Here is a 121,896-nt window from a genome sequence, read left to right as displayed (position 1 = left end):
GAAATGTCTTTGGGACAAGACAGCTGGGTGATAACCAGGCAATTGGATATAAATTAGTAGGTATACTAGTCAGAAATCCCAAGAAGAGGTCAAAGCTATTAATATAGGTTTGTTGTGGGGAGAGACATATGAATATCTTCCAACTTGATTTTCATTGTGCTAAAGTATCATATAAATGCCATCTTCTAAAAATTCACAACAAAAAATGTTTTTCTTTACCTTAATTTTCTTTTCCTTTACTTACTTTTATCTTTCTCTTACTTTAACATAATTTTCCCTAGAATGAAATTTTAAACAAAAGATGGAGGATTCTTATTGTATGACATGATGACTACAGTTAATAAAAATGTGTTGTATCCTTGAAAATAGATGAGAATAGATTTTACGTTTCCTCAGCATATGAGATAATGCTTATGTTAGTTAGCTCAATTTAGCCATTCCATAATGTGTACGTATTTCAAAATATCATATTTTCCATGATAAATAAATATATATATATATTTTAAAATACAAAAGATTCTGAATTCATTATCACAATAATCCATTAGGGTGGAAGAAAGGATTGTGGGACCACAGTGATATGGACAAACCTAGTTAGGATCTCCAAACTGGGTCTATTCCCTTCTCACTGAAGGTCTATTCCCTTTACTCACTTTCACCTGACATTCCAGTCCTACACAAGACCATGTTAAAATCTGATGGGATGGAAAGAAGAGCCAAAAAATTCAATCCCAGATACTAGTTGATGTTTTCACAGGAAAAAATCCTTAACATTTAGTTATATGAAATATAGAATAATAGCATTGTATTGTACCAACATTTTAGTACAGTTAACATGTTGTTGGTGATTGTTGGTGATGCTGCCATACCTGGAGATGAAATTTACGTGGTATCCTTCCAGGTGGTCTCCCCAAAATTCATTCTTCGTAGAGCAGCCAGAGTAATCATGTAAATATAAATCAGAGCATGACACTCTCCTGTTTAAACCCATCCAATGGAATCCCACAGCTATTCAAATAAAGCCCAAACTTCCTACTGTGTAGTGCCCTATCTTTATCACACCCCTCCCAGGCTCCTCCACAACCTCAGCGACCTTCCCTTGTTCCCTTTTCAAGACAAGATCTTTCCTGACTCAAAAATAAACTGTTTTCCTCTTCCTAGAGCTCTCTGCCCTCAATATTTCATATAACAGGCTCCTTCTCATCTTTCATGTATGAGTTCAAAAGTCCATTCCTTACAGAGGCCTTCCCTGACCACCATTTCTAACCCTTAATGACCTACCCCACTCTCTATCATGTTACTGTTTTATTATTGTCCACATAACGTTTATCACGATCTGAAATCATGATTTTTGTTTTGTATACTGGTTTATTGTGTATTGGAGCCATAAAGACAGTTACTTCATTTGAATCTTTCACGTAAAAGAAAGTATTTAATAAATATTTGTAAAATGAATGGACTAAAGGAACATCCGGATTCCATAAAATTAGTAAGTAAATAGTAAGTGAAAAAAGAAAGCACTCTGAACCAAGTTGCCAGGCTCTGTAGTTGGCGCTGGCAATGGAACCGTGTGGTGAAAACAATAGACAATTGTGATGCCGTATGACAAATGCTAACTAGGAGGCAAATAGAAGGTCCTGTGGGATCACAAAAGAAAGGATCCCTTAAAGAGTCGTTAAAATCTGAAAGATGAGTGAAGGGGAAATGAGAGCTGAAGGGGTGGAAGGAATGTGGTAAACCCCTAGGTAGAAGGAACAGCAAGTGCGCAACTCTGCGGGAAGAGATGGGAATCTGAGAAATTTTAAGGAGTTCCCTGTTTCTGGAGCACTTTTCTAGGATGATCGTAAGATTTGATGACATAATAGCATGCACCACTACTGTGAATGGTAACTCGCCATGTAAGTTAAGATATTGTTATGAATAAGCACAGACCTGTACCTACCATTCATTTATTATATCTTTTGATATTCAAAGGAAAAGGAAGGATAATTTCGAAGAGGGACATTGTGTGATGGCTTCTATGACTTACACGCTGGGTCCTGGGAACTCACCCCTTCCTCTACATTAGTTGTGTAGAGTCCATGTTGGTGGGCTGAGAAGGCGTGGTGTCGCCTTGACCACGAATCTCATTGGCCTTTCAAAGGGAAAACTGTTGTAGGATTGGCTATGGAGAGATCAAGAGGCCTGCCCCCTGTCGCTGATTGGGTGACAGCGGCCAACCCCCTGCCCCCGTCTCTCGGCTGCCCCACGGGGGCCTGTTGCTTGGCAACTGATTTGCTTCCTCCTGTGAATGGCTGCGGGGTTGCACCTGTGAAGCGGAGACAACCTGCTAGGATCTTGGTAGGCGTACACCGCTCACTCCCACTCACGCGCCGACGACTCGGGCTTGTCTCCGTTGCTCATCCAAGTTTGTCTTGAGACTGGGCTTTGAGCTGGCACTGCAGCGAAACGCCGCAGATGAGGAAGTGCCCAAGTTTTCCTTGAGGAACTGCTCATTTCGAGGAGTCAGGAGACAAAGTCATTGTTATATCCCAGATTTAGAAGCCACTTATCTTGGGAGCGTTCCGAGGTTCTAAAAAGCAAGTAACTTATGTCAATTTACTAAGTGTGGGAAAGTGACCCATAACTTCAAACATCCGCTTCAGAGTAAACCTGAGGCATTTGGGGACAAGTGCCAGACCCTCCGCTGCCTATCATGCACGGCAGAGCTTACCTCTTGCTGCAAAGAGACTTCTATGATCTCAAGGAGAACAATTATAAGGTAAGTACTGGGCACGTAGAGGGATGTGTTTCATTGTGCAACAATTTTTAAGATGCAGTTTAACCAATGTTTATTCTATAAGTAATAATTTAGTTAAACCTGATTTGCAACTACAGTATTGTTATTTAATGAATCCATTTCACTAAAGTAATGTATTTCATATAAATAACAGTTATTATTACTTCAAAATAATAATGCTTAACTTTATTGAACATATTATGCGGAGTAATTTAGGTGGATCTAGGCACTGAATATCAGGGTCTGTCATGTAGTTAGTGACTAGTAGGTGCAGGCTTATGCTCATTAATTCTAATACTATACAATAAGTAGTACTTCATTTTACCTACCAAAAACCTAAGACTTAGAAACATTCTGTAAAGATTTGACCCCATGTTTCCATTATAGGGTTTTCGGACTTCAAAGCCCTAGTTCTTAATTCTTGTGTTCCACTACTTACTGTCTAGTGCACTTTTACCAGCATGACACATAAATGCCTTCCCTTTATAGTTTTAACACAAAAGAAGCAATATCCTTGGCCTTAAATGCCACCAATGAGGTTATCAGTGTCCATGGGTGCTACAGGCTGATTTACGGAAAATGAAAACTGGAAGAGGGGGCGAAGAGGGAGTGCTTAAGGGAAATAATAGAAAGAAAGCTGTCCATGGAAGGTATAGAGTGCTTCCCACAGTTGCTTCAGGTGTAGTTCAGTGGCATTGTTCAGTGTTTACCTGTGCTATAAAAGTACTGCCTTCACTGGAGATGTTAGGAACAGTTATGGAGTCCAACAGCAAACATTCCAGGGGCATGGACCTAACATTTGATATTATTTCTGCTCATCCTGAGCTTTGTAGTTCTCTGTTGAAAGAGAATCCAATGAAGGAATATGTAAATGTAGATAATAGAGAGACAGTGCTCACCCAGACAAGCACTAACATACTTAATAACTACGTGGGTGCTCAGAAGTGTTTTTGTGTGTATGTAAATGTGTTAGTTAACATAGTTCATAAGGTTTTCTATGAAATACATTCTTGTCCCTCCGTTGGAACAATTCCTCAAGTATAGGAAAACTTCGCTTTTATATACAAGTGTAATTTTGGATTTTTTCTTAATGAAAATGTTCCCACTTCATGCCTTTCATATAACATTCATATAGCTATAAAATGTTTTGAAGAAACATGCACTTTCCAACTATTTCTTTCTTTTAAAATTTGAATCTTAAATTGGTTATTGATTTACACAAACAGTGTATAAGCCACACATCCTAATCTTGACTTTCTAGTCCCACTTGTGATTTCCACACTTATGATTTATTTTTATTTACTATTGTATATGTTTTCTTGGATCTATATTAACTTCTGTGTAATAAGACATATAACACTTCCCCACAGCAGCAAATAAATAAAGTTATCAAGAAAATTAGAGTTTTTAGAATTCATTGTGGCCTGGTATATGATTTTCAAAACTTCAATAAATACTTAATAAGTTTTACCTGATTTAATTTTGTTTTTAACTTCAAGGGCATCACTGCTAGTCCCGTAAGTGAAGACATGATGGAATGGGAAGTCGAAATTGAAGGTCTACAGAATTCAGTCTGGCAGGGTTTGTATTTTCAAAACCAATCTATTTTTTTTTAAGTCTTTATACCATTATTACCCATCCTCTTTTTATGTAGGATAAGGTTGCATTATATAAATTTCCTGAAATTCTTCTTTGTATGCATAATAAGTTTGTATTATACCAGTTGTCTAAAATTCTAAAAATATTCCCATTATTTTTTCATTATGTGACTTTTTTTTGCCATGTGTCAACACAGATGGAAATTTGGGGTATTTTTCTTTATGCCAAATCTTAATTTTATTACATTTTTAAGAAGCAGACACAATAAAGAGTATCAATTGAGAATATCTTCTGTCTTCCATTAGCTCAGGTACTATCAAAATTCCTATTGGCTTTGAAACCCCGCAGTTACTTCTCATTTTTTCCTTTATGACTTTCCCCCAAATTTTCATAAATCAAAACTCAACAACACTAAGCCACTATAAACTTTAATGATCATGTTTTCTTTCAGTCGTGGATTAATAAGATAGATTCCTTGAGTGAGGTAGGGGAGAGAAACACATCAGCTGATAATTACAATAAAATATACATTTTATGGATTTTGAACAGAATGCCAAAGAGGAAGAGGATTAGTTAATTATGCCTGAGGGAGTCAGGAATGTCTTCCCAAGGAGATCACATTTGAGTTGAGTCCTGAAAAATGTGTAAGAGTCTGCCAGTTTCAGAAGAAGGAGAAGGAAATTCGGGCAGAGTAAACAGCACAGCAAAGACTTGTAGACAAGAAAGGGTGTAACAGATTCTGGGAATGTGAGTTCAGTCAATACGAGATACAATAGAGGGGGTGGATGTTAGAGGGACAAAGGTAGTAGATGTAAAGGACTAGTGGGAAAGAGACTGAAAACATATGATTATAATAGATTGTGAAGTGTCTGTTATACTATCCAGAGGAGTCTGTACATTCTATGAATCAATTTACTTAAAAATAAAACTGTGCAAAGGCTAAACCATATGGAGAAACTCCAGTGTTAATCAGGTTACGGTTAATCAACACAACATGACACTTTATTAAAAATGTTTATTTCTATATTATAGGTTTAGTCTTCCAACTGACAATACATTTTACGTCGGAGTACAACTATGCTCCTCCAGTTGTGAAATTTATAACAATTCCTTTTCACCCAAATGGTAAGAACTAAATGACATTTTTATCATTAGAGGCTTTGTCCCTATTATCCTTGTTTCTTATAATAATCATGTTTCTTTTTAAGAACTTTATTATGATTCTTAAAGTAAGAACTCTCTTTGGGGAAAATATGAAAAGGCTGGAAAAAATTAACAATCACCTTAAATCCTAATGCAAAGAGAAAATACTGTCAACATTTTGCCAAATTTATTTTCTTTTTTTCTATGTATGAGTTTTTTTCTATACAGTTGAGGTATTACACATGAATTTTTGCCTCTAGGTTTTTAATTTTATTTATTTTATGGTGTTTTTTTGAGATAGAGTCTTGCTCTGTCGCCCAGGCTGGAATGCAGTAGTGTGATCTTGGCTCACTGCAACCTCTACCTCCCAGGTTCAATTGATTCTCCTGCCTCAGCCTCCCCAGTAGCTGGGACTACAGGCATGCACCACCACACCTGGCTAGTTTTTGTATTTTTAGTAGAGACAGGGTTTCACCATGTTGGCCAAGCTGGTCTTGAACTCCTGACCATTCACCCGCTTTGGCCTCCCAAAGTGCTGGGATTACAGCCAGGAGCCACTTCACCTGGCCTAGGTTTTTAATTTTAAAACTATACGTCTTTTTTCTGCACTATTAAACATTCTTCAAAAGATCATCTTAAATGGTTCAACAATACACTTCACCATTCCTGTACTGTTCAATATTTTAGTTGGATCTAGTTTTTCATCATTATAAAAAAATGATGCACTGGACAGATTAACTTTTTTTTTTTTTTAAAAAAAGGTAAGTTAGATTGCTACTTAAAGTTATACACAAAATGAATTCCTGAAGGATCAAAAATCTAAAAATTTTAAATGCTGGAAAAGAAGGAAATCTAATAGAATTTTTATGGGCTTGGTGAGGAAGACCTTTCTCTTCATGATAAAACCCAGTGACTGGGTTTTAAATATGACACATTAAACTGCAAAACCTGTTAAAACTTCTCTACAGCCCAGGACATTATACTCAGAGGTCAAAGACATTGACTTTTGCAAACTGAGGGAAAATATTTGCAACAGGATATATATATCATACGAAGAACACTTGTCAATCAATAAAAAACATAAAGCAATAAAAAAATGGATGAAGGCTATAAACAAACACTGGATAGAATAAACAACAAAAATAAACATAAAAAGATTATCAATCTCACTAGTAAGAAAATAAAAGCAAATTAAAACAAAAAATATTGTTATTTACCACATATTCCTAAAATGTCAAACGATAACATACATATTTAGTAGGCATGGGTAGACATTTTTCCTCTGATATAATCATGACCTTTTGAGGAAATAGTGTGACAGTTTCAAATCAGGTATAAAAGGCATATATCCCTAAATTCCCATAATACCATGTTTATAAACTATTCTGTAGAAATATTGGCACAAGTGTGCAAGAGTATGTTATATTTAAAGATGTTTATTCCCACCAGGCTCAGTGGCTTATGCCTGTTATCCCAGTACTTTGGGTGGCCGGTGGGGAGTATTGCTTGGTTCCAGGAATTTGACACCAGCCTGGGCAACATAGTGAGACCTGTCTCTACAGAATATTTAAAAATTAGTTTGGCATGGTAACATGTGCCTGTAGTCCCAGTTACTTGGGGGACTTGAGCCCACGAGGTCAAGGCTGCAGTGAGCCATGATTGTGCCATTGCATCCAGCCTGGGCAAGAGAGCAAGACCCTGTCTCAAAAAAAGAAAAAGATGTTGATTCTCAATAGCAATGTGAGAAAAATGGAAATAACTTCAATCTCCATTAACATAGGAATTTTAAGTGAAATATCCTACAGTTACATGTATTGCTTCTAAACAGAATGAGGAAGGTCTACGAACCTTTTAGGTCTAGGTCATTGCTATATCCTTAGACTCTTCACTGCCTGGCATATAGTAGGTATTCAGATATTTTTTGAATAAATATTTATGTCCAGAAATATGTTGAAAATACATTGTTAAGTGAAGAAAGACTTTGGACAATAAAATTTAAAATATACTTCCATTTAATAAACACACACATATGGGTGTGTATACATATGTGTTTGTGTGTATATTTGTGTAGACCAACTGGTAATATTGGTCTTAAATAGTAGAATTAGTAGGCAGGGGAACATTCACATTTTACATTAGATTTTTTATGTTATTTTTTCCCAAGTACATTATTTTATTATAATTAAAACCTATTTTTGGTATCTACAACACAAAATTAATTACGTACATGTGCTTTTATTTGTTTAAAATAGTTAGAATTATTGGATTAAACTTAATGCGGAGGATATTCTTATCCCCTAGTCCTCATCCCTCCCACTTCCATAAAGTAGAGGGAACTTTAGTCTCTAGGAGGGAAGGTATAGGAAACTTGTGACTGCTCTTTTTTTCCTCCATCACTCCTCCCAGAAGTCACTTATCTGATTAGGGAGATGAAGGAAGTAATTGAGCATGCGTGGCCCAGAATTTTCTCAACACTCTCTCTTTCTAACCATCCTGGGTACAGTCTCTTTTTCTCCAGGCAGGAAACTTAGGTAGGCTTTCGGTTTGGGAGTTAGGTTCAAATCAGGGGGACTTTTGTGGAGCCTGATTAAAGCCATTCATCAAGTGCATTCTCCATTTCAGTCTTATGTATGACGTAGCTGATGTTTTTACTTCCACCTTTCAATACTTTGATCTATTTTATAATTACATATGAACTTGTGGGGAGAGAGGGGTTAGTTACTAGCTTTCAAACACCCAAACACCATCCCCTCCCCCCCGCAAAAAAGGATGGCTATGTACAGTTTTAAGTCTTTATATAAAAAGCCAAATTGCCTTTCGGTGGTATTTATACTCCCACCAAAAACTATATATAAAGTTCTTATTTTAGCACCTTCCAATTCTGGCCATTGAAACTTTGAAGAACCTTTTTTTGCCAATTTAATAAGAGTCTTGCTATTATTTTAATAAGCACTTCTTTGAATACTTGAGAAGTAAACATTCCCTACATTTGTTGATTCTTATTTTGTGACTTATATGGTACAATTGACAATGTTATCACATTGTCCTAGATGTTGCAAATTTTCCTCTAATTTGTCATTAATTTTCAATTTTGTTTATGCTGTTTTTTCACATGTGGGATTTAGAGATTTTTGTGATTTAAAATAAATTTATATTTAAGATATATTAGTTTTGTTCTTTGAGGTTTTTGCAATTGTCTTTCATCTTAGATGATCCTTTCCCAAAAGAAAATCAAAGTCATTTTAAGTTTCTTCTAGTCATTCTAGAGTTTTTATTTTTCTTATTTAACACTATTCTTTTATTTTTTTCAAACACTAAATTGATTAACTGTGTTAGGGCATAGGTCAAGCTCCTGTACATCTTTCTAACTTAAGGTAACAGGCCAAGGCTGGAGGGAAGTTGTGCCCATCCTCAATGTGAGGATTTCATTTCTGGGACTAAGGCATTTACTGTTTGTCACCATTTCCAGTCGGGGGAAGGGGAAAATAAAAGAAGGAAAACCAACTTCCTTTAAAAAATGACTCAGAAATTGCACACTTATCCTTATATCCCACAACAAAAACTTAGTCCCACAAGGCCACATCTTGCTAGAGGAGAGGATAGGAAAAACAGTAGGGGCGCATATGTATTCAGCTAAAACAACATGGTAATAGGTGGGAACCAGGGATGGGTATAGTGCTTCTCATTACAGAGAGAAGAACTAGGAAAAAGGAAGAGTAAATGCAGATAAATTTTCTGGCTTATCATTTTGATGTTTGTAAGTTTTAAATAATAATTTATTGTATATACCAATATTAATGTATTATTTTAATACAGTAGACCCACATACAGGTCAGCCCTGTATAGACTTTTTGGACAACCCTAGGAAGTGGAATACGAACTATACATTGAGCAGCATCTTACTTGCTCTACAGGTAAGGACGGATTTCATATAATCCTCACTTTAATACTTTTAATTACCCTAATTATTCAAACTATAAGGATTAAAATATACAATGAATATTTAAGTGTTTAAAGAATTTGAGACACTTATTTAAATCCATACTTCTATATGAAGGCTACAAAGTGGAACTTACTTAAATTATAAAGACTATTATTTTAGAATGAAATAGATAATTAAGGTCCCTCAAGACCAAAGAATACATATCTTATACAAGAAGAAAATAATTATTTAGATGGTTTCAATTCTGAAAAATATAACCTTAGGTTTTCTTTTGGCTGCTAACTTCACTTCCTGGTGTTGAACAAGCTTTTTAGATCGTTCTTCACTTACAGGCCTTGCCTTCCTGAGAGAGGTGGATCCAGTGACTACAACTTAAAACGTTCACTTTTGTTTTTAGTTTCTGACAGTGCTAGTTAGCTACTTTCTGTCTCATTAGTGTTCATATCAAACCCAGTGAACAATTATACTAAGGATTTTCTCCTCTCCTCAGATGCCTGTTTCTCAAATGCCACATTTACCCACTGGACCCATGGTCCTTAAAAGCATTAAAAGCAGTGTTGTACTATTTCTTTTCTTTTTCTTTCTTTTCTTTTTTTTTTTGAGACCGGATCTTGCTCTGTTGCCCAGGCTAGAGTACAGTGGCACAATCATGGCTCACTGCAGCCTCAACCTCCTGGGCTCAAGCGATTCTCCCACCTCAGCCTCTCAAGTAGCTGGGACCACAGGCATGTCCTACCATGGATGGCTAATTTTTAAAATTTTCTCTAGAGACAGGATCTCACTATGTTGCTCAGGCTGGCCTTGAACTCCTGGGCTCAAGTGATCCTCCCACCTCAGCCTCCCACGATGCTGGAATTACAGGCAGGAGCCACCACATCTACCCAGTGTTGTGTTGTTTCTGATCCTTAAAAAACTCTTCTTTCTCATCTGATGCTAAAATGAATTATTTCAGTGACACTTGCTTTGACCACTTAGATCTAGCGTAGCAATAATCTATCCACGGACCTACTTATCACTAATAATATCTGGAGATAAATAATTACATTTTGATTATCTAGAATACTTGGAATATAAAATATTCTGGCATCATTGAAATTTTTAATATGAATTATAATATAAATTGCATTTCTTCTATTTCTTATATTTTAAAATAAATAAAACTTTTCTGGCTAGTCATCTTAGCATACTAAGTAAAATATAATCTTTAGGAAAGATTCAATGTTCAGTTCATTCATTCATTCTACAAATATGTATTGAGGATCTACTTGTGTGAGGCTGTGTTCTAGGAAAGGGACATTTGAGCAAAAGCTTTAAGGGAGTGAGTGAGTGTGATATGCAGAAATCTGGGGTTAATCCTTTGAATGCCTTTAAACTGAGACATACTCTGACCTCATCCACCTAAACTAGAGTCTGCCCTAAGAATAGCAAAATGATCCCAAAATGTAATGAGTAAGGGCAAACCAAAATGAGATGGTGAAAATTTTGAATTGAAGAATATTTGATAAAAGGAAAGTGTGGGGCTCTGAGTTAAGATTGCCTGGCTTCACATCCTGGTTCTGTCACTTGATACCTTTGTACCATTGGACAAATTTTCCCACTTCTCAATGCCTCAATTTATTCATCAGTAAAACGGGGCTGTTGTTACCTCATGTAACCTGTGATGAGGAAATTAATTAATGCATGTAAAGAATTCAGAACTGTCCCTGGTCCAAGAAAATAACTCAATAGTTAATACAGGTTGAGTATTTCTTACCTGAAATGCTTAGGAATTGGGAATTTTTCCAATTTCTGAATATTTGCATTATATATACTTACCATTTGAGCATCCCAAATTTGAAATTTTGAAATCTGAAATGCTGCAGTGAGTATTTCCTTTGCACATCATGTCAGTGCTCAAAAAGTTTTGAATTTGGGAGTATTTAGGATTTCAGATTTTCAGATTTAGGATGCTGAACCTCTAGTTAGTTAATAATATGATTGTTCTTTCTATTAAACAGTAATGCAAAGTGACACCAAAGGGTTGCCAAATATATCATGGAAAGCCAGTAGATAACACAATTTTGTCTTTTTATTTTTCAAAAGCATTAATAAAACAAATATGCCCACATTACAAAAGCTTTTTAAGATAATGGGAAGGAAAGGAAAATCACTGATAATTATAAAGAAAACCCTTAACTCTACTGTTACTAGGAAAGAGCTTTCTGCACTTTTCTCCTGTGTTTCTGTTTGAAATCTTTTGGTGGATCCCACCTTCTCCACAGGTGTAAGCTCTAGTTCTGTTGCATATCTAATCCTCACACCTAGACTCTCCCTAACCCACCAGGCAATCCTGCTCTACTTATATCTTCATGGTTTTCTGCACTCACATTGCTTGGTTCAATTCAGATCAAAAAACATTCATAGAGTTCTAAAGTTACCTTAGAAATGGCCAGTCTCCAGTTCCCCTCTGCCTGGCAACTCATTTTCTCCTCCCCTCTTCCTCAGTCTGTCCAGCAAGCAGCTGTTCATGTTGTTGTGAGAGTTAGATCAAATGAGTCTTCCTCTAGGATACCTTTTCTGATTTATTTTCCTAGGCAGAATTAATAGCTTTGGTTTTGAGGGAGCTTCCTTTGCCACACACCCAACAGTACCCTGAGCAGATTTCTGTTAGAACGCTAATACTATAATGCACACACTGCTTACATATCTGTCTTCCCCATTGGACTACAAGCTTCCCCAAATCAGGAAACAGGTCTAATTCATCCTTGATTTCCCAGAGCGTACCAAGGACAATGCTGACATTTGGTAGATATGAAATAAAATGAATGAATGAATGAATGGACCTGAATTTTTACATCGTTGCGATTATGGTGTGGATATTGCCACACGCTTAACAATAAGAATACATTCTGAGAAATGAGTTGTTAAACATTTCATCATTGTTTGAAAATCATGGAGTGTACTTACACGAACCAAGATGGTATCGCCTGATACATACCTAGGCTATGTTATAGCCTGTTGCTCCTAGGCTACAAACCTACACAGCATGTTACTGTACTAAACACTATAGGCCATTGTAACACAATGGTAAATATTTGTGTATCTAAATATAGAAAAGGTACAGTAAAAATTTGGTGTTATTTTACAGGACCACCATGATATATGCCATCTGTTGTTGAGTGAAACATTGTTATGTGGCACATGGCTATATAAACCATATAGCCTGTTTCTTTTTCACTTAACATTGTCTCTCAAGTAACTTCCATATGATTATAATCAATATTTTAATAGCTCTTCAATATTCCTTTGAAGGTCATTGCTGCACAGTAGAACTTTCTGCATTGATGGAAATATCCAATATATCTGCACTGTTCAATACAGTAGCCACTAGTCATATGTGGCTACTGAGCACTTGAAATATTGCTACAATGACTAAGGAACTGAATTTTTAATTTTATTTAATTTTAATTATTTTAAATTTAAATAGCCACCTGTGACTGTACCTACAGTGATGGGCAATATAAGTTGAGACCATAATTACTAACTACTTCTTTCTCAATAACAAATGAGATACATTTTCAATTATCACACTGTTATTCAAGGGGAGTGTACTTGAAATGTTGTTTAAAATATTTTGAAGTTTAAATACACTAACCACCATCAACTAAAATTTTTATAATCTTAATTTAAATTCAATTTAAATGTATATGATAGGAAGGAATAAGTTACAGAAAGGAGCTTGTAACTTTTTTTTGATCTATCATGGTTTTATACAGTACATTCTTGAGCCTAATGTTAGGTTTCTTGAGAGTACAGACTATGTCTCATGTCATTTTTTAATCTATCTCCAGATCCATACTAGTAAGCATTTAATAAATGCTTATTGAAAGTTGTATATATTGGTTTGTCTTTTTGCTCTAAAAAAGTTTACTTTTGAAATTATATGTTGTCTGTGTTTTCCTATAGGTTATGCTTTCTAATCCGGTGCTAGAGAATCCAGTGAATTTGGAAGCAGCCAGAATACTGACTAAAGATGAATCTCTGTACAGAACAATTCTAAAACTTTTCAACCGGCCATTACAAAGTAAGAAGTACCTACTTTTGTCAGCTGCAGTGGCTCACGCCTGTAATCCCAACACTTTGGGAGGTCGAGGTGGGTGGATCACCTGAGGTCAGGAGTTTGAGACCAGCCTGACCAACATGGAGAAACCCTGTCTCTACTAAAATACAGAATTAGCCGGGCGTAGTGGCGCATGCCAGTAATCCCAGCTACTCAGGAGGCTGAGGCAGGAGAATCGCTTGAACCTGGGAGGCAGAGGTTGCAGTGAGCCCAGATCATGCCATTGCACTCCAGCCTGGGCAACAAGAGTGAAACTCCGTCTCAAAAAAAAAAAAAGTAACTAGTTTTTGTTATTTGGTAATTATCAATTATACATCAAACATTTATAGCATAGTGATCTAGGAAAAGTTGTTATATAAGGGAATATTTGAAATATTTTCTGTATCCATTTTCAGTAATGAAATGGTATTAAGATCTCTCATACTGTAACTCTTTGTCAAACCAACCAATGTGATCCTTTTTTAAAGAGCTCTTAAGCTGAGTGTCTTTGAATGCTATGGTCATATGTATGGATGGTGCCAAATGAAACTAGTCTACCCATCATAAAGATATGACATCTAATTTTAACTCTTCAATCTGTAATGAGCATTTCCCAGACTTCACCTGCAGTACTCCAGATCCTACTGATTTGCACCACTTTTCTTCTTGATTAGCAAATGTCAACTTTTTTTCTCCAGAGAGTTCCCTCCCCAGGAATTCCTTCTAAGAGTCCACGTGGAAATAGAGCCTGAAGCTCTTCAGTCTTTCTGCTCTACTGGGCAGTGTTTTCCTGATACCCGTGGTGTCCTGCCAGCAGCTTCGTTGTGACTCTTAACTCCATTGCCTCCATTGCCCCTGTGCTCTCTCTGTCTCTCTTTCCAGGTAGTAGAGCACTGCTTCTGGCTTTTTGTGCACAGAAGGATTTTCCACAAATGAGAGCTGGGCCCCTACTAACATAGTTATTTCCTTTATATCCTGCCCCATCTTCTTCTGGTAGCACACAGCAACCTTGCATAGTAGCTGATATCATTACCTTCCCAATCAACAGGCCTTGATTTCTTACAGTACTTTTTCTCTCAGATTTCCATTGTTTCTTTGTCTATTTCCCTTCTAGGACTCCCAAACCATTAGCTAGGTCTGTATAATTGTGACTGAGCTCAATTGCTCCTCCTCCTCAGGGTTTTTGGGTCTGATACAAATCAAAGGGTGTTGATCAAGCATCTTTTCCAGTACCATAGAACTTTATTCTATGACAAAGTTCTTGAGGGAGCTATTTGATCACAAGCTTAATGCAAAGCAGTAATAGAAAATTCCTTTCTTCCAAGTATGTGTTATATAATAATTTAACCCTTCTCTGGCTTGGTAGGCTTTCATCTGGAATACACTTGGAGCCTCACATTTCTAAAGGCTGAAGAAACTGTATATGTTTAGCCAATGGAAGAAAAGATAAAGGGCAGTTGTAAAAGCTGTTTTCAAATATTTGAAGGGATTTCCCATGGAAAAAGGAGACTTCTTTTGGGTTGCTTGAGAAAACTAACACAGGACAAACACTAGAGCTACAAATCAGTCATATTTTCCCAGGCCTGCTGGGATATAGCAGAACTGAAGTTCAGAATACGCAAGCTTGGCCCTGCCTTGTGTCAGAACATACCTTAAATATATCAGGGACTTTACTACATCATCAGTGGTCTGGAATTAATTTTATTGTCCTAAGTCTAAGCCTGGTATGTGATATGCAGACATGTAAATGTCGCTCATTACCCAAATTTTCCCCAACATTTGTTATGTTTGCCTACCCTGAACAGCTAGGTCTTTGCCTCGGTGTATTGGCAAGAAAACCAAGTTCTAAGCTCAAATCCAGTGTGGAGGTCCGATGACCTTCCCATTTCCTGACAGCCTCCTTTCCTTGTGGCCTGGCCCCTTTTCCTTTCTTAGAGTGCTCACATACCCCAGACTGCCTGAGAACAGTCCTGGTATAATTATTTCCAGTGCCTCCTTTCGCTTACAATGTACCAGTTTGAACAAACAATTATATGGCCAGTTGGGTGCCCAGCTGATCTTTCCTAAAAGCAAATGACTTTATAGTTGGGCCATTCTCAATGGTAAAGTCCATCCAGGTCCCCAGTGGGCCAAATAGGAGGAAGAATTGTCCTAAACAATTCAAGTTGCTTAAAAGAATGGACAAGACCAAACTGGCAGTTAGTAAACTCTCTATTACGAAAGGTGTTCTTTCGCAGCTCGTGTTTATTTGATAGAGCTAAACGACCATTTTTCAGAGATGTTATCAAAGGGCCTCTTTGATAAAAAGCTCTGGTGCCAAGAATTGGATAAGGGGACCTTTTAAATACCTTCCAAAGTATTGTTCAACTAGTTTATAAAAACTCAGAGGAGGAAGGTCTGGAGACAATATATAACAACTGTTTGCCTCATAGATTCTGAGTATTGCTACTTACTTTCTAATTTGTTATGAGCTTTCATATGAGGTTTCATGTGAGCAATTATCTGCCCCTTTTTTCAGTTCATCCTTGTGAATTTTGATTTCTGTATAGTTGTATTATCAAGTAATATTTACCTTCTGTTTGTCATAGTTGTTTCCATAGTTTAAAACAGAAGTTTCATATAATTTTTAAAATCTTTGGTTGAAGAAAAATGCAATAGTATAAAAAGAGTAAAGCTGAGTGATGGTAGCTAAGCCTGAGGTAATTATTTTTTCCTAGCCAAGTATATTCCTATAGTTTTTCTTTTTCTTTTTTTTGAGATGGAGTCTCGCTCTGTCACCCAGGCTGGAATGCAGTGGCCGGATCTCAGCTCACTGCAAGCTCCGCCTCCCGGGTTCACGCCATTCTCTCGCCTCAGCCTCTGGAGTAGCTGGGACTACAGGGGCCCGCCACCTCGCCCGGCTAATTTTTTGTATTTTTTTTAGTAGAGACGGGGTTTCACCATGTTAACCAGGGTGGTCTCGATCTCCTGACCTCGTGATCCGCCCGTCTCGGCCTCCCAAAGTGCTGGGATTACAGGCTTGAGCCACCGCGCCCGGCCTCCTATAGTTTTTCATAAAAAGGAGGATCATCTAACACATTTCAGATGCTTATCTAAATAAGCTATAATTGGCATGAGTCATAATACTAGAATAAAGGAGAATAGAGAAATATTAGGGAGATTATAATACTAATTTGTGAGATATACTTTTTAAAAACCTGATAATTCTACAAATACATCATCTTCTGCTTGTGATTAGGAGAATGTTGTGACAGACATTTGATTCTTCTCCAATTCAAGCTCCCAATTCATTCACTGGGTTTTAAAAAATCCTTTTAATAATAGAGCAATTTTAAAGCAAATTGTTTCTACAATTGAAGCAGGAGGTGTCTCATAGGATTCCAGGCTGCCATTTCTTTTTAAAGTGAGTGTACTTCTTTGGTTAGGTGCAGGAATACCCTTCCCCCGAGAAATACACTTTCTGGGTGTCAGGGGAAAACAAAATTTAGTCCAGTAGCATTGCTCACTTGTTACAAGAAAATGAGCTTCAGCACCACCATTCAGAACCAGTTTTGTTGTTGATGATTACAGTTTTGTTACAGATATTCTGTTACTTACAAATGTCATAAGATACTGAAAAACTGAGTTTAACAGCGTGGCAGAGTGTGGATCTATTTGCTTGGGTTACATACCTCTTTTTTCCTGTCTGTATTTCGTTATACCGGATAGTCCAGTAACTTTTCAGCAAAGTTTCTGAGTTGCTAGTTTTAACGAGAAATGTTAAGTATTTATTTTCTATCAAAAACTATATGTTTATAGTTTTAGAGGACACATAATAAGAATCAGTTTTTAATGAAATATGTCCTCTATCCCTGAGTGTTGCCTGCCAGAGGCAACAATAGCTTTCAACACATTTAGCTGTTTTGTCTGGCATTTACCACCACATTTCTAAGTTGATTCTATACTAATATTTGTAGGCTTTTCGGTTTTAGATATTATTTATAGACTTCATCTTATAAAATACAAAGATTTTGCTTTTATACTACGATTCCTACCCACATTTCCTCTTCCCCATCCTCCTAATATGAGTCAGTTACATTAATATGACTTTATAAATACTTGTCACAGATGAACCATAAATGGTTATCTTTCTTATCTTGTAGAAAATCTTGATTTTACATTCCTTTGTTTTTTGTGTGTACACTATCTTTTCTTCTTCTAAACTTTCTGAGAAAGCTGTAAAACAGCTCCTAGGCATTCAGTCAGCATCGAGTCTGCTTTGTTTTTGGAGCCCTCTTTCCTGTGGCGCTCCATCCTTCCTCTTCTTTTCTGAATTGGCAGTTCTCTTGCAGGTGTGCTGGAATGGCCTTTCTGGTGCCTGCTGGGTAGGAGCTCCTGCTGGCCGCTCAATCCCCCATTTTCCTTGTGGTTGGTTTTGCTCCTTTGTTTTGTTGGAGCACATCTTCTAGGAGCTTCCTAGTACCTGGAAGCTTAACCTTTTACAGCTTCGCATGCCTAAAAATGTAATTGCGTTACTCTCATATACTCATAGTTTGGTTAAATTTTAGGTTGGAAATAGTTTTCTTTCCAAATTGTAAATACTTTACTACATTTTAGTTTCTAGTGTTGCTCTTGAGAAGTCTAATTTCATTCCGATGTCCAATTTTTCACATGTGATTTATTCCTTTTTTGTGAAAACTTTTTAAACCTTCTTTTTATTCCCAGTGATTTGAAATTTTGGAGAATATTTCTTTTTTGTATCCTCCCCTTCCCTGCCCCCACATTACATAGGGCATTTGATAAGCTATTGAAATCTCAATCTCTAATCGTTCAGTTCTGGAAAACTTTCTTATGTGATTTATTTTCTAATTTCTTCTCTCTTCATTTTCCCTATTGTCTCTTCTAGATCTGCTCTGATTTGGATGTTGGGTCTATTGATCTGATCCTCTAATTTTTTGAAACCAAATTTCTCCTATTATCCATCTCTTTGTTCATTGTATATTCCGGAAGATTTTAAGAAAAATATTTCTGTTTCCTATTTTTCTCTTTTTTGTGGTTAGGATTGTTCCCTTTTATGGTATTGACCTTGCTCAAAATATCTAGTGATCTTTAACTATTCATTCTTATGATGGACATGTGATGAATGGACTATTAAAAAGACTGAAAGTTCTGAATACAGGCTGGGCTTGTTGACAGTTTTATTTCATTGTAGAATTATTCAGTGAGAACCTGGCCATTTCATTAGACTTAACTATTTCTCCTGAGAGGAATCTGCCAGTCTTATGGGGGGAGAGAGAGAGAGAGAGCACAAGTACAAGCGAGAGAGAGAGAGAGAGCACTGCTAATATGCTGACAGCTGGACAAGGGGAGAGAATTAGGAGTCTTGTCTGTTCAACATGATTTATTCCATTTTCGGTTTCTTATCATACTCCTATCCTGTTTTGTTTCTACTGTCCTCCAGTCCTGAGTCTCTCTGGCCCAGTTTTTCCAGAGGTTAAATATCTTCCTTCCTGCCTGAGCAGTGGTCATCATCTGATCGCACAGGATGAGGGTATAAGTCTTTGGTGTCTGTGCTCTGCCTCTCACCCCTCCTTCCAGAGGTATCTGGCACCTTCAATTCCTGTACTGTTTCTCAGGTTCTGAAGTGTGAATCCATTTACTTTTTATTGGTCTCTTCTCATCATGCAGTTTTTTGTTTTCAAATTTCTATGGCCTGCTAAGACAGTTACCACTTGACATCTGCTTTCTATCTTGAAAAATTTTCTTGTCATCTTTCTTTGCTCTCCTTGAGATTTTATACCTTATTTTTATTCCTTTATTACCATTTTACTGAGGCTTTGGAAATAGTGCACATAAAGCCATATATTCCATCTCCAAGTAAACCAGAATCTTTTCATATTTTTTCTTTATAGTGAAAGATGACAGCCAGGAGTTACCTAAAGACCCACATAAATGTATCGGGTAAGTTTTTCTTTATACAATTTTATGTCGATTTATTTACCAAAAGGACTATTGAAACTATGTTTTTCATCATAATTAAATCTTTGTTTTTAACTTAGAAATATCTTATAATATCTTTTTAAAATATTGTTTTCAGAAAGAATGTGGAAAATTTTGAATTCTTTCTAGTTGAACTAAAATTAAATGTAACTATATGATATATGATCTCACCTTTTTTTTTGAGATGGAGTTTTGCTCTTGTCGCCCAGGCTGGAGTGCAATGGCTCAATCTCAGCTCACTGCAACCTCGGCCTCCAGGGTTCAAGTGATTCTCCTGCCTCAGCCTCCCAAGTAGTTGGGATTATAGGCACACACCACCACACCCGGCTAATTTTTTGTATTTTTAGTAGAGACGGGGTTTCACCATGTTGATCAGGCTAGCCTTGAACTGCTGACCTTAGGTGATCCACCCGCCTCAGCCTCCCAAAGTGCTGGGATTATAGACATGAGCCACCGTGTATGGTCAATCTTGCCTTTTTTTTATTTTTAAAAAGAGAAGAATGTACTGTTAACAAAATCAGCACAGACCATTATAGATCACAAAAATTCAAGCATTTAGGAGAAGATAAAGTCTAGATAAAAATGGTAAGAGTTAGGGCTGAAGCCATTGTACCTTTTGGGAGACAGCCTATAAATATGGCATCAGTTCACCTTGAACACCTGAACAAGGTATAGGCTCAGAAACACACATATGGTTCTGCGGCATTTAATTTCTTGAGCATTTCCATCAGCTTTATCTTGATAGTTGATCAGATTTAGACAACAGCCAATTAACTAGTATTGTAACAGTGTTTACTTTAGCTCGTATTTCCTTGACTAGCTCTGTATAAAAATTGAGTAAAATTAGATAACTTATGGCTGGGAGTGGTTGCTCACGCCTGTAATCCCAGCACTTTGGGAAGCCAAGGTGGGCAGATCACGAGGTCAGGAGATCAAGACTATCCTGGCTAACATGGTGAAACCCTGTCTCCACTAAAAATACAAAAAATTAGCCAGGCGTGGTGGCGGGTGCCTGTAGTCCCAGCTACTTGGGAGGCTGAGACAGGAGACTGGCATGAACCCTGGAGGCAGAGGTTACAGTGAGCTGAGATCACGCCACTGCACTCCAGCCTGGGTCACAGAGTGAGACTCCCTCTCAAAAAAAAAAGAAAACAAACAAACAAACAAACAAAAACTTAAGTGGCTTATCTTCATGAAAATATGTTGAAAAATTGCAGAAAGGTAACCATAATCTAGTTACTGGTACACTAAGTTGGTATTCAATAGAGAGCATTGCTGCCCCTTAAATGCGTCAATGTGTTTGACCATCCTGGCACAAAATAGGCCTATGATAAATAGTCATTCAATGCATAATGGCGGGTTTATCACCTAAAACATCAATGTCCCTAAATATCAAAAGTTATTACTCTTTATGGTATAGTTATTTGCAGTTCATAAAGATACAGTGCCAGTGGTTACTAATAAGGCAGTAAGAACACAGCAGAAGACCTTCTGTGGTCTCAGCTTCAGCAGGTCCTCTAAGCCAAACCAAGAATAAATGGTGCTAGAGTCAGGTCTGATTTGTGGTATTCACCTTGTGCCAGCCTGAACTTCCTAGAGAAGACTTACTAGTAGTACTTACCTGAGGCAATGCAGCCTAGATTTCAAAGATACTCTAGACTCATGCTGTGTATCAGGCTGCACTTTATTGTGTGTCTGTGAATTCCAATGTTTGCCCCTGGTACATTTGCTCTGAAATAGAGCTCAGCTATGTCTAGTTCTCAGTTTTTAAATAATGCATTCACAATGAAGTCTTGCAGAAATTATTCAAAGAAAGATGCTGCTGTTAATATTGTGTGTCTAGTGCCATATGCTTAGAACTTTGCGTTACTTCATGGGCTGGAAGAACTGGCATGGCTGTAGAAATGTATTCCAAAGATATATCCAGGCAGTTGGACCCCCTGTTTCTAAAACTCAGGCAAGGTCTATTCAACTGGGTACAATATAGTTGGGGGAATCTAGTTGATGTTCAGGAATTCAGGGTGACTTGAACTTGTGCTAGTCATCTGGGATATTTGCAGTGGTCTATAGGATACCACTTATAAGCAGGTTTTCAGTCCTTGGGAGAACAGCTACTTAGCCATGTACTTAGAATGAATTCATTGAGCATATGCTGTATGCCAGGGACTGTGCCCCAGTGTGAGGACACACACCTGATTAATATGTCATCCCTAACCTCACAAGATTTATATTCTAGCATTGGAAGGCCTCTTCTTTTTTTCCCCATTCCATAAATGCAAATTATTTGTTTTATTTTGTATTAATTGTTGCATGGTATCAGAAGATGTTCCTCTTCTGAAAGGGAGTCAGTGCAAGAAGTAGGCCTGTCGATCCGTTTGGTCAATATAGACAGTATTTGCCACCAGAGAATGTAGTTGGAAGACCACAGGGAAGGTATCAAGATCGTGGCTAAGGGAAGAATGCTGAGGGCAGATTGAATCATATCTAAAATGAGTCATATTTAGCAGAAACCTTTTCCCATGTGGCTTTTATTTTTTCTAGGCTTCCTTCAGAGGCCTTCAGTTTTTCACTAAGTCATCCATCTCTGGAACCACCTCTTATAAATAACAGCCTCTTTTCAATGCAATCAACATTTTATTGGGTCATGACTGGTTATTGTTGTGGTACATAAATATAATATAGTAAGTGCTATGATAGAGGTAAGATCAAGATGCTGGGGGAGCACAGAGGAAGAAACATCTTACTCAGGTTTCACAGGCATTGGGAGAGGAATACATAAAGACAAGCTTTCAGAGGAGGTGATGCCAAAGTGACTTCCAAAGGCAGAGGAGGGATTCACCTATGCACTGTGAGGCCAGGGGATCCTAGACAGAGGGAACAGTACCTTCAACGGGAATGGAGCTACAACAGGACACCTTCCCAACAGTCTGACCCAGGGGAATGCACTTTGACAACCTCAATAAAAAGTTAAAATGAATCATGAATGCCAGGGGCAACCAAAATAAGATTATCAGGAGCTGATATAAAAACTAGAAGAGGAGAGGGAGGGGAGGATTGGTTGCTCGATAATCAAGAGAGGAGATGAAAATGAAACATAGCTGGTGAACATGCTAAATATACAATTGTGTGAGAGTGACTAAATCATTTAAAGGGGCAGGCACAAGACAAAACTTGAGGGGCACAGACAGAAGAGTGTAACATTTGCATTTCATATTAAAAATCCTAAAACAAATGTGTGCCTTCAACTTCTAGAAACTTATCTTTAAAGATATATTTAAACAAATATAGAGAGATTCCAAAAATGTTTATCATACATTATATATCATGAGAAATTGAAAATGGAATGTCCAACAAAACTGACTGATTTAATAAATATTGGTTTAGGCAATAATGTCCAAAAAGCAGCCTTTGGATATGATTCTGGAGACATATTTGCTAACATGAAAAGTAAGCGGGCCAGGTGCAGTGGCTCATGCCTGTAATCCCAGTACTTTGGGAGGCCAAGGCAGGCGGATCACCTGAGGTCAGCAGTTTAAAACCAGCATGGCCAACATGATGAAACCCTGTCTCTACTAAAAATACAAAAATTATCTGGGCATGGTGGCGCATGCCAGTAATTCCAGCTATTAGAGAGGCTGAGTCAGCAGAATTGCTTGAACCCAGGAGACAGAGGTTGCAGTGAGATTTCGCCATTGCACTCCAGCCTGGGCAACAGAGCGAGACTCTGTCGCAAAAAAAAAAAAAAAAGTAAGTGAAAAGTTGAACACAGAAATTCAGTGTTGCAAGATGAAAAAATTCTAGAGATCTCTTGCACAACAACGTAACTACACTTAACACTACTATAACACTTAGAAATGGTTAAGATGGCCGGGTGCGGTGGCTCAAGCCTGTAATCTCAGCACTTTGGGAGGCCGAGAAGGGCGGATCACGAGGTCAGGAGATCGAGACCATCCTGGAGAACACCGTGAAACCCCGTCTCTACTAAAAATACAAAAAGTTAGCCGGGCGAGGTGGCGGGCGCCTGTGGTCCCAGCTACTCGGGAGGCTGAGGCAGGAGAATGGCGTGAACCCGGGAGGCGGAGGTTGCAGTGAGCTGAGATCCGGCCACTGCACTCCAGCCTGGGCGACAGAGCAAGACTCCGTCTCAAAAAAAAAAAAAAAAGAAATGGTTAAGATGATAAAGTTACGTGTTTTGCCACAATAAAAAAGTAAATGAAAAGAGTGCATTATAAAATACCGTATATGATATTATCTCACACATACACACACACACACACACACACACAACTGAAAGGCATTTCTATAATAACAAGCAAGAGAATCCCAATTCTTCCATTTACTATGTAACTATGAAAAGTTAATTTCTCTGTATCTCAGTTTCTTTATATATTAAATGCTGGTAATAATAGTACTGATTTCATAGAATTGCTGTGAAGATTAAATTAGTTAAGTACATAGACAGTAATTATAATAACTTCAGTCAAAGATAAGTCAAGAACCATTATGAAGTAACTTGTAAATGGTATTATCTTGAAAAATCAAGTTTTGTGAAATTGAAAGGAAAAAGGAGTAAAAACTTGGGAGAGTAATGTGAAGACCCTCACTTGAGTATTTGCATGGTGTGGTAGAGAATCAGTAAGAAGGCTGCTGTTGCTAGAACACAGCAAGGGGGAAAAGAGAAGAGAGGTAGTTGTAAGTAAGAGAAGTAGGCTGGGCCAAATCACTTAGGACTTTATAAACTGTGTAAGGAATTTAGATTAATTTTATTATACCAGGTAAGGAAATTGGGACACTCTTGAACAGCTTTTAGGAAAGGGAGAGAGAACCAGATTTAACTTTTAAAGGGAGTACTTTTAACTGCTATGAGGGCAATATTTTGTGAAGGATCTAAGGTGGAAGCAAAGAGAAGAGTTATTAGGTTATTTTGGTTGACCGGGGCCAGACAGTGGTGGTTCAGTCAAGAGTTTGGGCATAGGTATGGAGGAGAAGAAATGAGTGGATTCAAGGCTTGCACTGAAGGAGAATTACTGATTCAATGTGGGGTGTGAGAAAAAGTGGGACCAAGGATAATTACTAGATTTGGGAGTGAACTGGGTGGGTTCTGCTGTCATTTACTGAGATGGAGAAGATTGAAGGAAGACACCATTGACTCAAATTAAGATGAATAATTCCATTTGTTGGTAAAGATATGGAGTCATTGGAGCTTTCACACATTGTTGCATATCTTGTTTTATCACTTTACATGCCCACAACCAGTTTGAAACACAGTTTAAGTTTCTTATAATGTCAAACATTACCTTTCCTATAATCCAGTAATTCTACTCCTATTTACCTAAAAGAAATGAAAAATATATGTTCACAAGAAGACTTGTACACAAATGTTCATAGCAGCTTTATTTATAATATCTCAAACTAGAAACAACCAAAATGTCCATCAACAGTTGAATACATAAATAAATTGTGCTGTATTAATATATAGAATACTATCAGCAAATAAAAATGAATTAATTATTGATACATGCAACAATCGGGAATAAGTATGCAGGCATTAAGTTGAGTGAAAAAAATAAAACACAGTAACAAAAGAGTACATACAGTATGATTCAATTTATATGAAGTTCTAGGACAGGAAAAACTAATATGTCAGACTAATCAGATCGGTGATTGCCCAGAATGTCAAGGGAGATTGACTGGGAAGGGGCAGTAGGAAACTTTCTGGAATAATGAAAATACTCTGCATCTTATATGAGGTAATGGTTATGCAGATGTACACTTTCATATCAAAACTCATCAATCTGTACACTTAAAACATGTATTTTATTGAGTGTAAATTATGCTGCAATAAAATTTATTTTAAAAAGCTATTCAAGCCAGGTGAGACGGCTTGGGCCTGTAATCCCAGCTATTTGGCCAAGGTAGAAGGATTGCTTGAGCCCAGGATTTCAAGACCAGCCTGGGCTATGTGGTGAGACCCATCTCTTAGAAAAAGAAAAAGATAGGCCGGGCGCGGTGGCTCAAGCCTGTAATCCCAGCACTTTGGGAGGCCGAGACGGGCAGATCACGAGGTCAGGAGATCGAGACCATCCTGGCTAACACGGTGAAACCCCGTCTCTACTAAAAAAATACAAAAAATTAGCCGGGTGAGGTGGCGGGCGCCTGTAGTCCCAGCTACTCAGGAGGCCGAGGCGGGAGAATGGTGTGAACCCGGAAGGCGGAGCTTGCAGTGAGCTGAGAGATCCGGCCACTGCACTCCAGCCTGGGCGACAGAGCAAGACACCGTCTCAAAAAAAAAAAAAAAAGAAAAAGAAAAAGATATTCAATTATCTTTAAAACTGTCTTATATTTCTGAAGTTGTTTCAAAATAAAACTTTTTTTTTTTGAAAAAGGTATTCAAACCTTTTCAGTGAGTAGAGAAAATGACTATATTTCCAAACCTCCAAACTCAGATTCTAAAATCTGAGATTACTACAAGAAAGGAAATTATAGGTCAACACCTTTTATTAGCATAGGTGCATAAATTCTAATCAAAATTTTAGTGAATTGAATCCACTGATAAAATGGGATAACAATGACCAAATGAGTCTGATTATAAGAAAGCAAGGTTGGTTTAATATTCAAAAATCAATTTGTGTAACACATTTACTAGCCAAATAAAGGGAAAAGCCATAAAATTATTTCAGTGAATCCAGTAAAAGCATTTGTTAAAATTTAACACCCATTCATGATAAAAATTCTTAGCAAACTGAAATAGAAATTCCCTTATTTCAGTAATAGGAATCTACAAAAGTCCAACAGTCAACCCCTTAAAATGTGAAACGTTGAATGCTTTTCTCCTGAGTTTAGGAATAAGGTAAATATGTCTACTACCACCACTTCTATTCAACATTGTACTGGAGGTCCTAGCCAGTGCAATGAGGCAAGGAAAAGAAATAAAAATTTTAAAGTTTGGAAAGGATGAAGCAAATTATCTTTATTCATAGATAACATGATTATGTGCATAGTGAAATCCAAATGAATATAAAAAAACTTGAAAACTCATTAGTGAATTTAGCAAAGACTCATAGTATAAGATTAAAGTTAAGATTAAAAATTAACTGTGTTTCTATATACTCATAATCAATAGATAGAAACTGAAATTTTAAAAATACCACTTATGGCCAGGCGCTGTGGCTCATGCCTGTAATCCCACTTTAGGAGGCCAAGGTGAGCAGATCTTCTGTGGTCGGGAGTTCGAGACCAGCCTGACCAACATGGAGAAACCCTGTCTCTACTAAAAATATAAAAGTAACCAGGCGTGGGTGGTGCATGCCTGTGGTCCCAGCTACTCAGGAGACTGAGGCAGGAGAATCGCTTGAACCCGGGAGGCAGAGGTTGCTGCCGTGAGCCGAGATCGTGCCACTGCACTCTAGCCTGGGCAACAAGAGTGAAACTTCATCTCAAAAAAAAAGAAATACCATTTACAACAGCATCAAAATGTAACGAAACATGTACAAGACGTCTATACTGAAAACCACAAATATTTCTGAGAGAAAATTTAAAAGACCTAAAGAAGTAGAAATATCCAATGTTTGTGGCTTGGAAAAAACTCAATATTATTATATTGTCAATTCTTCCCAAATTAAACTGTAGATTAAATTCAATCTCAATCAAAATCTCACCAGTTTTTTTTTTCTGGAAATTTGTAAGCGGGCTCTAAATATATATCTAAAAGTGCAAAGGACATAGAAAAAGAAGGCAATTTTGAAGAACAAAGTTAGGGCATTGATACCCCTAGATATTAAGATGTACTAGAAAACGACTATAACTTTGCTCTAATTGGATCTTTTTAGGCCAAGTTCTTGTTCCTGAATTAGGCACCATCGTCAGACAGCCCTGAACCCATCAGGCTCTAATTTGGAGCCAGAGGTGGGGTCAGTCCCATCAGAGTGTATGGTATCTACATAATGGGCGAAGAATGCAAGAGCTGTTGAGGAGGCAACCACAGTGTCCACTATGACAACCTTCAGATGCAAAATATTTTTACTGGACCCAGACTTTGATGAATAAGAGTTTGACAGGCACAGAGGAGATGAGTCTCTAGAACAGCTTTCACAGAAAGAGGAGTGTAATACCATGGTATGCTTGGATTAGTAGGAAATTCTGTGTGATGGAGCCTCTGGATGTGGGGATGGATAATAGAAGAAAAGGATGGAAATGGCCAGATGGTGAAGAGCCTCAAGTTCTATTTGAAAGTATTTAGATGTTTTCGTATAGAATTACATAACCAAATATGGTTTTCTTTTTCTCTCTCTCTTTTTTTTAAGACAGAGTCTTGCTCTGTCGCCCAGGCTGGAGTGCAGTGGCATAATCTCAGCTCACGGCAACCTCCACCTCCCAGGTTCAAGCAATTCTCCTGCCTCAGCCTCCCGAGTAGCTGGGATTACAGGCATGTGCCACCATGCCCAGTTATTCTTTCCTTCTCTCTCTCTCTCTCTCTCTCTCTCTCTCTCTCTCTCTCTCTCTCTCTCTCTCTCTCTCTCTCTCTGTTTGAGTCGGAATATCACTCTATCTCCAGGCTGGATTGCAGTGGCGCGATCTCGGCTCACTCCAACCTCCGACTCCCTGGTTCAAGCAATTCTCCTTCCTCAGCCTCCCAAGTAGCTGGGTTTACAGGCATGCGCCACCAAGCTCAGCTTATTTTTGTATTTTTAGAAGAGATGGGGTTTCACCATGTTGGCCAGGATGGTCGCGATCTCCTGACCTCGTGATCCACCCACCTCAGCTTCCCAAAGTGCTCAGACTACAGGCGTGAGCCACCGCACCCGGCCTAATTTTTGTATTTTTAATGGAGACGGGGGTTTCACCATGTTAGCCAGGCTGGTCTCGAACTCCTGACCTCAGGTAATCCTCTCACCTCAGTACCAAATGTGGTTTTCAAGCAGAGGTAAGATAACCTAGAATAGGGAGAGTCAGAGGTAGAAAAACTACAAGGAAGCTGTGTAGAGTTAATAGAGAAATGATGAGGTACTTATCAATGCAATGGAGACCAGCTGACACTTAAGTGCTGAAGAGGCGCTAAACTTGGCTCTTTTCATGCATGATTTCATCGAATGCTCACAACAAGCACTTGAGAAAGTTTTATCTCCTGATTTTATAGATGGGGAAACAGACCTCGAGAGGTTAGGTAACTTGCTCCAGAGCCACACACCTAACAAGTCGAAGTGCCAGAGGGTTTTAACCCAGGCCAGCTGATTCCAGACCCTGTACTCTTATCCATGATACTAAACAACTAGGTCATGATAGACAGGAAGGTTCCAACCACAGATATTTAGGTGTTTAATTGTTAGGCTTTGGTTGTGGCTGGGATGTTGCTTCCATGAAATAGTACTGCCATGATTTTCTTCTTCCCCTAATGAACCTTTCTCTTTCCTTCACTGGCTCCTCTTAATTATAAGTTGGTTTCTGCTCTTCTTTTCAAAATACTTACTAACTTTTTTGGAGGTGGATTTTTCTAGTAGCTTCCTCTATCAGTGATTTTGTTGATTTGACCCAAATCTCTTATTTCTAATCTGAGTGTCTTAATCACACTCCTGAAGATCATTTTGACTTGTCTGTACTATAATCACCTGAAATCTAGAGCTAAAATTAAACTCATATTTTACTTCAGTTTCTCTTGATGCTTTCTATTAACAGCAAAACTAACCAGATTTCTGGGCTTTAGAAGAATATTTGACTGTAATATTCCTTCACTTTTCACACACTGTCAGGCAACCAACCAGTCCAGTCAATTTTTTAGCATTGCCTTCAACTCATCTCCTCCCTTTCATAACCTTTGCTGAGACTCTGCTATTAGCTCTCAGTAGCTCATCCTTGAATTACTGCGTTTGCTTCCTATCTGGTCCCCTGGCATTTAATCTGCCTTCTATACTCCACCCTGCTTATTACTTTCAAGGAAAAGTCTTGCTCCAACATGGATTTCATAATTTACTTGCCTTATTCGAGAACTACTGATGGCTGTCTATTACCCAACAAATCAAGATCAAGATTACTAAATCAACTCTAACCCGTTCTCTGCCTAAATTTGTGGACCCTGCACTGCCCAGGTTCACTTATTTTATCAATTCCAACTCCTGTGAATTTGAAGTCTCCATTCTAGTCAATTGTCCTTTTACTATAATTTCTTCCCCCAACATCCTCTGTATGTACGTACGCACACGCCATGCTCTCTCCCATCTGAACAATTACTAATACTCTTCTCTTGGCCTACAGTGCCCCCTTATTTTTTTTCCAGACCTGTATCCCAAATGACTGTTTCCCTGATGACTTAAAAAAAAAATTACATCTCCTTCCTCCGACTTCTTTGCTTATTACCACTGCCAGAGGAGAGAAGTGTCTGTTCTTGTATTCTCCAAATGTCTCCGTTAAACCATATGACACTTTATCATGTTAATAAAGTTGTTTAATTCACTAGTCCAGGTATATATCTTATTTTTTCCAACAGGGTAACAAATTCTAATGTTCATTTTAAAATTATGTCTTCTACTTTTTGTATTCATAATGTCAATGATAATACTCAGTAAATTCCCATCATTGGGTGAAACTATAAACACATGTATTTTTATGCTGCATGTATCCCTGTAAGCTTACTTTATCTGAATAATAGTAAAATATAGTTACTGTTCTCTTTTTTTTAAGGGGCTGTTTCCTTTATAGAATTGAAAATTCAAATACTCCCAAATGTGTAAGACATTTTGCTTTGTATATTCAAACCACACTAAAGTTATACCTTTTAGGGTAATATTTTTAATTATTATGGAGGAAAAAACAGAAAGCCCCTGAAGGCTAACAGTTTGAAATTGAACAGGACACCCTGGGAAGGGAAAAGGTCATGGGTCGTGGTCAAACAGACAAAAAACAATGGAGACGATTGTGCCTGAAGATGGTGTATTTTTTTTCACAAGACAGTGTGTTGACAGTTTCCTTCCTCTTGAGTCATTGTTGTCTGCTAAATGATCTGTGACAGCAAATTGATCACAAGCTTTTTCATGCAGGAGATATAATGCAGCCTTTCATTTTGTTGCCTCTGTTGCCAAATGCTGAGACATTTCATTGGCAAATTCATGTTAGTTTAGTATATCATTTAGTCGTCTACAGCACAGCACGCAGCTCTGGAAGCAATAATAGTAATGATTAATTTATCTTCCTCAAGTTTCAAATTTCTACTTAAGTGTGATTGTAAAAGTAATAACACATTCAAAAAATGTTAGTCTTAAAATTAGATGTGCATAATTGTTGTTTAAATAAATTAGTAAATTAACACATTTAGATAACACCTCATTAATTTAAAAGTTGAGTCAAATAGTTAATTTAAGGTACCTATGATTTACCTATAAAAACTCATGCTAATATACTTGTTCTGACTGAAAACTTGCTCCTTCTTCCAAAGAGCTAAGAACTTAAATTGGAAAACAGGCATAAGGCATATTGCACTGGATGTTTAAGCATCTGTTACAGCCAGTTAATTAGTGATTTCACATGTCTGAAAAAATACGCTAAGTAATGTTTTGTTTATAGAGTGTTGAGAATCTCTGCATTTTAAAAGTTTGTGGGAAAAATGCTTGGAAATGTAGTTATTTAAGGGACTGCTTTATAGTTTTCATTTAACACCTTATAACAACCTTTGCTCTCCATTAGGACATAGCGATATTAGCGCAGGGAGGGGAAAGTAGCAGCCAGGAGTATTAGAAAAGAGCTGTTTTTCTCCTCTTTGAAAATAGCCAGATTCTCTGTAAAAACTAAACTAATCTCAATTCTAATACTTGTATTCTGTCCTCATTATGAGAAATAAGGGTTTTTTACTAGAATTTGGCATTGAATTTCAAGAAAAACATTTATTGCTTCTTATAGAATGAGAAATTGAAAGGTATAATGCTTAAAGTTCTTTTTTAATGTTAGTCATGAAAGGCAGATGTCTTAAACCCATATTTTTCTTTTTATAATATGCACATGGGTCCATATTTACATTTATTATTGAAAAGTGGTTGGGACATTTTCTTTTTCGTTATTTGTATTCATTATTGGTGGAATCAATATACTGGATACAATTGTTAAAAATATATGTTACAATTTGCAAGGCAGTTTAATTTCTTGTGACAAGATGTTATGTGAACAGTCGGTATAGCAATACAATAATTTTAAAAAGAAAATTTACAAACTGCCCGTTGTCTGATTTTTATTTATATTTTCAGACCAATTAAAACAACCTCATTTAGTGATTACTACCAGACATGGTCCAGAGTAGCTACATCAAAAGCCACAGAATACTACAGAACTCCATGTAAGGTGAACTATCCTTGTCCTATGTCCTTTTGGTATATGTTAATCTGTTAACATTTATCTTGCTTTCAAAGACCAATTGACACACATCTGCTATGTAAGAGTGATAAACTTCTCTGTAGGCTCTATATACTATTCATTCAACAACTATTACTTTAGTTCTTTTTTTAAAAAAATTTTTAATTTTAATTTTTCATCTTAGAGACAGGGTCTAACTCCGTCATCCAGGCTGGAGTGCAGTGGCATAATAATAGCTAACTGCAGCCTCAAACTCCTGAACTCAAGTGATCTTCCTGCTTCAGCCTCCTGAGTAGCTAGGATAATAGGCAAAAGCCATCATGCATGGCTAATTTTTTAAATTTTTACTTTTTAGAGATAGGGGTCTCACTATGTTGTCCAGGCTGGTTTGGAACTCTTGGCCTCAAGCAATCCTCCCGCCTCAGCCTCTCAAAGAAGAATACAAAGTCTTTTGTATAGAGCCCTGGACTGAAGTCTGACTAAAAGTCAGAAAGAAAGATATTCAATTGGAGGAATAACAGAAAAAGTTCCCAATCTTATGAGGTTTACTTTACTTCCTTTACCCTACAGAAAAGCTTTCACACCAGAGAGAACCTTTTAATTTCTCCTCTAAGCCACAGGAAATATTAGGTAGAAATTCAGCAAGAAAACCTAAGAACATAGGGCTGTTCAATTATATCCATCGAAAAGGAAAAATCATCTGTTACCATCATACATCAGGAACTAGAAAGACAGAATGAGAGAGCTGGACAACTTTCTGGCTCCATTTAACTGGATCTTTAGAGTACTATTTCATTATCTGGATGAAAGTAGGTTGTCTAGTCTGCATACACTTACTGAAATATGACTTTGCTGCAGCCATCCTTCTAAAGTGGTGCATCCTGTAGTAGCAGAGACTTCTGAATTTCCAGAGGCCCAAATTACGTTTTAGTCCTCTTCTTACTCACACTCTCATTAGCTGTGCTCTCCTTGATTTACGTGATACCATACATCCATGGCTTTTCATTTCCCTTCCTAAGCACTCTGCTGCCTCTTCCCTTGGCAATATCTTCTTCATTCAGTCCTCTCTACTTACTCTCTCTGAAAGACCTCTTCCACTACCATGGTTTTCATTTGCCTACAGGCCAGTGATTCCTAAAGCTGCATCTCTAGCCAGACCCCTCTTTCAAATTTTACATGCATATTTATAACTGTGCAGGGGACATCTCAACTATTTGTATTATAGGCTTCTCGTATTCAAGATGTCTCAAAGTGAATTCATCATCTTGCCCCCGAATCTATCCTTCTTCTTTTATTCCCTCTCTTGGTTAGTGGTAGATCACCATTTTTACATTTTCTTACCGAAACCAGAATCTTAGATGTTTCCTACATCTCTTTATCTCTCTTATTAAACCTTGTTGATTTTATCTCCTGCAACATGATGAATGCTTCCGCCCTACTACACCCCCATGACCATTGCCTTAATTTGAGGTCTCATTATATTTCATCTCATCATTATGACAGTTTCCTATCATGAAAAATAGTATCAACTTTTAAGGTACAAATGAGGGCAAAAAAGAGTACTAAGCTTAATAAATATCCTTAAAAGGTAAATTCAATCAATAACTTTTAAGAAATCACATGTTCTTTCAGGAGGTTGGCTATTAATTATTTTGTGATTATATATTACCATCCTAACTCATAGGTCAATACAATTTAAGGTACATCGAGATCTACAATCTTTAGCAGCTCTCTCAGTATAAAATATTAGTTATTTTTGATACCAGAGTACTTGAATGGTTAATTCAGATCAAAGATTTGTTGTTGAATGCCGCCTAGTCAATTCAGCAAACACATCTGCTGTGTGTACCTACTATGTATGAGGCACTGAGCAGCTCATATAGGCTGCAGGGGCAATAACCCTTAATTACACAAACACTGTGTTGAGAGACATTAATTGGCACACTCTAGGGAACCACTCAGAATCAAACTCCTTCCACCAAAAAACAGATTGGTACAGGATGGTGCTTTCTAGAATAACATGTAAATATATAGGGCCACTTGGAAACTCCAAACTGCTAGAGGGGAAAAAAAAAAAACAAAAACAGAAGCATGTGCCAAAACTTAAGGAGATTTGGAAATAATTGCCTTGCAATAAAGAATAATTTAAAAATGGAAGGAAATAATGAGGCACCACTGACCACAGTTTCTTCCTCAAAAAGAGTTTGGCCCCCAAATGTTTAATTTTGTTGTTTCTACATCTTTCACTAACCTAGTATGTAATTCATCCCTGTTTGTAAAGGCAATAACTGGTCATCGTTATCTCTAGCCCAAATGAATTTCTGAGACTTTGAATCTAGCACTTGGTGAATGATTTCAAAACCACCCTGCCTCTTCTTCTCCTAGGGAATTGCTATAAGAATGTTTCAAGAGCTTTCCTTGAATAATAACCAGCACTTAATTTTAAAAAATTAAATGTAAACTTTACATGTGCTGCTGGCCATTTTATCTTTTGATAGCTCAGCTGGATGAGATCCAACACTATCTTTTTTAATGGCCTAATTTCCTGGCAATAATAAAGATGAAGCTTTTAGATTATAGAATGCTTCTTCAACAACTCAGAAATAAAAGAGAAACTCCTAATAACTTCATTTTCTACAGTTACATTCTTAGCATTGGAAAGATTATTAAACTCTTGTACATATTTTTAAGAGCTTTATCTTTTATGAGTAGTGGTAAGTAGTTAAATTTTGATTTGGGGCATTAACTCTTTTCCCTATCTTGTGCCACAAATCTATACATAGTCGTTGGCATCATCATAATAGTAAGTTTATTCTTGTATAATGCAGTTTATGAAGTATGCTCATATATACTTTTAGGCATCCCAATCTATCATTGTTTTATTCATTTATTTAACCAATATTATTAAACACCTCATATATGTCGTGCACGGTGGTATATCAACCCTACGTGCCAGGCACTATTATTTTTATTACTTTGTTTTAAGATGAGAAAACTAAGAGCAGAAAAGCTAAGTAATTTACCTAAGGTTATACATGTGAGGGAGAATATCATATGTTGGTAAAGAATATACATCCTGGAGTCAGATTTACCAGAGTTTCATCCTGGCTCTGCCATTTACTAGCTGTGTGACTTTGGTTAAGTTTCTTAACCTCTCTGTGTCCCAGTTTTCTCATCCATAAAATGAGAATAATCACAGCACATGCTTTATAGGGTTGAAGCACTGTAGTGAGTTCTCAATAAGTGAACAATAAGTTCTCAATAAGTGTGTTATCAATTAATTCGGTAGGCTGTGGTCCAGAGACTTGAATCACATCCTCTCACTGCATGTTTGTTGCTCTTTCTCTGATACTCTACTGCCTCCATCATATGACATCAAATTGTTATTTCTGTATGTATGGGATTTAAATTCAAACTTGGAAGTACAGGAGCATATTTGTAAATAATTATAATTTTCAGTTCATAAGCATAGGCAATTGTATGGAAAATGTACCAAGAATCCACTGTTCTCTCTCCATTGCTACAGAATGGCAAGTAAAATGTTTGGCAGAGAACAAACCAATACATATGATTGTGGGCAACAGAGCCTTAATGACAGAATATGATCCCCATAAGGAAATGTTTATGTTAGAGGAAAAGAATTCCTCCAGACCAGTGTACTCTGTAATACTGAGCCTAGGCTTCCTGATGTTTGTTTGCTGTCATCAAGACAGACCAAACAGCCTGAAGCATGATGGGGATGTTTTCTTCACCCTAGGAGACTTTTATTCTTTGAGTCTTTAAGCCAGCAGTAAGGGCAAGTTTAGATGCACATTTAGATGCAAGAAGCAGTATCATCTGACTCTAATGCAGTGGTTCTCAGTCTTGACTGCTCATTAGAACCACCTGAGGAGCCTGTAAAACTTTCAATATAGAGAGCTCACCCAAGACCAATTACATCAGGATCTCTGGGAGTAGGACCAGGCAGTAGTAGTTTCTAAAGCTCCCCAGGTGACTACAATGTGCAACCAAGGCTGGGAAGGTCCTAGTGGGAAGAGCATGATGTCAGAAGTTAGCAGCTCCTTAGCCCTGTATCAGTTTTGCCACATGAAGATAAGTGAATTTAAGGGAGTCACCTAACTCTTTGTACTTTGGTTTTCATTCCCATTGATTGACAAAAATATTCCATCCTACTTTATGTTGCTCTGTGGTTAGCATGAGATAGCATGTGTGAAAATAGAACATGCTGAGGCAAGTTAGTGCTATTGATTTTTTTGGATGTGACCATCCTAGCAGTGGAAAAAAAAAATTCAGGGCAACCTCTACAGATGTTGGATGAGAGGTGTATCACAGGAAAAAAGAAGCAGAGTAGAAGCAATGCCCTGGACTCTGCAGAAGGCACAACAGAAAATGAATAACTATATTGTGGATGCAACAGAGGATGCTTTCCTACCACAGATTACAAAACTGCCACGAATGCAAGATATCATAGTGATGAAGGAATTTCAACGTGCAAAACTTCTGCTAAAATTACATGATTCCTTTCTTCTCTCTGTCTCTCTCACATCCTCATTCTTTCATTGTTTCTCTCCAATCAGTGTCATTTGTTGAGCACCTTCTATATCTAGACAATTGGCTGTGTGTGGGAGACAAGAAGACACATTGTGGTAAGCTCTTCAAGGAGTTTACGGACAAGTGGTAAGAGACAGATGAGTGAAAAAAAAATCATAGGGATAAAATATGAGAAGTGTTAAAAGTTTGTACAAAGTACTGTGGCATTTTCATCTCTCGGATGATGGAGAAAGCAATGAAGAAAATGAGTCCATGATATAAAACTAATGGGACTATTCAGGAAAGATGACCTTGTCATTTGGGGTTTCATAATATATAAGGAAGAGACAGCCATACATATTCAAATGTAAAACGAGGAAAGGCAATCTCAAAAAGTTTAAGAAAAGATGTGAATTATCCTTAAATAGAAACCTCAAAAGGAAATAGCATTTGTGAGAGATTAAATTTTAAATTTTGGCTAAGAGTAATGAAGAGTCCCAATGAGAAGACATTACTCAACCTCTCTATGTCTGCTTGACCATCTGTACAGTGGGCATTCTAACAGTAACCATATCTATTTTATGTGTGCCCAGCGTATAATAAAAATTCTGGCTGGACACAGCAGGCTCACACCTGTAATCCCAGCACTTTGGGAGGCCAAGGCAGGTGGATCAGTTGAGACCAGGAGTTCGAGACCAGCCTGGCCCACTTGGCGAAACCCCATCTCTACTGAAAATACAAAAATTAGCCTGGCATGGTGGCGCATGCCTGTAATTCCAGCTACTTGCTGGCTGAGGCATGAGAATCACTTGAACCTGGGAGGTGGAGGTTGCAGTGAGCCAAGATTGCACCACTGCACTCCAGCCTGGGCAACAGAGTGAGACTATCTAAAAAAAAAAAAAGAAAGAAAGAAAGAAAGAAAGAAAAATCTGCTAATGTTAATTGTTATAATCATCTAAAGGAAATAGTAAGGCCTCACAAGAACTCTGGGGAGCTAAGATTTACTTTTTTAATGGAAGGGAGGAGCATATATCCAAATACCGATAAAAAGTATTAATAAAGTCTATAAGAATATGTATGTATATGTGCTTACATGTGTTTGAAGCAAGAAAATTAAGGAACAGACAAAAACATTGCTGGTGAAAATCATGTAAAAAAGGAAACTATTCAGTTAAAAAAAATTGTTTATATCAATGGCAAATGTCATCAAGCTAAAAGGGGTAAATTCATCATTATTAAGAAGAAAGCCCAGGCTGGGCACAGTGGTTGACGTCTGTAATCCCAACACTCTGGAAGGCCAAAGCAGGAGGATTTCTTGAGCCCAGGAGTTTGAGACCAGCCTGGGCAAAATGGGGAGACCCTATCTCTACAAAAAATTTTAAAATTAGCCAGGCGTGGTGTTGTGTGCTCATAGTCCCAGCTACTTGGGAGGCTTGAGTGGGAAGATCCCTTGAACTCAGGAACTGGAGGTGGCAGTGAGCTATGATCATGCCACTGCACTCCAGCCTGGGTGACAAAGTGAGACTCCCATCTCAAAAAAAAAAGAAGAAGAAGGAAAAGAAGAAAGCCCCAGACAAGGGCAAGACTGGTGGACAGCATCTAGCTGGTTAAATAGTTCAAGACTATAAGCTAAGCCCAGAACAATAATAAGAAATAGGAAAATAGATAAAAATATATATGGGCATATGATCTGGCTTAATATTTCATGTAAAAATTACCAGTGCCTTAAACATAGTAGGTTTTTAAAAATTATTATACTTTAAGTTCTAGGGTACATGTGCACAACATGCAGGTTTGTTACATATGTATACATGTGCCATGTTGGTGTGCTGCACCCATTAACTTGTCATTTACATTAGGTATATCTCCTAATGCTATCCCTCCCCCCTCCCCCCTCACCCCACCCCTCGACAGGCCCCCATGTGTGATGTTCCCCACCCTGTGTCCAAGTGTTCTCATTGTTCAATTCCCACCTATGAGTGAGAACATGCGGTGTTTGGTTTTCTGTCCTTGAGATAGTTTGCTCAGAATGATGGTTTCCAGCTTCATCCATGTCCCTACAAAGGACATGAACTCATCCTTTTTATGGCTGCATAGTATTCCGTGGTGTATATGTGCCACATTTTCTTAATCCAATCTATCATTGATGGACATTTGGATTGGTTCCAAGTCTTTGCTATTGTGAATAGTGCTGCAATAAACATACCTGTGCATGTGTCTTTGTAGCAGCATGATTTATAATCCTTTGGGTGTATACCCACTAATGGGATGGCTGGGTCAAATGGTATTTCTAGTTCTAGATCCTTGAGGAATCGCCACACTGTCTTCCACAGTGGTTGAACTAGTTTACAGTCCCACCAACAGTGTAAAAGTGTTCCTATTTCTCCACATCCTCTCTAGCACCTGTTGTTAAACATAGTAGGTTTTTGATAAATCTTACGTGAATTTGATTGAAGGTGTAGGCTTGTAATTAACCACAAAGTTAAGAGCCAGTGGTGATGTAATGTGAGTTCCAGAAATACTAATGCAGGTCTGAGCTGAATTGATAGTGCACAGAGCAAGGGAGGTAGTAAGCCCATTTGCATCTTTGCTTCAAACCATTTCAAGGTCCTGATGCAGTTCTGAACACAAACTTTTATAGGAACATCAAAACAGTTTATCACCAGGACATTAAGGATGGTTAAGTATCTAGAAAATCATATCCTAAGAAAAAGTTGAAAGAACTGAGGCTTCCCCGTGAGCTGTTAGGGGCTGTCTCTCGTGGGAGAGGGGTGAACTTAATATTGCTCCAAAGGTTAGAACTAAGGCCAGTGGAAACTCACAGCAATCAGATTAAGGAAGGACAATGTAACCCTTATCTGCCAATGGAATGGGCAGTCTCCCAGCTACAAAGTGGTGCATTTTCTGTAGTTGGCAAGTATTTCATTCAGAGCCTGGATGATTATCTATTGGAGATTCTTGCTTTGTGAAGGATCAAGCAAGGTCTTTAATGTCATTTCCAACTTCAAAATTTCAATTTTCTACTTGAAAAGTGCTGAATTAGAATTTTGTTAAACTATGATGTCTGGGTTTTATATGAGTTATTTTAATACTTTCTTCATTATTGTTGCTAAAAACAAAATTTCTCTTTTTAAATTTTTATTTATTTTTGAGACAGGGTCTTACTCTGTCACCCAGGCTGGAGTGCAGTGGCGCAGTCTCAGCTCACTGCAACCTCTGACTCCTGGGTTCAGATAACCCTTGTGCCTCAGCCACCTGAGTAGCTGGGATTACAGGCATGTGCCACCATGCCTAGCTAATTTTTGTAATTTTAGTGGAGATGGAGTTTCTCCATGTTGGCCAGGCTATGTTTCAACAAATTTAAAGATCTAATTGGCTTGCATTAGTGATTCATGAATCAGGCAGCGTGTCATCTTAAAAATAGATAAGTGGTCTACTGAGCATGGCAGAACAGTTAGTTTTTATAAGGTAGCTAGAGCAGGAATAAGAAAACAGAATAATACAAAAAATGGATTGGTTAACATAAGGCACTTCAGTTACTTTCCTTGTAAGGGTTAAAGCATAGGGGACTTCCTTACCATGCCACTTCAGGTTGACTGGGCCCCTTCTGACTGGTGGCTGTGAATCTCTTCTTTTGAAAAAACTGATCTGTTTAAGATTGTCTTGCTTCCTTAAAGTTTCAGTTTTATTGCATGCCACTTAGCATGAGTGACTCCATTTTGGTTTGGTCTGTTAATGCCTAGGGTAGGCGCTCAGTCCAAAACAATGGTGTCCTATAAATTTTATTTAACACAATAAATGATATATAATGTTTTTCATTATAATGAAAGTAACTTCCAAGTCACAATCTACTATTTCAAACAATATCTAATATTATGATGTTCCAATAAAAGCAAGTAATTTGGAAAGTTTCTAAGCATTGTAATAGGACTTGAATTATATAGTGTATGTTATTGCCACATGTCAACTTAGTGAGAAGTGAATGATTTTTAACTTTTAACTATTATTAAAGAATGTATGCATAGCTTCTTTTTTAATATTCTAATTTCAGTGCTCAAAGATCCAAATTTCATTGGACAGTATTACAAATGGAAGAAAATGGATCTACAGCATCATAAAGAATGGAATTTAAAGTAAGAAACATTAAGTGCCTTGAATGTGTACATTAACTTGAATTGTCTATTATTGCACTTTCTACTATCCGACTTGGAAATAACAGAAGAAACCCTTGGAAATAACAACTTACACCCTTTTATCTGTATAAGAACAAGAACAAAAGAAACGATCATTCCTTGCTTTCACATGAACCCAGGTAGGCAATATCTCTGCTACATATTTGCTGCCAAAGATGGAGATAGAACATGATCCACAGTGGAGAAATCTCATAATATCCTCCCCATTATTTCTCTTACTCTCATTTCCATCATCCTTATCAATATGTGACTTAGAAATGACTTTCTTTAAAAAAGAAAAAAAACAGTAAACTATATATCATCAATTAGCTTTTCATCCTTTTTTTTAATCCTTTTTGTAGCTCCAAACATTGTTTCTTCTCCCCCAGATTTCTCATTCAAGAACCAAATATATTAAATCTAATGAGGAAGGATATAGTAAAACACAAACAAAAATTAGTATATCTTTAGAAATCATTGACTCTTAGACTACATTAAAGAAGGAACCTTAATCTCATCTTTGGTCTCTTGACCCCTGAAGGCAGTATTTCTGCTTCATCATGTTAGAGTAAAGATGCCATTTCAGTTCTGTGGTATTGGCTGTGTTGTGCTAGTCATTTGTTCTGGTGTGCTTATTCCAAGGTACTCAATGAGTGTGCTACCATAAAGATAGGGGAATTAAAGATCCTATTCTTTGCATTTGTCTTATTTATCTCAATTTTTAACTCTTCAATTTACTGTTAACCATGTGCCCTCTTTTCTAGATGGAAATATATGATGAATAAAGATAATGTGCTGTATTTTGAATTTGTGAAACAATTGAGGAATTGATATATTACTTTCATTGAGTATATTAAAATATACTTCCCTATCCTTTAGCATCATATAGTTCAGACTGAGTTTTTCGGTTGTATTTTCTTTCTTCTGTTGATTCTGTAACAACTTTCAAGCTAAAGTAGAGAAGAGCTTTTGCATTGGATATACTTTTCTGCTTGCAGGGTAAATTACAGGGAGTAGGAAGTTTTTATCAAGCAAAATTTGAAGGAGTATAAGCATGTTTTTTTTCTTAAAGGCATATTTTAAGTTTCTTTTAGAGTTGAAGAAACCTGCTTAGAATATAAGGTTAATTTTGCTTTGACGTGACTTTCTTTTTTATTTCCTTTAACAGAACTGTTTTTTTTGTTTGATCATCCATTCATTATGTAATGCCAACATCCCGCAGAACCCCAAAATTTAGAAAAAGTAGAATCATGTCATTTTCAATTTATCCATCCACTTCTACATATGGCTAAAATAATTGTGAGCTGTTTGAGTGCTGGAACATTTTTCCAAATACATTATTTCAAAGTTACAGGTCAAATTATCATGTGCATAGTGACCCTGTCAAAATAAAACCCTCACACCTTATGCCATCTGGTGGTTGATGAGAATATATTTAGATCAAATGGTATTTGCTGCTTCAAAACGCTGGTGTTGATTAGTCAAAAACCCCACTATTTAAATAGTTTTAAAAATATATTACATTTATCTGCATTTTATTGTGGCATAAATATTGACTATGCAAATGTTAGAGGTATAGTAAAATCTAAAAAAATCTAAAGAATGGCAAAATTAAACTTCTTTTCAAATTATCAAAAGTCGTGTTCGTCAAAATACATGGGGTATGATAAAGAGGACAATTCACAGAGAATCAAGTAGAAAATGTTTGGGGATCTATGCACATTAGTAATATTCTGCATGCCATATTATGCATATCTCAGTTTTTAATCTTTGAAAATGCTTTCCTCACGCTGCAATTTCCTATTTCACAAAAACAGGAAATGTAAATTGAGATCCCTTTATTTGCATAGCATTGAAGAAAAAGAGAAACCTGTCTCTCCTGCTACTTCCTTCCCTACCCTCATCAATCAATACCCTATTCTTAAGCCGCACTGAATTCTCTTTTCTTACAATTACTTGGGGACCTAAGACCTCTTTACCACTTTGTACCTTCTGCCTCGGATCAGCGAGGTCTTTGCTGCTGGTCTAGAGCTAGGATTTGGTTAGTTAAAAGGTGGAATGTGGAGCTCTTAAGCGCAGGGGCACTGGAGCCAGACTGTCTGGATTTGAATTTTGGCTCTGCCAATTACCAGCTCTGTGACCTTGAGCAAGGTCACTGATTTTTTTTGTGCCCCAGATTTATCTGTTAAGTGGCAGTAATAAGTGTACCTACCTCCCAGGGAAGGTGTGAGGATCAAATAAATATATGTAAAATGCATCAAACAGTATCTGGTGCACGGTAAGCACTCATAAAGTTCGTTATTATTCATGCTTTTAAAACTTTACTGTGGCCCTCATTCCATTTTCAGATGAAAAATCTTTCTTTGGAAGCAGGATAGGGGAAGAGCATGAGCTTCAGAATCAGACAGATCTTGGAGAAATTCTTTCCTAATCTGTTTTCTTATCTGTTAAATGGAGATAACCTTACCTACCTTGCAAAGTTGTTTTGCATTTGACACTTATTATTTTATATATAGATTTCATTCAAGAGATATAAATATATGATTTCATTCAAGAGATATAAATAAAAAATTATATATAATGTATATATAATATACATTATATATAAGTTATATATATATAATAAAAATTAATATAGCATCACACATAGGCATTCGATACATTTTAGTTCCTGGGGAGAGGAGGAGATGAAAGTTCATGCCACCCAACTTTTCAGAGAATAAAAACAATCTGTTGGAAACATGTAAAATTTGTCTTTTCTCAGGTTAGAAAACAACACCTGTCATAACCACGTTTATTGTAGTTCCTATATGCCTCTGGTTCTTTTTCCTTCTCTACTCCACCTCCATCATTTCTTCTGCCTGGTGAAATACTTCACAAAGGTGGTGTGAAGAGCTGAACCAAATGTCTTTCTGTGGAGACAGTCACTGACAAGCTCAGGCATTCACAGTTACCTCATCCTCTCTCTCCATATTCTCTGTTCCAATGTCTTCCAGCATGTGTGATGTGGAAATTCATCTGTTCATGAAGAGGGACCAGGGCAAGGATGTGAGTGTCCCTTTGCATTCTCTGTATCTAGCATGTGCCTGGCAAATAGTAGGCACTCAATTAATGTTAGTCGAAAGATGCGTCCACACCCTGTTTTTTTCAATTAGTATTAGCATTAAAAGTGAAGGCAGTTAATTTTAGAAAAATAAAATTTAGTTGCAGACTTTTAAGGTTCATCGTAATGTAAAGATTTAGGGTTCTATTTTGGGAGTTCTAAGGTGTAGTTGGAAACAGTGATTGAAAACTGGAAATGTAAATGGCTGTCATGAATGTTTTATGCAAAATCTCTAATTTGGCAAGTCTTTGTTACTATTAATAGAAACATTGTCATTATAAGCAGCTCATAAATATTCATTAATCAATTATTTGGTATGGTGTTCCTTTCTAAGGCCTTTTTTCTTTCCTATTGCCTTGAGTGTCTTTTGTATTTATGAAAATGCTTTATTTCCGCTAAAGGATATGAATCTGTAATCTAATCAGTAGTTTGTATTTAAGTTCTCCAGAGAAATAGTAAAAGATATAAAATCAGAAAGCAATGAAAGCTTTTCTTTTGAGTGTTCTTGGTTATGCACATATAAAACTATGTTTGTGCCATACTCTAGCTAATGATTGCTTCTGTGACAACAGAAAAATCTTTATCAGTATTCTAAGCTTTGGCAGCTAGCAAGTTGTCTAAATAAAACTTATCGGTTCTGGTGGCGGTTTACATTCGGTGTCGCTTTAGAAAAGAATATTGATTCTTGTTTATACCGAGGAGGTATGGAGGGAACCGGAACTAACATGGCTGAGTACTTCCTGTTTGCCCGGTATTCTCCCTTCATTTCGTAATTCATGCTGGCCATCCTGTGGAGTTGACAGTCGCGTGTGTAAGTGTAACCCACAATAATACCCATCAGCCTCCTTCCAAGCCACAACAAATCAACCTGTACTCCAAGTCAGACCACTTTGCTTGCCTTGCTGACAGCCCAAGACCTGATTCCTAACCTCCTTTACAATGGATGACCACCCCTAAGACCATCCCCCAACCCCTGATGCTCCAGCCATTCTGTAAAGGTAGAGACAGATATTATCCCCCGTTTACCAGGAGAGAAATGGAGGCACAGAGATTAGCGAGTTTTCCTCAGGTTATTGATAAACATAAATTTTATTTGCAAATTTAAACTGTTTCTTACTTGCCTCCTAATATGTACTTATTAAAAGTTTAAATTGTTCAGGTAAGTGTAAAAATATTGCCTACCCAATTGCAAGTACAATCAAGTCTACCTTTTGTGGAAAAGTCGTGTTTTTTCTCAATATTAAATTCTATTATGAAACAATGTTAGTTCTTTTTTTCTTATATGTAAAAAAAGAACATCTGTGCAATATCAAATACCAATAAAAAACTTTCTTATATTTGTAAATCATACTCTGGACTTACTTGTCCTGTCTTTTAAATTAAGGGGCTAGTCCATATTTTTTCTGCATTTCTTTGGTGTCTGATTTTGTGAGCATGTTTTAACTCACAAAAGATAAGTAATCTTTCTTTTGGTATACCTATGTTTGATCCCCTTTATATGGAAAATATTCATGCTGAGTAGATTCTTTTAATATATGTTTGTGCTGTCCTTTCTGGTTATTTAATTTAAACATGGTTTTTATAAGTTTCCATAATTATATATTTAATACATTTTTAAGTAGTGCCAGCTTGGTTTATTCCCCAAAATTAAACCTTGACTGCCATCTTGTGGTTAATAAGTGAATTAGCATTAGAATGGACATTGCCTGTATTTTTAAATACAGGCGTGGGAAAAATTATAAACAAAGGGGGGAAAATCCTTTAGGAAAAAATGACTTTTGCCAAGCAACTATTTAGTCTCTGCTTGGATGTTTTTAAAGATAGGAAGCTTGGTAATTCAAGAAGCATTAAATAGCTCTAATCCTCTTCAGTTCTAGCTTATATCTAACACCTTTTGATAGTCAACCATTCCAGAAATGAGAAATTATCTCCATTTCATAAAGAAGGTGTGCAGAAAAGGTTGAAGAAAATTCCCTAAGGTTATATATTTAGTAACAAAGCTGAAATTCAAATGCAGGCCTGCCAGATACCACAAGCCACGCTTTTTTCCTTAAATCAAGCTGGCATTAGTATACCAGGCACCATGTCAGACACTGAGGACCTAGAGATGGCTTTGGGGATTGGTGGAAGGCAGGATTCAAAGGAGGCTATTAAGGCAGAAAAGAAAATATTGCCACTTGTCCTTGGAAACCACACAAATAAGGCCATTTCTGCTTTGTGAAATTGCCCTGGAAGCCTCAGAAGATAGTTATCATGTCTTTCTCCTACCTCCTCTTACGTCTCTTTTTTGGAATAAACACACTCCGTTCCTTCAGCTGATTTTTATGAATTCAGTATTCTTTATTGGTTCCCTCTTATGGATATAATTCATTCCATCAATTTCTCTCTCCAGTGTAGCCTCAAAATGTTACCACCGATTTCTGGTTGTAGCACAAAATCCAGTGGAACCACCCCTACTATAAACACCGTGGCTTAGGGCTTCTCCCTTCCTCGCTCCTTAAAAAGAGGAATTTTAGTATGAGTCACAAACATATATGGTGCTAGTTTAGATGTTCCCCAAATCTCATGTTGATATTTGATCCCCAGTGATGGAAAATAGGAGGTGTTTGGGTCAAGGGGGCAGGTCCCTTATGAAGAGACTAATGCCTTCCCTTGGACAGGGAAGGAGGGCGGAGGAGTATGGCGGATAAGTAAGTTCTCCATTAGTTCCCGGGAGTGCCAGTTGTTCAAAAGAGCTTGGCAGCTGGGAATGGAGGCTCAAGCCTGTAATCCCAGCACTTCGGGAGGCCAAGGCAGGAAGAATGCTTGAAGCCAGTATTTGAGACCGGCCTGAACAATACAGTGAGACCCCCATCTCTACAAAAAATTTAAAAATTAGCCAAGCATAGTGGCACATGCCTGTGGTCCTACCTAAGTGGGAGGCTGAGGTGAGAGGAACATTTGAGCCCAGTAGGTCAAGGCTGCGGTGAGCCATGGTTGTGCCACTGCACTCCAACCGGGGTGCAGAGCAAGACCTGTCTCACAAAAAAAAAAAAAAAAAAAAAGCTTGGCATTTCCCCTCCCTCTCTTGCCTCCTCTCTCGCCATGTGACCTCTGCACACACGGGCTCCCCTTCGTCTCTGGTCTCTGCCGTGAGTGGAAACAGCTTTTACCAGATGCCTAGTCTTCCAGTCAGCAGAATTGTGAGCTAAATAAACCTGTTTTCCTTATAAATTACCCACTCGCAGGTATTTGTAGCAACACTAAATGAACTAAGACAGTTTTAATATGAGTCACAAATACATATGATTTTTTCTTAAGAGAACTCTTTCCTTGGTGTTGTGCTCCCACATTTTAAGAGGTTCTTTCTCCCTCTATGGCCTTCCTCCCTCTCCTGTCCCTCTTTCTCGCCCCTCAGTCCCCCTCCCTGTGACCAGAGAAATCCGATACATGGGTTGGCTTAGGTCCTGCTCAGGTTCTCTGTCTGAGCAGGGTTAAGGCGGGAAGGGCTGTATTCCCCGGAGTCGTAAGAGATTGCATTTTATCAGAAAAAGGCAGGAATGAGAAGGAAGCAAAAAACTTCCCTTAGAAAATGTTGCCAAAAGTCAAATTACTAATGGAAGGATACAGTAAGTTTTATTCTTCTTCTTACACATGTAAAGCTCCTTTTCAAGAACATGTTGCAATTTATGGTGCACCAATCCATGTGAGAAATTAAAAAATGAACAAGCATTAGGGTTTTTCATTTTACTTTTCTTTTTTACTTAATATTACGACATTTTACTTCACAGTCATTTGATTTGCATTTTTTAGTAACATTAAAAATTTTTGTTTTTATAATTTGTGGTTTTAATTATATAAAGGCAAATGGTTGAAGAAGGAAATACTGCTTATATGTTTTTTTGAAGACAAAGATTTGTCAATAGAGAAGAAAAGGTATAAATCAAGTTCTGTTGTTTTCTAAAATCATATTTGCCCTGAGGAAAATAAAATCCTAATGGCTTTTTAAAACTTACACAAGCCTCACAAAGAGCTGGAAATCCTGCCAGCTAGAGTGGAGAGACATTATAATTTAACAGACATTGACTAGAATTTAGAAGAGCTATGCTTTATAGTAGGGCCATATTGAGCATCAAACTGATTTTCACAAAAAACTGAACTGTGTGCTAGAATGAAGAACAATCAGATTTAAAGAAACATAACAAAATTTAGCACCTAACAACCTAAAATTTACAACGTCCAGCATCCCATTAAAAAATCACCAGTCAGCGGGTGCGGTGGCTCACGCCTATAATCCTAGCACTTGGGGAGGCCGAGGCAGGCAGATGGTCAGGAGTTCAAGACCAGCTTGGCCAACATGGTGAAACCCCATCTGTACTAAAAATACAAAAAATTAGCCAGGCAAGGTGGTGGGCACCTGTAATCCCAGTTACTCAGGAGGCTGAGGCAGGAGAATCGCTCGGACCCGGGAGGCAGAGGTTTCAGTGAGCCAAGATCATGCCACTGCACTCCAGCCTGGGTGACAGAGTGAGACTCTGTCTCAAAAACAAACAAAAAAAATCACCAGTCGTACAAATAAGCAGAAAAATATGACCCATAACCAAAAGAAATTAAATCAATACAAATAGATCCATAAGTGATAAAGAGGATAGAATTAACAGATATAGGCTTTAAAGCAGCTACTATACATCTTATAAAATATACTCAAGTATCTAAAGACAAACATGTATATGATGAAAGAAATGGAAGATATACAAAAGACCAGTGGAATGTCTAGAGATAAAAATTAATCAAATATTTAAAAATATATCTACTTAAGGGGAAGAACAGCAAGTTAGACACTGCAGAAGAAATGACCCATGAACTTGAAAGAGTAGCAATATAATCTCTTTTTAAAAAGATAGGAAAAAAGACTGAAAAGAAACAAAAGAGCCTCAGTGAGCTGTGGGACAATATCAAGTGGTATAAGATACATATAAATGGGGTTCCAGAGGAGGGAGAGATATTTGAAGATAATTATTTGAAGAAATAATTATGATTCAAAATTTTCCAAATATGATGAAGCCTGCAAATTCACAGACCAAGAAGTTCAATGAATCCCAAGAAACAGAAATATAAAGAAGCCATACCAAAGCACATCATAATCGAATTGTTGAAACTGAGAAATGAAGAGAAAAATCTTAAAAGTAGGAAAGGATAAAAAGAAACCCCACATGTTACACATAAAGGAGCAAAGATAAGAATAAGCAAAAACTTCATGTCAGAAGCCTTGCAAGTCAAAATATAATAAATGACAACTTCAAAGTGCTTGAAAGAAATTATTAAACATAGAATTTTATAACCAGTGAAAAGATCTCTCTAAAATGAAGGTAAAATAAAAACTCTTTTTGACTAATAAATCCAACCACATAGTTGAAATGAACACATTTCTTGAAAGGCAACAGCTACCAAGGCTCACTTAAAAAGAAATGGATGGGCCGGGCGCGGTGGCTCAAGCCTGTAATCCCAGCACTTTGGGAGGCCGAGGCGGGCGGATCACGAGGTCAGGAGATCGAGACCCTCCTGGCTAACACGGAGAAACCCCGTCTCTACTAAAAAAAATACAAAAAACTAGCCGGGCGCGGTGGCGGGCGCCTGTAGTCCCAGCTATTCGGAGGCTGAGGCGGGAGAATGGCGGGAACCCGGGAGGCGGAGCTTGCAGTGAGCCGAGATCGCGCCACTGCACTCCAGCCTGGGCGACACAGCGAGACTCCGTCTCAAAAAAAAAAAAAAAAAAAAAAAAAAAAAAAAAAGAAATGGATAACCTGAGTAATCCTATATCTAATAAAGGAATTTATAGTTAAAAGCCTTCACACAAAGACAACTTTAAACCCAGATGGCTTCACTGGAGAATGTTCCCAGACATTTAAGGAAAACATTAACATACGCAAACTCAGAAAATAGAAGGAAACACTTCCCAGCACATGTTACAGAGTCAGCATTACCTCAATAACAAAACCAAAGACATCACATGAAAATTACAGATCAATATACCTCACAGACATATATGCAATAATTTTAGTATATTTAATCTAAATATATGTGTAACATGTATAATATAGTTTTAAAATTTGTTAGTTTTTTGAATGTTAAATCAAGATTACATTCCTGATATAAACTATACTTGATCATGATTAATTATGATAAATAATTATAAATAACTATGATAATTCATCTTGACTATATGGAGTTTATACTAGAAATGCAACCTTGGTTTAACACTTGAAAAATGCAAACAATGTAAATTAGTATAAGAAAGAAGAACCATATGATCCTCTCAATAGATGAAAAGAAATTCAGTATCCATTCCCAATCTAAAAAAGAAAAAACTCAGAGCAGGGAGTGAATTTGGCACCTTCAAGTGAAGTATCGAGGTTCTCACATTGGGACTGACCAGGCAATCAGTGCAACCTGTGGAGAGCAAAGAAAAGCAGGGTGAGGCAAGAGCCCACCCGGGAGCGGCGTGAAGCCAACAAAATCCCCACCCCAAGACAAGGGAGGCGGTGAGTGACTGTGTGACCCCACCCAGGAAACCATGCTTCTCCCATGGATCTTTGCAACTCGCAGATCAGGAGATCCCCTCATGAGCCCCTGCTACCAGGGCCTTGGGTCCAATATACAGAGCTGTATGTAATCTCAGCAGAACAGCCGTGCACACATACAGAGACCCAGGTGTTTTACATAATCTGGTCCTAGAATCCCCCAGTGAGGCACCAGATCCATCCATACATTCCCCTAGGAAGGGGGTTGAATCCAGGGAGCCAAGCAGCACTGTCCTGGGGGTCCCACTTTCACAGCACCTCACAAGTTGGGACCCACTAGCTTGGAGCTCCAGCCAACCAGCAGCAATAGGCTGAGTCTGCTTAAGACAGGAGGGAGTTCCTGGGGAAAAGACAGTCACTATTTCTGCAGTTCTGTTGACTCAGCATGCCAGTCTGCCAGCTCTGGAGAGTCCAGGCATTCCAGACGAGAAGGGGTCTCCCCACCAACACAACACACCTGCTTTACCAGACTGTGTCCAGACCTCTTCTTTAAGCAGGATTCCAGTCCATTCCTTTCCACTACCTCCTGTAGGGGGCTTTCAGTCACTCTAGCCAGGCTTATCTGGACAGAACTCTGATCTCACCCTGGGATGGAGCTCCTGGGGGGAGGAGTGGCCACCATCTCTGTGGCTCAGTTGACTCAGCTGTTTCAGCCTGCTGGCTCTGGGGAGGCCAGGTGGTCCGGATGAGGAAGGGTGCCCCCCAGCACAGCACACCTTCTCTACCAAAAAGCAGCCAGATGGCTTCTGGAAGTGGGTCCCTGATCCTGTTCCTTCTGACTGGGTAAGACCTTCCAACAGGGGTCTCCAGACACCTCCTACAGGAGTGCTTGGGCCTGCAGTAGGTCAGTACCCCTCCAGGATGGAGCTTCCAGAGAAAGGAGCAGGCTGCCATTTTTGCTATTTTGCAGCCTGCACTGGTGATACTTCCAAGTACAGGAAAAGTGGAGGCAACTAGGGTCTGGAGTGGAGCTCCAGCAAACCATAGCAGTGCTACGTTTGCTAACAGTCAGTGGCCTACCTGTTAAAAGAAAAACAAACAAACAGAAAACAACAAGACCCCACAAAAACCTCATTCAAAGGTCAGTAACCTCAAAGATTGAAAGTAGATAAGCCCATAAAGATGAGAAAAAGTCAATGCAAAAATGCTGAAAACTCAAAAAGCCAGAGTGCCTTTTCTCCTCCACATGACTGCAACACCTCTCCAGCAAGGGTACAGAACTGGGCTGAGGCTGAGATAGTTGAATTGACAGAAGTAAGCTTCAGAAGGTGGGTAATAACAAACTTCACTGAGCTAAAGGAACAGGTTGTAAATCAATGCAAAGAAGCTGAGAATCATGATAAAACAATACAGGAGCTTATAATCAGAATACCCAGTTTAGAGAGGAACATAACCAACCTGATGGAGCTGAAAAACACAACATGAGAACTTCACAATGCAATCACAAGTATCAATAGCAGAATAGATCAAGTGGAGGATAGAATTTCAGAACTTGAAGACTATCTTTCTGAAATAAGATAGGCAGACAACAGAGAAAAAAGAATGAAAAGGAATGAACAAAACCTCCTAGATATATGGGATTATGTAAGGAGACCAAACTTACCACTGATTGGCGTTACTGAAAGAGATGCGGAGAATGGAACCAAGTTGGAAAACATACTTCAGAATATCATCCAGGAGAACTTCCCCAACCTAGCAAGACAGGCAAATATTCAAATTCAGGAAATCCGGAGAACCCAGTAAGATATTCCACAAGAAGATCAACCCCAAGACACATAATCATCAGATTCTCCAAGGTTGAAATGAAGGAAAAAATGTTAAGGGAAGACAGAGAAAGTCCAAGTCACCCGTAGGGAAGCCCAGCAGACTAATAGTGGACCTCTCAGCAGAAACTCTACAAGCTGGAAAAGATTGGGGACCAATATTCAACATTCTTAAAGAAAAGAATTTCCAACCCAGAATTTCATATCTTCATAACAGAAGGATATAACAAGATCCTTTTCAGACAAGCAAATGCTGAGGGAATTCATCACCACCAGACCTGCCTTGCAAGAGCTCCTGAAGGAAGTACTAAATATGGAAAGGAAAAATCATTACCAGCCACTACAAAAACATACTGAAGCATACAGACCAGTGACACTATGAAGCAATCACATAAACAAGTCTGCAAAATAACCAGCTAGCATCATGATGGCAGGATCAAAATCACACATAATAATAGTAATCTTAAATGCAAATGTGCTAAATGCCCCAAATAGAAGACATAGAGTGGCAAGCTGAATAAAGAACCAAGACCCATCGGTATGCTGTCTACAAGAGACCCATCTTAACGCAAAGATCCACATAGGTTCAAAATAAAGGGATGGAGGAAAATTTACCAAGCAAATGGAAAACAGAAAAAAGCAGGGGTTGCAATCCTAGTTTCTGAAAACAGACTTTAAACTAACAAAGATCAAAAAACACAAAGAAGGGCATTACACAATGGTAAAGGGTTCAATTTGACAACAAGAGCTAACTAGCCTAAATATATATGCACCCAATACAGGAGTACCCAGATTCATAAAGCAAGTTCTTAGAGGCCTAGAAAAAGACTTAGACTCCCACACAGTAATAGTGGGGGACTTTAACACCCCGCTGACAATATTAGACAGATCATCAAGACAGAGAAATAACAAAGATACTCAGAACCTGAATTCAGCTGTGGGTCAGGTGGACCTGATAGATATCTACACAACTCTCCACCCCAAAACAACAAAATATACATTCTTCTCATGGCCACACAGCACTTGCTCTAAAATCCATCACATAATCAGAAGTAAAACACTGCTCAGCAAATGCAAAAGAACTGAAGTTATAACAGACTCTCAGACCACAGCACAATCAAATTAGAACTCAAAATTAAGAAATTTACTCAAAACCACACAACTAAATGGAAATTGAACAACCTGCTCCTGAATGACTCCTGGGTAGATAATGAAATTAAGGCAGAAATCAAGAAGTTCTTTGAAGCAAATGAGAACCAAGAGATGATATACCAGAGTCTCTGGGATGCAGCTAAAGTAGTGTTGAGAGGGAAATGTATAGCACTAAATGCCCTCAGGAAAAAGCTAGAAAGATCTCAAGTTAACATTCTAACATCCTAACTAAAAGAACTAGAGAACCAAGAGCAAACAAACCCCAAAGCTAGTAGAAGATAAGAAATAACCAAGATCACAGTGGAACTGAATGAGATAGAGACACAAAAAACCCTTAAAAAAATCGACCAATTCAGGAGCTGTGTTTTTGAAAAAAAATAGTAATAAAATAGACCACTAGCTAGACAAAGAAGAAAAGAGAAGAATCAGATAAACACAGTCAGAAATGATAAGGGAGATATCACCACTGATCCCACAGAAATACAAACAACCACCAGATAATACTATAAACACCTCTATGCATATAAACCGGAAAATCTAGAAGAAATTGATAAATTTCTGGGCACACACACCCTCCCAAGACTGAACTGGGAAGAAATCAAATCCCTGAATTGACCAATGAGTTCTACCATTGGTAGAACCAAAAAAAAAAAAAAAAGCTCAGAACCAGACAGATTCACAGCTGAATTCTACCAGAGGTACAGAGAAGAGCTGGTACCATTTCTACTGAAACTACTCCAAAAAAATTTAAAAAGAAGAGACTACTCCTTAACTCATTTTATGAGGCCAGCATCATCCTGATACCAAAACCTGGCAGAGATACAACAAGAAACAATAAAACTTCAGGCCAATATCCCTAATGAACATTGATGCAAAAATTCTCAATAAAATACTGGCCAACTGAATCTAGCAGCACATCAAAAAACTTATCCACCACGATCAAGTTGGCTTCATCCTTAGGATGCAAGTTTGGCTCAGCATACACAAATCAATAAATGTGGTTCATCACCTAAACAGAACCACTGAATAGGCAAAGGCTGGAAGCATTCCCCTTGAAAACTGGCACGAGACAAGGATGCCCTTTCTCACCACTCCTATTCAACATAGTATTGGAAGTTCTGGCCAGGGCAATTAGGCAAGAGAAAGAAATAAAGGGTATTCAAATAGGAAGAGAGGAAGTTATCTCCAAATTATCTTTGTTTGCTGATGACGTGATCCTATGTCTAGAAAACCCCATCATCTCAGCCCAAAAGCTTCTTAAACTGATAAGCAACTTCAGTAAAGTCTCAGGATACAAAATCAATGAATCAATGTGCAAAAATTGCTATCATTCCTATACACCAATCAACAGGCAAGCAGAGAGCCAAATCATGAATGAACTCCTATTCACAATTGCTACAAAATAAAATAAAATACCAAGGAATACAGCTAACAAGGGAAGTGAAGGACCTCTTCACAGAGAACCACAAACCACTGCTCAAAAAAATCAGAGGACACAAACAAATGGAAAAACATTCCACGCTCATGGATAGACAGAATCAATATTGCGAAAATGGCCATACTGCCCAAAGTAATTTATAGATTCAATGCTATTCCCTTTAAATTACCATTGACATTCTTCACAGAATTAGAATAAACTATTTTAAAATTTGTATGGACCATAAAAGAGCCCAAATAGCCAAGACAATCCTAAGCAAATAGAACAAAGCTGGAGGCATCATGCTACCCAACTTCAAACTACACTGTAAGGCTACTGTAACCAAAACAGTATGATACTAGGACAAGAACAGAGACATAGACCAATGGAACAGAACAGAGAACTCAGAAATAAGACCACACACCTACAACTGTCTGATCTTCAACAAATCTGACAAAAACAAGCAATGGGGAAAGGATTCCCTATTTAATAAATGGTGCTGGGAAAACTGGCTAGCCATATGCAGATAATTGAAAGTGGATCCCTTCCTTCCACCTTACACAAAAATTAACTCAAGATGGATTAGAGACTTAAATGTAAAACTCAAAACTATAAAAACGCTAGATGAAAATATAGGCAGTACCATTCAGGACATAGGCACGGGCAAAGATTTCATGATGAAAATGCCAAAAGCAATTGCAACAAAAGCAAACATTGACAAATGGGATCTAATTAAAGAGCTTCTGCACAGTGAAAGAAACTATCATCAGAGTGAACAGACAACCTAAAGAAAGGGAGAAAATTTTTGCCATCTATCCATCTGACATCTATCCAGCATCTACAAGGGACTTAAACAAATTTACAAGAAAAAAAAACCATTAAAAAATGTGCAAAAGACATGAACAGAAGCTTCTCAAAAGAAGATATACATGCAGCCAACAAACATATGAAAAAAAGCTAAACTTGACTGATCATTAGAGAAATGTAAATCAAAACCACAATGAAATACCATCTCATGCCAGTCAGAATGACTATTATTAAAAAGTCAAAAAACAACAGATGCTGGTGAGGTTGCAGAGAAAAAGGAATGCTTTTACACTGTTGGTAGGTTTGTAAATTAGTTCAACCATTGTGGAAGACAGTGTGGGTGATTCCTCAAAGACCTAGAGGCAGAAATACTATTTGACTCAGCAATTCAAATCCTGAGTATATACCCAAAGGAATATAAATCATTGTGTTATAAGGACACATGCATGCCTATGTTCATTGCAGCACTATTCACGATAGCAAAGACATGGAATCAACCCAAATGCCCTTCAATGATAGACTGGATACAGAAAATGTGGTACATATACACATGGAATACTATGCAGCCATAAAAAGGAACGAGATCATGTCCTTTGCAGGGTCATGGATGGAGTTGGAAGCCATTATCCTCAGCAAACTAACACAGGAACAGAAAACCAAACACCTTGTGTTCTCACTTAGAAGTGGGAGCTGAATGATGAGAACTCATGGACACATGACAGGGAACAACACACACTGAGGCCTGTTGGTGAGGGGGGTGTGTTGGGGAGGGAGAGCATCATGAAGAATAGCTAATGGATGCTGGGCTCAGTACCTAGGTGATGGGATGATCTGTGCAGCAAATCACTATGGCACACGTTTACCTATGTAACAAACCTGCACATCCTGTACATGTACCCCTGAACTTAAAATAAAAGTTGAAGATAAAAAAGGTTAATTATTTGTTATGTGAATTTCACCCAAACAAACTTTTCATGTAAAATTAAAATTAAAATCTCTCAAAGATGGGAGAGAGTTAAATAAAAGATTTTCATACACTGGGAAAAAAAACCTCTCAGTAAATTAAGAATAGGAAAGAACTTCCTCTACCTGATAAAGCATATTTATGAAAAAACTATAGCCAGAATCATATATAATGCTAAAAAAATAGAATGTTTGCCCCAAATGTCAGGAACAAGGCAAGGATGTCTGCTGTCACTACTTTCCCACAACATTTTATTGGAGGCTTTATTTTCATTATAGCATGTATCACTACTGATTTATCTTGATTTTTATATTTGTTCATTTTTGTCTCTTCCATGAAGTCAGAGACCTTGTCTGTCTTGTTCTTCCTGTATTATTAGCTCCTAAAATAGTGTCTGGCACAAGGTTGGTGTTCAATGAATATTTATTAAATGAATGAACTTTCTGGTAGTACTGTATAAGTGAGGTACACTTGTGTGACAAAAACATTTCTTTTTTTATATATACTTTTAAGTTCTAGTGTACTTGTGCTCAGCATGCAGGTTTGTTTAGGTATACATGTACCATGTTGGTTTGCTGCACCCATTAACTTGTCATTTACATTAGGTATTTCTCTTAATCCTATCTCTCCCCCTGCCCCCTACCCCATGGCAGGCCCCCATGTGTGATGTTCCCCATCCTGTGTCCAAGTGTTCTCATTGTTCAATTCCCTATGAGTGAGAACATGCGGTGTTTGGTTTTCTGTTCTTGTGATAGCTTGCTCAGAATGATGGTTTCCAGCTTCATCCATGTCCCTGCAAAGGACATGAACTCATCCTTTTTTATGGTTGCATAGTGTTCCATGGTATATATGTGCCACATTTTCTTAATCCAGTCTATAATAGATGGACATTTGGATGGGTTCCAAGTCTTTGCTATTGTGAATAGTGCCACAATAAGCATACGTATGCCTGTGTCTTTATAGTAGCATGGTTTATAATCCTTTGGGTATATACCCAGTAATGGGATGGCTGGGTCAAATGGTATTTCTAGTTCTAGATCCTTGAGGAATTGCAACACTGTCTTCCACAATAGTTGAACTAGTTTATACTCCCACCAACAGTGTAAAAGTGTTTCTATTTCCCCACATCCTCTCCAGCACCTGTTGTTTCCTTACTTTTTAATGATCACCATTCTAACTGGTGTGAAATGGTATCTTATTGTGGTTTTGATTTGCATTTCTCTGATGATGACCAGTGATGATAAGCATTTTTTCATGTGTCTGTTGGCTGCATAAATGTCTTCTTTTGAAAAGTGTCTGTTCATATCCTTTGCTCACTTTTTGATGGGGTTGTTTTTTTCTAGTAAATTTGTTTAAGTTCTTTGTAAATTATGGATATTAGTCCTTTGTCAGATGGGTACATTGCAAAATTTTTCACCCATTCTGTAGGTTCCCTGTTCACTCTGATGGTAGTTTCTTTAGCTGTGCAGAAGCTCTTTAGTTTAACTAGATCCCATTTGTCAGTTTTGGCTTTTGTTGCCATTGCTTTTGGTGTTTTAGTCATGAAGTCCTTGCACATGCCTATGTCCTGAATGGTATTGCGTAGGTTTTCTTCCAGGGCTTTTATGGTTTTAGGTCTAACATTTAAGTCTTTAATCCATCTCGAGTTAATTTTTGTATAAGGTGTAAGGAAGGGATCCAGTTTCAGCTTTCTGCATATGGCTAGCCAGTTTTCCCAGCACCATTTATTAAATAGGGAATCCTTTCCCCATTTCTTGTTTTTGACAAAAACATTTCTATGCCACCTACTTTTCATCAAGAAAACTTTGTTACCAAAAGTTTTCTTTTCATCATGTATTCCAAAAAGTAGTCGTCCCCCAAAACAATTTTGTAAAATTTTTCATTTCCATATGTAAACTCCTTTTCCAAGGAAATGCTCTAAGAGCTTGACTTCGACTCATTGATGTCTCCCATAAGCCTGTTGTTTTATCCAGGATGAGTCATGAATTTTTCTGATAGAATTTCTCCCTTGTGTAGTGGGTTGAATCATGTCCCCACAAAACAAACACCTGTCCCCCCAAAACCTCAGTATATGACCTTATTTCAATATAGGGTCTTTGTAGATATAAATAGTCATTAGTTAAGATGAGGCTATACTAGATTCAGGTGGACCCTGAGTCCAGTGACTGTTGTCCTTATAAGAGGAGTAGAATGACAGAGACCCACCTAGAAAAGGTCATGTGACATTGGAGGCAGAGACTGGAATGATGCAGTGATAAGCCATATGACGTAAAGGATTGCTGACAGCCAGCAGAGGCTAGGAAGAGGCAATAGAAGATTCTTCCTTAGGGCTTTCCAAGGGAGGGAGGCCCTGCTGTCACCTTGATCCCCAACATTTAGCCTCCAGAACTATGAGAGAGAATACATTTCTGTTATTTTAAGTCACCAAGTTTGTGGTCATTTGTTAAGGCGGCCCAAGGAAACTAATATAGCTTGCTATACCACATGATGTTTTTACTACTTTTACAATAGTAAACTTATGTCATATTCATTTGCTTTTCCAACTTCTATTCTGTTGGAAAGCACATACTGAAATAATTTTATTTTACCATTAAATTAGTCAACACTCAGAATGGTTCCATATTCAAAGCCTATTGTTCTACTTTTATGCTTCATTTCATTTGTTTCACGTATTTTTCTCAGAAGTAAATATACTCTTACCAAAATTCATTTGGGAATTTAATTTTTCTTTTTCTCTTTCTAGGTATTCTGTTATCAAGTGTTGGCTTGCTAGAAAAAATAGAATGCCTCATGAAGTCAGACACTCAATGGAAGGAATTAAGCTCTGCCCAACTCAAAGTAAATCGATTCACTCTATTTGTTTAGCTTTTGCAACTAACATGTTACGCACAATATGCATAACTTTAAACTTTTTTCCATTTAAATAAGTTGGAATACATAAGGGCTAATCCTTGTGTTCTCCTTTTAAGGTTGCTTTAACTTCTTCTGACTTTCCGAATTAATTTGGTAAATTACTCACATAGGAATTGGAACTTTGACAAAATTGAGTTACTTATATTTCCAAGCTTACTACCCTTTAATAGGTTGATATACAATTTGAAATTTTAAGGTTAAGTTTCAAAATATGAAAAAGCAGCCAAAACACACAGAGCACTAATAAACTGATCCCTAAAACTCATTGTATATTCAAAGATATATACAATATGGCTGAAAAGAAAGAAACAGTGCTGAGTTGTTTTTTGTGCTCTTTTAAAAATTACCATTTACTTGTTGGGATAGGTTGAGAGTGACTCTTCAGTGGGGTAAGCTGGTAACTTACCATGGAAGTCAGCTGGTATAGAGGGGAAAGCATGACATTTGGGGTTAGAGAACTTAGGTTCAGATCTCAGTTCTGTACTATTATGGAAAGGTCACTCAACCTCTGAACTTAGTTTTTTCATCCTCAGCTACTACTGTGTACGTGGAAGATGTTCAACAATTGCTAGTTGCTAAAATTCTGCCCTAACTCGCAGGATTCTTATGACTAAATGACTCCGTGTGTATACAATTTCTTTGTGAACTGAAAAGTACAAAAAATAATAGTTACTATTTTTTCCTGTCACCTGGCCACTAAACATAACAGCATATAAATGCCAGGCACAGGCAATCACCTTCATTCAGTGATTCTCCAAGGGCCCTGCCCCCATATCTCCAAGTTTCTTTTCCCTGCTCAGTATCGACCACTCTCCCTCCTACTTGTCTGGTGTGCCACGCAGATTTTCTCCTCTGTATTAGCAGCCTCAGCCTTCTCCATTCAACTCTGCCTTCTTCCAGATTTCAGGGTACCTGCGAGGTAGGAAATGTTGCCTTCTCCAGCCTTACTCTTTGCTTTCTCCATGATTTCCCTACTCCTCTCTGCAATCTGTGTCTTTCAACATCCCCACCATCTTCACCAGTGGAAGAGATCACTTGGGTAAGTTGTTGTGATTACAGTAATTTCTGTCTATGCTTTGTCAGACTGGTGACAAAGCTATGTCTCTGTAGCTCAGCTCTGCTTATGTTTTTACCAGATCTAAAATACTTTAATTGTCTCCCATTTTCCTTCAGGATAAAATTTAGACTCTTTGACACAGAAAATCCTTAATGCTCTAATACTTATCTCTGTCTTTGCAGTGACATTCCCTGCCACTCCCCTTCACACCCTAAATGCTATACTAAGCTAGTGGGTCATGATCGTTTGTTCCCTATCTCATTTCATTAAAAAGCTTGAGCAGCACACTGTGTTTTCTCTTACCCCTACTCTAAATGCTCTTCTCTCCCCTTCTTTACTTTCTAATGCCTAGCATCCTTTAACATTCAGTTCAAGTATTATCTTCTCTAGGAAACTTTCTCTGTGGGTTATCATGGCATTTCTACCATAGCTGTATCATGCTCTATTTGTTTTCTATTGCTGTGTCACAAATTAGCACACATTGAATGGTTTAAAACAACACACATTTATTATTTTACTGTTTCTGTGGGCCTGGAGTACAGGCACAGCTTAGCTGGATCCTCTGCTTAGGGTCTCAGAAAGCTGCAATCAAGACATCGGCTGGGCTGCATTCTCATCCCAGTGGTTTGAATGGGGGAGGAATCTGCTTCCCAGCCCAGTGAGGTTGTCGACAGAATTCATTTTCTTTTCTTTTCTTTTTTTTTTTTTTTTGAGACGGAGTCTCGCTCTGTCGCCCAGGCTGGAGTACAGTGGCCGGATCTCGGCTCACTGCAAGCTCCGCCTCCCGGGTTTACGCCATTCTCCTGCCTCAGCCTCCCGAGTAGCTGGGACTACAGGCGCCTGCCACCTCGCCCGGCTAGTTTTTTGTATTTTTTAGTAGAGACGGGGTTTCACCGTGTTAGCCACGATGGTCTCGATCTCCTGACCTTGTGATCCACCCGTCTCGGCCTCCCAAAGTGCTGGGATTACAGGCTTGAGCCACCGCGCCCGGCCAGAATTCATTTTCTTCTGTCTTTAGGAATGAGGGCCCTGGCTTCTGGCTGGGTATATGCTGGAAACCTCCCTCACCTGCCGAGGGCTGCACACGGTTCCTTGCCATGTGGGCTCTCCTAGCATGGCCTCTTACTTTATCCAGCAAGAGTCTTTAGAGCAAGTCTGATAGCAAGATGGAGTTGTATGTGATGTAACATCATCATGCGAATGAGACCTTATCACTTGCATCATATTTCATTGGTTAGAAGTCACGGGTCTTATCCTCACTCAGAAAAGAGGAGTTTACACTAAGGTGTAAATACCATGATGCAGGGATTCTGGGGGCCACCTGGGAGTCTGTCCAGCACGCATGCTGTGTTATCATTCTTTTTACTGCCTGTCTCCTTTGAAAAAGAGTGAGCTTCTTAAGGGAAGGGACTGCTCACCTCCCAATCTTCCACAGCACAGTGGTTGGCATACAGTAGCTATCAATGCTCATTTAAAAAATGAGTAAGTAAATAGTAGGATGAAGTAAAATTGTCATGTTTTTATCTGCCTTGTGATTATGGGAAAAAAGGGTGAAAACCCATGATGAGTGGGAAAAAGAAAGGCAAGCTGGAAGAGGCAACATTTTAAGTTTAATGTCCAGAAACTGGTTAGCTCTTCAGTGCTGAGCCTTGTTCTCTTTGAACATGGAATAGACTCTTCTTTCTGTCTACTCTGGAAGAGAGTATACCTGAGACGTTGTGGTAAATTTGATTATTGTTCAGAAATATTCATTCCTGCTCCACCTACATGAACAGAATATATTTCCTTGCACCTTGACTTTGAGCTTCTCCTTGTGACATGTTTTCATCAATGGAATATTAGTGGGTGCAGTGTGCCCCCAGGGTTTGGAAAGGGTTTGCATGATTTGGCTTGCTCTTTTTCTCTTCTGCCATCATCACAAGAGCATGCCTGGACTGGCCCTCTGATCACAGAGAAAGATTCAAGGCATAGATCTGAGCTTGCCCAGCCACGTTTCCCAGCCATTCCCCAGCCAAAGAAGCCAACCACCTATTGATCTGCTGACATGTGACCGAAACAAATACTATTGCTGTATGTCACTAAGATTTTGTGGTTGTTTATTATATAGCAAGAGAGTTATTTTGTAGCAAGAGTGAACTTATATACCATATCAAAGGGAAGTGTGACTCAGAAAAGGAAAGAACTGTGTGCCTCTCTTTTGCAAAGAAGGATGGCATGTCATAGTTTGCCAATGGGAGAAACTCACCAGAGATTTGGCAGGTGGGAGGGAAGTCGAGGCCGTTAGCCTTGGGAAGTTGCTCATATCAGGCATGGTGGGTTCCTCAGATACGGCATTTTCACACATCTTTCCACAGCCTCACTTCACAGATATGGTGGCTGCACAGATATCCCCATGAACTCCTCGTTTTTGTCACACTTTGGGTGGCTAAATGTGTGCAGCTCCTTGTACTCCATGAGCTTCTGGTTTCCCACTCATGTCCGTGCATCAGGATCACGACTTTTTTCAATTCTCCAGCTGTAGCTTCCAGATCTTCACTCCCCTGGGTCCTCCCACACCTGGATAATCCCAAATTCCTGTGTTAGACTCTCACTCTTGTGTTACTTGTAGTGGCTCTGTTTTCCTAACTGAATCCAGACTGAAAACAGGACTGAATAGAGATAAACCATTTGGCAATCATCAGAGCCCATCAGTCAGCACAGATTTTAATATCTTTACTAGCTAAACTATTTTCAAATTAAAAAATAAATTATCAGAGGTAGAGTTTCCATGATCCAACCCAAGAAAGGCATGGAAAATATAAGGCAGTTAGAATTTGTGCTTCCATAACTTATTTTGTTAACATAGTAACAAAATCCCCTCCTTTATTACTGATTCCAACCACCAAATCCAAGGTGTCTCAGAGGGATTTATAAAGCTTAAGATTTCCTGGAGGAGAGAAATTCAAAATAATCTATGTTTTTATGTTCTAAAGAAACATTTCTATATTTATTTCGCATCATACTCTGTTGATCTAGCCAGGTTTCTTTTTATGCTTCCTGGGAGATTTTAACAGGGCAGGAAGTAAGAGGGCAAATAGTCAAGGTGGTTGATTCCCAACTTTCATTCCACGCCAGCAACTCATGTCAACCAATCATGGTGATCCCATTTCCCTTCCCAGTAACTAGTTTGGAAATGGGGTGGGGTGCAGTGGCTTACACCTGTAATCCCAACACTTTGGGAGGCCAAGGTGGGCAGATCACCTGAGGTCAGGAGTTCGAGACCAGCTTGGCCAACATGGTAAAACCCCATCCCTACTAAAAATAATAATAATAATAATAAATTAATTAATTTAAAAAAATAGCTGGGCGTGGTGGTGAACGTCTGTAGTCCCAGTTACTTGGGAGGCTGAGGTGGGAGAATCACTTGATCCCAGGAGGCGGAGGTTGCAGTGAGCTAAGAGCATGCCACTGTACTCCAGCCTGGGCAACAGGAGTGAAACCCTGCCTCAAAAAGAATAAAATTAAATTAAAATAAAAGAAAGGGCATGTGACAGGATCCTCCTTGAGGGGAAATATGCTGGGTGCTTTAGGGGATGGTTTTCCCATCCACTCTTAAAAATGAGCTCTTGGTGAGAAGACCGCCTTTTCCTCTGGATGTTGCTGTACCTGGTGTGGTTACTAGAATAGCTGTAGCTCTCTTGCTGTGCACTGTGAAGATGAAGACAACACCTCAGTTAGCAAAGCAAGCAGTGAAAAGAACTGTGTCCTTCGTGACATTGTGGAGTCACCGCAACATTCAATCCTGCCCTCCACTCTGGCTTTTATCTTATGTGAGATAAAACATTCTCCTATTGTTTAAACTGGGTTGACTTGGCTGTATATTTCTTGTAATCAAAAGCATGTGGACTCAGAAAGGCCCAAACATGGTTAGAAAGAACTGGAGTTAGTCCATCAATAATATGTTCATGGAAAATAAAGTAGATGCTTTTCTCAAGGCACAGACAGAATTTAGTTTTAAATTAGTTACAACTAAATATTAGTATCAAAAGTATGAAAATTAAAAATCACTGGGGGCCTCAGGATACCCATAGGATAATGGTGACTGTGTAAACTCAAATCTCTCTGTGTATCTCTCTCTCTTTGTTTTGTTTTGAGATGGAGTCTCACTCTGTCACCCAGGCTGGAGTGCAGTGGGTCAATCTCAGCTCACTGCAACCTCTGCCTTCTGAGTTCAAGCGATTGTCCTGCCTCAGCCTCCAGAACAGCTGAGATTACAGGCTCCTGCCACCACACCTGGCTAATTTTCATATTTTAGTAGAGACAGGGTTTCACCATGTTGGCCAGGCTGGTCTCGAATCCCTGACCTCAAGTGATCCACCTGCCTTGGCTTCCCAAAATGCTGGGATTACAGGTGGAAGCCACCATGCCTGGCCTCGCTGTGTATCGTTCTATAAACCAAAGAGAGAAGGAAAACAAGTCACTTGTAGCCTGTGTCTATAACATTAGAAGACAACAAATATTACAGAGTTTATTTCATATGTAAGTGAGGGAAATAAACATATAAGGCAAACAAAATTTGTCCTGGAACCCATAATCGGCAGTGAATCTGGTGACAACTAGGAAAAATGGGAGAGAATGCAGTAAGGTTTTAGAGTTAACAGAACATAAATAGCACCAGCTAGAGTTCATCCCCAGAAAGCAAGGTCCCCATGCTGTGTGGAAATATACATCTAGAAATATAGACATTATATCTATATTCTTCTTTTGAAAAGTATAATCAGTTTATTTCCCTGTTTACAAGGCCTGTAAGATAAAGATGAAAGTCCTTTGCATGACATATGAGGCTTTCCTGATCCGGCTTCAGCCTCCCTTCCAGCTCCACGAAACTTTCTGTATACTACAACATTGTGGTTGTGGATAGACAGATCTGGGATGAGTCTTGTTATTAGCTGGATATCTTTGGTCAAGTTACTATAGGTCACTCAGCCTTAGTTTCCTCATCTGTAAAATAAGAATAATAATACCTGCCCATCACAAGGGTTGTGTCTGAGTTAAATAATATTATAGCTGTCGACTGCTTAGCCACCGCACCTGGCACAGTGGAAGTGCGGGAGAATCCACTCTGATCACCCCTAACCCTGTCAAGTCCTCTCATACCTTTGTGCTTATATGATGTGTGCTGTTTCTTCTTTCTAACATGTTCTGACCTCCCTTCTCTGTCTAACAAACTGCTCCTCCTGTTTCAAAGTCCGAGTCTGTTTTCACTTAGACATAGTGATTCCCTCCCTGTGCTCCCAAAGCAGCTTTTCCCTTGCACATCAACCGGCCGTTAGCAGGGACCCAGTAAATATATATGTTAAATGAACAAACTAACAAAGCATCAAAAGACTGAGCAAGATGGAATGATTTATGACAAATAAAGTTACTTATAAAACATGAAGTTTAGAAAGTGTACAAAAGATTGCTCGCATTCATTCAGATGGTCTTTGGCATTATCCTACAAATTCAGGAACACTCTTTTCATTGTTTTTCCTGTATGTCTATTAAATTTCTGTTTTTTATAATTCCCACCACAGATGAAATTTTTCTTGAGTCACCAACTGCAATAAATAGTGTCACAAGCATTTATGAAACAGAAGAGGAGGGGTGGAAGAGTGACACTTCATTATATGAAAATGACATAGATGAGCCCAGGGAAGAGGAAGTGGAAGAGCTAATCTCCTGGACCAACACTCTCAATACAAATACTTTAGAAGATTAAGCAGAACATTATCAGATTAAAAAACTAAACAGCCTCTGCCATAGCCCAGTGTTGTGGAGCAATTTTGGAAGACTCTCAGAACTTGGATTTCATTTTTTTCAGGCTGTTCTCACCCGCTCACTGCAAGTACAAGCAAGTACAAATTACAAATATAAGTACAAATCAGTAAAGATGTTGCTTTGACTTTCTTTAGAACTAAGTTACCAAAGTTAGGGATGTTCATTGCCATATGCCAATCAATGGTGTGACACTCCCACAGTTGTTAGGCTACTGGACACAAGTTTTTGCAGGCAGAGAATGGGTCAGAAAGAGGCTGGGATAGGAGAGGAGCAATTAAGAGCTTCAGAGGCTGGACATGACCTCAAATAGCAGGATCTATACATGGACCTACATCTGCCTGCTTTCTTGTCTTGTTTCCTCCATATTCAAGGAATGAGATGTCGCTATTTACTAATGTTTCCCTCCTGTTTTATCCCAGAGTACATGGAAACATATCTGTCACCCCAAAAGTCTCCCCCTGCTTCATGGTAATACGTCTCTCCTGCTCCTATTTCCTGCCCTTACTTTTCATAAGATCAGTCAGTATCACTGATCTGCTTTCTGGCACTGCAGATTAGTGCACAATTTCTAGTTTTATATAAAGTAGACCTTCTATCTCCTCGTATTGTTATAACTTTAGTTTCTCTGTCTCTTTTTGCCATGTTGTCTCAACCTATACGTATGCTTGGGTCTCTCCTATTCTAAAATATGTCTCTGCCTTTGACCCCATCTCTGCTTACCTCACCATTATTCACTCATTTTTCTCAGTCAGATTTATTGATGGTAGTCTAACATTCTCTCTTTATTTCTTTCATTCATTTCACATTTGCATCCACTGCACAATGAAATCTATCTTCCATTCTACTTCACTAAAATTTGCTGGGATCACCGTGATTTTCTTACTGCCAAAACTCATGTTTGATATTATTGATCATCTTCTTATTTTGAAGTGTTTATTGCCGTGGCTTCAGAGAGACCTATTTTGAGGCCTACATACCTACACACGTATGTCTTCTCAAAAATGCCACAATGATCTATATGTCTGACCTTGGATGTAGTTATCAAATAGGTCTCTCTCTCATTTTTAGGGAAACTGATTTTAGTTCCCATGAAAAAAAGAAAGCTCTACTACATGTATCTGGTCTCTTTGCACTCTCCTGGCAAGCTAAATATTTCCAAGTCTCCCTCTGGTAGTTCAGACAGTAGTGTCCCAACAGACTGTAGTACCTACACTTTTGCTATCCCCCTGTGACCAGAACCACAACATTCTGAGTCTCTCTTAGACCTCTTTTATAAGAGCACAGATTCCATTTATGAGGGTTTCACTCTCGTGACAAAATAATTTCCCAAAGGCCATACCTCCAAATACCATTCCCTTGGGGGTTAGGGTGTCAATATGTGAATTTTGGGAGGGGACACAAACATTCAGGCTACAACATTGTGTCTAATATTACTGAACTCCTTGTACTTCCCCACACGTAACAGCATTTTCCTGCTTCCCTGCCTGTGCTTATGCCATTTCCTCTACCGAGAATTCCTTTTCCCCTCTTCAGTTGGCTAACGCCTATTCAGCCCCTAAAACTCAGCTCAGGCATCACCTCCAGAGTTTTCTCTGCACTCCACATACCCTACTCCAGGCTGGGTCTCTCTCTGGCTCTCTGGCTGTCACTCTGTGGGCACCATGTAGTATGTGTATGTGTCTGCCATTCAATTTTATTGAAATTGTCTGTTTGCACATTTGCTTCTCCCATTAAACCTTCAAAGTAGAAGCCAACCAGACAGACTCCATCCTAATGATACTCAATAATATAGGACTACATTCCAACAGCTGCCACAATGTCTCAAACAAAAGCTCCTGTTTCACTGTGTTAGAGTTTACTGTTAAAAAATAAACTTGGAAATCTTAGCAAATGAGTGAATTCAAAAGTAACAAAAAAAGAACTTTTAATAACAAGCAGAAATACCTTGATAGAGTTGATTCTGGAAGAAGGCACTAGGTTTTTAAAAATAGCTTTATTGAAGTATGATTGACGTAGAAGAAGTTGAGCAATTCAAAGTGTACGATGTAAGTTTTTATATATGATGCCTTCATGTAATCCTGCTACTATCAACATTGGGAACACATCTGTCACCCCAAAAGTTTCCCCTTGCTTCGTGGTAATACGTCTCTCCTGCTCCTATTTCCTGCCGTTCCTTTTCATAAGATCAGTCAGTGTCACTGATCTGCTTTCTGTCACTGCAGATTAGTGTGCAATTTCTAGTTTTATATAAATGAAATTATGCAGGCTGGGCATGGTGGCTTGCGCCTGTAATTCCAGCACTTTGGGAGGCCAAGGCGGGCAGATTACGAGGTCAGGAGTTTGAGACCAGCCTGGCTAACATGGTGAAACCCCGTCTCTACTAAAAATACAAAAATTAGCCGGGCGTGGTGGCGGTTGTCTGTAATCCCAGCTACTCAGGAGGCTGAGGCAGGAGAATCGCTTGAATCTGGGAGGCAAATGTTGCAGTGAGCCAAGACCGTGCCATTGCAGTCCAGCCTGGGTGACAGAGTGAGATTCCATCTCAAAAAAAAAAAAGAAGAAGGAAGGAAGGAAGGAAGGGAGGGAGGGAGGGAGGGAGGTAGGGAGGGAGGGAGGAAAGAAAAGAAAAGAAAAGAAGGAAGGAAGGAAGGAAGGAAGGAAGGAAGGAAGGAAGGAAGGAAGGAAGGAAGAAAGGAAGGGGAAAGAAAGAAAAAGAAAGAAAGAAAGAAAAGCAGGAAAGCAAGAAAGCAAGCTGTGTGGCTGATTTCACTCAGCACAATTATGTTGAGATTTCTTTATCTTTTGTATATCCATATTCATTTTTATTGCTGAGTAGTATTCTACTGTATGGATATACCACAATTTGTTTATACATTCACCTGTTGGTGGACATTTGTGTTGTTTTCAGTGTGAGACTATTACAAATATAAAAGTTACTGTGGCAAATCCATCCTAAGATGACCAACAATGAGTCAAACCCTTACACAATCCTTGAGTGTAAATAGAACCTGTGTCTTCTAGTCAATAGAACATAGCAAAGTGATGTGATGACGCTGCTGTCATTACATTATGTCGTATTAAGACTCCATCTTAAGCAAACTAGAGAGAGATTCTCCTGCTAGCTTTGAAGAAGTAAGCTGTCATGTGGGAAGGCCACCTAACAGGAATTGCTGGCAACTGCAGGAGCTGAGAGGAGCCATTGGCTGACAGTCAACCAGAAAATAGGGACCTTGGTCCTACAAACTCAAGAAATTGAATTCTGTCAACAACCATGTAAGCTGTTTTAACCTGCTAACTTTGGGGTAATTTGTTGTGTAGTGATAGAAAATTAATACAGCTTATACGAACAATGTGTTTAAGTCTTTATATGGACTTACGTTTTATTTTCTCTTGGGTAAATAGAACTGAAATGGCTGGATTATATGGTAGGTATATGTTTAAGTTTTTAAGAAATTGTCAGGGCTGGATATGGTAGCTCACACCTGTAATCCCCACACTTTGGGAGGCCGAGGCATGAGGATTGCTTGAGTTCAGGAGTCCAAGACTAGCCCTGATCAACATAGTGAAACCCCTGTCCCGATTAAAAAGAAGAAAGGAAGGAAGAAGGGAAGAAAGAAAAAAGGAAGAATTTTTTTGTTTGTTTGTTTTTGTTTTTGTTTTTTAGACAAGGTCTCACTCTGTCACCAGGCTGGAGTGCAGTGGTACAATCATAGCTCACTATAGCCTCAACCTTCCAGGTTCAAATGATCATCCCACCTCTGCTTCCCAAGTAGCTAGGACAACAGGCACACACCGCTGTTCCTGGCTAATTAAAACAATTTTTTTTATTATTTTGTATTTTTTTGTGGATATGGGCTCTCACTATGTTGCCCAGACTGGTCTCAAACTTTTAGGCTCAAGCAATCCTCCTGCCTCAGCCTCCCAAAGTGCTAGGATTACGAGGGTGAGCCACTGCGCCTGGCTTAGTCAATCTTTTAAATGTTAGCCATTCTAAGATACGTAGAAGAATCTCATTTTAATTTGTATTTCCCCAAAGACTATGATGATGAGCATTTTCTCATGTGCTTATTTGCAGTCCTTGTATCTTCTTTAATGAAATGTTTTGTCCAAATCTTTTGCCTATTTTTTTTTTACTGGGATGTTTGTTTTCCTATTATTAAGTTTTGAGAGTTCTTGTGTATCCTGGATATAAGTTCTTTATCAGATAGATGATTTACAGATACATAATTTGGAAACTAGCGATAAGTCTGTTTTTGTCTTTTCATTACTTTATTTATTTTTGAGACAGAGTCTCACTCTGTTGTCCAGGGTGGAAAGCAGTGGTGCAATCTCAGCTCACTGCAACCTCCACCTCCCAGGTTCAAGCAATTCTCTTGCCTCAGCCTCCTGAGTAGCTGGGATTACAGGTGTGTACCACCACGCTTAGCTAATTTTTATCTTTTTTTAGTAGAGACAGGGTTCCACTATGTTGGCCAGGCTGGTCTTGAACTCCTGACCTCAAGTGATCTGCCCAGTTAAGCCTCCCAAAGTGCTGGGACTACAGGCATGAGCCACCATGCCCAGCCTGATTACCTTAATAGTGTTTTTCAAAGAGCAGAAGTTTTGAATTTTGATAAAGTCCAACTTATCAAATTGTTTCTTATATAGATTGTGCTTTTGATGGTATATCTCATAAATCATTGCCTAATCCAAAGTCACAAAGATTTTTATTGTAGAAATTTTTTAATTTTAGGTTTTACATTTAGGTCTGTGATCCATTAAGAATTAATTTTTATATGGGTGCAAAGAACCAGCCATATACATTTTTATATAGGTGCAAGGATTGGTGTTCATGTAGATTTTTTGCCCTCCCTCTCCAGCTTTTTTTTTTACTTCCTTCCCTCTCCTCTATTTTTGCATATTTAGTTGTCCCAACACCACTTGCTTAAAAGACTATCCTTTCTCCACTGAATTGTCTTAATACCTTTATTGAAAATCAATTATCCATATATGTGTGTGTCTATTTCTGGACTATCTATACTGTTCTACTGATATGTTTGTCTGTCTTTATGCCAGTACTGCATTGTCTTGATTACTGTAGCTTTATTATGTATCTTAAAATAAGGTAATGCTAACCCTCTAGCTTTGTTCTTCTTTTTAAAAATTGTTTTAGCTATTCTACATCTTTTACATTATGATATAAATTTTAGAATCAGTCCTTCAGTGCCTACAAAAAATCACGTGGAGATTTTGATTGGGATTGTATTGAATCTATGGCTCAATCTGGGGAGGACTGACATTTTATAGACTCACTATGTTGAGTCTTGCCACTCATGAAGTCTTCATTTATTTGGGTCTTCTATAATATCTTTTAGCAATGCTTTCTAATGTTCAGTTGTCCACATGTTGCGTACCATTTGTCAGATTTTTCTGTAAGTATTTTTTGGTACTGTTCTAGATAGTGTTACTCTTAAATGTCAAATTATTATTTGCTAATATATAGAAATACAATTGATTTCTGCATATTGATCTTGTATCTTGCAATATTACCAGTCTCGTTAGTTCTAGTGTCTATGTTGTAGATTTAAAGACAATTTTGCTTCTTCCTTTTCAATCTAGATGTACTTATTTCTTTTTGTTGACTTATTGAACTGGCTAGAATCCCTAATATGGTATTGAAAAGAATCAGTGTAAATTCATGCCTTTGTCTTGTTCTTGAACTGAGGAGGAAAGCTTGTGGTCTTTTATCATTAAGTACAATGTTAGCTGTAGATTTTTCAAAGATGCCTTTTATCCAGTTGAGGAGGTTTCCTGCAACTTCTAATCTGCTATGAGTTTTTATCAGAAATAGAAGTTAGATTCTGTTTAATACTTTTTCCACGTCTATTAAGATGAATATAAGAGTTTTCTTTTTTAATTTATTAATATGGTAACTTACATTGTTTTTTTCTTTTAGAATGTTTACATCTCTATTCTTGAGAGAAATTGGCTGTAGTTTTCTTTTCTTGAAATGTCTTTGTCTAGGTTTGGTATCACAGTAATGCGAGCCTCATAGAATGAATTGGGAAAAATTCTGTCCTCTTTAATTTTGTGAAAGAGTTTTTGTAGAACTGGTATAATTTCACCCTTATATTTTTGGTAAAATTCACCAACATGTCATAGAAATTTTTCATTACCAGGCTGTAGTTATATTTTCTATTTTTAGGTTCAAACAGAAAAAAAAAAATAAATGAAGACCAAAGTAGAAGTTTCTTTTTAATTCCAATTAAGAATATTTCCAACTCTTTAACATAGGAGAGGCAGCATGGGAGGGTGTTTAGGAGCCCAGATTCTACAGCCAGACTGCCTGGATCTGCCCCCTGCTGACTAGCTGTGTGACTTTGGGCAAGTTACTTCACCTTCCTTCACCTTGGCTTTCCTCATCAAGTCAAGAATAGATAATAGCCAGGCATGGTGGCTCATGCCTGTAATCCCAACGCTTTGGGAGAACGAGTTGGAAGGATCTCTTGAACCCAGGAGCTCAAGACCAACCTGGGCAACATAGTGAGATCCCTGTCTCTACAAAAATTTTTTTTAGGCCGGGCACGGTGGCTCAAGCCTGTAATCCCAGCACTTTGGGAGGCCGAGACGGGTGGATCACGAGGTCAGGAGATCGAGACCATCCTGGCTAACACGGTGAAACCCCGTCTCTACTAAAAAATACAAAAAACTAGCCGGGTGAGGTGGCAGGCACCTGTAGTCCCAGCTATTTGGGAGGCTGAGGCAGGAGAATGGCGTAAACCCGGGAGGCGGAGCTTGCAGTGAGCCGAGATCTGGCCACTACACTCCAGCCTGGGCAACAAAGTGAGACTCAGTCTCAAAAAAAAAAAAAAAAAAAAAAAAATTTTAATTAGCCAAATGTGGTGATGTGGTGGCACATGCCCATAGTCCTAGCTACTCAGGAGGCTGTGGTGGGCGGATTGCTTGAGCCTGGGAGATTGAGGCTGCAGTGATCTGTGATGATGTCACTGCACTCCACCCTGGGCAACAGAGCAAGACGTTGTGTCAAAAAACAAAACAAAATAAACACACCTAGGTTGTTGAGAAAACCAAATAAATGCATCAATATATTAATATTTGTAAAGTGTTAAGAATAGCGCCTGGCCTATAGTAAGCACTATTTATGTGTTTGATAAAATAAAAAACAAATTTTACTTCTATTTAGTTAATTGATCCCATGCACTATGAAAGAAATTCAGATTCAGAGGGCCTGAACTGAAGTCTATAAACCTGCAGTTTTAAAAATTACCCCAACTGGTCGGGCGCGGTGGCTCACGCCTGTAATCCCAGCACTTTGGGAGGCCAAGCCGGGAGGATCACAAGGTCAGGAGATGGAGACCATCCTGGCTAACACCGTGAAACGCTGTTTCTACTAAAAATACAAAAAATTAGCCAGGCGTGGTGGCAGGCGCCTGTAGTCCCTGCTACTCGGGAGGCTGAGGCAGGCGAATGGCGTGAACCCCGGGGGAGCTTGCAGTGAGCCGAGATGGCACTACTGCACTCTAGCCTGGGCGACAGAGCAAGACTCCGTCTCAACAACAACAACAACAACAACAACAACAAAATTACCCCAGTTGATTCTGATGAAGATGATCAGTGGATGACACTTGGAGACACAATGTAATTCTGAGATTAATTTCAAATGTGATTAACATGGCATGCCAAATCGTGCCATTTGATAACGGAGTGTGTCATGTATAGTAAAGCTCCACAACTGACTCATACCCTCCATTGGATATGATGTCAGATCTGAAGTTAAGGTTCTATAGGAACGTGAAGCCCCAGCCCCCTTGTGATCAGTCTGGATGGATTCTGAAAAGAGAGGAGAAGAGAGAGGCAGGAAATTTCATTTTTAAAAACGTTCTAAATTAGCCGGGCGTGGTGGAGCATTCCTGTATTCCCAGGTGCTACGCAGGCCTGGGGCACGAGAATCGCTTGAACCCGGGAGGCGGAGGTTGCAGTGAGCAGAGACCGGGTCACTGCACTCCAGACTGGGCGACAGAGCAGGACTCCATCTTAAAATTATAAAATAAAAATAAAAATACATAAAATAAATATTCTAAAATTTTGCATATACGTCATTGTCAAACAATATTTTTTAAACTTGCGCTGTTGTTTAGACTCCACTTCCCCTCCAGATGGCGCCAGTTAGCTATTTCATGCACTTAAGAGACCCTTCACTGGAAGCCAGGCACCAAGCCTTCTCATGCTTTTAAAGGCTAGTATGGCACACGACCACTTTATAAGAGCGGAATACTTTGTTTTTCCTCCCAAGAAAGATGTTTACTCAGTACTAGGAAAGGTTTACTAAAAGAAAAAGAGCCCAGAGCTTACAAATTATTCACGTTGATAAAATCATAGAGCCAACTTGGAGAAATCAGTCAGTCCTCACCACTGGCTTCAGGCAGGACCACACAGAAACCACCCTCTTGTACATGAGAATGAGCCTGGTTTTTGTTTAATGACTTCCAGACATCAGTGCATCCACTGAGAGCTGCTCCCCCTCCTACCTGAGGGAGGGAGGAACTTCCCTAGGACCTGACAGACAGTTAGAAGGCTCCAGGGCCTGCCCGCCACCTAGGCCTCCTTTGCTTCCCTGCTGCTCTCTTACAGGCCATGGATGCCCCTAACGAGGAAATGGAGCGATGGTGTCGGCTGGGAGATGATGGGGGATCCTGTGCATCTCTGTTATTTGGAAGCTTAACTAAGAATATACGGAGACCCAGAGTTAAATTTAAGCCAATCTCTCCAGAGAGTGAGATCTCAAACCTTATCTAAATATTCAACGCTAGTATTTAACCACCTCCCAGGAGAGAATTCTCTTTGGCTAATCTGATTCCCAGATGCAAAAGTATAAGCCCACTTGATTTGGGGTTTTCATCATAAAAGATGGAGCGCAGCTGGCTCTCATTTTCTGAGCAATATCCCTTAATAGATCTGAAGGCTAATTTTAAATGTTCTATACCCTTCTGCGATCTGTACTAACCAACCCCAGACCTTTTCATTCTTTGTTATGGCCTCTCAATGTTCAAACCCTCTCCCCAACTCTTCATCTCACTTTCAAGTTCTAGGGACCAGACTGGAATCCAAATGAAAAGTGATCACTTGAAGAGCCAAGGGTAATTATATTTACAAGTTGAATTCTGTTTCAACAAATACAATTACAGCATCCATCCTGATCTCCTGAGGCTTTTTGCATGTCTTAACAACTAGCTCATGTTAACAATGCTTCACTGATAGAAAAAAAAAATGTTTTCTGTAGCGGAGAAAATTATATATACTAGATGTGTTCACAAGTTGCCATCCATTTTAAAATAAAACTTCGTAACTAAGATATTGTTCTCATTAAGTGTATGTATAATAATTAACTTAGAGTATGTCCAAAATAAACCTCAATGTCACCAGTGAAGGCTACTAATAAGATATTACTTTAGTGTTCAAAATTGTTTAAATAACTCTGAGTTCTCATATTGTGTCATATGAGTCAACTTTTTCCTATGTTCCGTGGCAAATAACATTTGGATTAAAGAGGTAGGGACTCATTTTTTTTCACAAAATAAGGAGCCCTTAGGTGGGCAGTTGCTGGCATTGGTTCAGCTAGTTGTGCAATGAAGCCATCAAAGACCAAGCTTTTTCTCTTTCCACGCTACCATTTTTAGGATGTTGGCTTTTGTCTCCATGGCTCTTGCTTCTTGATTACAAGATGGCTGCTAGAAAGCTGGGCATGGTGGCTCATGCCTGTAATCCCAGCACTTTGGAAAACCAAGGCAGAAGGATTGCTTGAGCCAGAGTTTGAGAACAACCTAGGCAATACAGTGAGATCCTGTTTCTACTAAAAATATTTTTTACAGTTAGCCTCACCTCAGGAAGGTGAGGCAGGAGGATAGCTTGAGCCGAAGAGCTCTAGGTTGCAGTAAGTTATGATCATACACCACTGCACTCCAGGCAACAGAATAAGACTGTCTTAAAAAAAAAAAAAAAAAAAAAGACTGATAGGGTTCCAGACTTCATCTGTTTATTCAAGATAGGAAGAAGGGGAGAAGAGGGAAGGGAAGCGATGCTGGCTGCTACTTCTGTTCTAGAGCAAAGGGTGACTCAGTGTCCTCAATGCTAGAAACCAAACTGGTAGCAAAATTTTAAAAAGTCAGTTCTGTTAATAATATAGTTTATCCATACTCATGTAGTCATTTATTGATGATTCAATGGGTAGTTTACAATAGCCTTTACCACATTTTAATATGCATTAATAATTGATAAATGAGAGAAAGGATAATTTTATATATTTTAAAAATATTTTACATTATTGTATTTTTGCACTTGCAGAAATGTCTGACTCACTTTGAAGAGGACTGGAGACAGAGAATTCTAGGCATTTACATCTTGGTTAGTGACCAAATATCCTGGGTAGGCTAGGACAGGGGTTTCTACGATTTTCTGTGAAATCAATAGACATAAAAAGGGACCTAATCCTGAGTTTTCCTTTAAGTACTTTCTTCCAGTCTTAAAATAGATTAGCATAAATGAACTGTGGGATGATTAGGCCCACACTGCATTTCAGAATTTGTAGGCTTCAGTGGTATAAACAGTCCATTAACACTTCGTAAATTAGGATGTTCCTAGGTCAGAGCACAGTGGAACACAAGTAGCAGCAGTCCGGCTGGTCAGTCCAGGTGGTCGCAGAAAGAGATGGCCTAATGTCAGCCTTCAATGTAACATGCAGGTCTAGAATCCAAGAGACCTAGATAGGGCCTGGGAGAACAGGTGCTCTGTGATCAAGAGCAATTTGGTTAATATCTAAGGGCAGTAAACTATAGTGTTCTGGACCTGGGGGTTTGGTGGGGAATAAGATTCAACATTCAAGACTTTGCCATGTTAGAAAAGCTCTGAGCTGCACAGTTGATTACATTCTATCAATCAGAACGTTCCGAGACTTAAGTATCCAGTTCCTCTAGACCTGGGGACCCCCAGTTGTTAGCCTTACTGATAAAATTTTAAGTCCTGTGCCACTGTCCCACATAAAACATTTAATTCTCACAAAGAAAGAATCAGAAAAGTTCAATAATTCTTTTTTTCTTTAACTTGGGGTTGAATATATTAATTTTATTAATTTGACCAAAAGTGAGAAGAGAGCCATATCAAAGGAAATCTAAAGAATGTTCTCAAACTTTCAAGAAAGCTTAAATGGACGTGAACCCCAGGAGCATGCTGTATTGTTTGGTTTGAGCATCTAAATGATATCCTGTCTCATTCTGGCAAATAAATAAATAAATACACAATTAATTATGAATAAAATATTTGGACTTGTTTTTTAGTCTGAATTTTATTACAAAGCTTGGGAAACTTAGAACCAAGTAGATGGAATCTTCCAAACTCTTTGTCTTTCAGTTTAAAAAGAGATCATGTGAATTTCAAGAAAAACATTAATTTCTATGCTTTAAAAAACCAGCTCACGATTTTCCCCAAATCTGAATTTTCCCCACATTCAGTTTGTTCTAAAGTTAAGTCATAAGTACAATCTTTCTGTGAACAAGGGTTCTCTGGTTTTAGATATACACAGATCCTCATTAATCCATCCTAACATCTACAAGGGCATGGCAGTGGATTTGTTGATCACAAAAGCTAACTTTTGCTGTGTAACAAACCACCCTCAAATTTTGTGACTCAAACAACAGTCATTTATTTAACTTGCAATCCTTCATATCAGCAATTTGGGTCAGAGTCAGCTTCTCAGATTGTAGCAATGGGGCTTGTCCACGTATCTGCAGTCAGCATCCAGCTTAGCTGAAGTCTCTCTGGTTTAGGGGGACTCAACTGGGACAGCTTGTCTTTGTTCGTCTTGGTCTTCATCCTTCAACAGACTAGCACAGGCTTGGTCATGGGGCAACTGGACTGGTATCCAGAGGGAGAGAGGAAATGTTCAAGGTCTCTTGAGGCCTGGGTTCAGAACTGGCACATCATTACTTCTGCTAAATTATTGGCCAAAACAGGTCCAGACTAGACTTGAGGGGAGGGTGAATTGAGTCTTTACAGGAAGACTCTTTTTAGGAAGGACCACAAAGCCGTATTACCAAGGACATAAATGCAAGGAGGAGTGAAGAATTTTGTTCACTTTTGCAATCTAGTGCAGAAAGCATAGATAAATCAATAGAAACCTCTCTCTACTACTAGAGTGAAAAAAGTCTCCAGTTGTTCAATTATGTGCCAGGCCTTGTACTACGCAATAGGGATGGTCCAGGAGATACTTCAATAATGATCATTACTATGCAATGTGAATTGTGAAAGGATAGGCCTGTCCTAGATAACTAGAAGTAACTTGCTCCCAAATTTTATGCCAAGACAGGTTCTTTGTCTATTTGGTAAAAAGTAAGACACTTCTAATTTTTAATATGTATAGATCATTTTTAAAAAATTGATCATAATAACCATATTTGGAGATCTGCCTTCTTTTCTCCTGGCTCTAGCATTTATGTTCCACACAGACTGGAATTCTGTTTTCCTCACTGCTGCAGCCCTTATGCCTTCAACAGTGTCTGACATGTATTAGGTACTCAATAATTACTTAAATGCTGCCTTAAAGTCCCTTTGTAATGCAGCTATGTGGACAGCAGACAAGAGAGGCAATGACAATGGTGCTTTCGTGGTGGAGGCAGAATCATTCTATGTGTTCTCATTGGTGTACACAAGTACCTTTGTTCTTTTTTGTTGCTTACTTAATCTTTTTTTCTGGTGTTATGATTTAATAAGAGGAAGTGTAGCAGAGTAAATATTGCTCATCTGATGCAGTGATCACCATTCCCAGCTGTGGTTGGCAGTAGGGTGAGATTGATGTAGGATAAGGGATTGGCCTCATACATTTTTGGTGTTTGATCAATGTGTTTGTAAACTGGAGAATAGGCAGTCATAGCAGAGAACAAACAGAAGAGCAGACACTCCATTTCTCTTCTTCAGGAACTTCAAGTCTAGGTTTTACTTTCTCACTCCTGACCAATGGCAGTGACTTTGGAGGGGACATGGGACCATTGGCTCATTATTTTGTTTATTCACTCGTTTATGTACATATTCAACATATATTTATTCAGTTGGAATAAAGAGAAGTGGTACGATGGGCGAAGTTCAAGCTGGGTTGGGAGTCATGGGAGCAGGACGACACTTAATCTAGATTTAAGAGCTCAGGAAAAGCTTCCTGCATGAAGCACCATCTAATCTGAGTTCTGAAGAATAAGTGGAGCTAACAGGCAATAAAGAGAATTGGGGAAGAGTGCATGGGTCAAGGGAACAGCTTGCCTTGCAACCCACCAGATATAGGTGAGGGGATACAACACCTGAGAAGACCTGAAAATAGTTGGCTGTAACTGTGTTGCAGAATTGATAGGCAAGAGATGAGAGAAATGAGGTAAGAGAAAGAGGCAGTGGCCAGACCAAGCTTGAGACAGGAACCCAGGTGAGAAGTGATGGAGAACTGCCAAGGGCAGAGCAGAGAGAAGACAAAAAGCAGATGGATTCCAGGTTGTGTAGAAGGCAAAATTAACAAGATTTGGTGATGAATTGGACTCCAGGAGAGAGGGGTCAGGGATTATGGTTGACGTGAGGGATGATGGAGCCTTTTACTAAAATAAAGGATTAAGAAATTTTGAATGGGGTAAGATATTGCTAATAAGTTGAGATCCCCACAGACAGGCTATTTTTTCCTTCCAGGGTCAAACTTAATATCCATCTTAATCTGATCGTAAATGGAAAAACCTGGGTTCTGGATTCAACCAGACTCAGTTCAGACCTGTGCACCAGGCTATATGATGTGGCTCTGGACAAAGGATTCTCTCTGAGCCTTACCTCCCTCATTGTGAAATGGAGAAAATAATAGTACTTATTTCACAGAGTCATTATTGGAGTTAAATAATAAAATGCATATAAAGTGCTTCACACAGTGTCAGGTTCAGTGAATGCCAGCTAGAATTATTGTGTCTGAAGATGGTGGAAAGAAGAGGCAAGAGGATTAGGCGCAGAGGCTGCTCAGAAAACTTAAGAGGGGTGGAGCTAGGCGGGAAGCTTGGGAAGTAGGGAAGAGGCCAGGCCTGGGGAAATGTAGTGGGCTCTGACCCCAAGGCTTTTGCCAAGGCACTTCATCCCAATGAAAGTCTGATTGCAAGATGTGCTTGCTCCCTACCCCAGAACAATCTGAGCTGCTTCTCCTCCTCAGTCCCTTATTACTCCTGCAGTATCTGTCTTTTATCTGTTTCCCAAATTCCCAGCACTGCATTAGATGCTGATGCTCTGAAAAGTACACATTAAAAACTTCCTTCTTTCAACAAGAAAGAGTTTGGGTTCTACAGCACTGCATTCACGTGTACAGCTCTGGAGCCACACTGCCTGGACTCCCCTCTGAGCACCACCAAACATTGGCCGTGGGTGAGCAACACCTCTCTGTGGCCTGGTTCCTAATCTGATAAGAGTAGTAACCGCTAAGAAGTTTTATGTGAGGATTAAATGACTTAATAGTTCTAAAGCACCTAGAGCAATTGCTGGTCCAAATTCAAGTAAGCCCTGAGTAAGTGTTAGCTATTATCACAGTGTCAGAAGAAACCCAGGAGAGCCAGGCCAGTGCCTCTTTAGGCTTTGTGCTCTGAACCAAAGCAGCATCCAAACCAGTGGTTAATGAGAGGCAGCAGTTGCCTGGCTTAGCCCATCCTGTGGTGGAAGGAGATAACAATGGCAATTCTTATCAGTTCTCAGTTGTTATTTCATTTAAGTTCATAATTCATGGGGTGGGTATTATTCCCCTTGTAGAGATGAGGTAACTGAGGCTCAAAGAGGTTAAGGATCTTTGCTGACATTAGAACCCAAGACTCTGTAAGCGTATTAACATTTTATTCTGCTGGGAAAAATCAGACATTTTGAAATATAGTTTGGGAGCCCATGAATGGCCAGAATCCAAATGGCACACCCCAGAAAACCTAAAAATGTCAGAGAGTGGGAAACCACAATTTTGATGTTCTTGATGGAGATTCTTTTGTTTGTATGACAGTTGCTTCTCTAGGATCCTGCAGTGCTCCCTGCCCCCCGCCTGGCTTGAGTAGGGGCTGCAGGATCACATCTGCTCATCTCCTTCTCTTCCAGCCCGGCTGACCTGGCAGGCTGCCAGTCTAACAGCCAGGGCATTTGGGGAGGCCTGATTTTAATAAATTCTATTTCCTGTGGAAAACCGGTTTTTTCAGTGGCTTTGTAACCCAACCATTTTTGATCACATCAGGACTAAACCTGGCAGCCAGCTTGGCAGCTTGTGCACAAATTGCATACAAAGGCAGATTGTTTAGCCTTTATTGTAATTCAAAGCAACTTAAGGAAAAGGGAGGGACAAAAAGAAAAGAAAAAAGTGAAAGAAAAGAAATAAATCCAATCATATTATATAATTACGTAACACAGTGAACTCCTAATTCTCTTTAAGGAAAATACAGAATCAATTAACCTTTCTGTCTCTCTGTTTCCTTTTTCTCTCTCTCTCTCTCAATGTTTCTCACACATGCGCACACATGCGCGTGCGTGCACACGCACCACACACACACACAACAGTAGAGCTGACAAATAATGAATTCCAACTTGAAGTCTTTTTTCCCTGTCTTTTTTTTTTTTCTTTACCAACCCATCCCACATTCAAGCAGGGTTGGAGAAGTAAAAATCAGGAATATCCTGAGGGGAAAGAGCATGTTTAAAAGATTCTAGAGACAAGGAAAAGAAATAAGAGTGGGTCTGAGAGAGTGAATGAGAGGATGAAAAAACTGAGTAGCAATAAGAGTCAGCATCTTAAAATCATTAGATTAAGAGAGTTTGTGAAGTTAGAAATTATATAAATCAAATTATTAGAAAGTATTAGACTTCTAATTCTCAGAAAGTGTTACATGGCAAGCTATGTTTTGGGTTTCCCTTTCTCAACTTGACCAAATATCTCTGCCCTTTTCTGTGTCCTTCTTGGGTCATGAATGCTTGTATGTCAGAGTGCCTATTAGAGTCTCTGCCTATGTGCCAGACAGGCCATCTGACTAGAGCCATGTTTTACACTTACGGCCTTCTTCTCAGCTACCTGGATAAACCAGTGTGTTCATGAGGATGTTAATATGCTCCCATGTCATATTCGCATTGATCTGGAGAGAAGATGTACAGCCATCATATTAGAAATTCTAGGCACCTGAGCAGGTCTGTTGGGGAGATGTTTTCTGCATGAGCACTCCATGTGTTTGGTCATATCATAGGGTGATCCATGATTCATTTACAGCAGAATAGACTTTGTTGGGTATATATAATTAAGAAGGGCAATGACCAGGTGCAGTAGCTCATGCCTGTAATCCCAGCACTTTAGGAGGCCAAGGTGGGAAGATTACTTAAGCCTAGGAATTCAAGGCCAGCCTGGGCAACATAGCAAGACTCCATCTCTACTTTTATTGAAACAAATAAATTAAATTTTTAAAAAAGAAAGACAAGCACAGAGGCTTATTGGCATTGAGGGTCAATGAATGGCCTGAATTATTAGGGTGTGCAATTTGAAATAATGTAGGATTCCAATGGGGGTGGGTTTTGAAGGCACTGACTATGGATTCCAGGGTAGGGAGATAGCTAAGCGGGCAAAAGACACAAGTGAGTTAAACCAAAAGATTGGACACATGGCCAGGTAGAAGGGTAGTTAGGCAGAAAATGAGTAACTAAGTTATAAAGTGAGTAAATAAGATATCCAAACGAGCTAATCATAGTTTAAACTTGAACCCAGGGATGGATAAGGAAATAAAACAGAAATTTTAATTCAACTGAACGACCATTATGCCATTATGTCCTTGGCATGTGTTGGATTCAGAATTATAAGACACAGTGCTTACCATCCATATTTTGTTTTCTTTCTTTTCTTTTCTTTTTTTTTTTTTTTTTTTTTTGAGACAGAGTCTCGCTCTGTGGCCCAGGCTGGAGTGCAGTGGAGCCATCTCAGCTAGCTGCAAGCTCTGCCTCCCGGGTTCACATCATTCTCCTGCCTCAGCCTCCCGAGTATCTGGGACTACAGGCATCCACCACCATGCCAGGCTAATTTTTTGTATTTTTTAGTAGAGACAGGGTTTTGCCATGTTTTTTTTTTTTTTTTTTCTTGAGACGGAGTCTTGCTCTGCCGCCCAGGCTGGAGTGCAGTGGCCGGCTCTCAGCTCACTGCAAGCTCCGCCTCCCGGGTTCACGCCATTCTCCTGTCTCAGCCTCCCGAGTAGCTGGGACTACAGGCGCCCGCCTCGTCGCCCGGCTAGTTTTTCGTATTTTTTAGTAGAGACGGGGTTTCACCGTATTAGCCAGGATGGTCTCGATCTCCTGACCTCGTGATCCGCCCGTCTCGGCCTCCCAAAGTGCTGGGATTACAGGCTTGAGCCACCGCGCCCGGCCGGGTTTTGCCATGTTAGTCAGGATGGTCTTGATCTCCTGACCTCGTGATCTGCCCGCCTTGGCCTCCCAAAGCATCCATATTTCAGTCTCGTTTGGGGTGGAAGTATGAAGTTGTGGACCACAGTGTGTACATTATACAGGAAACAAGTAGAAATGGGTTTTTAACTGAGGCAGGGATGGGAAAGGGAAGCATAAGAATCACCTAAGAAGCTTTTTTGATATGTATCCTAGACTTAATCAGAATCTCTGAAGGGAGGTGGAGATAAAAATGGGTTTGCCTGGTTTGAAAAGCTTCCTGGAAGATTCAGATGTGTTGAATTAGACTGGTACTTGCCAGCCTTACCTGATTAAAAGAATCACCTGAGGACCTTATAAAACTCTGGATTTATGTAGTTCCACCTACCTCCAGAGTTACCGATTCAGCTGGTCTCAGAGCACAGAAATGCATATTTTTATTTTTCTAAAAATGACAAATAAAATTATATATATTTATTGCATATGGAATGGCATTTTGGCATACATATACATTGTGGAATGGCTAAATCAAGCTAATTAACATATGTATTTCCTCACATATTTATCATTTTTTTGTGGTGAGAACACTTAAAATCTAACCACTTGACAATTTTCAAGTAGACAAAATATGTCAGTAATTATAGTCACCATGATGTACGATCTTTCTTGAACTTAGTCCTCCTCTCTACCTGAAGTTCTGTACCTTTTGATCCACATCCCCTCAGGTGCCCCCAACCCCTAGCATCTGGTGACTGCCATTCTGCTCTCAGCTTCTGAGTTCAGCTTTTTTAGGTTCCCATGAAAATGAGATCATGCAGCATTTGACTTTCTGTGCCTGACTTACTTCACTTTTTTTTTTTTTTTTTTTGAGACTGAGTTTCACTCTTGTTGCCCAGACTGGTGTGCAGTGGCACGATTTCTGCTCGCTGCAACCTCTGCCTCACAGGTTCAAGTGATTCTCCTGCCTCAGCCTCCCAAGTATCTGGAATTACAGGCATGTGCCATCACCCCTGGCTAATCTTTGTATTTTTAGTAGAGATGGGGTTTCACCATGTTGGCCAGGCTGGTCTGGAACTCCTGACCTCAGGTGATCCACCCGCCTTGGTGTCCCAAAGTGCTGGGACTACAGGTGTGAGCCACCGTGCCCAGCCTTCATTTATGTTCTTTATGTTCATTTATGTTGTTTTAAATGACAAGATTTATTTCTTTTTAAGGCTGAATAGTAGTCCATTGTGTATGTATCCCACAATTTCTTCATTCATTCATCCCTGATAAACACTTAGGTTGATTTTAAATTGTGGCTATTGTGACTAGTGCTGTAATGCACACGGGAGTGCAGATCTCTTCGACAAACTGATTTCATATCCTTTAAATATATACCCAGAAGTGGAATTCCTGGATTACATGCTGGTTCGGTTTTTAGTGTTTTGAAGAAACTCCATACTGTTTTCCCTAATTGCTGTACTAATTTCTGTTCCCTCCAACAGTGTGCAAGGGTTTTCTTTTCTCCACATCCTTGCCAACATTTGTTATCTTCAGTCTTCTTAATCATAGCCATTCTAAGAGGTGAGAGGAGTGATACCTCATTGTGGTTTTAATGTGCAAGAAATGTGTATTTTTAACAAGTGTCCAGGGTGATTCTTATAAATGGGTAAATTTGAAGAATACGAAATTAGGTAATACTCACTTATTCAATAAATGATCATTGAGCACTGTCTATCCTGTTGAATGCTGGAAAACAGAGGAATTATTAATAGATCCATCTAATGAATGTGTATGCTGCAAAAGACTGAGAACAGAGAACTGGCATGGGAGACTGAATGAATGCCTCTTTTTTAGGAAGGTGCGGTCATCACATCCAGTGACAGTGTCACAGAGTGGTGAGAGCATGGGGTCTGGGCCACCCTGCCTGGGTCATCATGTCCAGTGGCAGTGCCACAGAGTGGTGAGAGCATGGGTTCTGGGCCACACTGCCTGGGTTTGACATCTAGCTGTGCCACTGCATGACTGTGTAACCAGGATGCCTTATTTAACCCAAGTGTACCTCAGTTTTTTATAAAATGGAAATGGTAATAAGTCTTCTAGGCTGCTGTGAGGTTTGGATTCATACAAGTACTCAATAAATGTTAGTACTATTATTGTATTTTACAGTGCCTACTGTCTAGAGTGCTTTCACAAGCATGGATTCATTTGATCTTCACAACAACGTTGAGAGATAGGCATTACTATTAATCTCATTATACAAATGAGACAATTGAAGCTAAAAGACATCAAGAAATCCAAACAAGCTAATCATAGTTTAAACTCGAACCCAGGTCTGTTAACACCACGTACTCTACTCTTTCTCTTATGACAAAATGAGGGAAACAGATTACAGAAGAAGCCTTGAGTACCAATTTTAAAAAGTTAAACTTTATTCTGCATCTGTTAGGAAACACTTAAGCAGAAGACAGACATGTTGAAATTAGGGATGTGGAAAGTTGAATCTTCTGGGGATACATGGAAAATGGATACCAGCGAGGACCTTGAGAGGGAGAGCTCAGCAGTTGATTCTGAGGGTAAACAGGGTGAGGTTGGTGAGTGCAAATGGAAACAGAGAGACAGAGACTGAAAAGCAAAGGAAACATGCCCTAATAAGCAATGACAATTGGTATACAAAACGCTTGCCAGGTGATTGTCCAACATTCAAAATTACAGCTGCTGTTTTTACTTCTAATTTTTAGGATCGAAAACTGAGAGAGTTATATTATATATATTATCTTGTTTATTCTGCATGCTTGAGTATTCTTTCTACAACTTTGCCTAGAGCTTTATATTTGCCAAGTGCTGTAGTCGTTATTATTTATTGTTTCTCACATCAAGGGCCCAAGGTCTCAGCCCTTAACTCTAAAAAGTGATGTTAGAATGCCTTAGGGACCTGACTGTGGAGAAAGCTTTTCAGCATCCTAAGCATAAATATTTTCCAAGTAAAAGCATTGATTGGGAAGCTTGAATGGATAAAATTAACTGCTGTAATCTTAAAGATGTCTGGTTCACATCCTGGGTAAAAAGGGAAGAAGCTTTATGGAGCCTATTAATGTCAATATTAAATGACATGAAACAGCATTATGCTAACGTCCTCTCCAAAATCTCGTCTATTCAGTTATCTACTATCCCTTAGCATGGTTCAGTGTCCAAAAAGGTTCCCCATTGCACAGCCAGGTGGGAGTCATATGCTGCCTGCCTCCTTGTCAAGTAATGGATGTGATTTCTGGAGAGATTAAATTGATAGCTAAAGGTCACATAGCTAGTAAGTTACAGAGCCAATATTCAAACCAAGTCCTCATATCAATCTTTATTGCTCTTTTAGGCTTTCTGAGAAACTTGGCATTGAAAAATAATTTTAAAATAAAGTAAAAATGTTTAATTTCCATCATTTAAAATAATGATGAAAAAACTCGAATAGCTAAGAAGTGCTCAAATCAGAAAGCAAAATTCCCTCCCACGTCCCCCAGAGATAATCACCATTCCAAGCTGATGACATCCTACCAGGTACCATCTAATGTGTGTAAGCATGTGTACACATAAATCTATGTAATGTTCTCTTTGAAAAAAATAAGAAGGACCATTCTATTCATATATTTCTACAACCTGCTATTTTTTTCCTCAACACCAGATCCGAGGCAGCATTAACATAGAGATCTGCCTTGTTTGCTTTCAAAGTTGTTTTCCAATACAACAAAATCTATTTAACTAATTCCCTATTGATGGGCATTAAGGTTATTGTTATTTATTTTATTCTTGAAAAAAATACTTCTGTAACTGTTGTTGGCCATATTTCTTTGTGAACTAGTATTGTTATGATGGAAACTCCTAGAAATTGAGTTGCTGGAGCAAAGGGAATGTTTGTGTTTTATTTTGATGGATATTTCCAAGTGTCAATTAGCTATCTAAAATAATTCATCCTCCAACTGAGTATAATGCTAGTTCTCCATATCCTCACCATTATGAAGTATTATTAATCTTTTCAAGTTTTGCAGTGTGATAAGTAATTTGTTCATTCATTCATTCATTCATTCAATCAATCAACACATATGTACTGAGTGCCTATCATGTGCCAGGTACATTTTAGTTCCTCCAGATACTTCAGGGTAAAATACTAAGTTTCTGTCCACACCAATATTAATTTTGCTTTAGTGGTAAAAGAGGTAATAAATGTAATAACAAATATATTATGTACTGTGTATATAATAGATCAGGTGGTAATAAGAGTTGTAAAGAAAAATACAACTAGATAAGCTTTGAAATTGTTCCAAACACTTACATAGTTCACTACATGAGTGACAACTTTTGCTGTGATAAGAACTTGAAGTGTACTCTCCTTCCCCTTGAGAATGTTATGTCACAACTTATCAGACCACATGCATGAATTACTGACCTTAACTCATCCATGAGTTACTGACTCCAAAATACATATAAACTCAAGAGCTTGGCAGACATTGAATGCTCAGCCTGTGGCAGTACACACTCTTGTCAGTCGCTTCTTCAAGGTTTCCGGCTCAGGCTGTAACAAGGCCATGCTTAGTTAGCCTTTGAGCTTTAAAGCCTCCTCAGTTAACACTAGCACTGCCCTCTAACGTCGCAAGACCTTAGGTGCCTTCATGGATCTCTACTGTGTTGTTCAAGTCATGTCTCCTGAGAACCTCTCTTATGACAGTATGCCTCAAATGTCACTTAGACTTTACTTTCCACAGAGGCCTGCTTCTATCCTAATTGAGCAACTAGACTAATAACTGGACTCTAACAAAATTGGAACTCACTATGTGGTTAACGTACATCATCTATCAAGTGTATTCCCTCTAGATTTGTTCTTATTATTCTTCCCTTCTTTAGGCGATACAAAAAGAAACAAAACATCTTTGTATGGCAATACTCTATGTGATTTGTGAAATCATATTTTGATTATCCCTTATTTTAACTATACAAAATAAAGTGATAGGAAATGCAGGGAAAGAAGGCTGGAACTTAGTAGGCTATGCACAGGACACTCATCTTAGGCGCTTGAACAGAAACCCGAAGAAAAAGAATGGTCCAAGCATATGTCTATGGGAAGATCCTTCCTGGACTAGAGAAGAGCAGGAAGGAAAACCATGGGGCAGGAGTCTATCCGTGTGTTTTATAATAGAACAAGGAAAAGGCCCACATGGCTGAGGCAGAATGAACACAGTGAGGTCAGTGGCAGGAGGTCATGTAAAAACCCTGTAAATTTTTGAAATGTTAATCAAGTGAAATGAAAACCTTTGGAATGTTTTGAGCTGAGGTAGGACATGATCTGACATAGTTTAAAGGATCCCTCCAGCTGCTGGGTAGTGAACAAGCTGTAGAGGCAAAGCTGTGAGATGAGTTAGGAGACTAGAGTAAAAATCTAAGGGAAGGATGGTAATGGCTTCAACCAGGGTAGTAGCAGTGAAGATGAGGACAGTGGTCAGATATGCAGCGTTTACAAGATTTCTAATGGTTTGGATGTGGGATATGAGAAAAATAAGCAAGTCAAGAATGACCCCAAGTTTTTTGTCCTGAACAATTAAAAAGATAGAATTGTTTACTGAGATAGGGATTGCTGGAGGAACAGGTTGAGAATTGGGGAGAAATCAAGTTTAGCTTGGGTCATGGTAAGTTTGGGAGAAGATGAAAAATATGGTGAGCCAGATGGCTTCAGAGGTTCTCTTTGGGTTGCCTAGTGACTCAAGTGGCACAACAGACCCCCATTCCTGAACAGGGATTGTAGGTGCTACTATCAGTACAACACCCCTTTTCTCAATGAAGTAGGAAAAAAAAAAAAAAAAGAAAAGGTACTAATTGACCATCTAGGAGAAAGGAAGGGTAACTGCTGGAATAGAAAAATAAAGTAATAGGATTACTATGTTACTCTTATTTGCATTGTTTGCATTAGTAGTGAAATTCAGCATCGTGTATGAGTATGTGTGTAATAATTACACCTTAGGGCCGGGCACGGTGGCTCACGCCTGTAATCCCAGCACTTTAGGAGGCCGAGGCAGGTGGATCACGAGGTCAGGAGATCGAGACCATCCTGGCTAACACGGTGAAACCCCGTCTCTACTAAAAATACAAAAAAAAAAAAAAAAAAAAAAAAAAAAAAAAACCAAAAAATGAGCCAGGCACAGTGGCGGGCGCCTGTAGTCCCAGCTACTCGGGAGGCTGAGGCAGGAGAATGGCGTGAACCCGGGAGGCGGAGCTTGCAGTGAGCCAAGATCGCGCCACAGCACTCCAGCCTGGATGACAGAGCAAGACTCCGTCTCTAAAAAAAAAAATTAAAAAAAAATAATTACACCTAGGACTGACCTAGACAATTGTTTGTGTTTCACCTACCTCTAATTATCTGCTTCTAGGAATAAAGCATCTTTGATTTAAACTTTTTATAATATTACTATTCTCTTTTAATAAAAGTATAATTTGCTTATTTCAACATTTCAGGCTACCTCTATTTAGTTGCCTCTTCTTTACTAGGAAGATTTTACTGTATTATGTCTTTACTACATCCTCCAGTCTAGACTAAGGGGGATGGCAGACAGACTGATGTAACCAGTGAGCAACTTCTCTTATCTACCAATTGCCACCCTTAAAATATAAAAGACCTATAATGGTCTGTCATATACTGTCCTGAGCCTCACTTCAGGGGTGATTATATTTTTAATGAACCTGGTCATTTGTACAGCCCTCAGCACTTTCTATGTGAGAGGTATCAGAGAAAAATAAAACCTAGTTCCTGCCCTCATTTGACTTATAGTTTAATAAAGGAAAGAGGCTCATAAACGTGAGTATACTAAAATGAGGAAAATACGATTAGCATATTATGGAAACATGCAGGATGAAAACGTAACTGATTCTGGTAGAGTCTGAAAAACTTCCAATAGGAAGTAGAATAGCCGAGTCTTAAAGATGATAGGAGGTTGTCCAGTTAGATGGGACAAAACTACATTCCAGGCAGAGAAGACAACTTAGGCAAAGGCAATAAACTATGTGAAGTGCATGAGGAACTGCAAGTACCAATGTACTGCAGGAGCTCAAGGATGAGAATGGCGGACATAAAGCCAAAGTTTCCAGCAAAAACCACCAGTGATGGAGGGCCTCATTTACTAGGTCCAAGAATTTGGACTTCATCCAGGGCTTGAGAAGCCAGTAAAATGATTTGGATGTGACATAAGCAGGTCAGCCTTCCCTGACAGGACAAATGCATATGTTCTTGGACTTAACATTTGCTTTAATGAGTTTGGGCTGCTGTAACAAAACACCATAAACTATATGGCTCCAATAACCGGCATTTATTCTCATAGTCCTCGATGCTGGGAAATCTAAGATCAAAGTGCTGACATATTAGGCACCTGCTGAGGACCCTCTTCCTAGTTTGTAGATGGCCACTTTCTTGCTGTATCCTCACATGGTGGAGAGAGAGGGCTCTGGTCTCTTCTTCTTTTATAAGGGCACAAATCTTATCATGGGGCTCTACCCTCATGGAGATAAACTTAATTATCTCCCAAAGGTTCCCAATGGGTCCCAAATGTCCCACTTTGAAATACCATCACATTGGAAATTAGGGCTTCAACACATGAATTTTGGAGAAACAAAAATTCAGTCCATAGCATTACTTAAAGAGAACTCACTAATGCCCTGTCCTTTCATGTTATATACAAAAAGCAGAATAATACAGAGAATTGTGTGAAAGACTTGAAGCCTGACTCTCCTTATTTGTTACATAATCTTAGGGTAGTCAACAACTCTGAACCACAATGTTCTCTTCTGTAAAACTGAGATAACAATCTTCATATACTTCATGGATTTTTGTGGGATCTAAATGAATAAGAATGGAACATGAAAGTCCTTTGTAGACTGTATTAGTTCGCTCTCACACTGCTATAAAGATAGTACCTGAGACTTGGGAATTTATGAAGAAAAGAGGTTTAATTGACTCACAGTTCTGCATGGCTGTGGAGGCCTCAGGAAACTTACAATCATGGCAAAAGGCGAAGGGGAAGCAAGGCACATCTTACATGGCGGCAGTGAGTTGGTGGCAGAGGGGGTGAGGGTGAGCAGGGGAACTGCCAAACACTTTTAAAGCATCAGATTTCATGAGAACAACAGTATGGGGGAAACCACCTCATGATCTAATTACCTCCCACCAGGTTTCTCCTTAACACATGAGGATTACAATTCAAGATGAGATTTGGGTAGGGACACAGAGCCAAACCACATCATGAACCATAAAAGCATAATTGAAATGAAAGTTATTATATTTTCACAGGTGCCCATATATCAATACCATTTTTGTATGCATTTGTCTCTATCATACTATGCAATCACAGAACCATTTATCTATCTTTGTATCCTCATGTGCTGCATCTTGTTCTGTCTTCACTGAATAGGTGCTTAAATAATGTTTATCAAATTAAATAAACGTTGGTGGTCACTTATCCTCCTTGTTGCTAAATTTTATAATGTGTGTATAAGAAAACTGCTTAGCTCATTGAAGGGTAAGTCTAGTTAGTCATATACAGAACAATACTCAGATGTTTTCAGGGAAAATGAGTCATATGCATTTGTTTGTTTGGCTTTCTGCTTAGAATTAATTCTCTCCCTCTTCCAAAAAACCTAGAGACATATTGCACAATTAAACAAAATATTTAAGGACAATTAACATCAAAACAAAATTAGTCCCATTAAGATGAACAAAGGACCCCAAAGAGCAGAGGAATATTATTAAGCACCTGAAATAGGTTAGTTACTACACTGGAAGCAATTAGTGCTGAAAGCATTAATATTTTTCTTTGTTTTATTTCTTCCTTAGTGAACAGTAGTTTTCAGGGAGGGGGAACCATTGTTTCATCTCACATGCCAAAATCTCAGATTTGTCTTTGTTCTAAGCATTGATCAATTAAATCTCTATATTCCACAGCAACCATGTATAACATGTTTGAGACTTCCCATTCCTGGCCCTGAACATACCATCTCCGTTGGTATCAAGCTATACTCATCCTTGAAGCAATAGTGCCTTAAAGTCATGGTATGGTAATTGTTAAACACTGCAGAATTCCCTTGGAAAAGCATATTAGAGCCTTATTAAAACCACATTAGTTTATCATGATTTTCAGTAAGAGGACTAGGAAATGAATTACTGAGTAACTTCTTGTTAACACAAAAGAAGCCAGTCACACTACATTATATACTGTAATTTAAGACATTAATTGTAGGCTTTTCAAGTAGAGTATACAACAATGCTCTTCAATACAAATGCTCCACTACCCAAGAATGGTCATAGGCTTCCTGAGTGTTAGTGTCTGCAGAAAGATGTACTTCCCAGTTAGGCTCTTCACAAATTATTTATACATAAATGAGATTTACACAAAGTTGTTATAATAACTATATGAATATGTGCAGGGCCTGGTATGTTTCTATGGATCGGACCCAATGAGGTTTCAGTCTGCTTAACATTTCCAAGGATCAAGTTCGTATTGGCACAAGTAAAAAACTCAGAAAAAGAAAAGAAGCCAACAGCTATAGAGAACCTACCAGCACAGCATATACATCTGATTTACTCTTCAAAACTACTGACTCAGTGTATTAGTCTGTTCTTGCATTGCTCTAAAGAAACACCTGAGACTGGGTATTTTATAAAGAAAAGAGGTTTAATTGGCTCATGGTTCTGCAGGCTGTACAAGAAGCATGCTGCTGGCATCTGCTCAGCTTCTGGGGAGGCCTCAGGAAACTTACAATCATGGCAGAGGCAGAAAGCAGAGGGGAGCAGGCACATCACATGGTGAAAGCAGGTACGAGAGAGAGAAGGCAAGGTGCCCCACTTTCAAACAGCCAGATCTTGTAAGAAGTCACAGCACCAAGTGGGTGGTGCTAAATCATTCATAAGAAGTCTACCTCCATTATCTAATCACCTCCAAGCAGGCCCCACCTCCAACACGGTAGATGGGATTTCAACATGAAATGTAGATGGGGCAAATATCCAAACGATCTCACTCAGCAACCTATTTTTAGAGCCAAAGAAACTGAAGCACAGAGGGGTTAAAAATTGGCCTTCGGCCAGGCATGGTAGCTCATGCCTATAATCCCAGCACTTTGGGAGGCCGAGGTGGGTGGATCACCTGAGGTCAGGAGTTCGAGACCAGACTGACCAACATGGTGAAACCTCATCTCTACTAAAAATACAAAATTAGCTGGGCATGGTAGTACACGCCTGTAATCCAAACTACTTGGGAGGCTGAAGCTGGAGAATCACTTGGCGGAGGTTGCAGTGAGCCAACATCACGCCATTGCACTCTAGCCTGGGCAACAAGAGTGAAACTCCATCTCAAAAAAATAAAAAAAAGAAGGAAAAAAAATTGACTTCATTAGGGACAAAGTTGAGAAATTCAGCTTGATCTCTGTCTGATTCCAAAGAACATCCTTTCTCCACTTTCCCATATAGCTTTTATACTGCAACACTTCCTTTACCCATGATGCTTGGAAGGAGAGGTGTATAAGATCAAGTTTCCCCTTTAGGCACAGATAATTAAAAATGGAAATATTTTTAAAATATGTTGCTTTTCTACCATAATAAACAGGATATATTGAACTTAGCTTAACTTTTTTTTTTTTTTAACTAGAAGACAATTTTGCTTATTATACTGTAGATGTAGATTGACTGGAACTTCATGCAGACCTCATGGTGAGCCTGGACTATGAAGACAGAAGCAACATCTTACAGAAGGTTAAGTGACAAGATAGAAAGATCCTGGGGCCCTGAGGACTTCACAAAGCAGAGCCCCTATAACTGCTCATGTTTACACAAAAGAGAAATGGCTATACCAGGGGTTGGGAACTTTTTTCTGTAAAAGATCAGATGGTAAATATTTTAGGCTTTGCAGTCCATACAATCTCTGTCACAACTACTAACTCTACAACAGCTACAGACAATTCATAAAAGAATGGGTGTGGCTATATTCCAATAAAAATTGATTCACAAAAACAGGTAGTGGTCCAGATTTGTTCCCAAAACCATGGTTTGCAGACTCCTGATCTATATAATTGAAAGCATGTTATTTTAGGTCTGTCAAAGTAGTTGAATATACATTCTGAGTTATTTAAGTGCTAATCTGAAGTTTGTTAAACCTGTTTTTCTTACCATCTGGTTGCTATCTTGCCATTTTTTTCCTCATAAAAGTAGAGAGAAATTTCAGTTGCAGGACCTTTTGTGTAGAGTAACATGACCATCTTTCTGTAAAATTATTCATTGAATGAAAGATAAAAGTAGCTTGTTCTTTCACTCAAAAGAATCATCATCTTCAGAGTCCTTATCAGTTTCTTTTGTTTATTTTGACAGAACTCAAGCATTATGGTTTTTCAGTATCAGAATCCCCTTTACAAGCTTGTCAGCTCCAACCCATTTTCTTTTATTTATTTTATAAACATTTTTAGGCATACATATGTCAGGCACTGGGCTAATCCTCTTTCTTTCACTTACTGCTCTGTAAAGTGAGATTAATTTTCATGGTAAAATTTTACTCCTTATGGATTTTTTAAAAAGATTTTGCCCTAAAACCATGAGAGCCATTTTTGGAAGTGTATTATTAAGACTTCCCATCTTAGGTAACATTTATAGTGTCTAGTTGTTTGAACCTCTTTGGTTATATCCAAGTTCATTCTGGTAATCTGAGAATCTAAGATTTCTATATATATATTTGAGGTTTTATTGTAAGACAGAACTAATGATGGCTTTATGAGGGAATATATGAGTCATGTATGTGGAATCTTTCTACATTTAAAATTAAATTAACTGTGGTTATAATGGAGTAACTTGCAGCAACACAATCAGATAAGGAAAAAAAGCTATATTAAAAAATATTCATGAAGTCATAAGAGTTGAAGAGGCATCCAGGATATGAAGGATCAAGATCCTAGAAAGAAGGAAATATTGCTGACTTGAACCTGACAATTGGATCAGGACTTTCTCCTATTTGCTAAATATTAAAGAGTGAGATGAGAGGCTAAGAAGATGGGTGGAAGACAGCTAATAATAGAAAGAGAACACAACAGAGCTTCCAGCAATGTCATGAGACTGAAGAAGTAAAAGTTGGGTTCACATGTCTATGGGAATTGACACCTGAGGAGCTCAGTGCCATATGGAAAGAGTAGGTGGGAGTGCTTCTCTGTTCCCCTCACTCCTCTGACATTCTGCTGACTGCTAAACTGTTGGGGAGCTCCTCTGCCCTCATGACCCAGGGCAACACTGTCAGTGGCAATTTGAGGATTTCCCAAGGACAGAACCAGGTGTCCAGCCCACTCTGGTGGGTTCACACTCCCCTCAGACCCAAACTGAGATGGTGGGTGCTATACTGGTGGTGTCACTGCCCCACCTGGGGATTTTACACCCTTAAGCCACCACACCACCAGATTCCCCACAAACATAACCCGCAATCTGCTCTGACTTTGACAAGCATGGCGGGGCGCTGGGGAGTTGTGAGATCTAACCTTTGGTGTGGGCTGTCCCTAAGAGGGGAAGGAGTGCAGCTCACCAAAGCCCCCTTTAAACAAAGGAAATATGAATGCAGCACCAACCACTGAAGGCAGCAACACCAAAGTCCAGGAACAGATGTGGGGAGGGGGTCATCTCTTGCCTCCACCCCCATACACTATTGTGGATGCAGCAGTGGTTCTTTCTGCTGGGGACAGGGAGCATGCACTCAAAGAAAGCACTTGCCACACTTTTTGCAGTGGCTCCACCCCTGTTGAAGTGTCTGCCTGGACTTCCATGAAGAATGAAGCCCGACTCCCCATCCCTACATAAAGCAGCAGCACCCCAACAACAAAGGGCAGGCTGCAGAGTTGTGTGCCCTGGAGGAAGAGGCTCTGCCCCAAGCCCCATATTAGTAGTATCACTCAGAGACACGTACTCATGACCCCTGGCCACAATGCAGCTGGGAATCAAAAGACAAAGCCTTTATAAACAGGTCATGAGCCCTGTGGCAGTGTCATAATAGGAAAGCAGATCGTGTTCCTGCCAGCTGAGGGCAAAGAGCTGGTGCATCCCTCATCCTTCCCCTGAGACCTTAGTGCACCCCATCATCATCTCTTCCTACCACCGTAATCAGAACAAGTGCTTCCACTCAGCACCAGCCTTCATTCTAGCTCTTACTCTTAAGTGTCTGGACTGTAGCCTGAACTGCACTACCAAACAAAAAAGCCTGCTATCACAAAGGTTTTGTGCTAATCCATGAGATAAGCCTCCTGAGACCTCTACACCCTCAACCCTGCAGGCGATAGTGTGTCAGCTCTTCCATCTAATACATTGCTACAAGCAGCATCTGAGAAAGGAACACATACAGAGCTTTGGCTCCCTGAAAACAACCAGAAGCAAAGCCAAACAATCATACACCATACAACACATGCCATATACAATATACACCTTAGTCATACCCTGAAGGGAAGAAATAATTTAAAAATTTTGAAAGCCCAATCAAATGACAGCAAATTCAAAGATAAGAAGTGGTAGCTTCCTCAGGTGAGAAGGAATCTATGCAAGAACTCAAGCTGTATAAACAGCCAGAGTGTTTCAATACCTCCAAAGGATCACACTAGCTCTCTAGCAATGAATCCTCACTAGAATGAAATGTCTGAGATGACAGAAAGAGAATTCAAAATATGGATTACAAGGAAAGTCAACAAGACCCAGACAAAATTGAAACTCAATACAAAGAAATCAGAAAAATTATTCAGGTTATGAAAGACCAGACAGCTATATTAGGAAAAAAACAAATAAAAATGTCTGTAATTGAAAAGCTTACTATAGGAAGCTAGAACAACAGACTAGACCAAGCAGAAGAAAGAATTTCAGAACTTGAAGACCAGTCTTTCAAATTAACCCAGTAAGACAAAAATAAAGAAAAATATTTTTAAAAGGACAAAACCTTTGAGAAATATGGGATTGTATAAAGTGACTGAACCTATAACTTAATAGTATTCCTGAGAGAGAAGAAAAAGCAACTTGGAGAACATATTTGAGGGAATAATTCAGGAAAATTTCCCTAATCTTGCTAGAGAGATCAACATCTGGATACGAGAAATTCAGAGAGCTTCTGTGAGATACTATTCAAGATGACCATCCCCAAGACATACAGTCATCAGACTATCCAAAGTCAATGCAAAAGAAAAACTCTTAAAGGCAGCTGTAGAAAAGGGCCAAATGGCTTGAAAAGGAAATCCCATCAGACTAACAGCAGACTTCTCAGCAGAAGCCTTATAAGCCAAAGGAGATTGGGGGCATATTTTTAGCTTTCTTTAAAAAAATGCCAGCCAAGAATTTCATATCCCACCAAACCAAGCTTCTTAAATGAAGAAGAAATAAAGTCTTTTCCAGACAAGTAAACACTAAGAAAATTTGTCACTACCAGACCAGTCCTATATGAAATGCTCAAAGAAGTTCTAAACATGGAAACAAATAAATAATACTTGCTGCCATAAAAGCACACATAAGTACAAAGCCCACAGACCCTATAAAGCAATTACACAATTAAGGCTACAAAGCAACTAGCTATCAACACTATGACAGGAACAAAACTTTACATATCAATATTAACCTAGAAGATAAATGGCCCAAATGCTCCACTTAAAAGACATAGCATGACAAACTCAATTAGAAAAAAACAAAATGGAATCTTCTGCTGACTTTAAGAGACTCATCTCACATGTAATTACATCCATAGGCTCAAAGTGAGAGATGGAGAAAGTTTTATCATGCAAATAGAAAACAAAAAAGAACAAAGGTTTCTATTCCTGCATCAGATAAAACATATTTTAAACCAACCATAGTTAAAAAAAAAAAAGACAAAGAAGGGCATTATGTAATAATAAAGGGTTCAATGCAACAAAAAATTTTTTATTTGAAATGGAGTCTCTGGGGGAGCGGGGAGGGATAGCATTAGGAGATATACCTAATGTAAATGATGAGTTAATGGATGCAGCACACCAACATGGCACATATAAACATATGTAACAAACCTGCACGTTGTGCACATGTACCATAGAACTTAAAGTATATAATAATAATAGTAATAATAATAATAATAATAAATAAAAGAGAAGAAAGAAATGGAGTCTCTGTTGCCCAGGCTGGAGTGCAGTGGCAGAATCACAGTTCACTGCAGCCTTAACTACCCAGGCTCAAGTGGTCTTCCAACCTAAGCCTCCTAGTAGCTGAGATGACAGGCACAGGACAGTATGCCCAGAAAATTTTTTAAAAATTATTTGTAGAGCCGAGATCTCACTATGTTGTTTAGGCTGGTCTCAAGCTCCTGGGCTTAAGCTATCCTCCAGCGTCAGTCCCCCAAAGTGCTGGGATTACAGATGTGAGTTACTGTGCCTGGTCCAAGAAGATTTAACTATTCTAAATATGTGTGCACCCAACATCAGAGCACTCAGATTTATAAGACAAATACGACTAAACCTAAGAAAAGAGATAGTCATATAATAGTGGAGGATTTTAACACTCCACCGACACCATTGGACAGATCATCAAGGCAGAAAACTAACAGACTCTGGACTTGAATTCAGCACTTTACCAAATAGACCTAATAAATAGACATCTATAGAATTATCCACCCAACAATCAAAGAAGATAAATTCTTCTCATCTGCACGTAGAACATTCTCTAAGATTGACCACGTTTGGTCATAAAGCAAATCCCAATAAATTCAATAAGATTGAAATCATCTCAAACATCTTCTCAGACTGCAGTGGAATAAAATTAGAAATTAATGCTAAGAGGAAGTCTCAAAACCACCATGCCTGCCTAATTTCTGTACCCAGGTTGAGATAATTTCTGTACCCAGGTTGAGATAATTTCTGTACCCAGGTTGCAGCTATTGTTGAGGTATTATTAGAGCCTGAAATGCATATATTAGAAATAAAGGGTGAAAACAATCAATAATCTAATTTTTAACTTTAAGAATATAAAGGGGGCCGGGCACGGTGGCTCAAGCCTGTAATCCCAGCACTTTGGGAGGCCGAGATGGGCGGATCACAAGGTCAGGAGATCGAGACCATCCTGGCTAACACGGTGAAACCCCGTCTCTACTAAAAAATACAAAAAACTAGCCGGGCGAGGTGGCGGGCGCCTGTAGTCCCAGCTACTCGGGAGGCTGAGGCAGGAGAATGGCGTGAACCCGGGAGGCGGAGCTTGCAGTGAGCTGAGATCTGGCCAGTGCACTCCAGCTTGGGTGACAGAGCGAGACTCCGTCTCAAAAAAAAAAAAAAAGAATATAAAGGGGCTAGGGGAGGGATAGTGTTAGGAGAAATACCTAATGTAAATGATGAGGTGATGCGTTCAGCAAACCAACATGGCACATGTATACCTATGTAACAAACCTGCACGTTGTGCACATGTACTCTAGAACTTAAAGTATAATAACAATTTAAAAAGAATATAAAAACACAACAAAGTAAACCTAAAGAAAATAGAAGACAACAATAATAATCAGAGAATGGATTAAATAGAAAACAAACACAAAATAGAGAAAATCAAGAAAACCAAATAATCTTTGAAAACCTTTAGCAATGTAATCAAGAAAAGAAAAGACAAATTACCAAATCTGAAATGAAAAGGGGATCATTACAGATTCAGTAGACGTTAAAAAGATAATATGGTAAGTACCTGATACCATCAAATTTGAAATTTTAAATAAAATGGCCAATATCTTTGAAAAACACAGCCTAGCAAACTGGCACAAGAGGAAATAAAAAATCTGAATAGTTCTATTCCTAATAAAGAAATTAATTTTTTACTTAGAAACATTCTCACAATTAAATATCCAGGACCAGCTGGCTTCACTGGTAAATTCTTCAATTATTAAAGGAAGAAATAATATCATTTTGCACCAAGTTTCCTATATAGTAATACTAAAGGGGAATACTTTCCAAGTCATCTTATGATGCCAACATAGCCTTGAGATAAAAAACTACAAGAACATTACTTATAAGATCAGAAAATTCAGGCCAATCTCTCTCCTGAACATAAATATAAAAAATCTTAAAACGTTAGCAGATCAAATCCAGCAACATATTAAAAGTATGTAATTATCAAATCAGATTTATTCCGGGATTGTGAAGGTGGTTTAATATTGAAAATCAATGTAATTAATTACATTAATAGAATAAAGGAAAAAATCATATCATACCTATAAATACAGAAAAAGCATTTGACAAAATTCAATACTCATTCAAGATTAAATATATTAGAAGGGGAATTCCTTAGTTTGATATGGCATTTATAAAACAAAAATGAAAACAAAAACCTCATCCTCTACAGTATTTAAAACTTTTACTCTGAGATTAGAAATGAGACAAGGATGTCTTCTATTCCTACCTCTAGTCAACATTTTCTTGTCAGAAGCTGAGGACTAGAAGAAACAGTAGGTAGCAGCCGGGTGTGGTGGCTCACACCTGCAGTCCCAGCACCTTGGGAGGCCAAGGCGGGTGTATCACACTTGAGGTCAGGAGTTTGAGACCAGTCTGGCCAACATGTTGAAACCCCATCTTTACTAAAATACAAAAATTACCCGGACATGGTGGTGGGCACCTGTAGCACCAGCTACTTAGGAGGCTGAGGCAGGAGGCTCACTTGAACCTGGGAGGTGGAAATTGCAGTGAGCTGAGATCGTGCCACTGAACTCAGGCCTGGGTGACAAAGTGAGATTTGTCAAGAAAAGAAAAAAGAAGAGAAGAGGAAAGGAGAGGCGAGGAGAGGATAAGAGAAGAGAGGAAGGGAGGGAGGGAGGGAAGCAGAGAGAGAGAGAGAGAGAGAGAAAGAGAAAGAGAGAAAGGAAAGAGAGAGAGACAGTGAGAGGAAAGAGAAAGAAGAAAGAAAGAAAAAGAAAGAAAGAAAGAGAAAGAAAGAAAGAGAGAGAGGGAGGGAGGGAGGGGGAGAGAGAGAAAGAAGGAAGGAAAGAAAGAAGAAAAGAAAGAAAGAAAGAGAGAGAAGGAAGGAAGGAAAGAAAGAAAGAGACAAGAAGAAAGAAAGAAAAGAAAGAGAAAGAAACAAAGAAAGAAAAAGAAAGAAGGAAGGAAGGAAAGAAAGAAAGAAAAAGAAAGGAAAGAAAGAAGAAAGAAAGAAGAAAGAAATAAAGAAAGAAAGAAAGAAAGAAAGAAAGAAAGAAAGAAAGAAAGAAAGAAAGAAAGAGAAAGAAAGAAAGAAAGGAAGGAAGGAAGGAAGGAAGGAAGGAAGGAAGGAAGGAAGGAAGGAAGGAAGGGTAGCAAAACTTCCGGAATACTGAGTGATTAAGTTGTTTCCCATTCCTACTTTATGTTCCCCGGTATTATTTCATATATATTTCTACCATAGCACCAATAAAATTATTTGATTGTGTTTATCTTATGTGCAAGTTGACTTCCATTAAGTGATCTGGAAGCTCCTTGCAAATAGGGGTCTCATCTGACTGTTTGCTGTAATCCCCAGAATCTTGTATAGTGCCCAACATATAGACGACACTATATTAGTTGAATGTTTCTTAAAATTGTAATGTTCCCTAAGCTCATCGTTCCAGTTACTGGTGCTGTGGGACAACTCAAAGTTTAGAGGATTAAAACATTTTCCACTTTATTACATCTTATGGATTCTGTGGGCAAAGAATTTCAGTGGGACATGGCTGGGTCACTCCTCTGCTCCCTGGCTGCAGTACTCAGCTGGCAGATGGGCTAGTCTGAAGAGCGTGAGACTGTTTCATTAACATGCCTGGTGCCGTAGTGGGGATGGCTAGAATACTAGACACTTCTGTGATTGTCAACTGAAGTGTCTATATGTGGCCTCTCTAGCACAGAGGTCTCAATGCTCTTTCCAAGGCTTACTCAAGGAGAGGCCCAAGAAAGCCAGGTGGAAGATACAGGATGTGTTTCGACTTAGCCTTGGAAATTACACAGTACCACTTCTGTTGCGTTCTACTAGTTACTAGTAACTGACTCATAGACCAGCTCAGATTCTAAGTGAGAGGCTTTACCTCTTGATGGGGAGCATGGCAAGGTCACATTGTAAAGCAGCAGGTGGGATGGGAGACACTGTGGTGACCATCTGTGGAAAACACAGCGTACCCCTTCTGTCTTGTCTCAGATGGTCTCCGCTACAATAGACCAGAGTTTATGACATTCCATCATTAAAAATATACTTAAATAAATATTTATAATATGTTCAAAATAAAAAATAATAGTGTAAAAAGTATTTGGAATTAACTAGGTTGTACCCTTAAAAAAAAGTAGATAAGATTTTTCTCTAAGAAACAGACACAAAATCAGCATTTTTTTTTTTCGAGACAGTCTCATTCTCTCGCCCAGGATGGGGTACAGTGGTGTGATCTTGGCTCACTGCAACCTCTGTCCCCAGGGTTCAAGCAATTATCCTGCCTCAGCCTCCCGAGTGGCTGGAATTACAGGCATCGGCCACCACGCCTGGCTAATTTTTTTGTATTTTTAGTAGAGAAGGGGTTTCACCATGTTGGCCAGGCTGGTCTCGAACTCCTGACTTCAGGTCATCTACCCACCTCAGTCTCCCAAAGTGCTAGGATTACAGGCATGAGCCACCGTGCCTGGCAAAATCAGCATGCTTTAATCAATACACCTTCTGTATGAGGAACTTGACTTAGCACCGATAACATGAAAGCTGATTCCTTTCTTTGCTCACTTCCAAATCAAAGTCGCATGTTGTTGTGTCTGATATCAGTGTATGGAAACAGAAATTATAAGCTTAAAATATTTCTTTCGGCCTTCACTAATATTAAATGAAAATATATGATTGTCTCAATAGATGCAGAAAAGGCTTTTGACAAAATTCAACAGCCCTTCATGCTAAAAACGCTCAATAAATTCGGTATTGATGGAACGTACCTCAAAATAATAAGAGCTATTTATGACAAACCCACAGCTAATATCATACTGAATGGGCAAAAACTGGAAAAATTCCCTTTGAAAACTGGCACAAGACAGGGATGCCCTCTCTCACCACTCCTATTCAACATAGTGTTGGAAGTTCTGGCTAGGGCAATCAGGCAAGAGAAAGAAATCAAGGGTATCCAGTTAGGAAAAGAAGAAGTCAAATTGTCCCTGTTTGCAGATGACATGATTGTATATTTAGAAAACCCCATCGTCTCAGCCCAAAATCTCCTTAAGCTGATAAGCAACTTCAGCAAAGTCTCAGGATACAAAATGAATGTGCAAAAATCACAAGCATTCTTATACACCAGCAACAGACAAGCAGAGAGCCAAATCAGGAATGAACTTTCATTCACAATTGCTTCAAAGAGAATAAAATACCTAGGAATCCAGCTTACAAGGGATGTAAAGGACCTCTTCAAGGAGAACTACAAACCACTGCTCAGTGAAATCAAAGAGGACACAAACAAATGGAAGAACATACCATGCTCATGGATAGGAAGAATCAATATCGTGAAAATGGCCATACTCCCCAAGGTTATTTATAGATTCAATGCCATCCCCATCAAGCTACCAATGACTTTCTTCACAGAATTGGAAAAAACTGCTTTAAAGTTCATATGGAACCAAAAAAGAGCCCGCATTGCCAAGACAATCCTAAGTCAAAAGGACAAAGCTGGAGGCGTCACGCTACCTGACTTCAAACTATACTACAAGGCTACAGTAACCAAAACAGCATGGTACTGGTACCAAAACAGAGATATAGACCAATGGAACAGAACAGAGTCCTCAGAAATAATACCGCACATCTACAGCCATCTGATCTTTGACAAACCTGAGAGAAACAAGAAATGGGGAAAGGATTCCCTATTTAATAAATGGTGCTGGGAAAATTGGCTAGCCATAAGTAGAAAGCTGAAACTGGATCCTTTCCTTACCCCTTATACGAAGATTAATTCAAGATGGATTAGAGACTTAAATGTTAGACCTAATACCATAAAAACCCTAGAAGAAAATCTAGGTAGTACCATTCAGGACATAGGCATGGGCAAGGACTTCATGTCTAAAACACCAAAAGCAACGGCAGCAAAAGCCATAATTGACAAATGGGATCTAATTAAACTAAAGAGCTTTTGCACAGCAAAAGAAACTACCGTCAGAGTGAACAGGCAACCTACAGAATGGGAGAAAATTTTTGCAACCTACTCATCTGACAAAGGGCTAATATCCAGAATCTACAAAGAACTCAAACAAATATACGAGAAAAAAGCAAACAACCCCATCAAAAAGTGGGGAAAGGATATGAACAGACATTTCTCAAAAGAAGATATTCATACAGCCAACAGACACATGAAAAAATGCTCATCATCACTGGCCATCAGAGAAATGCAAATCAAAACCACAATGAGATACCATCTCACACCAGTTAGAATGGCAATCATTAAGAAGTCAGGAAACAACAGGTGTTGGAGAGGATGTGGAGAAATAGGAACACTTTTACACTGTTGGTGGGATTGTAAACTAGTTCAACCATTATGGAAAAGAGTATGGCAATTCCTCAAGGATCTAGAACTAGATGTACCATATGACCCAGCCATCCCACTACTGGGTATATACCCAAAGGATTATAAATTAGTCTACTACAAAGACACATGTACACGTATGTTTATTGCGGCACTATTCACAATAGCAAAGACTTGGAATCAACCCAAATGTCCATCTGTGACAGACTGGATTAAGAAAATGTGGCACATATACACCATGGAATACTATGCAGCCATAAAAAAGGATGAGTTTGCGTCCTTTGTAGGGACATGGATGCAGCTGGAAACCATCATTCTTAGCAAACTATCACAAGAAGAGAAAACCAAACACCGCATGTTCTCACTCATAGGTGGGAACTGAACAATGAGATCACTTGGACTCGGGAAGGGGAACATCACACACTGGGGTCTATCATGGGGAGGGGGGAGGGGGGAGGAGGGAGGGATTGCATTGGGGAGTTATACATGATATAAATGATGAATTGATGGGTGCTGACGAGTTGATGGGTGCAGCACACCAACATGGCATAAGTATACATATGTAACAAACCTGCACGTTATGCACATGTACCCTAGAACTTAAAGTATAATAAAAAAAAAAAAAAAAAACAAAAAAAAAAAAAAAACAAAAAAAAAAAAAAAAAAAAAAAAAAAGAAAATATAGGCCATAAGGCACAATGGCATTTAATCAGAAGGCTTGAGAAGAAATCATCTTGTTGACACAGGTACTGGGCTAGTCAGTCCCCTCCTCAGTGAGATAAGGAAAGGCAGCTGGAAGACATTTACATTTTGGTGTCCTCAGAAGCACAAGGACCCAGAGTCTAGACAGGTGGGCCAGAGAATGTATTTAACTGTAATACAGCCTGTTTACTTGTGTATGCACGATATGTCTCTGACAGAATGGGTAAAAAAAAATTAACAGAAGTGATTTCCTGTAAGAAGGGAGAGTAGGTGACTTCTACACAGGTAGAAAGGAGACCTATCATTGTTTTGCCATTTATACTTTCAATTTTTTAATCATGTGCCTATACTACCCACATAGCAAATGATAGATTTAGAATGATACATTTAAATAAATATGACTTTTAAAAATATTACGTTATCAAGAAGTATCAAGAAGCTTCTAGGGCCGGTTGCAGTGGCTCATGCCTGTAATCTAAGCACTTTGGGAGGCCAAGGTGGGAAGATTGCTTGAGCCCAGTAGTTGGAGACCAGCCTAGGCAATATGGTGAGACCCCATCTCTACAAAAAATTTAAAAATGAGCTGAGTGTGGTAGCACACAACTGTGGCCCTGCCACTTTGGAGGCTGAGGCAAGAGGATCCCCTGAGCTCAGGAGGTTGAGGCTGCAGTGAGCCACAATCACACCACTGCACTCCAGCCTGGGCAACAGGGTGAGACCATGTTTTTTTGTTTTTTTTTTTTTTTAAAAACAACAGAAGGTTCTAGTGATATTCAAGATTTCAAAAAATTCTTCTAAGACTCTTCATTTCAGACTTCCTGTTTAATCTAACAGGAAAATGACTTCCAACTATAAAATATGGAATGACCACAAAAGCTGATAAGCATCTTATTGTTCATTAATCTCCCAGAATGATTGTTGTAGGAAAAAAAATTGTTCTCCGAAACTGCGAATCAATCAACCATTCTTATGTTAAACCAACCCATCACTATATAAATCAGGAAAGCCCTTCTCTTAGTTAGAAAATGGCTAAGAGACCTTAGACCTTAGACCCTTCGATCTGTATTTCTTTCTCTATCTTTTTCTCTCTCTCTTTTTATTGTACAATGGAGACTCAGTAAATCAACAAATTGACATTTGGGTTTATATTTCAGCCTTCTATGAGCTTGACAAATATAAATAAATTTCTGAGAGATTGATAATGCTACCCTAGCACTTAGCAGCCAGGCAGCCAGTGCCTCCTAGTGTCAAAAATTCTATATGGGCCAGGCACGGTGGCTCAGGCCTGTAATTCCAGCACTTTGGGAGGCTGAGGTGGACAGATCACTTGAGGTCAGGAGTTTGAGACCAGTCTGGCCAACATGGCAAAACCTCGTCTCTACTAAAAATACAAAAATTAGCCAGCGTGGTAGTACGCGCCTGTAATTCCAGCTACTCGGGAGGCTGAGGCAGGAGAATTGCTTGAGCCTGGGAGGTGGAAGCTTCACTGAGCCAAGATCGTGCCACTGCACTCTAACCTGGGTGACAGAGTGAGACTCCGTCTGAAAAATAATTTTTTTAGAGAATTCTATATGTAAGTAAACCATTCTTTCAACTATTTAGAAATTTGGATGTCTATAAACAAGGGCTGAAGGATAATAGGGAAATAAAATAGTGGTGATAATAATATTAATAACTTCCATTAATTGAGAATGTACTTTGTGCTAGACATCATGAAGAGCTATATTATGTTCTCATTTTCAAAACAACATTAAGCAGGAATTGTCACCTTATAGATAAGGAAAATGAGGCACAGAGAGATTGTGATTTTCCATACTCACAGAGTGAGCAAGTGCCAGAGCTGGGATTCCAACCCATGCCTGTCCAAAGACAGTGACCTCAACCAGTAAAAACAGAAAAACAGAGGGTTAGGATGAAGGGGTTGTGGGAAACGTTTTGTGTTTTACAAAAAACTTTAAAACCTTTTCAACATATATTCAGGCTTAAAATTGAAAAGGAAAGAAATGTTAACTGCGAGATTTCTAGTAAAATTGTAAATACATCTGAAGGGGGAGTATCAGTAAATCCAGCGGAAGCTGTAATAGACTAGTAAAGCAGAGCTATTCTGAGAAGTCACTGTCAGCATCAGAGGCCAGGATAGGGCTTCTGAGGACCGGAGCCCAGTGAGGTTAGAGCTGAAATGGGTGTCGGCGAGACAGTCCCCGAGAAGGGGCCCATGTCCAGGGCGGGCTAGCTCTTCCATGGGGCTACCGCACGTAGGGAAGGCAGACAGGGGCAAGAAGACATGAGACAGCACAGGAATCAAACTGTAGTCCGTCCGGGCGGTGACTCATGCCTGTGATCCTAGCACTTTGGGAGGCCGAAGCAGGCAGATCACCTGAGGTCAGGAGTTCGAGACCAGCCTGGCCAATATGGTGAAACCCCATTTCTACTAAAAATACAAAAATAAAATTAGCCAGACATGGTGGTGGGCACCTAATCCCAGCTACTCAGGAGGCTGAGGTAGGAGAATTCCTTGAACCTGGGAGGTGGAGGTTGCAGTGAGCCGAGATCACGCCACTGCATTCCAGCCTGGATGACAGAGCGAGACTCTATCTCAAAAAAAAAAAAAAAAAAAAAAAAGAAAAAGAAAAAGAAAAAAGAAAAGAAAATTGTAGCATTTCGCAACATGATCCAATGAGTCTTCACTTTGTCCTCCCCTCTGCCCCTTGCCACACCATCCCTATACACCATGACCACAGACATGGCACTGAAGTGGGGGCGGCCATAGCCCAGCAGCACTTGCCCAGGAGTTCATTGGTTAGAATAAGAAGAGGAGGTCTTGATGCCTGTACGTACCCTCAGACAGGGTCTCTGGCCTCTGGAGACCCTCATTCTACCAGAGATTAAATATTTTTATTAGTAGTATAAAAAATTCAAACATACAGTAAAGTGAAATAATGTTACAATGAACACCCATACACCCACCACTTAGATGCCATTATTAACATTTTGCTATGTTTACCACTTATCTATTCATTTCTCTATTTACCCACAATTGAGTCTTTTTTGTTTTTTTGTTTTGTTTTTTTGAAACGGAGTCCTTTTCTGTCACCCAGGCTGGAGTGCAGTGGCCTGATTTCGGCCCACTGGAATATCCGCCTCCTGGGTTCTAGCGATTCTCCTGCCTCAGTCTCCCAAGTAGCTGGGACTACAGGTATGTGCCACCACACACAGCTAATTTTTGTATTTTTTTGTAGAGATGGGTTTTCACTATGTTGGTCAGGCTGGTCTTGAACTGCTGACCCCAGGTGATCCGCCCGCCTCAGGCTCCCAAAGTGCTGGGATAACAGGCATGAGCCACCACACTCGGCCAAAATTGAGTCTTGATTCTGGAAGTTTGAGATGGAGCAGAAGAGAGACCCATCCTCAGAAAGGAAGCATCCTTCCATCAGAACATCTGTCGAACCGCTCGGTCCTGTTGGTTGTCTTGGGATTTTAGCCCCTTCCCAACTCTTCAGCTCTGGCTACTCTCAGCCTTTCTTTCCTTTTCCCATCAACAATGGTTCTCAGCATCTTCACTTGTAAGATGTTGAATCCATAAAATCCTAAGCAATAAAAAGAATTTTCAAGGTCAATAAGGTCCAATTTCTAGAGAGTAAGACACCTGTCCTTGTGTATTTACATTCTCAGAGGGACAAGTCTGTACCATAATAACAGCTTGCATTTGCACAATGCCTTGGAGTACAAAAGGCTTTCATGTACAATCTGGCACTCAGAGAAAATGATGACATCTATGAAGTACCCTGGGTAAACTGAGATAACTAGTCCATGGGTCTGGCACACCAGGCTCTGCCAGCCACCCCTAAGTTTAGAAAACTGGTATCTCAGCATATCAGTAACCTATTCCAGGTGTGGTCGGGAAGTTCCTTTGCTCTAGGAATTAACATCATAGGCCACTTACTAATTATGGAAGTCATCCAATATCCCTAAATTTCAATTTTCTCTTCTGAAGAATGGGGATATAGTTATTAACCACCTCAAACAATTACTGTGAAAACAAAATAGGATAATTCCTTAAGCCTCTCGTTTTTTTCCTTTTTTTTTTTTTTTTTTTTTTTGAGACGGAATCTCGCTCTGTCACCCAGACTGGACTGCAGTGGCACAATCTCAGCTCACTGCAACCTCGGCCTCCCAGGTTCAAGCAATTATCTGCCTCAGCTTCCGGAGTAGATGGGATTACAGGCGCCTGCCACCATGCCCAGCTAATTTTTTTGTATTTTTAGTGGAGACGGGGTTTCGACATCTTGGCCAGGCTGGTCTTGAACTCCTGACCTTGTGATCCACCCTCCTCGGCCTCCCAAAGTGCTGGGATTATAGGCGTGAGCCACTGTGCCCGGCCTGAGTCTCTTGTTAACCAATGTATTTCCCTCATAATATTTAATCCTCTCATCAACCCCTTGTGATAGAAATAATTACTTTCCGGGCCGGGCGCGGTGGCTCAAGCCTGTAATCCCAGCACTTTGGGAGGCCGAGACGGGCGGATCACGAGGTCAGGAGATCAAGACCATCCTGGCTAATACGGTGAAACCCCGTCTCTACTAAAAAATACAAAAAACTAGCCGGGCGAGGTGGCGGGCGCCTGTAGTCCCAGCTACTCGGGAGGCTGAGGCAGGAGAATGGCGTAAACCCGGGAGGCGGAGCTTGCAGTGAGCTGAGATCCAGCCACTGCACTCCAGCCTGGGCGACAGAGCGAGACTCCGTCTCAAAAAAAAAAAAAAAAAAAAAAAGAAATAATTACTTTCCGCATTGTAAAGATGGGGAAGTTGAGGATCAAAAATGTTCAAATAACTTTGCTAAAGTCACATAGGTAAGCCAGGGTCAGTGCCGGCACTTGAACTCAGACTGGTCTGGCTGCAATGCTTACCCTGTTAACCTCTACCCCAGTGGTTCTCAATCAGGAGTGACATTGCTTGCCAGGGACATTTGGCAAATGTCTGGAGATATTTTTGGTTGTCACACTGAGGGGCATACTATTGGCATCTAATGGATAGACACCAGGATGCTTCTAAGTGTCATGCAATGCACAATAGCCCCTCACAATGAAGAATTACGCAGTGCAAATGTCAGTAGTGTCAAGGTTGAGAAATCATGTGCTATTTTTATTCCCTCCAACTAGAGGAAAAACAAAAATCCAAAGAGGAAGCATAGGTTTGGAAACACTGATTGCTGTTTTGGGACAAGCCACTGAGTAGGAAGTTAGGCCCCCATTAGGACAAATGTTCCTGTGGGGATGCCAACAGCAGCTCCCCCATCAGGCATATCCCCTGTGAATCAGGCACCCCTCCTCACGCTGAGGAGCCACAGCTCTCATCTGCGAAGCCACATTCATCCATTTTCTATAGTGTCTCAATTCCCTTGTCAAGTGGTTGAAAGCATCGCTTTGCTCTGAAGTTCTGGGTGCTAGATAATTAGAGACAAACCAAGAATTCCATAAAGAAGGAACAAGACAAGGCAGCCAAGGAGCCAAAAGAAATTTCCGTTGTCACTTTCTTTCAGTGTGATTTTCCGGCAGCTGGTTTCTGCAAAGCCTCAGCAGGAAGGTCGTGGCGGAGAAGGGTTGAGCAGCCTCTGGGCAGTGGGCGGCCACCTTGGTGCCCAGCCCCAAGTCTGTGGAGGCTTTTGTTCAATTATTGATGTCTCAGGGAAGGAAGCCCGCCTGACTGGCTGGGCTAGACAGGCAATCCACATGAAGCAGGAAAATCATCAGGAAGCGAGAAGAGGGGGAAGTGAGTGTCAGGGCTGTCTGTGTTTATCGACATATAAAAACATGTCTGGGAGAGGTGATTAAGTGAAAAAGCAGGTTACACAACAGCTCCAAGGATGAGATCATTAAATGAGAGATGTGTGTGAGAGAGGGGCTTTGGGTTCACCAAAAAAGTGAGTAGTAGCTAGTTCTGAGAGGTAGGAGTTTGAATCATTTCTATTTTCTTTAGGCTTTTCAGAATGTCTTTACTAAGAAGTCATTATTGCTTTTAGAACCTGAGACAGCTATGATATTTGAGGGGATGGAGAGAAGGAGAATATGTACGGAAGGGTGTGTGGAGTCCCAGAAGCCAGCCGTCAGGCTCTCAGACACTACTGGGACTTAATTGCCCTTCAGGGCCAGAGGAGCAGTGTCCTATGCTGTGTCTCTGACTGTCACCAGAGAGAAGCTCATTAACATGCCCAAGGAACTGGCCAGCTCATCATGGCAGGTGGGAGGAATAAACACTGTTTATTGAAACAAGAAAGGCCCTGGTTCCTGCCTCCACACTGACAGTGCAGGGCCCATGCAGCCAGCGTCTTCTCATAGCCTCTCTCATGCATAGGTAGCTGGTACAACTGTGTGTTCTGAACCAGGCATGCCTTCCTCACCAGAAACAAAGAGCCGGCTGAAAACTGTCCAGGCCCCAATCCAGAGTCACAGGATCACAAAACCTCAGGGTGGAAGCCACACCAGAAGTCATCCGTGGTCACTCCTGCTCCTCCTGAAGCTTGAATTTCCTCTGTCACGTGGTTGATTATTCTGGGCTTGCACGGAGCAAGTGCCAGGGAATCTTACAATTCAGGAATCAAGTTGTTCTGATTTTAGACAGCATTAGTTTAGGAAGTTCTTCTTTTTTCTGAGCTCAGATTGCCTCCCTGTAATCTCCACCCTTTGGTACAGACAAGACAGTTTTGTCCCCTCTTTCTCTTACCTGCTTTTAAATCGTTCTGAGAGCCCTTGTCACCTTCAAATACAGTTTAAGCTCATGCTCTGGGTGGACAAAATCCCTAGGAGTTTGGAGCAAGTGCCACATATCAATGGGCCCTAATATAAGAAGGAAATGGGGGAATTGGGAGGCCCTCACAGACCTGAAGGCTGGAATACAGGGATCTGCTGGGACCTAGAACAGAAGGAGCCTCATCGTCAATCTTCCCTGTTCTCTCCTGCACTTATAGTTCTTTTTCTGTCAAGACCAGGTGTCTCAAGGCCACAGGTGGGCAGAATGTGGCTCCCACCGTTTCTGATAGTACTCCCTTTAGTTGTAACAGTCCCATCCAGACCAATCCAGAACTTCTCCGTACTAATTCAAAATTCCTGAAAGATTACTATTGGCCCAAGTTGGATCCAGTTCAACAAACTAGGCCGGGGAGAGGGGTAAAATGTGCACATACATAGATCCTGAGAGTCTCTGTTTGAAAGAAGCACTTAAAGGGGTTACGTGAACTTTGCAGACACACAAAATTCGTTATGATCTGGGCGCTGAAGACCTCTCTTGTATCATCTGTTAGCTCCTCCCTGTCTTGCTCATTCCCCTACCACTTCCTTTCCTTTTTAGAAAGTCAGTAAAGCATAGTGGTTACATCACAAGTTCTACAGTCAGACCACCTGGGTGTAAACTCAGACCTTTCATTGGTGGCTGTGTGGCCTTGGGCAAGTTACTTACCCACTCTGTATCTCCAATTCATCTTTTTTTAACTGGTTACAATAAAAATGCCTACACCGTAGAATTGTTATGGTAATTAAATAAGTTAATAGAAGTAAGGCACTTAAAACAGTGCCTGGGGTGTGATCACTTGATCAATGTTAAGCATTATGATGATTCCCTGTACCCATCCCACAGCTCCAGGAATACTGGAAGTATTAGTCAGTGTTCTCCAGGAACAGAACCAAAAGAATATATAAGAATATGCATACGCACACCCAAACATGTATAAATGTGCATGCACCAACCAAAGTCCATATGTTTTATATGCTATAAAACATATAACATATAACACGAAAATACATATGTATATATGGAAATAACTTTATTAATTGGCTCACATAAATATGGAGGCTGAGAAGTCCCAAGATCTGCAGCTGGCAAGCTGGAGACCCAGGAGAGCTCATGGCGTAGTTACAATCTGAGTCCCAAAACCTGAGAACCAAGAGAGCCAATGTTGTATGTTCCACTCCAAATCTGAAGGCCTGAGAACAAGGAGAGCTGGTAGCATAAGTTCCATTTCAAGGGCAGGAAAAGATGGATGTTCTACCTTAAAGACAGGCAGAAGTTCTCTCTTATTCAGCCATACCAGGGTTTGTTCTATTCAGGTTTTCAGGATACAGTGTCACAGTAGCCTAATCTCAAAATACCTATGAGTAAGCCAAGAAAGAAAGGTCTGCCTTGCAAAGAATGTTGAGTGTAGTTTTTGTCTAATGGAGTGTGCTATACTCTTGCACAAAGTTTCCAAGGGAGTTACATTAGCATGAACTAAAACAGACAGTGACAATTCAAAATAAAGAGAAGTTTCTTTGCTCCTGAGTTTTTAGGAGTGAGAGGCAGTCTGAGGACACTACTCAGCTGTAGACATGGCTATTTCTTATAGAAAAGAACGTCACAGAGGGCTGTCGGTCATGAACCCAGGGTTAGCAGCTGAGAGTGAGTGCCTCCCTGAACAGTGCATCCTGGGTGCCTTGCTCACCCTACCCCAGCCCTGGCCCTGGGTTCTAGCACCACTTCTGTCACTAACTATTGTATGTTCATAGCAAGTGACTATCTTCCTGGGCCTCTCTTTTGTCAACAGTAAAATGAGAGATGTAGACTAGTGAATCTTAAAGTTCTCTGGGAAATCTTTAAAATAATGGGGTCCTCTCTGCCCCAGTCTTACTCTAGAGCTCTGATGATGGAAAAGTCAGACATAAACAAAAGAGGGAGAACATGTGCCCAAAAGACAGGAAGAAAATGGCTAAATCAATTTAAGCTCTCTTCTAAGCAAGAGTGGAGAGAATGCTTCGCAGTTATCAATTTGGCTGTAAGTAGAAAACAAATGATTAGGGTGATAACAGAGTTAGGATGGTGTCAGCCAAAGGTTCCTAATCACCACATACAGGTAAATGAGGTCTTGGACCAGGTTTCAGAATATTATGGTGTGAGCCTCATTGTGAAGCAAGGCCTGGTTCAAACACGGGCCTTTTATTTATAAACAAGTTCCAGCAGGAGGGGGAGAGTATGCTGTGGATTAACTAGGAAATTTCATTGACTCAAGCAAAGTTTAACTGGTAAAGGGCATGAGGATAGGCATTCTGCCTCACGGAATCTTTCAGTGACGGAGACTGAGGGAGGCTCTGCCACTGTCAACACGTGGCTTCTGAGGTCCCCCTGGGAGCAGATATCCAGCCAGGAGACAGGGAAGAGAGAAAGCAAAGTACTGGAACTGATGTGGCACACAGCATTCTCTCTGCCTCAGAGAGAACAATTTGGAGAGGCCACCTGCCAGCACTCAGTCACATGGCCACTCATGAGCACACAGAGGGTGGGGGCAGGTGGTCTAGCCAGATGCCTGGGAAGAAGGGGAAATAGGTGGATGTGGTGGTGAGAAACAACTGGGAGAAATTCTGAATGACAATGGAGTGGAGTGCATTTCAAACTCATTATCACAATCGATATGGTTTCGATATTTGTCCCCTCCAAATCTCATGTTGAATTGTAATCCCCAGTGTTGGAGGTGGGGTCTGGTAGGAAGTGCTCAGATTATGGGGGCAGATTCCTCATGAATGGCCTTGGTCCCATCCCCTGGGTGATGAGTGGGTTCTCTCTCTGAGTTCACCTGAGCTCTGGTTGTTTAAAAGTGTATGGCACCTCCCCCTCTCTCTCACTCCCATTCTCTCCATGTGACACGTCTTCACCCGCTTTGCCTTCTGCCATGATTGTAAGCTTCTGAGGGCCCCACCAGAAGCAGATGCCAGTGCCATGCTTCCTGTACAGCCTGAGAGCCACAAGTCAGTTAAACCTCTTTTCTTTATAAACTACCCAGCCTCGGGTACTTCTTTATAGCAATGCTAGAGCATCTTAATACAACAATTATTATAGTTTTTGCTTTGAAGCTTTAAAAAAAAAACAATGTTATGTAGAATCTAAATTTATAAAGCATATAAAAGCAGAGTGTTCTCTTTGAAGCACAGGTTTTGGAATAGGTAAAACTGGGTTCATAGCTAGCTTTTGCTCCATATGTCCACTCCAGGCTTAAGAGACCCTGAACCTAATGGTTAAGAGCATTCACTTCAGGGCCAACCAAATCTGGGTTAACTGATTATATGACAGTTCTGCTATTTATTATCTGTGGGAACTTGCTCTATTCTTGTAGATCTCAGTGACCCTGAATGGGGACTATAAAATGGGGACTATGTTACTTTATCTCATGGGGTTGTGACGAAAATTAAATGAATATTATTATATAAATTGTTTACTACCTACCTGACACATTGCAGGGTAATCAATAAATACTAATATGTGTGTTATTGCTCTTAAAAGGCAGTAACTCTGAAAGAATGCAATTCTCCAGTCAGCAGTGCCCCAGGGTTGAAAGCTGAAAGCCTTGGTCAAGATTTACTCAAACACTACCAAGTCAAAGACATGGCCTATACCACTAAATGAAATAAAAGGCATTCCTGACATTTCAATAGTAGAGGGCTACTCGTGCAGGTGCCTGGGGCTGCCTGTGACTACAGTTATACTGGAAACCTCAGTCAGATTCCCAGCCCCCACTCCAGATGGCCTCACTAGTGGAGTCTGCTGCTTCTCATTAAAGACTAGCCAGACCACACTTCATGAGCCTTCCTCTTTTTTATTGTGAGGGTCTTAATTCCTCTCCATTCTCCCCACTTTCAAGTGAAATATATCTTCGAGGATAAAAGGAGATCTGATGTGGTATGCTTTTTAGAAGTGCAACATCTTATTGGCCATATAATGAAACAAAGCTAACATTGGGAGATGGAAATAATTACCAAGACAGATGGGAATGTGGAGTTTTTTGTTTTTTGTTTTTCATATGCAATGATATAAATGTCCTTGCATTGGTTGATGTTAGGACCAGAGGATCCTTAGTACCATCTAGTTGGATGCTGGGATTTCAAGCCATGATATTGAGAGTCGAGTCCTGATTCCACCACTTGTGGTAATGTGACTTTGAGCTAGCTTTATTTTCCTCAGATGTAAACCGAGGTAATAATACCTACTTCTCGCAGTTCTATGAGAGTCCAATGAGATCATGCACATGAAAACTGCAATGTAAACTGTAAAAAGCTATGTGGACATTCAATGTTATTTATATTTTGTATCCTTTCAGTTCCACAAGTACTGTGATTTCTGAGACTCTCTGTTGGGCACAGGAGATGCGAAGATGAAGGAGGAACTCACAGTCTGGTGTGGGAGCAATGAAACTGAAGTTGATCCAAAGTCAGGAAAGGATGAGTACCAAAATGGTTTTCCCATTCTACCCCAACTGCACTCTGCCAAAGGACAGGGACTGGCCTCCACTGTGGGATCGTTACTCACAGATGATCAGACCAAGCACCTTCCCCTGGCCACAGGTGGGTCAATCATATTTCCCTCACAAGACTGTGGAATTGGGGCACAAATTGAGTTAGTGAGCGGTGGGAGATGCACCTGTGAAGTTATGGGAACCAAGGCAGGGTTGTGTTTTGGTGGGTGGGCTGCATGTTTTGGGGCTTTGTATATTAAAGAGCAAGTAGAGAGAACTTGTTTGCAAAGAGAAATGAGAGGCAAGCAGACATGTAGCAAGAAAAATCAAAGATAGAGCCAAACAGAGAGAGAGACAGAGAGAGAGAGAGAGAGAGAGAGAGAGAGAGAGAGAGAGAGAGAGAGAGAATTCTCCCTGGGCTTTTCCAGTTATGAAGCCAGAATGCTTTTCTGTTCTTGGGTAAAAGTGAGGTATATATTCCTAGAGTCGTGTAATATGTACTTCCCCTTACCTCTCTAAACATTTTTTTAAAGACAGTCTCGCTCTGTCACCCAAACTGGAATGCAGAGACATGATCACTGCTTGCTGCAGCCTTGACCTCCTAGGCTCAAGTGATTCTCCCACCTCAGCCTCCAGAGTAGCTGAGACAACAGGCTTATGCAACCGTGCCTGCCTGGCTAATTTTTTTTTTCTTTTTTTTTTTTTTTTTTTTTTGTAGAGACAGGGTCTTGCTGTGTTGCCAGGGCTGGTCTCAAACTCCTGGGCTCAAGTGATCCTCCCACCTCGGCTGTCCTAAGTGCAGGGATTGTAGGCATGAGCCACCGCACCTGGCCTCTAAACTGATTTTGATTGGGTTTCTCTTACTTAAAATCAACAAACCCAAAGTAAAACAAGATAACCCTACAAAATGTCGTGGGACCATGAAAATAGCACTGCATTCTCCCAGGACAGGCTGAAGTTGAGAGCAGCTTAAGGAGTCTAACTCCCTCTTCTTCTTAAACTGGATACTGAGACCCAGACTGAGGTGAAGTGAGGCCCCAAGTTCACATACCCAGTAAGTGCAAAGCCAGGACTTCAACCTAAGTCTGCACCCCTAGTTCAAGAGAAAGATTTGGCTCTAGGCTGTCCGTCAATTAAGGGAATAAGTACAAAAAAGAAGCTGCCTGCTACCTCCTGTCTGCTTATCATATTAAGCCTCCCCTGATCTTTGTGTTACCCTGGTACTTCCTTTCCCTCTTATTAGGTCTCTTATCACGTGCTTCCTTTCATTGCTCTTTGGGGTCTGGTTTATTCCCCCACCTCACCTGTTGGATGAAAATAACTAAATCTTTGTTCTTTCTCTGGCTGGCAAGTATGTAAAGCAAAGAAACAAGTCTTGAATCTTTCACCCAGCTGGAAGGCAGAATTATATGTAGAAAGGGCAGAGGGTTTTTTAGTCTTTTCTGGGGTCTTTTTTTTTTTTTTTGCTTCTTTCTTATTTATAACTATTTTATTTACATTATAGAAGATTTGAAAATCCATCAAACAAAATTATTATTATCCCACCATCAAGCAATAACTATTTTTAACAGAGTGGTATCTACTTCCCCATATGCATCTCTTTCCCCAGCTGCATATTATGCATGTATGTGTGTATATCATTTGTATTGTTTTTCCAGATCTATTGAGGTACAATTGACAAATAAAAATTGTAGCTTGGGCATGGTGGCTCATGCCTGTGATCCCAGCTACTTGGAAAGCTGAGGTATGAAAATAGCTTGAACCCAGGAGGCGGAGGTTGCTGTGAGCCAAGATCGTGCCACTGCACTCCAGCCTGGGCAACAGAACAGGACTCTGTCTCAAAAAGAAAAAAAAATGTATATATTTAAGGTACACAATGTAATGTTTTGATACATGTATATATTGTAAAATCATTGCCACAATCAGGCTAATTAACATATCTATCACCTTAGAGAGTTACTGTTTCTGTGTCTGCACGGTGAGAATTCTTAAGATCTATTCCCTTAGCAAATTTTGAGTATATGATATGTTATTATTAACCTTAGTCATCATACTGGACAGTAGATCTCCAGAACTTATTCACGTTATGACTGAAAGTTTTTACACTTCGACCAACATCTCCCTATTTTCCCCACCCCCTGACTCCTAGTAACCACCTTTCTACTCTCTGCTTCTATGAGTTCAACATTTTTAGATTCTACATTTGTGAGATTATAAGGTGTTTGTCTTTCTGCGTCTGGCTTATTTCACTTGGCATAATGTTCTCCAGGTTTATCCATGTTATCGCAAGTGGTGACATTTTTAAGATTGAAAAATATTCTATGATCTATATCACATTTTCTTTAATCATTCACCAGTGAACACTTAGGTTTTCTTCACATCTTGGCTATTGTAAATAACAGTGCAATAAACATGGGAGTGCAGAGATCTCTTTGGGGTAGTGATCTTATTTTCTTTGGATATATACACAGGAATGAGATTGCCGGATCAATCTCATGGTAGTTCTACTTTTTACTTTTTGTGGAACCTCTGTACTGTTTTCCATAATGGCTATACCAATCAACATTCTCATCAACAGTGTATAAATGTTTCCTTTTTCTCTACATCCTTGTCAACCCTTTGACTTTTGATAACAGTCATCCTAATAGGTGTGAGATGGTATCTCATTGTGGTGTTGATTTGCATTTCCCCGATGATTAATTATGTTGAATGCTTTTTCATATATCTGTAGGTCATTTGTATATCTTTTTTGGAAAAAAGTCTATTTGTTATGGTTCTTCTCCCATTGAAAACCTTTTTTTTTTTTTTGCTATTGAGTTATATGAGTACCTAATGTATTTTGGACATTAACCCCTAATTGGATTTATGGTTTGCAAACATTTTCTCCCATTCCATGGTTTGCCTTTTCGTTTTGTTGATTGTTTCCTTTGCTGTGCAGAAATGTCTTAGGTTGATGTATATGATCAAATTTTGATTCTGCCTTTTACTAATTGTATGATGTTGGGACTAATGCTGGCTAGCTATGATGATAATTATTTACTAAGCATTTTCTATTTGTCAAATAACATGCTGTGTGCTTTATATGTTACCTATTTAATATCCATAACAACTGCGAGAAATAGGGGAGGTTATTCCACGTTCACAGAAGAAGAAACTGAAGCCTACAGAAGTGACATAGATAACTACACAGTTGGCCGGGCGCGGTGGCTCAAGCCTGTAATCCCAGCACTTTGGGAGGCCGAGACGGGCGGATCACGAGGTCAGGAGATCGAGACCATCCTGGCTAACATGGTGAAACCCCGTCTCTACTAAAAAATACAAAAAAGTAGCCAGGCGAGGTGGCGGGTGCCTGTAGTCCCAGCTACTTGGGAGGCTGAGGCAGGAGAATGGCGTAAAACCCGGGAGGCGGAGCTTGCAGTGAGCTGAGATCTGGCCACTGCACTCCAGCCTGGGCGACAGAGCGAGACTCCGTCTCAAAAAAAAAAAAAAAAAAAAAAAAAGATAACTACACAGTTAAAAAGAGGCAGAGCTGTGATGGAAAACACCAGCTCCTCAATTTCTATTCGGGATCAGGGGTTGCAGCCTAGTTGAAAAGGAAATTGACTTAAATCCAAATGTGTGTAACACATTACTTTAAGTTAGAATGTGTTACAAATTAATAAAAATTGCAAAACTTATTTCTACAAATGCTTTGACTTGATTGAGAAAATATCGAGTTCCCATATCAAAAACTAAGGACACCCAAATGGGTGGCTTTGGGGGTGCTGAAGACCACGATGTAGCCCTCTCAGAAGTGTGGCCCTGAATTCCTGCTCTCCTTGGGGCAGCATGGTGCTTCTCCAAGACTGCCCCAGATGTGCGTGATGGAGTGTCTGTTCCCAAAGTAAAAGACAGGAACAGAGAAGTGTGTGAGTATGTTTGCTCCAGAAACAGCAAGGGAAAAAAATCATGAGGTCAGTTGAAATATTTCATCTGTGATTAATCACTGGCAAAAAACATTTCCCAATAATTAGACCAAGTTAATGGGCCTAGCAAAGCCCACAGTCTCTGCTCTTCATCTGTTAGTTATAAATAGAGCCACAGAAGCCTCCGGGGCTGGAGCTGTGGCCTGAGAAAAGCCTCAGTGTTTACATTATTGTTTTAATATTTAGCAAAAAAAAAAAAAAAGTATCTCAATCTTTGGTCATCATTCAGATGTTAGCATTCAGAGCCTTTATAGACTCTGCATTTGTTTCTATTTCCAGTCCTCCAATTTAAACAGAGACATCAGGAGGGAGGCTGTTGACAAGATGATGGTTATGCCAAGTCCAAGTCTACTAGTGTTCTTCTGGGGCCTGCCAGGCCATCCCCACTGTAGCCCTTCACCTGGGGTCCTGCATCTCGGCCTTTCCCTCTAACCTTCTAGACCCTTCCTTGAATTCATGTATCTTACTCTTCTCTTGCTCCTCATGTTTCCCCTCCCAATTGGGCTAGTCACATGTCACCATGTATGTTGAAGTATTTTGTGATTGGTATTGAATAAAAAGAGTCCCCCCTTCTTAAGTATTTCCTGGATATTTTATAGGTTTTACTTAATTTAATCCTCACCACAAGCTTATAAGGAAGATTCTATTATCTCCATCGCGAGGAGAAATCTTCATCCTAGTCAGGAGGCTAAATAACTTCCCCAAAGTCACAGATCAGACATTCACACCTAGGTTTTTAGAATTCTAAAACTCATGATCATACTGATTGACTTATGCTGTTGTTGTCACTACGAATAATAGTTACTGTTAATAGTTAACGTTATTAAAAACAAGACTAATAATTCTTTCGAAGATCTTAACTATCTGTGATGTGAATTTTTAGCCCTCCAAAGAATATCATATCATAATAAGCAAATGCAAGTTCCCTTTAAGATTAGCCCTAAGAATCTGAAAGCATCGATCACCTATACCAGAT

At 39.3% G+C, this 121,896-nt stretch overlaps 1 protein-coding gene across 4 annotated transcripts; it reads left to right on the top strand.

Moving 5' to 3' along the window:
- Positions 1–1,658: 1,658 nt before the first annotated feature.
- On the top strand, positions 1,659–66,110 carry UBE2U (ubiquitin conjugating enzyme E2 U). Of its 4 annotated transcripts, none has more exons than XM_030913011.1 (10): positions 1,659–2,761; positions 4,279–4,360; positions 5,411–5,503; positions 9,341–9,435; positions 13,410–13,527; positions 19,434–19,482; positions 31,749–31,837; positions 40,436–40,517; positions 59,066–59,160; positions 65,848–66,110. In XM_030913011.1, the coding sequence occupies exons 1-10, from the start codon at positions 2,696–2,698 to the stop codon at positions 66,030–66,032; spliced, it is 954 nt and encodes a 317-aa protein (XP_030768871.1). In that variant the 5' UTR covers positions 1,659–2,695; the 3' UTR covers positions 66,033–66,110. The 4 variants fall into 4 exon arrangements, 3 of the variants coding, with proteins under 3 accessions (XP_030768871.1, XP_030768870.1, XP_030768872.1); XM_030913010.1 differs by having other exon boundaries at positions 9,338–9,435; XR_004052091.1 differs by lacking the exon at positions 31,749–31,837 and having other exon boundaries at positions 9,338–9,435.
- Positions 66,111–121,896: the final 55,786 nt, after the last annotated feature.

This window comes from Rhinopithecus roxellana, chromosome 12 (assembly GCF_007565055.1).
Source record: "Rhinopithecus roxellana isolate Shanxi Qingling chromosome 12, ASM756505v1, whole genome shotgun sequence".
Taxonomy (NCBI): Eukaryota; Metazoa; Chordata; class Mammalia; order Primates; family Cercopithecidae; genus Rhinopithecus; species Rhinopithecus roxellana.
The sequence above is the reverse complement of the archived record's forward strand: the minus strand, read 5'-3'. Positions and strand labels throughout refer to the sequence as shown.

Excerpts from the sequence above, each read along its gene's own strand:
- UBE2U (XM_030913010.1), top strand. The coding sequence starts at position 2,696 with ATGCACGGCAGAGCTTACCTCTTGCTGCAAAGAGACTTCTATGATCTC. Across the intron at positions 5,504-9,337 it reads AATTCCTTTTCACCCAAATG|TAGACCCACATACAGGTCAG; the intron begins GTAAGAACTAAA and ends ATTTTAATACAG. Across the intron at positions 59,161-65,847 it reads TAAGCTCTGCCCAACTCAAA|ATGAAATTTTTCTTGAGTCA; the intron begins GTAAATCGATTC and ends TTCCCACCACAG.